A 121896-nucleotide genomic window follows, 5' to 3' on the forward strand; every position below is an offset into this window, starting at 1 on the left:
TTATAAGATCTTGTCCCATAAATGTCTTCTTTATATACTAGCTATTTTCCTAACATTCTACCTTGCAAAATTAAAACAAAACTTACCCAAAATATATCATTCTAGTTGTGTAGTATTAAGGAATTAAGTCATCCACTTTTCTTCCATTTTCTCCTAATTTTACTTCATTATATCAATTACTAATTCTCTAATCTATTAATTAGTTGAAGAAAATCAAGAAGGAGCTTAATGCATCACCTTAATAGCTTGAATTATCATTTTTCTTGGGAGCATAGTTGAGTATTCTTTTGGATACTTGAAAGATCATAATTTTGGAGCTGGGAGTACTTAGCTTGGAGGATCATACTATTAATTTTCTTTGGTGTTAGTATGGTATAACTTCTTACCCTACTCTTTATGTGGAATTTTTACATTATATTTACTTTATAATATGCAAAGTATGAAATATATGTTGAGTATATTTAAGTGAGAAGTTAGTTTAATGAAATTATAATTAAGATTATTTAAGTATGTTTATGCTAAAAGTATTTTTAGTATTTTAATTAGTAATTTTTGAACATGTTTAGAAAGTTGGTGAAAAATATCATATTCTAGTGATATTAAGTATTATTTTTATGTGTTACATTAGAAATGCTATTATATTTAAGATTTTTATTTATGTTAGAATTTTTGTTAATATGTTTATGTTTGCCTATAAACTATTTTATAAAGTTGTGTGCTATTTTACGAACATACTTTTACTATGTATGGCTATGTTAAAATCATTAACATTATACTTTATTTTAATATCCTTAAAGTTATATTAAGTTTCTATTTATTGCGTAAAAGTTTTTATTTTAGTGATTATGTGAATTATTTAATTTAGAATTAATTATGATAAATTAAATTAAGTTTTTTTTAGTGAAAAAAGGCTTAAAAATAATCATAGGTCATTTGGCAACTATCATAAAAAAAAGGTTTTATTTACTATTTTAATCAATTACAAGCATCTTTTTTATAATAATAAAATAACAAGTTAAAAGAAATTTTTGAGAAATTTTTATTAGTCAAGTGTTTCCTTGAATATATGAGATTTTTTTATAAAAGTAACTTTTGTGATATTAAATGACTGTTGTGTCCAATCCTTAGTTGACTATTTGACCAAAATTTATGTAAAAAGACAAAAGTAGTTTTTTCTAATAAAATTGCCTTTATGTGTCAAATTTTGATTTTGTGAAAATATTAAAAGAATAAAGTTTTTACTAGTTTTACAACAAGAATTATTGATTTGTGTGAAAATATAAGTTTTACAGTTTTATAACTAGAAGTAATGCTTTTGGTGAACTTATAAAATGTTATTTGTTTTATAACTAGAAATATTGATTTCGTAAACTTATAAGTTCTATTTATTTGATCATTAAAATATGGATTTTTGTGAACTTAATAAGTTTTACTTGTTTTTCAACTTGAAATATTGATTTTTGGTGAATTTGTTGAATTTTGAAAATTTATCCATAAAATATAGTTTTACTTGATTCATAAGTATAATACTTGTTTTGTGAAAAGAATAAAATATTTATTTGTCTTAAAGTCAAAAATGTTGATTATTGAAACTTATTTCAAGAGAAATAAAATTTAATAGCTATTTGCAAAAAATATTAATTTGGAGACTATTAATAGAATATTAAGTTGTTAGTGTAAATTTAATTAGCAAATGATCTATTAAAAATAAAGTTCTAAATAAAGTTTAATGTGTAAAACTTTAGTAGTGAACATAGAAGGGCATAAAGGTAAAATCTTATTAAATAAAGAAAGTTACCATCTAAGTTGGTCAAAGTTAAAGTCAACATGTAGTAATAAAAATTATGTGATGTGAGTATTGATTGAATGACCCTGATAGTAAGGTAATGTCGAACCATGGACCGACATGTAAAATCCCGGCGCCCGTGTTAGCCGGTACGTAAAATGCGGTGTAAGACAGGAGGTTAACTACCTATCCTGTAGAAGCTCAAGCATAATTGTATTGGAGGGGTGACGATTCCCACCACAGTTAGATGTAGGGTTTCGGTCCTAATCTAGCCAGACCCTTACATATATCAGGTGTTATATTGTTGTGCTTGTTGATCAGTGATAAACTTGATTACTGTTGATGCTATGAGGCATGGTACGATTATGAGTATTAACCAACTGAACTTGTTTAAGTATTAAGATTACCGAATTGTATAAGTAGCAGTAACGTACTTCTGCCATGGTTGAAAATGGTATCTTATTGACTTAAAAGTGTGAAACAGTAAAAGAATAAGGTAAAAGTATACAGTGATGTCAATTAATTATAAGTTCGTACTCTAATTATTATTTTGTAAATGTAGTGTATTATTTTTGTATTTTGAGCTAGATAGGGAGTTATGCTCGGCGTTAAGCGCTGACCGATTCAATCGGCTGTCATCCGTATTATGGATGACAGCATGTTGCAGGATTTAGTTTCAAGTTCCGATCCAGGCCACAACTACAATTTATTTATGCTATCGAGGACTTAGCTGCAAATTTTTTTTATATACTTCATGTTTGATAATTTTGACGTGTTTAATTTTAATTATTGTGTATTTTTGGAATGAACGATACATATTTTTTTCTTTTCCTACTTTTATGTAATATTTATCATATCTAATAAACATTTTTTTTTAATTTTAAAGGTTTTTAGCAGATCGGCTCTGCATTATTTTGTAAAAATTTTCATTAATGTTTATTACGTATCGAGATTGCCGTTGCTGCTACACCTGACGGGTCTAGGGTGCTTAATGGGTCTTAAACAAAGTCTCTTTGATTTGTCAAAATTGAACCTTTTGTGAGTCTTTTTGTATTTTTGTAAGCAACATATTATCGTATTACAAACACTTATTCCAGTCTATGAAATTCAAATACAAAATAATTACTAAAAAGTAAAAACACTTGTCTAAATGCATAATTAAAAACCAAACACTTGTCTAAATGCATAAGTAAAAACACTTGTCTGAGGGGCGGGTCTAGAGTCTCGAGGTCGGGTTGGGTCTAGGTCCGGGTCTGCACCTTGGAACCCAGACTCGGACCCGTCAGATATTTTTTGAATCCAGATCCGATGGGTCTTAAAAATTAAGACCTAGACCCTTAAAAAATGGGCGGGTCCGAAGTGGGTCAAATAGGGTCCTTGACCCATAACCATCCCTAGTCTCAAACATCAATATTAACAGGTAAAGTAAGCAATAAGTAGTTTTGATCAATAAATGATATAAAGGTTTGATTTTATACTATGTTAACCAAAATGTGAGGGTTTTTTTTAATCAGAAGGGATAGAGGTGGAATATTTAAATTTTATATTTTCAATAAATAAATGGATATTTTTTCCTAAATAATGGTAAATTGGTAATAAACACAAAAGTTCAACAACTAATGCCCACAAAAATTCAACTATTTTTGAGCTATTCAGCTCATGCATGAGGTTTGTCTCGAAGTGAAACCGGCTTGTATAATAGTTGTGAAAATTTTTTGCTCATTCTAATAATGCGGTCCATGTATGATTGATATTGAGTTTGCTTTCTTTCATAATTAACAATCATTAAGTCGTTGATAATGTTATTAATTATATTTAAATACTCCCTCCTATGCAGTCTAAATGTCTCATTTGGCTTTTCACGGATTTTAAAGTGAGTCAAAATGGGACCCTTAGGGTAAGAGAGAGATTGATATTATGGGTTTTTAATGACTTGATTAGAGAATTAATGATTCTCTCCAAATTTGAATGTATTTGTCAGAATATTAAAATGGTGAATATTTTTCGCCGTCAAAAGTGGATAATTTTTTTTAATAGCCGAAAATTACATAGTTTAGGTTAATTAGCTAAAATACATATGTCCTACAATTACAATACATACTTAGTCCGAAAAAAAAATTACATAGTTCAATTACTTAATCTCGGCTAGCTTTCTCAAATCTTCAACACTCTCGTTGTAGTTCAAATCTATTTTAATCATGTGAGTGCGGATTTTTTTCTGATCTTCGACTTCAGATTTTCCACGTTAACAAAAAAAATCGATGCATTAAACTTCTCATAAATTGCCATGGTATGGTAAAGAACCAAAATTTCTTTTTTTTAAAAAAAAAAATCATCATTGTATGATCCCATTGTAAATCAAAAAACCAAATTGGATGTCCAAAAAAATATAGAGATCAGGCGCCAAAATGAAAACAGAAACCCAAACAGCAAACACAAAAGAGATCAATCGCTAAAATGAAAACAAAAACGCAACAAAATTTTAACATTGGCGCCATTAATGAAAACAGCACACAAGGGGGACATTGCCATAAATACTCAGACACTCATTCACATTAATTACACCCACAAGCAATAAAAATGGCAGGAACCAAGAATTTGTCCAGCCAACAAAAAACCAAAATCATGCAAAAATTATTGACCAAATTAAATAAGAAGGGAAAACCGATGCTTGGTACAATTAATGAACTTGCAACAGAGTACGAAGTGTGTAGGAAAACAATCACGAGATTATGGCAGGAAGTTCAGAAGCAAAGGAAAAACAACAACACAACAATCAATCTCAACAACAAGAGAATTGGGAGACAAGCACCCAATAAAATTCAATTTGATGAGGAGAAGTTCAAGTCCATCAAATTTGAACTCAAAGGGACTCAACATTCAATGGCAAAGCAAATGAAAGTTTCACAGTCAACTGTATGTAGGTGGAAGAAGGACGGAATAATTAGAAAGTATACAAACGCAATCTAACCCACTTTGAATGACAACAACAAACTACACAGGTTAAGTTTTGCATTTTCTAAGTTGCAATATGATGAAAACAATGATTCTTTGATTTCTTTCCAATTTAAACCACACACTAACATTGTTCACATTGATGAAAAGCATTTTTATCTAACTCGGAAATCACAGACTTATTACCTAGCATCGGGTGAAGAAGAACCACATCGTGAATGTCAATCCAAACGATTCATCCCAAAAATAATGTTTATGTGTGCTGTTGCAAATCCAATTTTTTTAACTAATGGTGATGTGTTTTTTAATGGTAAGATAGGGAAATGACCTTTTATTACTCAAGAGCCTGCCAAAAGGAGCTCAAAGAATAAAAAGAGGGGGAATTGGAGACCAAACCAATACAGTCAATAACCAAAGAGCACATGAGATCAATGCTCGTCACTAATGTCCTACCCACCATAAGAGCTAAGTGGCCACACGAAATGTCAAAGCACATTTTCATTCAACAAGATAATGCAAAGTCACACATAGCACATAATGACAATGAATTTATGGAGGAGGCAATGAAAGCTGATTTTTTTATACAACTTGTACAACAACCACCAAATTCACCTGACATGAATGTACTAGACCTAGGTTTTTTTAGGTCAATTGGCTTTGTAATATCAGAAAGCAGCCTACAATGTATCATAATTACTAAGTGCTATGAATAATGCATTTGACAATTTAAGTGCACAATGTTTGAGATTTGTATTCATTACACTACAAGCTTGCATGATTAAAACCATGAAAAGGCAAGGGGGTATTAACTATCACATCCCACACATGAACAAAACAAAGGCTGCTAGGGAGGGAACATTGCCTGACTATCTTAGTGTGGACAAACAATTAGTGGTTGAATCTTCAACATTTATTCACAAAAATCAGTTTAGAGACAATGAACCAATTGGTTGACATGATAGGGTATCAAGTAGGTCTCGATGAAGCCCAAAATAATGATGCACAATAGTAATACCATAGATATCTAGAACAACATCACTCAATTTTTTGGAAAGGAAGAAGAACAGGAAGCAAAAACAGAACAAGAACCAATGAACAACAAATGCAAAACCCAATACAGCAAAAAGGGAAAACCACTTACCATGTGAAGCTTCAAAGTCATGCATTTTTTGGACAAATTTTTGAGATCTTGAAAATGGGATGTTTCAGATCTAAACAACAAGTATAAAAATTTTGATGTTGTTTAAAATGAAACATTTGTACTCATGTTTACAGTAATGGAAAAGGTGGTTATTTGTTACAAAACTCTCAGATTATTGTTAGTGTGAAATCATTGAGCAAAAAACGAACATCTTTGTGCTTAAAGTTTAGAAAAACGATCCAAACCCTTATTCTTTTGTTCGTTTTTTTAGTGGGAAATAAATGTGCTCTCAAAAAATAAATCATTGAGCAAATGAAAAATACATTGACAAACCCTAAATCACAAACATCATCATCAGTCATAACACACCTACGGGAACAAAAACATACTCGGATATGGCCCAAGTTTGTCAAGCCAATCTTCATCCTCACAATCAGTGTTAGAGAAAACAACATCAACAGAAGAGTACTCACGATCCGGATAAAGATCAGGCTCAGGAGTGTAAATGGGTTCACCTTCAAAGTCTAGTTCTCTACCTCACTTTGGATCTGTCTTAATTGAAGAGTAATCGTCCTCATATGAGTTAAGAAACTCATCATCATAATAGTTAGGGTTTAATAGAGGTGATTTGGGGATTTTGAGAGGGGAAACATCAGGTGAGGTTAGCTTCTCCAGAGGTGAGTTAATGGCGGTTTTAGGATTCTTAAGAGATGAGGTTGTTGGAGTTTTAGGGTTTTCTATAAACACAGCTAAGAGAGAGAGGACAACGAAGAACAGAAAGGGTAGGAGAGAAAAGAAGGAGAGAACAAAAATCACCCAAATACACGAAAAAGAAAGCAGGAAATCCAGATCTAGGGTTTGAAGAACAATGGAGGATGAGCTTGAGAAAGAAAATGATGAAGAAGTTAAAGAGAAATGGGTAAACAGGCGTGGGGTGGGTAGGTTAGGGTTTAAATTGGAGGGAGTGATTAAATAGGGTTTAGATTATGATTGTTTAATTGATTGTTTAGGGAAAAAAAGATTAAATTAGTTGAGTTTAATAAGGGTATAAATGTAAATAAGTTAAGTGAAATAAGGGTATAAGGTTAAAAATTTCCATGCCAAAAATGAAATGGGACATTTAGGGTGACTTGACCCTAAATGAAAATGGAACATTTAGGTTGCATAGGAGGGAGTATTGATTATTTTTATTTTTCATATGAGTTTGCTCATATAATAATTGTGTTGTTGGTGGTTTAATGTGTGTGGTTGTATGATGGAGGTTGGAAGTACGGTTGTTGATAAGTGCTGGGGGGCGGGGTGGTGGTTAGTGGCCGTGGGCAGTAGAGAAAATCCAGGAGGTTTGATGTTGGTTTGGGGGGTTGAGTAACACCGTAATAGAGCTTTATTTTGTTTAATTACTTTTTAAAACAGTTTTGCTCAAATGACCTTTTGAAGAGGTTAAAGATAATTTTGTATATTCTTAGACAATGACCCCTTAAATTCGTATTATTCATGGTTAATCAATAATTTGTATTATTGTTGAAAAAAATTTAAAAGTTGCACAAATTCTTAAATATAATGGTGATTTGATCCATATACATTTAATATTGTAAAATAATAAATTACATTTTAAAGTAATTAATTAAAAAGGAATCACGGTGAGACAAGACAAGCAGAGTCAAATGTATTCTTCTCGGAATTTTTTTTTAAAAAAAAAACAAACGTGAGATTTTTTATAAATCTACTCCGCACCACAAACGGCTTAATCGACTGTTTCTCCGTATTCTCGCGCTTTCTTTCTCTGAAGAAGAAATGCAGACAGCAACAATGCCGACGTCTGTGGTGACTGGTACACTTAATCGCTCGACACTTCGTTCTTCTTCCAAATCTCAGCCGCGCCAAACAATATCACCTTTCGAAACTCGCATATCTCTCCTCTTCGCTCTCGCTTCTCAATCCGCTTCTCTCTCTCAACGAGGTTACTTTTCACACTTCTATGTATTATTCAATTCATATTACCTTAATTTTTATCTACATTTTATTTTCAGTTTGTTTCGAATTATTTTTCTATAATGTATTATCTAGGTTTGAGCAATTTTTGTATTTATTTTGCTATTTTGAATTTGATTATGCAGTCATGGCCGATTTAGTTGCTGAAACTACTAAATACGTTGTTCCAAAGAGATTTGAGAGTCGAAATCTCGAAGAAGCTCTAATGGCTGGTACTCGTTTTTATCCTGTTATCAGTGATTGCGTACCTGTTGATCATTTTATTGAGTGGAAGAATGATTAAAAAACGATCGGTTGCGAGTTTTGTTGTGGCTAATCATTTTTACACTGGAAATTCTTACATGAGGTTTATAGTTTCTTCCGTTGTTCCAGAGCTGTCTATTAATTAAAATTAAGATGGTTGGTGGGTATTAATATTAGTAGGGAAGAATCATAGGAGGATTTATTTTAGAAGGAAGACATTATTTGATTAATATTTATTTGTGTTTTTCTATAAGGAAAAGTGGTAAAATAAAAGAGGGGAAATCTCTGTCAATTTTAATGTGCCATTCCCGCCATAAAAAGTAATACCATTAATTTTTGCTTATGTTCCTGTAGTTCTTCTGAACTTCCACATTTGGATTACCATTAGAAGAATTGATAATATAGATTTGCTTTTGCAATTGAGTTTATTTTTTATCTTTTCACAAAATGATTTTAGATAATTAGATAAGTTGGCATTGTCATTATAGTAATGAAAATTCAAAACAAAATGATTGTTTATTCTTACAATAATAGATGAGAGTCTTTTCACTAAAATCTATAACAACTACTTTATTGTTGAGTTTTTCTGGCTTTTTTTTTTTTTTTTTAGTTCCGGACCTCGAGACAGTGGATTTTAAGGTGCTGAGTAAGAAGGACCAGTACGAGATCCGAGAAGTGGAGGTATTAACACTTCAAAGCCACTTTCTTTTGATTTGCTGGTGATTATTGGATACTTTCTCTGTCCCAAGAGTTTGCCCCGTTTCCCTTTAGTTTCTTTATTAGGGATTAGGGAAAACAAATGGGGTAAGTAGTGTTAGACTTAAGAGAAAAAAAGTAAGGGTGCAACTGAACGCTAAAGGGAATTACATATTAAAACTTTATCTTCTGTACATGGTTTTTAAATAATTTAAATGTAGAGAAGTTCGTCGTGCATTTTTTTTGATGTAGTTCAATTACATGGTTTCTAAACAATTTAAACGTAGGAAGTTCTGATTTGTTTGATCATATTGGGCCTACATATGGATTTTGTGTGATTAAGCATACGAGCCTTAGTCTTCTTTGCCTCCTATATCAGCTCTTTCCTATATTTTTTTTGTTTTCTTGGTTGGTTGTGTGTTTTTCTAACATATCCCTTTTTTTTCCGGTTGGATTTCTGCATTTTGAATTCTTGAAAAGGAAGAAACAATCGTTCCTTAATTTTGCATGTTCAATATTGTCTTTTTGGTTGCATACAGTGTAGAGTTGCATATGTTGTTGTGTAAGTTGAATTGAGTACCGTGGATATGGTGATATATATTATGCAAGCTGGATGAGCATGTGGTATAATTAGTTATGCAACTATGCAAGCTTAGTTCTGTTAATGTGGTAGCACCAACCCCTTATGTCTCCAATTAATGAGGTCTTAAATGTGCACCAGCCTCATTTTATAGCAGAGACAACCATGCCTGGGAGGGAAGGCTTTGATTTCTTTGGAGCTTCTCAGTCCTTCAATGTGTTAGCTGAGTATTTGTTTGGTAAGGTATTCAACAGCTTTTTATGCTTATTGGTTGGTTAAATGATACTACTGTGTATGGTTCTGTAATTGGTCTGAGACTCTGGCTTGACATGGACTGTACCAGAATTTTCCGAATGAGAAGATGGACATGACAACTCCTGTTATCACTCGCCGGGCATCTGAGGGAGAAAGAATGGAAATGACAACCCCTGTATATACAAAGAGGGTAAGTATCATCAAGATTTTAGCATCATTTGCAGTTTACGATTTCTGCAGTTTTGTTGGTATGTTTCTACAATTAACTTATTTATTTACAAATCTCTTAAGCGGTTAAAGCAGTTTTATTAGCTAAGAAAGTCGTTGGCATTGAAAATATTCTTGCAAGTATATATTTGCATTGTGCGAGTAGACTTGTCACTTATGAAGCCTTGAAAACATTTTAGGTGGGAGATCAAGAACAATGGAAGATGTCTTTTGTCATGCCTTCAAAATATGGTTCCAATTTGCCAGCACCAAAGGACTCAGCAGTGAGGATCACTGAGGTGCCAAAGAAAACAGTTGCAGTTGCTGCCTTTTCAGGTATTTGTTACTTGTTAGATGAGGACTAATGGATGAGATTTGTATGTTTTGATTGACTGCGTAAGTTGTATTATGTTTGGAGGAGGACATGACGGCGACTTGTGCCTTCTCTTGGTGGCAGATCTGAATTTTATATTAAGTGGGGTCAAAAAAGTTAAAAAAAGTCAAAAAAGTCAACTTTGAAGTCAATGTTCTATAAGTTACAAAAGTTTGCAATATAAAAAAATTTAAGTTATTTCTAATTATTTAATTTTAACGGTCTACTTTAATTAATTAATAGCAAACTAGTAAAAGTATATGAATTAACCAATAGCGGACCTTCTTTACGACCCATTTAACGGGCACCCTTAAGGTATTTTTTATCAATTAAAATTTTATTTGGCCCCTATAAATTGTTAAATTATTCTGCCAAATCACAATAATTCCACAATATTTGCTCAAGATCTGCCATTGAAATTAACTTAATTGTTCTCCATGAGGTTTTATCTTGCATTAGAATAATTTCAGCTATTTTTTGTTTAATTTCTTAATATTGGACTTCAATTCTAAACAAATACTTTTTTTTTTAGAATTTAGCCTCATCTCAATTTGAACAAGTATCACGTAAGGTCAAAGATTCAATTCTTACCTAACTCTTCTCTTTATTGAAATATTTTTTTAACATATTTTGGATAATTTTAATATTTATTGAAAATTTTTAAAATCAAGAGGGGTGCGTCAATTGACCTCATGTTATTGAACCTCCCTCCAACCCTGCCTTCTTTTAAATGAACATACGGGAAAAGTTTAGGGCTTCAAGGATGCTTAACAATGGAGCTGTTTTTATTTTTACATGAACAGTTAGTGTTGCTAAACTACATAACATTGCACTTATTTGATAGTTCCGTTTCTACTTTCTAGTGCTGTAAAGTTCATCTCCACCTTTCATATGGCTTGAAAGATGACAGATGTGAAGAGCATGTTTGTGATCTATGGAAAATTCTGTACTGTTATGATTGGTGACTTAGGTTCATCTAAGGAGATGACTTAGGATCATGTTAGGATATGACTTTGCTAGCTAAGTGTGCACTCATCTAATTGAAGTAATCGAGTATAGGGATTAGAGATTGATTAAAACACTTTGTCTTGGCCAAAATGAGTTAAGAACTTGGGGGATCATCAAAGACTTCGCACATGGTATGCAGAAAAGTGTGTCCAAAAGGTTTATTGCCTCTGGTGTAATGCATAGGGAGTTGAAAATTTTGGAGGAAAGTTGAAGAAATCACGTAAAAGCAAAGATATGACCTATTGAAGTGCTCAATCGAGCAAAGGAAAAAAATCAGAAGACAGTAGCTTGTGATGAAGGCCACTTGATTGAACAAGTAGGCTGCTCGATCCAGCGTGCCTGTTCTGTTCCACTGTCGAAGTTTCTGTCTCATTTTAGTGCTCACTCATTAAAATTCTTCCATTGTAATACCTTCAGTATTTGTGAGTTTATGCTCTTTTCCTTTAAACACATAATTTAATCACTAGCTGTAATACACTGTTGTTCTCAACCCGAAAAAAAATCAGAGAAAGAAGGTAAGTAACCGAGAAGAAAGAAGAGGTAGAAGAATAGAAGTACTAGTATAGGGACAACACAGTATAGTAAATAAGATATTGTAATGGCAATTAAACAGCGGGATAGAATCATACAGAAATAGATCAAGATTGAATTATATTGCAGAAAGGCTTGAAATGCCAAAAAGTATTTCGAGCTACTCCCATTCGGCAACTCCTAGTGTAAACACTTTTGTAAATTTCAGATATTCCAACCCACTACCCCTTGCCTTTGCTTATATACAAAAGTAATGCCACACTGCTAACCTACAATGTCAGACTTTGTCCAATACAAGTATACAACCAAGAGGGTAGTTACAAATTATTCATCCAAAAATTCCTCTAACAAAAAGATGTCTCCTGTCTCTAGTTTGCTTGATTGTCAAGGTTGCCTTTTTTCCTTGTTCACCTTTATGTGTATCTCATTTCTCACCATGGGCTTTGTACCCTGCATGACACTAGCCTAAGTGAGGATGTAGCCATAATTTGGCGAACCACTTTAGTTTGTTGTTGTTTGTTTAGCCTGTTTATAGCTCATTTCATTTTTATTACTTGCACAACTGTTCTAGTTTATTGATGGCATCAACCACCTCATTCCTCAACGTCCATAACCTGTTTTTATTGCTTCTGCATTTCATGTACGTTCTCAGAGAATTACCTTGTACAATGAGCCTGTATATATTGATAGTGTGCAATCTAGCTGCATCGTATTCCTACGCCATTTAACTAACATTTGGTTTCTCCTACTGCTGTTCCGAGATTCTTAACTGCTACATATGAAATAAATTCCCATATTAATTAGCAAATCAGTTAGTTTTGAATTCTATTATGTTCTTAATAAGTTGCTGATTCCGTTGGTTGTGTTTGAAACTTTAATTTCCAAGTTTAATATTCTTGGGGCCTTGGGGTTGATTTCTCTAGTCTCTGCATTGCATAGTTTGATTAACAGTGCGATATCCTTGTGATCTAGGCTATGTTACTGATGAGGAAGTCAAGCAACAAGAATTGAAATTAAGAGATGCCTTGAAAAATGACTTGGAGTTTAGAATTAAAGTGGGAGCAGAAGTGGAAGTTGCACAGGTAATACCCTAGGGTTAAAAGCATACATTTTTTCTGATACAAGTCATATAAAGTAGAAGAATGTTTGACAATGATATTCATGCAGTCTTCAGAAATTTGCTCTTATATTTGAAATTGTTTTTGTGTTGCAGTACAATCCACCTTTCACACTTCCATTTACTCGTCGAAATGAAATTGCTCTTAAAGTTGAAAGAAGGTAAATTCTTGATGGCTCTTCCGGGGTTCCTTGAATGGAGTAGCATAGAATCTGCAGAACAAATAGTGTAAAACTTGTTTGATCCTGTGAATATGTATACACAGAGTTGTATTGTAATATAGTCCATATAGTTCTCTTCCTATGATCAATTTACTATACCTCCCAAACCGAAAAAGGAAATTAGAATTATAAGAATGTCTTACTCATTTGAATACTTAAAAGCTGTATGAACTACAATAATAAATTGTAAGCACCTTTTGGTGTCTATTTTCTTGCTGAGGTTAACTTGTGCTAGCCATGTGCCTGAAAGTCTGTCGTGACCGGAATTAGTGACACTGATGCTGGCTCTAACTGTATTACATTCACAGTCTCTCAGAAGTATCGCGTGGACTTATGCAAGTGATAGATACGCTTAGTTACGTTTTATTGTTATCATTATAATGGGCGTTCAATGCATAAATATTATTGCTTCTTTGTGTTGACTGTTGAGCTTTATTAAAATTCCAAGAGAACATTCGATTTTGTGAAGTTGCAGCCATGAAATTGACCTGTTTGCAAATTGCAAGTATATCCGTCCAAAAGAACCAGTTTTGCGGAGGTTGTGACGTGTCATCTCGGAAAGAACTAGAGATTTTCTTCAACTCTGGTTTTGGACAAGGGGACTAGATGATTTATTTCAAGAGCATGAATGTACACAAATCTACCATTTTAGGTATATTTGCTCCTAAAGTTTGAGTTTTTTTTTTTTTAATTTTTTTTCAGCTTTTCCTATTCATTTCAAATGTTTTCAATGAGTTGCTGTAAGTTTATACCATGTTTCTGAGGTTAAAAATAATAATGGAAGGATCATGAGTCATGAGTTTAAAAATGAAGGTGGAAGAAGTGCCTTGTTCCAATTTGAAGTTGTCTTTTACTTGTGGTTTTGCAACAGAGCTTCGTTACATCGAGTATTTGTTTCGGATTTTGAACGTTCAGACATAAGTACGACATCTGGAATCTTTATTTTTAATCAAAAATATGGTATGTTTCATAATTTTATTCGTATCGGAAACTCGGACATATAATGTGAGTTTTGAGTCTGGATAACACACCAACAAAGGAGAATGTAATGTTCATTGATTTGGAAAAAGCGAATGATAGCATACCACGACGTATTATCTGGGATAGCCTCAAGGCTAGAGGTATTTCTTCGGTGTACATTGAGGCTATAGGGGATATGTATGACAGAGTTTCGACTAACGGAGCCTTTTCCGGTTAAAGTTGGACTACATCAGGGATTGGCTCTAAGCCCTTTCATTTTTACTGTCATTATAGAACAGATTTTTAAATCTATTTGGGAGACGGTACCGTGGTACATGTTATTCGCTGACGATATAGTGCTGGTAGCAGAAACCAGAGATGAGGTTAGTAATAAATTGGATGAGTGGAGTGAAGCTTTAGAAGGTAAAGTGTTGCGCATTAGTCATACAAAAATCGAGTTTTTGCACTGTGACTTTAGTGGGACAGCACCGGTAGGTGAACCAGAGGTATCCATTGACGAAGCAGTTGTTAAAAGTACGACCAAATACAAGTATTTGGGATCGATCATTCAAAGGGATGGGGAGATTGACGGAGATGTAAATCATCGTATACAAGCGGGTTGGTTCAAGTGGCGAGCAGCCAACACGGTGCTATGTGATAGGAAATTCCCAAGCAAGTTAAAAGGAAAATTCTATCGGACGACAATCAGACCTGCTCTACTATATGGGATCGAATCCTGGCCTATAAAGAAGATTTTCGAACATAAGATAGAAGTTACAGAAATGTGTATGCTGAGGTGGATGTGTGGGCACACATTGATGGATCGAATTAGGAACCAAGAGTTTAAGGACAAACTAAGTGTAGCCCCTATATCTGGAAAAATGCGCGAAAATAAATTGAGGTGGTTTGGTCATGTGCAGAGAAAGACTTTCGACGCCCCTGTGAGGAGGGTAGAAAGCATTATAGTAGAGGGTAAGAGGAGTTGAGGAAGACTCAGGAGAACTTGGGATGAGCAAATAAGAGTTGACTTGCATGAGTTAAACCTCTCTGCGGACCTGACTAGGGATAGGAGCAGTTGGAGACGCCATATCCATGTCTTAGATTTCTGATGTCCTCTTAGTTTACCTTTTAGTGTCCTTAACCTCTTGCGTTTATCGTTTCCTCTCTATTAGTCCTTTTTTTTTCTTTTGTAGTGATTCCTTTTTTTTTAGGCCTTTAAGTTATTTTCCACGTGTAATCACGTCTCTTATCTTCCTCGAGCAAGGGACTCCTTTGGCCGCGCTTTTCGTTATAGATATGAGTTGCCGCCGTCTTTTTCTTCCTAGACTCTGACCTTAGTTTTTCTATAAGTAGGATGTACTGGATAGGATGACGATGATGATGGATATTTGTTTGGACGGGAAAATGAAGCAAATGCATGTTAAATATGTCTTTAATTAGAATAAACACAGATGAAGTGGAAGATTCATTAGTGGAATGTTTTTTTTTTTTTTTTTTTTTTGTTGTTGTGTGTGTGTGATTACATGGATGATGACACAAAATGATGGCTTGATGGGGTATTAGATATGGAACCGTCTCATTAAATTTACAATATATATATATATATATATATATTTTTATTTTAAGAACTTTTGAAATTTGCAATATATATATTTTTTTATTTTAAGAATTTTTGAAATTAAATATATTTTTATTTTAAGAACTTTTGAAATTAAATGTTGTAAAATCAATGGGAAAGAGGAAGTACTTTGTTTAATGGATGTCAACATCTTTTTGATTTTTTTTGATTTCTTTTCTTTCTCAGCATTGGGGTGCATTGGTGTTCCACCTTGTTTTTTATGCAATGATTAGATCCAAGAACATTTTCCATATTTTTATGGTAACAAATACCTCTGGACATTTTAATTTAAATTAATGAATAACTTGTAGTTGGCTTGGTCAAGCATGTATTTTAGTGCTAATTAATAGTAAACTCATTTTGGACGAGTTTAAGATGCCATCATTAGAGAATCGTTATAATACCCTGGATTAAAATAAAAATATACCAAGAGTTTTAAATTGCTTGATATTTGATAATACTACTTATCTACAAAGTGCATTTTCTTCTCAAGGGAGCTAAAGTTGTTTTAGGATGAGTGATCACGAGTGAAACAAAGTTCTCTTGAAATGGCTTGTGATGATTGGTGGAGCCAAACCCAAATGAGGTCATGGTGTTACAACCTTTAAATGTTTTTGGGGTTTGGGGTTTGGGGAGGGGGTTGATAATGGTTTCTAAAATAAGCCATAAGGTCACATTGCATTGTATTGACTAGTTTTGTTCTCTTATTTTAAGGCATGATTTGTAAACCTTCTTAGACCTAGATGGTACAGATTTCAAAAATTGGTGTTAAGTATACAGGTTAGATTATCTGAAAGATGTGGGCAGCAGGACATATCGCCAACATCTAGAAGTGTATATTTGCATGTTCGGGTAGGTTTTTGGTATGATATTATATGCGTGTTATTTCGGGCTAGCTCAATTTATTTTAATCGGGTCAATTTCACTTGTTGAATGGTTCTTGGATGCTGGCTGCAGATCATTTTTTTGATTCATAACAAACAAAATTTTAGAATTATGATCAAAGTTATCAATTTTTTGTTTACTGTTTCATGTTTCTTGTTTTCCTGATTGTGCATCTGTTTGGACATTGCATTTGTGCAGCTTTTTCCAATTGTCTCCAGCCCAAGCTCACATTTAGGCCGGCTGTAAGGGGCTCAATATACGAATCATATCTTTAATGGCAAACATTTTCTGTAGACTGTAGTACACATGATAGTGTAGATACAAAACCAACAATAGACAGTAAAAAACTATTGATCAAAGTTTTGTATTGATGTGCTTGAATTATGATCATACAAATTTCAACTTTCTGTTAGCGCAACCTTGTTTGTCTTAGTCTAATTACTACTTACTACTTACTCTAGTATCTAACAGTTTGTACTAATCTAGTTCACTGATGCTATTCAGAGAAGGCATCCATGTCTTGCTTCCACAGCTCAATCCATCGAGCTTTTGCTTCGACACAAGTTCATCCAACAAAACGGCACCACTTTGTAGCATCTCCTTCAGGTCTTGCTTCCTGATCACCAATTTCACAGTTAAACTTGTCTCTTCGTTCTTCTTCACTTCCTCTTTCACTGGTTCTACAAATCTTACCTTCTTTTTTCGAACCTTCAGAGACGGAGTAGGAACATGAATCAGATAATACAAGTGACCAGCGACTAATTCTACATTCGGGTTCAAATACCTCAGGACAACAAGCTCATCTGAAAGTTCATATCCCTTAAATTCTGCCAGAACTTCACTCACTTTGATCAGTGCTCTGTATTCAAGGATTTTACCATCAGGTTTCACTACTTGAACTGTTTTTCTTTGTGATTTGAAGCAATTTCCCATGGCTAAATAGCTTTCAATATGGTTATATGGGAATGAAAGGGTGTTTAGTAAACTGTTAGATAATTATGTTTTGGTAATTGGTAAGTGCAAGTTTAATGCCTTTAATACAAATCAATTTTCTTTTTTAACCCCACTATTTGATTTAGTTGGTTTTGTGTTGGACTAAAATATTGTTGCTTTTACTATGTTTTTGTATAAATGATGGAGACTTGTTGCTTGAAAGTTGAGACTGTTTTAAGGTTTTCCTGTCATAAAGCACTAGTAGCAATATAAAGTATAAAAGTTGGATAGTTGTTGTCATGAAAGAAATGTCCTGTTATTCTGATTTCTGGCTTCTTGTGCTACAAATTGGTAAATGCTACACTTAGTTAGTTGAGGTTGAGGTTGAGGTTATCCGAGAATCGGGTCCTGCCTAAGTGATGGTGAGTATCATATTCTCTAGGTTAGATATGGCCGGTTCGTTTCTCATCAACCTCTCTGCCAAGCCGACTATGTAATAACCAAAAATGAAAATTAGTTGAGGTTTTATAAAAAAAAAATTCTATTTTGTAAGACTTATGGGAGCAAAGTGAAAATATAGAGTTACATAAGTAATAAAATTGAAATTCCCTTTATATAAGGTATAAAATCGATTACTTATTTCTTTTATGAGTATTCGGGTTGAAAGATGTAATTGACCGACAACGGTACGGTTTGTTTTTCTCAACTTATTTTGAATTTACTTTGCATCACCGTGCTTTTAAGTTACTTGAGTTCGACATTATTTAGTTCGATTTAAGTTAATCTCGAATAATTAGCCACTATTTAGTTAAAATTGTTTATGTATTTTATATAATAAATTACCCACCTAACTCCTTAATACTCTTTCTATTGAAGAAATAACCTTAAGTACAAATAAGGTGAAAATCGAAAAAAAAATGAGTAAAAGTAATAAAAATGCACATTTTATAAGAAAGTGGGATAAATATGTAGGTGAAATGAAAATATAAATTATATATGTAGATAAGAATTAAAATAAAAGCTTCTTTAAAAAAAATAATATAACTAGATTTTTTTTTCTTTTTGTTATTAAGTGTTTGGTTACATTGATGTGCGTCATAGGCCATAGCCTCCTTAGATTGACTATAAGTTATGATAATGGTAGGCTTTTTGGTAGTACAATGCATCATGAAAGAGCATGCTTGAAGGGAAGGAGTCTCTTTAGTCTTTCAGTAAAGGTCGGTAAAAGCTTGATAAGCATGTTTTAACTTTTAACTTAGTGCTCTATATTAATTTCAACCTCTCATTGCCTAATCAAGTTATTCAACTCTTCATTTCTAAGCGTGTTAGGCAAATTGAGATATGTTTGGGGTGTTTTGGGAATTAAACTTTTTTCTATTATTATGTGATGATTGTAATAAATATATTCCATGGTTATTATGTACATAATCATTATCATTATCATTATCATTATCATCTCTAGTGTATTCCGCTCATAGGAAAACTATGATCAGGGCAGGGAAGGAAAGGACGACGACAACTCATACCCATAAAAGAATGCGGTCAAAGAGACTCTCGACTTAAGAACGTGCAACTACTCCCAAAGCCTGCAACTTACACACACTAGTTATGATGTACATAAGATTTTTTTAATTTAAGAAAAAACTTCATACAATAGGTTTAATTTTGTTTTTTCTACTAAAATTTGATTTAGTATTATTGAAACTTACAAACAACAGGTTGAATAGTAATTTAACTTAGTAACAAGTGAAGTTCTTTGTTTATAATCTGAAGAACAAATTATTACTAATGTGAAAAAAATATAGGACCAACGCGATAAACCTTATAATTAAAAAAACTAAATTTTTCTATCTATTTTGGAACCTTCTCCCGTGCAGTATGTCATACTCCAATCCCTTTACCGCTATCCAAGTAAGTTGGGATTTTCACATACATCAAGCAGGTTTTTGTGGTATATTAAATAAGTATTTGGGGTCGTCGAGTAGGTGTTTAAGGTATGTCAAGTAGGTATTAGGGATCTACTAATTAGATATTTAAGGTATATCTAGTGGATGTTTGAGGTATATCAGGTAGAGATTTAAAATACACCAAGTAGGTATTTAAAGTATAACAAGCAGGTATTTAAGATTATCAAGTAGGTGTTAGAAATATATTAAGTATGGGTTTGGATATGTAAAGTTGGTATTTGAGGTATGTAAGTAGTTGTTTGAGGTATCTTAAATGGGCGTTTTGATGTTTACCAAGTAAGTAGGTGTTTGAGGTGTATAAAAATTAGGCAATTTAAAACATTTATTTGATAATTTTAGCATTTTAAAAATGTCGATTTGACATACAATGAAGCCCTATCTGACATATTTTAAATGCTTACTTGAAGTATTTTAAACCCTACCGAGTAAGTGTGCAATTACAAAATATTTTCCGTTCTTCTTTTAAATGTTATAATGGACCGACTCAATTAGAGACGATCTTTCGAAAAAATCATCTCTCACAAAATTAATTTCAGCTAGTCTCTTGAGAGACCGTCTCTTTGAGAGACGTACTTCAAGCCCAGTCCATTAAAAAATTAATACTCATTTACGTATTCTTAATGTCTATTTATATTATCCTTAATGCTTACTTAGTGTATTCTTAACGCCTACTTTAATATCTTAAATATCTACTTTCATCATTTTTATTATACACTTACAAGTTACAATATTTTAAAAATATATAATGTATCGGAACAATTAGAAATAGTCTCTTACAAATACCGTCTCGAGTCAGAACATACTCGATTTCAATGAATATGTTTATTTTTTTTATAAAAAAACTGCACGTGTCCTCGTATTTGCCACCAAAACCAGAGTAAAGTACTGTCCCACATTTTTCAATATGGAAGTACTTCTTCTACTCATTCTCCTCTCTAATAATTATCTTCTATTCTTCTCATTCAATTCTTTTCCGACATCTGATTTTCTCCGGTTAAGCAGAGGAGAATATTTCTCGGAGAATAATGGCCGGAGCTCTAATTTACGTCGCTATACCAATTCTTCGGCCACTTTCCTGTCGGAAAATGCGGAGGAATTCATTTCGTGTTAAGGCTTCCACTGAAATATCAGAACCGACACTCAATTCAACCCTTCATAGTGATTCTAACAATGGAGTTTCGACATCAAACCCTAAAATTTTGCCGCCTGAGAATTTCAAGCCACCGGAGCCGAAGCGGTTCGCAATTAGACCGGATAGGACTCTGGATATTCTTGGCGCTTCTCTATCTCTCGTGTTTCGATTGGGTACTGGCGTCTTTGTTAATGGGTAATTTTCTATGTTGGGTATTTATTGTTTGATTTCTATTTTTCATGTGAATTTCTAATTTTTTGAGGTATTTCAATGGTGTTTGAATTGAGCTACTTTATTTTAGTTGATTGTGTTGGAACTGGCAAAGTAAGTTTACGAAATGTATAGGAAGTTGGAAGTTTGTAAATGTCGGAGATTATGGAATTTGTTTTGTTAGATGAAAATAGATGGATTACAATTTTTACTGTTCTTTGGTTGAAAAAAGGGAAGTAAGGTTACATTAGGTGATTGTGACTTGGATGTTTAACTTTTTGCAGTTAAGCAAAGGTGGTAATGGCATACTACTTTAACAGAAAATGAGAGATCTAAAGAGAAAGAACAAAAGGAATTCTTATTCATAAAATCAGAATGTGATTCAATAGAGATACGAGCACTGAGTCTCATATATATATGTTGGATAAATGCACCTTTAAAGGTTAGGAACTCATCGTAGTTACCGTCGGGACTTTATTGGTTTTCTATTAATCAATTAATTCCATACTAATGCTTCTAACAATTATACTCTCATTCATGGGGTGTTTTAATATTATTAAATCATATTTATGCTCTTTGACTAAGGTTAAATCATATTTATGCTCTTTGACTAAGGTTAATGAGGTTGAAATATGACCATTGGAAAATGCTTATATAAAGTGGGTGTTTCATCTTTTTGGAAACACACAATTCTCAATTTCTCATCTCTTTTCTATTCACTTGTGCAAGAGTGGTATTTGCTCTACCTCTAGTAGTGAGTATACATTGCTATTGGTGGGTGCGTTAACCTTGGGAAAGTCCCGTCTATTTACACTTGGGATAATCGGGATATAACTTTCTTGATGCAACGATAAGTTCGTGTCACACCATACCTTTCCACATCAAACACATGCCAAACACAACTCTAAACACATTTCTCATGTACAAATTTTATACATATTATTGTTAATGTGTGCTGATGATTGTAGCCATAAGAAGACTTTGTAAAGACTTAGAAAAGACCTATATTTCCAACAATATATACAAGAAGAGAACAACTAAAGACACACTTGCCTTAACAAACTAAGCCTAAGTTTGTTATAACAACCTATAACTAACTAAAGAAACAGAATGTAACAAACTATATCTAAAACAGAAGCCTTAAACAAAGCAGCTATACAAAGCCTCAGCAACCTTCTGATGCATAGCAACCTTCTGATGTTTGGAGACCACTTCTGAACTTCTGCTAGCCTTGAGCAACAATGATGAATGAACGAATTTCTTAGAACCATCAACCAATAGGAAATTAGGAATACCATTGTCTGGATTTGCTTATCAGAGAGGATTGTTGATTAGTGCATTTACGTAGAAATATCCCCAAAAGAAAAGGAAGACGCTCATGATTAATGCAACTTCCCTCCCCCCCTAAAAAGTGATTGTCAGGGCTTGGTGTCTTAATTACTAGGCATCGCCTAGTGGCCCTTGAAGGTACATTAGAGCTGCAGAGAATAGGAAAACTTCCTTAGGGTCACATTAGGAAACACCATGCTTTCACTAAATGCGAGAGAATGACAATATAAGTTGCGAGAAATTGGTGTTACATACATATTGCTATCTTTTCATAATGCATTCCTGAGTTTTGGGAATGCCTTTTGAACTCTTTGACATTTTTGTTTATAAAATTTGGAATACCTAACAGAAGAATATATTGCCTAGTAACATGTATCCATCTAATGTGGTCCTATCTCTTTGACATTATTTTCTGTTGCTGTATACTTTACTTCAAAAATACTTTTTTGTGCCTGAAGGAGGTGCTGCCACCAAGTCCAGTCCAGTTTGATACAAGTATACAACGGTGTTGTTTTATAATAACAAAGGTGTTGTTTCCATCCACATATTAAGAAACACCAATTAGTTGATGAGCCATTTTAGTCTAGTTTGATGTTGTTCATGATTAAGTGCACCTTTCCTTGTGCCTAGAGTTGTCTATTTAGGATAATTTCAACAAAAACAACAATGTCAGATCCTTAATCCCAAAAGATTAGGGTCTACTACATGAACCAATATATCGATTTTGATGGTAGTCCACATGGATATAACCAATATTTAGGATAACTTGCAAATAATATTTTAGCCCAGTCCTCAAATTAAAAGACTAAAGTTTGGCTAGATGTGTGTGGTATATAGTAATTAGGTGACATTGTGGTTTCAAGATATAACTTGTATTACTCTATGACAGGTATTCGGCATCCCTTGTGTCAAAAGAGGAAATTCCATCTGACCAATATGCTCTGGAATTTGCTGGTAATATGATTGTTCACTTCCCTCATTGTCAATAAGCTGTTTTTTGTACAAGACTCCCCACTTCATGTCGCTGCATGTGGATTTTATTTATTCTTTTCTTTGTGGCTTGGGTTCTTGGATATTTTAATGAGTGTCACATCCAAGTATGTTCCTATAGAAGTATGAAATTATTGTAATTTTAATTGAAGAAGTTCTGGAATAAGGTGGAAAATGAATGGATGTAGATTTATCTTTTACCTCAACTGCTTTTACTTTATCCAAATCAAAGGCTCATAGTATGCTATCTTAAATTATCTGTATTTACCTCTTGAGAAAAGTAAAATTCTTAACCTTTAGGCCTTAGGAAATGATTGGAATGTGGTTAATTTTTTTGGTGGAAGGATAGAACTCAAATCACAGAAAATGAAGGATGATAAATAGAGTTGATAAGGGGGTGGAATGCTCGGGAAGGAGATGATGTAGTGTAAGGAATGAGAAGGCGGCAACTATAACCCTCGTTTTGCAGGGGAGGTGGAATCTTCCCCACCCATTATTTGCATAATGTTGTCGCCACTTTATCTCCTCTAAAATCGTTTCAATTTTCCATTTTTGTCTTTTCAACCACCTCATTCCCCTTATTTTTGCTTAGTTTGCTTTTTATTACCCCTAATATTAGCATTGATGGTTCTTGAGAAGTCATAGGTTTATGTAATTCAATGGATTTGCTTTAGATATCTTGGAGGCTGTATTGAGTGCTTGGAGCAACTGCTTTGCTGCAGGAATTTTTGGGAATGCTTGCTTTGCCCATGTGTGTTATGGTTGTTCTTGGTGTAATAGAACATGCAGATCAACCATGAAGCTTCTTAATTAGTCGTCATTTCGAATAAAAAATTAGAATATGATCTCACTTGTGTATGTGTATGACTGCATGCTTATTTATTTTACTCTTTCTTGAGGTCTAAGTATTCCTTATTAGTAGATCCATTAAATATTAATATTTGCTTGTTCACTTCTTGTTGCTTTTGGTGGGAATAATACAACTTCTCATGGATTATTAAGATAGTTGCGTCTTTCCTCCTTGGGACCTGCGATGCCTAAAACTAAAGTTTGGCTAAGAAAGTAGTGGATGCAGCTTCGTTTGCCGAAGTTTTTGTCATAGCTATGCAGCTGCTTTTGTTATAATTTTTTGTTAAAATAAAATATTTATGTTGGATAGGTTCCTCTACTTTTTTTGATTAATTTTGCCTGATTTTTTATGAAAACTATCTGATTCATAAATGCCTCAGCTTATTACTGTTTCACAATTGCTCTGTTTTATTTGTGAAAGGTTTGACGGTTAAGGAGAGCTCAAAGTTAGGTCCTCGCCCCGAAAAGCCTATTGAGATATATGAGTTTGAAAGGTATTGGAACTGACCTGCTTGCGGTCCTTTATGTGGGTGGGCTTGGGGCTTGAATTGGACTGAACTGAACTGAAAAGCTTTAGCTTATTAATTTGCAACTGATTGTCGATTTAACTAACGCTTTTGATCCTTTTGCATCTCTGTATGTGGGCACCGTCGTACCTGAATCTGTCAGTTGTCCCTTCTGCCGAAAGGTATTGTTATTCTTACCATGTATTTGTAATTTTTTATGGATCTTAAGTCTTCACAGATGCCATTTATTCCTCGGCATTCTATTTGCTTACTATTCCTCTTATATATATATATATATATATATATATATATATATATATATATATATATGTATATGTATATATATATATATGTATATGTATATATATATATATATGTATATGTATATATATATATGTATATGTATATATATATATGTATTTATATATATATATATATATGGATATATATATATATGTATATATATATATATATATGTATATATATATATATATATATATGTATATATATATATATACACATATGTATATATATATAATTATATATACATATATGTATATATATATATATGTACATATATGTATATATATATGTATATATATATATATATACATATGTATATATATATATATATATACATATGTATATATATATATATATATACATATGTATATATATATATATATATATATACATATGTGTATATATATATATATATACATATGTATATATATATATATATATATATATATATATATATATATATATATATATATATATATATATGTATATACATATATATATATATATATATATAACATTTGCAAAAACGATTTTCATACTTTGTTCAGTTCTTACCTCTGTCAGTTAATTGTCTTATGTGTAAACAGGTCAGGGAAATTGTATCAGTGTTGGATATTGATGTCTTGTACTACCCTTGCCCTAGGAACGGGCCAAACTTCCGACCGAAAGCCGTTCAGATGGGTGGCAAGAAGCAGTTCCCTTACATGGTTCGACAATATACCTTTTCATTTTTATCACATTGTTACTCTTTTCAGATTCAGTTTCCTTGGCTTGTAAGTTGGAGAAATTTAATCTTGTGCAATTTTAGAAATTGAGTTAGTCTTTGGAAGATATGCCATTGTGTATTAGTAGATAGTTTCTGAAATGTATTGTGGGAAGTGAACTTCACTAGTAATGTAAGTTAGGTTATTAGGTAATTGTTACATCGAAGAGTTAAATATACTTGGTTAGAAACATCTCCATTTCCTATCATTAGATTGTAACTTTTGATCGAGTATAAAGAAGGGGATCCTAAAATCCCCCACACCCCTTCCTGCGTGCATTCCTAACCCTTGGCAGCACGACCATCAACGGGCCGAAGGAAATTGTGAGGATCTTGTTCTGTAAAGTTGTTAGTTAATATTGGCAGGAAGTTGAATTTGATACTTCACTGCTATTCTTTTTTGTAGTCTTTACTCTTTAGGCTTCAAATGGGCGTTTTTATCTTCTGCACAATTGCATGTGGAAATATGTGATAAAACTGGACTCCATTAATCTGTTTTATCTCTTTGGAAAATCACAGGGAAAGATGAAGTTCTGTTTTGCTTAGGTTATTAAAGTACCTCCATTAAGTTGGTTTAATTTAGAAAAATATATCTAACTTACTGGACTGAGGACTCCTGGTAATTGAAAAAATCCTGATGAAAATGTTTGGTAGTTCATTGACAATTTTGGTGCAACATATCCTGCTTGCTAGTGGTGATAGACTGAAAGTTATGGAATATGAAAAGAATCCTTCGGAGAAATTCTTGCAGCTTGCCCAAGTATTTGTTTGGTTCATATATCAAATATTAATTCTTCAAAGGATAGGTGTGGGGAAGCATTATTTGTTACAATCCGTAGACCCTATTTCTGTAGATTATGTGCTCTATCTTGAAGCAAGTTCATACAAACAGTGTTGTGTAGGTTGACCCCATTGATTTGCTAAGACTATATGATTAGAACAAAATCTTGTTTTTGAATTGCCCTTAGATACCAATTTCGTTGTCCCAGCTTTGTGAATGATCCATCTCTCCTTTCCTCGATGATGATGTTTGCTAATATTTCTTTTTAGACAGGATTGGGATTGAAGGGGTTAATACTAATATGAGCTGATTGCAGGTGGATCCGAACACTGGAGTAGCTATGTATGAATCAGATGATATAATTAAGTACTTAGTCAACAAATATGGTTCGTGGCCTTCTCTAAATTGTTATTTCTAGTTACTTGATGCATGTGTCTTATTACAGCCAAGGCATTTGGTTTGTCCTTTCATTCCTTTCTTTCCCTTACATATGCTTCTAAATGTTTTTTTGATTCACTGACCTATTCTGTCTAGTTATTTAACCTGTACAAGAGTTTTATATTTCTTGCTTTGCTCTTAAATTTCCAACTCTATGTTTTGTTTTGCTCTTCAATTTTCAGCTGTACGTTTTGGTCATCTGGTATTTTTCAATTTTAGTAAGATTCACATTGGCTGAATTAAGTGCTTAATCCTCACTAATTTTACAAACACATTTTCCTGAATCACTGTTGCTACCAATTTACCAGACCATATGCATGGGTATAGGGCTTGGCTGAATTGTAGAATGAGAGAGCAGGGATGAGAATCAGGAAAAGAATAGACTGAATTTGCTTAGTTATCTGAAAGTCAAATCAACTTATTTCTAATATTTATTTATCCTCACCAGTTAAAAGAATTGAATTCTTAAAATAAACAAGGTATGTGCAGCTTTGATCATCTATTGAACTAGATGTCTAGACTATATGCATGGTTAAAAGGCTAGGCAGTAGAATGTAGACTAAGACGATCGGGATGACTCTTTGGAAGTAATGGACAAAATTGTCTTAAGATATTCCTGAAAGCCAGCTCAACTTAGATCCATTGATTTCTATCCTCAATAAGCATTGGTTTAACCTTAAGCTCATGATTTAAGGATGTAAAAATTGTATATATTTGACTCTAACATGCATTACTAATCAATGCAAAGATTAATATCAACCCTCAAATTATTGAAGTCTTCTACGTGTGAAAGGTGGTGTGCGTGTGTGTATGTGGAGGGGCTAGATGTTGTGACCTTATTGTTTTATGAAGATTTGTTTTGTGTTGACCTTCTTTAGAAAAACAAGAAACTTACTCCATTTGCAACAACAAAAAATTAGTATATGTCTTATGCACTTCGTAGGCAAATGACATGTTTCATGTACCTTGTAGTCAAATGACATGAAAATGCACTGCTCTTAAAAATACTTTCAATGATTCTTCATTTCCTAGATTAGATATCACTTTCATCAATGAACTACATTATGCTTTTTGTAACATTTTTCAGAAGGTTCTGGACATGTCTTTCTGACATTGAGGTATTTATGCAGGTGATGGTCAAGTTCCTCTTTTGTTGTCTCTCGGTTTATTAACGGTTAGTGTCTTGGCCTTTTTCAATAGTATCTTTCATGCTGTACTAAATAAGTATATACTTGAAATATAATTGTGGTTCTTTTGACTTTGTTGGCATTTTTAGACCTTGACTGAAGGATTTGCAATGATTGGCCGTATGGGTAGGGTAAGTTGTACTTAACCTAATGCTTTTCTGATTGCAATTTTTTTTGATTGCTGACCCTGAAAGATAACTATTGTGTTTTCTTTTACATTTTTAAAGGGGCAATCTTATACACCAGCAAAAATGCCAGCTGAGCCGCTAGTAGTGTGGGCATATGAGGTTTACTTATCAAATTTTATATGCTTCACTAATGATTCTAAATCAATTATGTGTAATTAATTACTATGTAATTACTTTAGGGTTCTCCCTTCTGCAAAGTTGTCCGCGAGGTGCTTGTGGAACTAGAGTTGCCACACATTCAAAAAAGGTAATAATATTTTTGATCTTTTCACTTATTTGTTGTTTTGCATTTTGGATTTATGCATGTAGTTGAACTCATAGGTTTTGGAATTATTTATTCTCATAGATGAGTTGAAAATTTTTTCTTTGGAGTGCCTATAAGTTTTGGAATTGTTGTCAAAGTATTCCACAAGAGAGGCTAAACTAAATAGCATAAGTTTCACTCAATATCGTTGTGGGTTGTACTCAATTTCTTCAACGAAAAGGAACTAGTGCCTTCTTTATAATAGCAAAATAGTGAGTGGTTCATCCTGAGATAACATAATGTTTGAGGGATCTCTAAACAAACATAAATAAAAAGTAAAAGGAAGGCAGGAAAAGAAAAAAAAACACAAGCTATATGCTCCTTTCCTTACTTAGTGATATAAGCAACTTGTCAATCATTTATGTAAAGAATTTGGTTTTAGTGATAAAAAAGAACAAAAGATGTAGATATGGTTTTCAGGGTGAATTATGGGTAGTTTTTGAAGTACTGTGCAGTACATGGTTTGATCTCTAGGCACAGATAACTACCAGTGTTAATTGAAAATTGCAGGTTTTCGTCTACCACCTTTGGGGGTAAGGAAGTTTAGTGAAGAAAGTAATGAGAGTGTTCATGAGTTAAATTAAAGTGCATTATTGTGCTGTAAGTACAAACTTTGATTCATTGGGAATAATTTACTGAGGTTTCGTTTGATCTTTCCTTGGGAACAGAGGTGAATTCTGACTGTTGGACCATGCTCTAAAGGAATGCACAAACTTGTTTTTTAATCATCTTCTGAAGATATTAGATGTAGTTTTTTGTTTCAGAAGTTTTAACCAGAATTTGAAGTACAAGTGGTTGAAGTTGCTTGTTTGACTTTCAGATGTCAAACTTAGATCATATGGGATGACGTACCAGTTATGTCTTGCTACTTTGACACGTTTTGGAATGCCTCAAGTACTTGGTTTAATGTGTAACTTGTGTTATGATACTCGTTCTGAGCTAAAAATTCTAATTTTTTTCGTATTTCTTTTGAGAGTAAAATGATAGTGTAGCAGCAGTTAGTTATTATTTGGACTTTGGGAAATACGTTTATGTTTGTTATACTTCTAACTACTCAAAGAACATTCATATCTCATATATCTTATTTATTCAACAGATCTTATGTATCCACTTCGGTTCATACTTACAAAAGTTTTTTTTTTTTTTTTTTTTTTTTTTTCAAAATCACCTTTTAAAGTTATACTTCATGATTAATTATTGCAGCTGTGCCCGTGGGAGCCCAAAAAGGCAGGATCTGTATGCAAGAGTTGGTCGTTTTCAGGTATTTGTTACAATATTCTTTAGATGAATTTGTGTTCCTTGTTTGGCAGTAGTTAATAAAGTAAGCCCTGACATCAATGATGAACCATTGATATTTTTTATTAGGTGCCTTATTTAGAAGATCCAAATACTGGAATTCAGATGTTTGAAAGTGCAGAAATTGTTGATTACTTGAAAGCAACATATGCTCTGTAGTAGCATCTGAGACACATGAAGGTTCTTTCTGTCTTGTAGATATAGAAATGTGATTGATATAAATTTATTCTTCCACTCTGATTATTATATGAGATGTATACACCCAATTAGCATATAGTATAAGTTACTCTTAACATTGTGAGTATGCTCATTCGATCAAAGTTCAACAATAAACTAAACAGTGATTGATGTCCGATTGTCTTTCTGTAGAAAGGACCGTACTTTAGGACTACAGTCTCCACAAAGGAGTACAATAATAACATTAAAGGACTTCACGAGTACATCAATGACCGACTTTTGAGGATTATTCTTGGTTGTATAGCTGTATGACCTGTATTCAATGTTATTCAGCTAAAAGCTTGCATAAATGGCTGTGACCAACTTCTGTAGTTGATAATGTTCACGAGAACCAAAATGAAATTTTCCTCTGGCAGAATGGAGTGAAAGGCTGGAGACAGTTGATATTTCCTACGAGTTGTTTAAAGGTTTCTACAGCCTTTTCCGTATTTTGATTGTGGATGATTCGACTACGTTATGGCATGAAAGATGAGACTTCCATTTAGTCTGCATATTAGGCATTCTTCAGAACCGTGTTCTTGGTCTTTCTATGAGCAGTCATCATGATTCTGATTGTGCAGGGGAATAGCAGAGTGATTGAAAATTGAGATAGGAATGGTTTCAAATTTTCCATGTCGAGTTGCATTATTTTGGATGGTGTACAGGTTTGGATGCGTTTATGCATGTGTTAACGTTGGAAATTTGGTGCTCTGAATTGGGTTTATTTAGATTTTAGAGACAAGACTCTTGTGTTGAGCAAACGATAGACTTCTTGCAGATGATTCGACTTCTTTACAATTTGGTAAATGCCCTTTCTTTCAATGTCCATCAGTATGGCTAAGAGCCTAAGACTTGCTTAGCATCCGAGAATTATGTTATTAGACTCTTATTTCATGTTCGACTCGGATATATGTCCAAGTGTCTGACTTGGCTATTTTACGAAATATTTCTTTTTTTTATCTCAAATTGAAGTGTCCAAGTGTCATACCTATGTCTGAGTGTCAAAAGGTCAACACGCATATTTAAGGTAAAATGAAGAGTCTGATTAACAAAGTTCGAGAAAACATTGTTGATGTGGAGTAATCATCAATGTCTTGCTAGATGAAAGGAAGCCAAGCTCATTGACAAGAGCTCAGAAATAAAGTAACAAATTTAACTGAAGCTTTCCTTTTAATCCACTAACAGTGGGGAATCTAGTTCATATGCATAGTTTTAGTTGGTGACTGTCTTTCAATCACAGTGCTATTGTGCTTTTGGTACTGTTATGGGACTTTTAACTGCTATTTGCCTACCGTCTATGTTAAGGAGGACTATTACATCACCATTCAAATTTCTTGTCTGATTTTGGTTGTATCATTTCTTGTTCATCGTTAAAATTTCTAACGAGGAACAAAGGGAGTCAAACAATGGAACATGGATATAGAATGTTATCTTGGCTAAACTACATTGAAAATGGTTTCATTCTAAACATTTTCATTAAACCAAAACATACCCTTCGTCTATGTTATTCTAACTCTTCAGTTGACCTATATTGCTCGAATTCCTTGCTTTGTATCTCATGTATTCGTGTTGAGTTCTTTACCCTTGGAGGTGGGTGTCACCTGGACGCTTTAATTCAGTTCGATATGTTGGTTTTTTTCGATAAAATATTCAAATTTGAGAAAAATTACTTTAAGTTCACCTTAAGTCGTCATCATCATATCCAGTGTATTCCATTCATAGAGACTATGAGCAAGGTCTGGGGAGGGAAGGAAGATGGCAACCCATACCCATAAAGAAGGATGCGGCCAAGAGTACCCGGTTTAAGATAGAAGTTTAGGCTACCGAAAGAAGTTTAGAGTATTAGAATTCAAGCTTGCATATGTAGCAAAGGCTTGGGCAAAAAACTTGATGAGAATACAAGTTGCATTGCCGTGGAAACTTAGCATATAACGACATGTCGAGGCGAAAGCAGATGTCTTTTTTGAGTTCTAAGTGTGGTGGCAAGATAAAATTATTATAGACACAAGTTACGTTACCATGGAAACATGGCATAACGGCATCTCTAGGTGAAAGAATTTAGTGTGGTTGCAAGACAAGAGTGTATTATGAGCCTGCTTTTCTATCTTGTAGCTGTGTAAAAACAAACCACAAAGTTCCACAAGAGATTCTTTCAAGCATGGCACCGCCATTATCTTTGTTGATACTTGCTGAAAGATGATGCAATTTTTGCTTGTGACCCATTAAAAGCTCGTGATTTAACCAGTCAAGAACAATTCGGACCCTATACATTCTTATAACCTAAAAAGTCGGTTCATATCTGAAAATACCAGTCAAACTAGGAGTCTAGGACCCATGCGAAAAATTTATAGGGCTTCTTAAACAAGTACTAGATCATGTATATTTGATCAATATACAATGTACGTCATAAAAATACAAATATTTTAAGAGTAATGGAAATGGCGGGTCATTTCAAATAAATTTTGATTGTTGTCTAACTCGTTAATGCTCTTCAAATCCGACCAGTTGAGTAGCTACATTGATGCTTTGGTCCCTACTCCAGACCCGCTCCATTTTATATGTAGTATGTATGTTTGTGACCACTTACGGTTCTCTGTGCACTCAGTATTGTGCACACCTTCTAGAGTTAACATCATGAAGTGATGTTTTGACAAAATGATAGATGGTGCCTTGGAGTTTATTCTCTACCTTTCATGGTGCCATTTTTGTATCTCTTATCCCAACTTTGAATCACGCTCACATAATTTTCTTTTTCCTTTTTTTTCTTTTTGCTTACTTTCTCTTTATTTTTGGACCATATTTTTTCCATGTAAGAAAACATCTATCAAGATTTCAAGAATAAAAAAAAAAACAAAGAAAAAGATGCATGTATATTCATATTGCCTTATTTTGACCCATTTTAAATAGAAAATAATTATTATTATTAATTTATTAACAACAATAATATCAAAAACTTGATCTCAAATACTCCCTTAATTCTTCCTGAATCCCACTTACTTTTTTCTTTGAATGATCCCTATGCTAAAACTCAAATAATTCAAATATGGGTTATAAAAATCTTTAAAAAGTAGATATTAAATAATATACATTTACAAATAAATTTATTAATATCCTATATGTATGTATTTTTTCATAAGTAATAAAGAGATTTAACGGTCAGAGTTTGACTCTAAAATAGTAATAGAAGTATATCTCAAAAACAATACTACTTCCTCCGAACCAATTTAGTTGTCCCATTTTCTTATTTGGCAAAGTCTTTTTAGTTGTCCCATTTTTATTTTTGTTAATCTTTTTTTACCTAAATATTCTTAGTTCACACAAGTAATTACGAATATATCCCCTTATACCTTACTTACCCAACTACTCTTCACTACTTACCTTTTTTAATGGACCCCACACCATCCTTAATAACCGTGCCCAAGCAAATGGGACATCTAAATTGGTTCGGAGGGATTATATTTTAGGCACCATGCCTCCAATAAAACTAGATCCAGATTCCAGGTATTGGTTATTTTTTAATGTGTTCAATGTATTTATAGATTTATTTATTTATATTTTGTAGAAAGGAGCTAATTTCTTGGTTGTCAGAAAATCACATCTGGATATTCCTTCAAAATATATAAACCATCAAGAAAATAGACAAAATTAGTTTGTTTTTATTTGCCTACAAAAATTCTATAAAGCTAATCAGTCATGCACTATTATTTATTTGATAAATCAAAGTTCAAATTTCAGTAAGAATTATTACTGACAAAATAAAAAATTATATAAAGTCACGAGTCAATGTCTGCATTAATATATTATATAAAATTTCATTGGTATGTTTTTTTCTCATAAGTTAACATTTTTATGTTGCATTTAAAAGCATATGGAGTGATTATTGTGTTGATTATGAGATTTCGTTACAATTTACAGATGTTGTGTTTTAAATTTCAAGTTATGGACAAGTGTGAGTGACTGAGTGTGCGACTATGTGATAAAGAATATTTGATTAAAGTTTTTTGTTGAGTTGATTACTTAATTTAATATTAAAAATCAATATTAAATATTTGAAGTTATAACTATGAGTTTAAGATTTTACTCTGATTTTGTCGCACTACAAAAAATGCAACAATTTCGACTAACACAAAGCAGTAAATTTGTATAAAATATAGCAAATTGTTAGAGGATTAATTTGGTGTTTTTGGCAAATGGAATTTTGACAATAATTTTATTTGCTTTTAGCTTTTAGATTGTTAATTTCTCAAACAATCCAAAAATTTATTTGGTAAATAATTTTTAGAAGAGCTAAAATGTAACAATATAGCCAAAACTAAAAAAATTGATAAGTGACTTTTTCATTTACGTTTGGCTTTTTAACCTATTTTTCTCTAATTAACAACCAATAACTAATGACTAACAAATGCTTAAAAGAACTAACATGCCAAGTACGTAGCAATTTATACTGGTGCTTTAAAAGCAAATTTATAAGAACTTAGAAAATAGTAGTACTAACTTAGAAAATAATATGTTCGTTTTGAAATACTGCTATTTATATATTAGAGTATTTTATTATATCATCTATCATTTAGATTTATTTTACATACTACAGTTAATATATAAAATTTTTAGTTATACATAATTAAAAATATAACATATATTACAGTTAATATATTAGGTTAACTCATTAAATTACCTAAAATGTACTCCCTCCTATTCAACTTAGGTGTCCCATTTACTTTTGAGACACTGTTCATTTATCACTCTTAAATTGCATTTTATTATTAATCTATAAGTTAAAACATAGTCATGTGAGATCTTATTTGATTCGTTTTGACGAAAAGATTATTAATATCAACTTTTTATAATTTTTAATTATACATAACTCGATTTATTAAGGATTGAATAAGTGCATTGGATAAAGTGCATAAAGTAAATGGGACACTTAAGATGAATAGGAGGGAGTATTATCCAAGTATGATGCAACCAAGCAAGTAGGTGTTTCCTTGGACACTAGTAATTGTTATGAGGGGAACTGACCTAGCTATTTAGGTATTACCTAGGACAGGACTTTCAGTGACCTATGATATTACTTTCCATATATACACGCTCTTTTCATTTTATTGAGACCATAATATTTTTTTTTTAAAAAAGGTTATATATAGGTATATATAATGTTCGTAATTTTAATAGAACATAAGAATACAGTATAAATATAGAATTTTGTATTTCATTCTCCATCAGGAATACCATTACCCAAATTTAGCCATCAGCATCACCATTCCTATAATCTTGTACCTAACTATAAAAAAAAAAAAAAAAGTGCTAGAAATTCCCACAATAAACAATTTGGTACATAATCGTCTAATAGCTAGCAAGCTAGGTGCAATAGATAAACAAAATAGGGTTAATACATACAATATCAATGATGCCTTCTGTAGGAGCCCTAATCTTCTTCGTTGTTTTCTTCTTCTTTAATGCATTCGCTTCAGGTATGTTATATTCATTGTATATATCAGTAAATTAAATATGATCGATAAAATTTTGTTAATGAACAACTAATTAGCTGATTTTGTTCTTTTTTCCATTCAATTTGCTACACAGCGCTAATTAAGATGAGAGTTTTTTAATGTTATACAGCGCTAAATAATAAGGAAAATTTCAAAATGATTTAGGATTATCTGGTTTGGAGGGAAATGTTAATTCGCAATATATACTTCTTTGTTCTTTCTATTCACTTTATTCTATATATTTTAATTTTAACAAATGAGTTTGAGTAATTTAAGAAGTGGTAACTCATTTATTTATTAATTTAAATGGGATTTATTATTAAAACCAATTGATAGTAGCAGAAGTTAATTTTCAAGTTATAAAGTAACATTGCCTCTTTTCTACTTTTGATATTCTAAACAACACTTATTATTGCTCCAACAAAAAAGATTATGTTTGTATTTTGTAAATTGTCATATACGGCTGAAATTAAAGCTTTGATATTATTATTGTTGCTGCATTTTTCATTTGAAATTTAAGTAAAATTAAATGACTTATTTTCAAACTAAATAAATGTGATTGTTTTAATTTTGTTTATATGAAATTCAGATGAAGTACCAAAATTCAATTATTTAAACCCGGAGAAATGGGGAAGCCTACATCCAAAATATGCAGCTTGCTCCAAAGGAAAACGACAATCCCCTTTGAATATTAACACCAATGAAGCTGTCATTACCGAATCCTTGCAACCCTTGACCAGATTTTACCATATTTACAATGCTTCTTTGTCTACCGATGGAATTGATGTTGAGGTTATTTTCTTATTATTTTTCGTTTTTATTTTATTCATAATCTATAAATTAAAACATAATTAATTTATGGGATTTTGCAATGTATATTTTATTAATATTAACTTTTTATAATTTTTAATTTGATGGTATTAAAAATGTTGAAATATGTGTATGTGTGTGCCTACGTGTAATTTAGATAAAATTCCAAGGACGAGGAGAATTGATAATTGATGGCAAGACATACAACTTGAAGCAGATGCATTGGCATACTCCTTCTGAACACCATTTCAATGGTGTCCAGTAAGTTTTTTTCTATATTTTAGTAGCTCGTAATCTCATCTGTAAAATTATTCTCTCTCAATTCATTTCATTTATTCACACATGTCCCCACATTTAATTTTGATTTTAATATATTGTTCGAATATACAATATAAAATTTTAAAAGTAACAATATTGAAATATAGCTAATTTAAAGGAATAGAAAGAGTCACAATAATTCAAAATGTTTTCTTAGAGTATATATAACATATTTGGTAGAGTTTTAAATTTTCAATTATCAATTTAAGTTTTTAGTTATTTAGTTTCTTGATATGGTATCAGAGTTAACGTGATAAAAAGGTCACGAGTTCAAATCTCAACTACTAGTCAAATTCAAGTAAATGTTTCGCAATAGATATGAGAAGGGTTTGTGCATCATCCATACTTCTACTGTGTATAATATATTTTAGGATTTTAGTAATTAATTCATTAACTTAAACTTTTGGTTAAGTCGGTTGTTTAACATGTTCTAACAAAATTAAAGTATATTTTGGTAATTTTGATGACACAAGATACGCATCAGAGCTGCACCAAGTACATGTAGCTGATGATGGAAGTCGGGCAGTCGTTGCGATCCTCTACAAGTACGGACCTCCTGATCCTGTTCTTACCATGGTATATATACGCTTTTACCATGCTTTCAAATTCCAATATTCTCTAATTACCACTTTTTTATTTTTTTTTTACAAATTTTATGCTAAAGATGTCACGAAAAATATACTACATAGGTTTATTATTAACTCTATTATCCGGACTTGAAAACTCATTATATTTGAGACGGTATTATATATTATACTTTATAATTTAAAAATTTGAAGTGCCACGATTAAAGATTGTTTGTCAAATGTAAATCATTTATTGCCTATTTCTACCATTAAAGTATCTTTGACTAATATTTATTTATAGTTAAATTGAGTAAATTAGAGAATATAATATAAACTGCATAATATATTATTGTCAATTTTCAAAATTATAGAGTTAATTTATACATATAACTATTAAATTTAGTGTTTCTACTGCATAACTCTGACTTTATTTTTTAATATCATATGTTTATATATGTCGATAGTAAAAAAACCGTGTATTACTCGGATTTCTACACTAGCTAGTATAACTATATAATGTGTATGAGTGTAAGACTAGGCTAGACTATAAAAAATACAATGATTTTAGTTTGAAATTTAAAGTGTCATACTTACGTCCAAGTGCTGAGAATCCGACGTGAATATATAAGGTAAAAATAAAAAGTTCAGGTGAAAATAAATACATTAATTGTAAACATACACATTTAATGAACAAAATCAACCAAGAAAAATATGATAGTTGAAAAATAACTCGTTATATTACGTGCACTTAATAGTTATTAATAATATGAAATTGTAAATATTGTTTTTAAAACAACTTTTTTTATATCCAGTTAAAGCCCCAGTTGGAAGAACTAGCAAAAAAGCCTTGTCAAGGTCATGAAACACAAGTAGCCATTCCAAAATTTGAGTCAATGTTCTTAAATAGGAGGCCACGCAAGTATTACAGATATCCTGGTTCACTTACTACTCCTCCTTGTGATGAGAATGTTACATGGAATATTGTTTGCAAGGTATATATCTATGTATTGTTTATTTGTTTCAATTATTCACTTTATTTTAAGTGCCGTGTCAAACTCTTTAATGTGCACTTTACGTCATATGAGTAGAATACTTAAATCTGATTTAAAATTTTAAAATTTTATTATAATTAACTAAATTAAATACTTAAACACGTATATTCAAATCAGCATAAGACTTGTAATGCATTTAGACACGAAATCGTGATTTTAACTATGGTGAGCCTACAATAGATTTCCAACAAATATAATTGATCGTGTATATTTGTTGTTTTTAACTTTCTTTTGGTGGAACCTTTTATTTTATTTAATGATTTTTTTTCTCTTGAGAATTAGAATTTTTTTCAATTTTTATGCAGTTGTATATTTCATATCTTTTTATAGGTCCACCACTAAATGTAATGATTAGTTGTCTTATATATAATAGATTTGATCACCTTTAGATTTGTTGTGGGCATGGGTATGTAGGTGAAAACGATATCAGAGGATCAAATTGAAGCTCTAAAGGCTCCTCTTTGTGAGGCAAATAGGAAGAGGAATGCAAGGCCTATCCAACCACTCAATGGAAGAAAAGTTGAAGCATATGCTGCCAATTAGCCTGTATCCCCTTTTCTTTCTAAACGCACCAAAAAAAAAAAAAAAAAAAGAAAATGGGTGTTTACCATAATTTCACCAGGTGGAAAATAAAAAATATATCATATTGTATAAAATGAAAAAGGCCAAGTTATAATAATTTGCAAACATAAATGCAATTTTATTATAGCTAGGACTACTATAGTTGTAAATTAATAAAAAAAAAATCTTTTTCTAACACGTATCCTATAATCTTTGGAAAAAAAAACCTTTTAATAAATAGAAAGTTGAAACTCGATGAATGAAATAAAGGAGTATATAATAAGAATAATTGTAAAGATTAGTTAGTGTTAATAGTTTTTTAAATTGTAAATGTAACCAACGACGAAAATACTAATGGGGTGTGTCTTAACCTCAACAAAACTTAAAATTGAATTTTTTGAGAGGAAAAGAAAAAAAAACATTCAAAATATTAAGTAAAAGACCCCGATCCATAACAAAAAACATGCTAATTTTACAAAATAATATATAACTTAGAAATTAGAAGCACTCAACCATCAACTTCTGCATGTAGTGTAACTATTTAATCTCATCATAATTAAAATTCTATTATTAATTGATTTAAGGATGAAACTTTATCAAATCTATGTGCGAAACTCTCCTATTATGCGAGTCTTGTTATATACAAGTTTAATAATAAATTTATCAATCATAATTTATTTTGGGAGTTACTAAATTTTGCCACCCCTTTTCATTTTATCGCCACCCCCCTCCAAATGAAATTACGAATTTGCCCCTGATTTTTAAAAAATTACAATTTTGCCACTCCCTACAAATTTCTTATTTATAATAATAATTATAATAATAATAATAATAATAATAATAATAATAATAATAATAATAATAATAATAACAATAATAATAATAATAATAATAATATCAATAACAACAATAATAATAATAATTAACTTTTTTATTCAAAAAGAATATAAATAAAATTAATAATAATAACATTTTTAATAATAATAATAATAATAACAATAATAATAAAATTAAAAATAATAATAATTATTCAAAAAAAAAATTGAAACGCCGAGAACCGGGGTCCAATCGCCCGGTTCTGGGCGATTCACTTTTTTTTTTTTTTGGAAAATTTATATTAATAATAATAATAATAATAATAATAATAATAATAATAATAATAATAATAATAATAATATTAATAACAACAATAATAATATTATTAACTTTTTTATATTCTTGTAAATAATAGTAATAATAATAATAATAAAAATATAAATGAATTATTATTATTATTATTATTATTATTATTAATAAAATAAAAATAAAAAATCAATCAAAAGCTTTAAAATTACCGTTTCATTCTCTTGATCTTCCATTTTTCTTTTTTTTCTTTTTGCTTTGATTTTTCACCACTGATTGTTGAAGATTGGATTATGTTGATATATATTATTATTGTGATTGTTATTATTATTATTATTAAATTTTTATTTTTGCTTTAATTATTATATTTAATTTATTTTTAATTGTATTATTATTATTATTATTATTATTATTATTATTATTATTATTATTATAAATTTTCCAAAAAAAAAAAAATGAATCGCCCAAAATCGGGCGATTGGACCCCGGTTCAATCGCCACTTTTTTGGCGATTGAACCGGGGTCCAATCGCCCGGTTCTGGGCGATTCAAATTTATTTTTTTTTCTTTTTGAATAATTATTATTTTTTTAATTTTATTATTGTTCTTATTATTATTATTATTATTACTACTGTTATTATTATTAATTTTATTTATTTTTTTTTTGAAGAATATAAAAAAGTTAATTATTTTTATTATTGTTGTTATTGATATTATTATTATTATTATTATTATTATAAATAAGAAATTTGTAGGGAGTGACAAAGTTGTAATTTTTTAAAAATCAGGGGCAAATTTGTAATTTCATTTGGAGGGGGTGGCGATAAAATAAAAAAGGTGGCGAAGTTTAAGGATTGGGTTTATTTTTAGTTGAATATATTATTAATCCTACATTTTCCTTTTTTATAAATAAATAAAGATGTAATTGGCTTTTAAATTTTCTAGGGAATCAATTAGCCAAGTTTAGTTAAAATCCTATTATCTAGTTAAATTAAAAGCAAAAAATATATAACATTGAGGGGCAGAAAATTAGGAAATAAACCTGAAAGCATAACAAAATTAATTTTAAAATTACAATCAAGAATTTAATTTATATTGTATAGCAATAATGGATTTATGTTCAATCTTCCTTTTCTTCTTTGGTGCTTCTACCTCCTTGTTCATTCCTGTCTTTGCTTCTCCTAATGGTATTCAATAATATTCCCTTATTGCCTTTTTATCTGATATATTATTTTTTAATTTGTTTACCAATATTCATTCATAAAACTAATTATTAATGAAAAATGGTTAGAAAATTCAGTCTTGCATTGTCGAAGCAAGTATCACATTCTCTAAACAAGATTTAGGATTCGATTTTCACCTAATGTTTTCCTTCGGACTTTCACCCTACACTATGATCAATAAAAAGAAAAATGGGTGAATTTCAACATGTTTGTGCACAGATTGTTGTGAGAGACGGTCTCTCTGAGAAACGCATTAAATATATGGGTTAAATAGCCCAATTAATACAAATTAAAGAGAAACTAAATAAGAATATAGGTTTCTTGTTTTTAAGGTCGTCTCTTTAAAAACAGTGGAGTAGCATGTAAAACACTTCAATTTTGAGAGTATATTATGCTTCTGTTATTTTATTTTCTCCCATTTCAACGGTTTTACCTTTTACAGTTTTACATTGACATAGTTACTAACAAAACATGAACAATCGTACATATTGTCAAATTTATAAATAAGAATCTAAAAGGTTATTACCTTTTTCACTCTAATTTTGTGGGGTATTACTTTTGATTTTAATTTGTCTTATTATTTTGCAGTTTTTACATTCTTGACAATGATTTTACTCTTTTTTTTTATTTTATCACAAATTTATACTCATTTATCTTTATCTTAACCACTTATTTTATTCTCCCTCCAATTTACTACTAATGTCTCATTTACTTTTTAAATATTATTCATCTCTTACTCTTAATTTGTATTTTATTACTAATTTATAAGTTAAAACATAGTTAAGTAGGATTTTGTTTGATTTATCTCAATGTAAGATTATTTATATCTTTTCATAATTTTTAATTATGCACAAGAATTGGAGGGAGTACATTACTTATTTTTTGTCTTATTATTCAATCTAATTTCTATTTTTATTTTATTATTTCACCTATTTTACAATTAAAGCATTAATTACGACAACCTAGAGATTTGTTTTAAAAAAACGACCAAATGTTGCGACCCCATTCCCCGCTTACCTTTAAAGGATTAATTAACCCGAAAATTAAAAAAATAGCTAACCTATTTATATAGGATTATATTTGTAGTTAATTGATTATATATATGTCACAACTTGGATTATAAGATAGGTTATGAATTATGATAGAAGATAATCCAAGTAAAGAAAACATGTAATTGATAATAAAAAAAAAAATGATGCAAATAATTTGAGAATAATATGTTTTTTATAAATAACAGAGTATGTTGAGAAAAGAAAGGACTAGGTAAATATTAAACTTAGAAACTTTTCTTGAAAATACTCTCTTCATTTTTTTATTTTGCACCTAGTGAAAATGGATGAAATTAAATGAAAAAATTGGGTACGGTTGGAAAACAAAAAATCTAGTGGAGGATAAAAATGAGTGGTTAAGGTGGTGAGAGGATATAAATATGTGGATAAAATTTAAAGGGAAAAAAAGAGATCATTGCCAAAAATAAAAAGAGTGCAAAAATTGGACAAATTAAAATAAAAGTAGTATAAAATTAGAAGTACAAAGAGAATAATAGTTACTCTTTAACTAAGAAAAAAACTTGATTCTCAAGAATTATAGCCTATTAGGATAAAAATCTGTGCAATGTATGAATTTTTAAATCGTTAATATTTTAATAAAATTTTAGATGAATGAATATATTAAATAAAGGTGCGTGATAAAGTATTTACATATGTATATTAATGTTATACAACACCCAGTTAACCACATTGAACAGTAGTACAACGTAGAATACTTGACTTGGATTATCATAAACAGAACTAAAATTAAGTTGTAACATCTCCGATCCCAACTTTATATTTAAATAGCTAGCTACGCCTACATGCATTTTGATATTCAGCTAGCACAACATATATATTTAATTTGTTTATTGTTGAATATGGATCGGAATTTGGAAATATAAAATAATAACAATTGGTTGCAAATAAATATATTTATATTTTTTGTTGGATCATAAACATACATATTAAATCAAAACCAGGATCATAATTGGAACAATATGGTGGACAACAGGGCGGCGCACCACTAGGGTGCCAGCCGCACCAAACCCCACATTTTAGACCTTCTTGCCCAACATTATTATTATTATTATTATTATTATTATTATTATTGTATTCCATAAACTTTTACAAGAAGTTGTTGGGGAGTCGAGCAATAGGTTAAGCGTCCATATCTTTTTGATACAAAGCTAGTCTTTGAAAAATGTATGTCTTAGACTTGGTGCTATTAGAATTACCCAAAAAAAACGAAGCAATTCTAGATTACAAGTCGAGCGCGTCCTCCCCTGGCTCTCCAAAGGTGGAGAAAGCAAAAGGGATAAATTTGTAGCCATGCTCCTCACACTTGGTAGTGTATTTCTTCATCTTTCTTACTGCAGTATTGCTAAAGAAGTCCTAGGAGCCCATGAAAAGAGTCCGATATCAGCAAAGGGCGAGCCTCTAATGACATCCATACAAGCATTTTTGCTGTAAATTAAACTTTATTATTATTATTATTATTATTACTATTATTATTAAGGTTAAGGTTAAATGATGCAGCAAGCTTTTTAAACATAATAGTATCTGAAACCGGAAGCTACAGCTTACGGTGAACTTGAACGAGCATGATCACAAACATAATAACTATGCCTTTTTGCTTCATCATTTTTATTACTACTATCTTTAATATTATTTAATTTGGAGGTTTTTTTTTTTTTTTCAAATAATAATAATATAATAATAATGTTAGACGCTAGCTAGCTAGTGCTCCTTTAAATAGAAGTTTTGGGTGATAAATGTGTGGAAGATAATGAAATTGGCAAGGATATTACAATTTTGGTTATTACAAGTACTGCTTTATCAGTGATATTTTTTGATTATAAAGAGATGTTTTAGCTTCATAAATTAAAATTATTTACAGTCGCAATTACTAATACGCTGAACACGCCCTTAGCCTTGCTTTGTGCAATGGCATTTCATGCTTATTGTGATCATCGGGAACAACTGGTGTAGTCTTGTGATGAATTGAACTGTTAGTAAGTGAAGAGAATTACATAGACGAACAACGGAACAAGATTATACAAAAACGTACCTATGACAACAAATTTGAGATGCAATTGAGGTGGTGTAGTCTTGAAACTGAACTCACGAGAAGCATCCCCGCTACAACGGTAGTAATAAACAGTATCGGGCTTGAGAGGCCCGGTGATTGCCTCATGGATTTGGCCCGACTTATAGAAAACAAAGTTGTAAGTTGTAGCACTTCCATCACCTGAATCATCAAACGTTCCTGGTGACAAACCATACTCTATTTTTGAAGGAGCTGGATTTTGAGTGATCTAAGTTATTCTCATTCTATCACTTCTGACCATCGAAATATGCACCTATTACATGAATAATGTTTACAATCCTACATTCTTAAAATGAATCACAAACGAAAAATGATAATTTCTTTAGTGACTCCGTTTGGTGTTGAGCTTTGGGTTATGTCTTGAGATAAAAACTATCTGAAGAGGGTGCTTGGTTAAGTACACGGGTGTAGATGCAATGGCTTGAACGAGCACAACAACCCTCGAACAAGCAAAGGAACACTCCAACGAGCAAATGCGTATTCCTCATCGGAAGAAGATTTGCTCAAATGATCATAATTTTGCTCGAATGAGAAATGAGTGTTCAAACGAGCATGATTTTTTTGGGCTGGTCAGTAGCTTTCGTTCGTTTTATAATTACATAATAGTCAATGTTGACCACGATCCATTTTAAACCGATTCAACATACCTGATCCAAAACCGACCTAATAACCCGAAATAACACCTCTATTCCTAACTCATACTCTTTTAAGTCCATACAAGCTCAACTTACAAACTAATATTAGGCTTATAAGTAATAATAATAAAGGATGGTTAAAAATGATGCATGTAATCTAACATAAAGAAAAACATTAAAGGGTAGACATAAATATGAGATATAATCACTCCAATTTCAATGATAGATACTTGCATTGTTTCCAAGCACAGGCCCAGCTTAGCATATACTGCTGGATTATTTATGGAATTAATTAAGAAATATTTAGGGTACATGGGTTGTGGATCAGTAGCAGGTTTTTTCTAAACCAGAATCATATTTGCAAGTATATGGTGCGCAACAGGGTAGCTGACCCCCTGGCTGGAAGCCGCACCAAGCCCCATAGCTGAGGCATGCTTGACCAAGCCCGCCAACCATAATAATCTTCGTCAGAGGAAACTGATTCATCAGCTTGCGGTTCACCGGAACCGCCATGCCCGATTCATCAGCTGAGGCAGAGCTCATTGTTAACGCAACAAGTGAGAGCATGAGCACCATAAGTGCAATCCCATTTTGCTTCATCTTTTTTTTATGTTTTTAGCTTTGTTTTTGAATGTTGTATGTTGTTGCGTCTTGGTTTGTAAATTGGAACGTATTTTGCCCCTTTAAATAGAGGCAGGGCCGGTCCTATAAGGGGCAAGTTTGTGCTTTGTTTTCAAAATAAAAGTTCTGATATTTCTCAAGTTGTAACAGTGTAAAAGAACCAAATTTGGGTCGGGATATCTTATGGTTTCGAACGATATTTAGATATTATGATAACTGTTAGAGTATATTACATATTTTGGGGCCTCAACCATGAGCTTAGTCTTTTGATTGAGTTGGTTCCTTGACATGGTATCAGAAGCCAGCGTGACAAGAGGTCACAGGTTTGAATCTCAACCACCTCTCATATAAACCACCCCTCATTTAAAGTGGAATATTCAGCGCATGTGCGCATCCACACTTTTATCCCAATGGACTCTCGGGTGAGTTGGCGTGTTAGAGTATATCATGAGCTTAAGCTTTTGGTTGAGTTGATTCCTTGACAATAAGTGCATCATTCCTGTTACTGTATCACTGTTTCGTTACCACGATCGTAACTGTTAACGCATTTTTATACTGTGCTCCGGACCATAAAAAAAAAAGAAAAACACCGCTTTAATATTTAATAGTTAGAGACTTACGATAATATATTTAGTAGTTAAGGGCCATAATTAATATTCAGCCTCAGATCTCTCATACTAGAGCAACTAGATTTTTAGATGATCAATGTGTTAAAGTGTGGAAGATAATGAAATACGCATGGATATTATGTTAATGAGGAGTGAAGATGATCCCAACTGTGTGGTTTTGTTTTCTTTATAAATTTATTTCTATGCACATTTTTATAGTTAATATGGTTGGAAGTTGGACTATAATTTTATATACCACTATTTACATTATATTGGTTTGCAATAAATCATAGCAAGACACTAAACTATTTTTTGACAATTAAGAACTATGGATTAAGTTAAAATGGGCAAATGAATTGAAATTGTAAGTTAAATGTGTGGTTGTGAGTTAAAAGAGTGTGGATTGCGGTTTATGGTGAAAAATAGAAATTGAAGATATATAATATGTTATGTTAAAAAGGAAAGTAAAGTAAATTTTTTGAGATTGAGAAAGTATTCTACTAAAATCTTATTTGATACACATTAAAAGTTTTTTATAATGATTTTCGCACCCTTCCCTCCGGCCTACCTTATGACCAAAAAGTGCTTTAAAATGGTTTTCGGACCAGCAAGTTTTGAGCATTCTACCTCATCCTACTTCGAATGTTCGTAGCTTTTAAGAAATAAGTTTGAGTAAACCAAATAAGGAGAAGAAAAGATAACTCATTTACATGTTTAAAGAAGGTTTACTTATAAAACCAATTAGTTTTAGTAGCGTATCTCCTTTGGCTAATAAGTGAGTTGCCTTTTCTTCCCGGTTACACACTCATTTAAGAAATTGAGTGTGTAACCGTAAGTGAACCTTCATTACTAGCTCAAAGAAGGTTCACTTACGGTTACATACTTATTTTCTAAACTCTATTAAGGTATCAGAATCTGATTTATTGTTGCGCCTTTTTAATTGGATATTAAATTAAAAATTATTGGTTAAAAGTTCTTTAATTGGATGTTTTATTTCCAATGAGATGTTGTAAGTAAAAATATTAATTTTGTAATTGGATTAATAAAGGAGAGAAAAAAAAAAAGATGGGATGGAGAAATCATTAATGGGTAACAATTTAGAACCCTAATCTGATACACATCTATATACTGAAGAAACTTAAAAAATCTGAGTTTGATGATTTATATTTAAGCTATTACTAACTTGTAAATAACAGCGTAGGTAATTATATTATTTGTTTTCTAAGTAGTTGTTATGTGTGCGTGCTCAGTCTTGTAAAAATAAACTTTAATAATGCGTTTGGTAATGAGTAATAATTAATGGTGTGAAAATGGTATTGGAAAATCATTCCAATTTTGGTACTAATATCTCTTGACAAATTTAATAATTATGCTTATTTTCTTTTAATAATTTTAATTTTTTCACTATATTCATTCAAACACATTATCATTTAAAATTTGGTATTAGGTGATAATTGAAAATTAAAAAACTATTTTATATTACAGTTAGTCTCTTGAGAGACCGTCTCGTTGAGAGACGTATCTTAAACCCAGCTCATTAAAGATTAATGTCTACTTACCGTATTCTTAATGTCTACTTACATTATTCTTAATGCTTACTTATAGTATCCTTATTGCCCACATTCAATATCTTAAATGTCTACTTACATCATTCCTAATGCCTACTTATAATGTTTTAAATAATATATAATAGGCCGGTCCAATTAGAAATAGTCTCTCGACGAGACCGTCTCTTACAAGAATTTGTGTTTATATTATAATCAAACTTTTATTATCATATGAATGACATGATAAATATTTATAAGCGTAATTCTTAGTATTATGAAATCTGAACAATTTATTTATTGTACTAATAAATAAATAAATATAATAATAAAATATTAAAAATTGAAAAAAAAAATTTTAATTTTAAAACAAATAACACAATAATGTATATTGTACTTAAAAAAATTAAAAATAACGAAACACAAAATAGGCCATTAATAAAGAGTTTATAGGTTTTGAAACACCTCTTTAGATACCACATTCTCGGTACGATGACATATTTCACCATCCTTATCGCATATGAGAATTCTTAGTCATCTCTTGTTGGTCACTATTTTTAGTTGATTGTAATTTTTGCCATTAAAGTGAAAATACATTTTTATTTTTATAAAGAAATAATTACATTACATAAAATCAGACAATATTTTTAGTTTATTGATTTTTGTTGCACTATAATTGGTAGCTAAGATATTCTAATTGCCTTCACACAGATTTCAGTTGGCTGATTTTTTGCGTTAATTTATTTGTTTCTATAATTATCTTTTGGTCTAATATACTTCACATTTTTCCTAAAATTCAAAATTATAATTATGATAGTCTAACAATATAAATGACTGATTTTAATGATAAACTAATTTTTATTGTGTATTGTATTCTAATAACCAAAAAATAATAATTACTCATAAATAACAAGTCATTTTAGCATGGTAACTCCTATATCATTTGCCGCATATATATGTTCATACTCTACTCCATACTTTTGATCTTAAATCTAAAAATAAATATACACTAATACATAATGTACGTGCAATGTGGTTGTTTTGTTAGCCGTAGAACATTAAAATAGTATATTAACAAACATGCAAAAGAAAATAGAACATATGATCAAGTGAATATAAGAGCCTCCATAATTATTCCCTCTGTCTTATTAATTTATTATATTTTTCATTTTTGTCTGTAACATAGAATTTATTATATTTTTATTTTTGATAATAATTCACACTATCTATTTAATTCTCATCTACAAATTTGTATTATACTTTTATTCCATCAACCTGTATTTTCCAATTCTCCATACAGGAGTATTAAACTTTTTACCTAATTTTATTACTTCATTTCTTTAACTATCCCACCTTGACAAATGTTAGTTAGTTTCATGGAAAACTCATGAAAAACACAAAAAAAAAAAAATACAAATTTCAATTTTAGAAAAAAAAGTAATATCCCCTAAATTTTGAACAATGTATTCAAATGCTAAAATGTACGTACGTGGGTGTAATTTAGATAAAAATACATGGACGAGGAGAATTGATAATTGATGGCAAGACTTACAATTTGAGGCAGATGCATTGGCATATTCCTTCCGAACATCGTTTCATTGGTGTCCAGTATGTTCTTTCTAATTTTTTTTGTTTTTCTACATTATACAAATATTTAAGGGAATTAAAAAAATAAAATATTTTAGATAGTAAATATATAATTTAATTAAATTATAAATTTGATGGATGAAAAACATGGAATATAAATATAAAAAAAGTATTAGAAGAATGTTAGTGGAAAAAATATAAGGACCATACTAATAAAATAATATTTTTATAAAGTTAGTGGGAAATATGTGGAGGCCATAAAGAATATAAAAATGTTATAATGAAGTTAGTGTAAGATATGTGGAGTCCATAATTATAAAAATATTAAAGTGAGGATGAATAAGGTTATTTTTATCCAAAATTTATGACACGAATAGAAAGATTATTTATAGGAACGACAAATAAAACAACTAAAAATAACAAATAAAAACTTTTTTAAAGAACGGAGAAAGTAATAATTTGTAATCCTATTTGTAAACTTAATTTCTATCGATTCATTACATTCATTCACACATTTCTATACATTTAATTTTGGATTTATTCGCATAACACTCTATATCAAAATTTTAAAAGTCACTATATTGAAATATAACTAATTCAAAGAAACAAAAAGAGTGATAATACTTAAAATTGTTCTGTTACAGTATATAAAATATGCTAAAGTCTTAGATATCAATTTAAACTTTTGGTTGATCGAATTCGTTTCTTAACATAGTATCAGAATCAACGTGACAAAAAGTCACGGATGTAATCTCAACAACCCCTCAAACTCAAGGGAAATATATTGCGACAAATTTGAGGACATGTAAGGAGTACTTGTATTACATTCACACTTTTAACTCAAAAAACTCTCATATATAAAAGGCGCTTTTTTATATATATATATATATATATATATATATATATATATATATATGGTTGAATAAATTATTTATATTTTTTTGACAAAACTAATGTATATTTTGCTACATTATGAATATGATTATGAAAACGCAAAGATACGCATCAGAGCTGCATCAAGTACATGTAGCTGATGATGGCAGTCGGGCAGTTGTTACCATGCATCCATGATCCTCTTCTTACCATGGTATACATATATATGCTTTTTTTACCATGCATCCATGATCCATTGTTCTCTAATCATCACTTTATTATTTTCTTATAAATTTTCATGTTAGAGCTGAGAATCCAACATGGATATTTAAGGTAAAAATAAAAAGTTCAAATGAAAATAAATACATCAAATCGTATACATACACATCAAATGAACAAAATCAATCCAGATAAAACTAATTAATAGTTGAAAAATAACTCGTTAATAAATATTAATAATACGAAATTGTAAATATTGTTTTTAAAACAACTTTTAAGTACCATATAGACTCTTTAACACTATACGTTATATTATAGGATAATTAAATTTGTTTTAAAATATTATAATTATTTTATTAATAGCTAAGTTAGATACTTAATCATGTATCCAAACGAAGCATAAGACTTGCGAAGCTAAGCATTCGAAGGCAAACTCGTGATTCTAACCATGGCGGGGCAACAATAGATTTCCAGCAAATATTGATTGCATATATTTATATATAATTTGTAGGTTTGTTTTGGTGGAACTTTTTACTTTATTTATTAATTTTTTTTTATTTTCCCCTTGAGAATTAGAACTTTTTCTATTTTCTATTTTTGGTGCAAATATAAAAATTGATTGTCGTATATAATGTATATATTATCACCTTTTGATTTGTTGTGGGAATGGGTATGTAGGTGAAAACGGTATCAAAGGATCAAATTGAAGCTCTAAAGGCTCCTCTTTGTGAGGCAAATAGGAACAAGAATGCAAGGCCTATCCAACCACTTAATGGAAGAAAAGTTGAAGCATATGCTGCCAATTAGCGTGCAAATATCCACTCATCTTTCCAAACCCACCTAAAAAAATAGAATCCATATGTATTGGCAATCATTGTTGTTGATTAGAAGGGCAAAGCAGACTATTGTCTAAAGGTTTAAATTTTTTAGGACCCAATAAATATAATTTTTATGTATTAGGGTTATACTAACTTGAAATAAATTTAGATAATGATGTTTTAAGACTTTTTTATAAAATAGTTAAAATATCAATAATATAAGACATAAAGAGTATCATATTATTATTACGCCTTTAATTTTTAAGACCTCTTTTTATCTTACACACTGGAGTTTAAAAAATAACGAGATTGTCCTCTTGGCCATGATAGTTGTGAGGTGAAAAATAAAAATATATCATATTGTTTAAAATGAATAAGGCTAAGTTATAATGATTTGCAAACATAAATTGAAATTTTATTATAGCTAGGACTACTATAAATATAGTTGTGATAATGTGAATGAAATTAATAAAAAAAACATCCTATCCGCATACGCTATAATTTTAGGAAAGTAAGCCTTTCACGAATAAAAAATCAAAACTCGATCAATGAAACAAAAGTCTATAAATGTAACCAATGACGAACATACAAAGGGACATGGGGTGGCTAAAACCTTAAACGTCACCAAAACGGAATACATAAAATTTAAATTCTTGAAAGGAAAAGAAAAAAGAAAAAAAATTAAAAATCCCTGATCCATAATATATATATATATATATATATATATATATATATATATATATATATATATATATATATATATATATGTATGTATATCACAAAACTTGGACGAGACCGTCGCAAGTTAAGACAAAGTGTGGGCTGGTCCATTACACGCGTATGTAACAACATTTTGATTTTCTGAGCATTTATCAATTTTGACCTTAAAGGTATCAATTTTCAAAATTGATATCTTTAAGGTCAAAATTGATACCTTTAAGATTAAAATTAAAAAGTGCCCAGAAAATGAAAAAAATGCTCAAAATGTTAAACGCACGAATTATGCCGGCCTAAATTGGCGATCTTATTATGAGGTCCCATTAATTTTGCATGTAGTGTAACTATTGTAACCTCATTATTATTAAAAATTCTAACTCCACATCTAAATAAAACATTTAGAAATGCACTACAAGCTTTGTTATAATCTAAAAATAATAATTATAAATTTTCATCAAGACAACTAATTGCTCACAATTTCACAATTTTTCAGTTACTTGTGGAGGGTCTATTATACTATCAGGGCAAGTTTTGTATGAGATTGTCTTACAGTGAGACGACCTTAAAACAAGAAGCTCATTAACTAAAAGTTATTATTAGACTATTTAACCCAAATATGAAACATGTCTTTGAAACCTTCTCATACAAAAATTTGTAATTATAATATTATCTACATGAGGTTGGGCTATTTATATTAAGTTGTCAATATCATAATATCAAATGGGCTTATTGTGGTTCTTGCATGTTGCGACTCTCAAACATATCTCTAAATAGTAAAAACACCAACTATTACATAAAATTGTCTTATTATCATATAAATTCATATAACTAACCTATTTTTTTAAATAATTATTTTAAGATTATTTTACTTTAATATTAATTATTCTAAAACAGTAAATGGACATTAAGTCAGTCTAATAAAAATACTCTTTGTCGTAAGGCCATCTCATTTGAAAATTTGTGAATATATACTAAATACCATATTCTTCCTCCAATGAATTTTCTATATTTATTATTTTAGTTAGTTCTCTAAATAAATTTTCATTGATTCAAATTAGTTGTCGCACATTTTATTTTCACGCTATTCTATTTATAATTTTGATTCTAAATATTTTTGTTGTACATAATTAATAAAAAAGTAAAGGTAAAACATCCCTAGTATTCCGTACAAGGCAGAATTTAGGTGGGGTTTTTTCCTGAAAAATACAGACAATTCTAACTCATACTTTTTCCATTCAAAGAGGGAGTAAAGAGGATGCGCACAGTTAAGAAACCCGACCCCTAGATGATACATGCGCCCAAAAGAGATCGAATTCCAAACCTTTTGCTCAACATTAGATATTCTATCCATTGAACCACAAGCGATTTTGGTCATAAATAGGCTAATTATTATGCAAGTATTACAACTAATTTATAACTGAAGTGGTATAATATATGGCACTAGCTTTTGTTTCACTATTTGCATTTTGTATCAACAAAAGAGATATCATAATTTATTTTTAGTTGAGTATAGTAAGGAGTTACATTGTAAAGATATCAATCCTACATTTTGCTTTATATAAATAAATAAAGGTGTAATTGGCTTTTAGATTTTCTAGGGAATCAATTAGCCAAGTTTAGTTAAAATCCTATTATCTAGTTTAATTAAAAGCAAAAAATATATAACATTGAGGGGCAGAAAATTAGGAAATAAACTTGAAAGCATAACAAAATTAATTTTAAAATTACAATCAAGAATTTAATTTATTTTGTATTGTAATGGATTTATATTCAATCTTCCTTTTCTTCTTTGGTGCTTCCTCCTTGTTCATCCCTGCTTTGGCTTCAGGGACTCCTGATGGTACTCAATATTCCCTTATATTACCTTCTTTTTGAAATAATTTTTTATTTTCTTTACTAATATTCATAAAACTAATTATTAATGAAAAATAATTAGAGAATCGAGTCTTGTCGTCCCAATTCAAATAAATATTATTTTCTCTATGTATAAAGTTCAAGATTCAATTTTCGCCGTGCTCTCCTCTTAGCTTAAGCTATGATCAATGGGAAATGGGTAAATTTGAATATATTTGAATAAGTCTTATTTATAAAACACTTAAAATTGTATTTGGTTATTTGGGAATATATTATGCTTTATTATTATTTTATTTTCTTTCCATTTCTAATTTACTCGAATGTTGCATACTTACATCCCCATATATTCTCCGCTTATAAGTAAAGGATTATTCTTACCCAAAATTACAAATTACTCTTACGATCCGTTTGGTTGATGGTAATAAAGTAATGGGAATGAAATGTTGTAATGGCAATAGTAATGAAGAAATGTATATGAGAATTGGTAATGAAGATTCTTTTGTTTGGTGTGCATGATTAAAAAATGGTAATGGAAGATAATATTCCATTGATTGCATTTGGTTGTTAGTAATAAAAAATGATAATGACTCTTAGTTTCATTATTATATATTTGTATCTAAAAGCATTATTGTATCTAAATTATTCTATCTAATGATTCTTTTTTTAATAATAATATTTTTTTGGATAATTACATACATTACCTTTTTTTTCTTCATTATTTTTTTTTCTTCAGCTCGAAACAACATTATCTTATTTTATTACCACAGTAATACTTCATTACCATTACAGCCTAATACCAGGTTGTTTGATGGTAATAAAAATGGCCCTTTTTGGTAATTTCATTACCTTATTATATTACCATCCATTACCATTGAAGGCATCCAAAAAAAAATTTTTTATTACTTAATTTTATTACCATTACCGCCCTCTAATACCATATACCAAACAGGTCGTTAACACATTTATAAGGATTATGTTTGTATCATGATTATATATGTCACATCTTGCATTAAGGTTATGAGATGAAATCCAAATAAAGAAAACATCTAACTAATAAAAAAAGGATGGCGCAAATAATTAGAGAATTATAGACTTTTTCTAATTATAAGGTAGATTGACAGAATGAAAGAGTTAGGTAAAATTAAACTTCAGACCTTTTTTGAAAAATGGTATTTACTATATATATCTTTCAACTGAGACGAAATTCAATTTTTGAGACTATTGGTGGTTATTAGAGTGGGTGGTAAAGCCATATAACTAATTAATAAGTAGAATGCCAAAAAATGCAGTGTGTTCAACAGGGAAAAAGCAGTCACCAGTGGATATAAATACATATGAAGCTGTACTCAACAATACCTTAAAACCCCTTGATAGAGATTACAATGTTCAAAAGGCTACTTTAGTCTCTGATGGAAAACATGTTGAGGTTTTTAATTCTCACAAACTAATACTAGTCTTTATCTTATTTTTTTGCATAATATATTAAACATATGTGCATTCTAATCTTAATTAGGGTTTATTTAGGTCATGATTTAAATTATTTAAATTGAAAATTATATTTATATTGAATTATAAAACACAAAAAATATCAGCTGAGTTATAATGTACTTATTTACCCACCTTAGAGACTTATATGCTAATATTATGAATTTAACCAGAAAACAAACACCATAAAAAACTTCACATAATTAAAAAGTGTACATAATTTAAACAACTACTTTATCATCCATTATAATCTAATAAAAGCAAAAAAAAATAATAATAACCCTTCAATTTAACGAGTCATATAATTTAGCATAGTAAGTCTCATATTATTTGTCGCATACATGGCATATGAATACTCTACTCAATACTTCAGATCTTGAATCCAAAAATCTATATACCTATATTCTATATACAATATACTAAAACAAAGCACAACTGATATAAATAACTCAAAAAATTAATAAGTTGTCATCTTCTTATAAGATTTTTTCCCTCCTTTAAGAAAAGATAATGTCGTCGAATAAGAATGACTGTAGGAATCTTAAATGTTAAGGATGATTAAAGATGATTAATTTGATCATCATTAAAAACTTTAGTTGGGACTATAACATATACTATTAAAATTTAAAAAACAATATAATAAATAGTGTTATGTAATAAAGATGCACAAATAATTATCTTTGATATTCAATTTACAAAGCACCATTGATCTATATTTATATTTAAAAAAAAAAACATTCATTCATTTATAAATTGATTATATTATTTTTAAATATGCTTTAAAAAAATTCACAAAAATTCTAATTATATTACACTCATAGATACAATTTATAATGGCCCACTGCTTTATCATTATTATAATGATAACTATAAAAAAAACTTTACATTCCATTTTTCATAAATGTAATAAAATATGTATTAAGAAATAAGTTAAATAAATGTAATATTATGCTGGATTTATTCAATTTATTTTTTACATTAAAATAAAAAAAAAAAAATCGTACATCACACCGGAATTATCTTGTAATAATGTAATATTCTAATACACATATACGTGCAATGTACGTAGATTTCATTTGTCAGCAGTGGTGGATTAAAAATTGAAGGCAAAGTGTACAACTTAAAAAAACTTGAGTTTCATACTCCATCGGAGCATCTTCTTAACAGCATCCCGTAAGTGTTCACTATTAATTTGATATTGATAATTGCATTCCAACAATCTTGGAAATTTTATTTCCTAAAAATATATTTTTTGTACTTTCTCAGTTTCAAATTAATTGCAACTTTAGAAAAATAACATTATTTATTTATCATTTTTAATTTGTGATTATTTTATAATTCATAAGTTAAAACATAAACAAATGAGATCTTATTTGATTCGTCTCATTGTAAAAATTATTAATATTAAATTATTATAATTTTTTATTAAAAATAATTAGAGATATTAAAAATTAAATTAGTGTATTGGACTACGTAAAAAAGCAAACATTACAAGTATAATTGTTTGACATTTTGTGGGCAAACGTGGGTAACATTCAAAGATGTGTCAGTAATTCCAACGGTATGTGTTAATAGTAAATTTAACTTAGAATTTCCAACAATTAATTTAATTTTTACAGATAAAGTAATTTCTGATTAATTAAAATTTTCATTAGTATTTATTTTGATATCAACCAAAGGAGCTTTAAGTCATGCAGATGCAGGTTAAATAATTAAAAGCTAATTAAACTCATCAAATTTAACCATGCGTGCTAGATATGCCGCAGAGCTACAACAAGTACATGAAGCTGCAGATGGCAGCCGCGCAGTGGTGGCGATTCTCTTCAAACATGGCCCACCTAGTCCATTTATTGACACGGTCAGTATCATAAAAAGGCAAGCTAATGAACGCCTGCCTTGAGATCTTCGTTTGCAAAAATAAATATAGTTATTCATATTCTTTTCGTTTAAATATTTTATTTTTTTAAAGAGAGAAATTTAATTAAGATTTTTAAAATATATATAGATGATAAAATAATCTGTGTGAAATCTCGTTAGATTCGTCTAGTTACTATATATTTTTTAATTTAAATTTTTTATAATTTTTTATGATGCGTATTTCGAGTTATTAAGACTTAAAATTTACTTTGAAAACTGTACAAAAAGTAAATGAGAAAAACAAAAAAGAACGATGAAAGTATATTTGGAAGTGTAAATCAGAAAATTACAAACCCAAAGATAAAAATAATAAAAGTTTTTTGAGAGAGAAATAATAATATTTTAAATGCGTGATTTATGATTATTAAATGAGAAAAAAAATTAAAAATAAACATAATTTATATGTTTGTTAAGGGTTTTGGGAGGAGCTTGTTAGCAGCACGATCCTTATAAAAATACAATAAATTTTATAGTGATTAATTTTAAATATTAATAAAAATTCATGCATTAGTAAAAAAAAAAGGTGTCTTTGTAATTTATTCATAAATTAAAGTTCATAATTGATTAGAGTTAATTAATGGGTTATTATTCAGTTAATGCCAATGTTGGAAGAGGTAGCTAAGAAGGCATGTAAAGATGAAGAAAGAATAGAGATGCCCAAGTTTGAAATGATAAACTTAAGGAAATGGCCCCGTGACTATTACAGATATCATGGTTCTCTCACTTCTCCTCCTTGTCATGAAAATGTCCTTTGGAATGTCCTTTGCGAGGTATTTTTTACAATAATATCATTAATTATATATTTATTATAATATATTTCTTGTATATATTTGATATGTACATAATTATATTAATTCATTCGTTTCTTTTTTCTGTACTTATATTCTTATTCTTATTGTAAGTAAATATTGAGAATCTCACTAATAATAAGAAAAAAAAAAATAATAATAATAATAATAATAAGGAAAAAAAACTAAATTTGGATTCATCTAAAACGGTCAAGTCGATAATTTGACCTTGAAATCAATTCGAGTCTAAAATAAATAAATAAATCAATAAATAACTCACATTATTCGAGTTAAAATTACTAATTTAGATTTTAAAATTTTAATTACTATCTTACCAATAATATTTAACAAAAAGCCTTTACTAATAAAATGTAATATGAAAAATCTAAAATGAACTTGACTAGATTAAGCCTAAAAAATCTAGACAATGATAAAAAAAATCTAGATAAGAAGTACAAAAATTAAGACCTCTAGAGATATGTAGAGTAATGTGTAACAAACTTTTATTTAAACTCCCTGCATTTTAGTATAAATAGATTGTTTGGCTTACTATAGAGAAGAGGTTGTTTGGCTTACTAGAGAAAGAGTGCACCAATCATATGCCTGAGTGCACAAGAAATATACACCTTAAAATGAGAGGTGTGAAAGATAAGTGAGACATGAGTTCACAGCTCAAAGCTCACATAAAAACATAATTGAAGAGGGTATATGTGGAGAACAAGTGTCCCACCAAAATTACTTTTGTATAGATTATGATTCAATCAAATATTTGTATTCACTAAATATAATACAATATTTATTTGGTCCTACAAGTTCCGCATGCATCTAAAACTTCTATCATTTACTCCCTCCTATTCTTCTAAAGTGTCTCATTTCCTTATTTGGTCAAGTCACCTTAAATGTCTTATTTTTATTTTGAGTATATTAACTTTACCAATTTATCCCTACTAAACTTAACCTTCTCACACTTTTACACATACTAACCCCACTTTACCTCTATTAAAATTTAAAAATACTACACTTTTTTCTTTTATATGTGATCTCATTTAACCATCTGAAAAATAATGAAAAGTCAAATAGAACACATTGGGTAAACAGAAGTGAGTATTAGTTAAACATCAATAAATAAATAGTCTCATATTCTTTGCTCGGCCCTGATACTAATTTTTCCACCGTGAAAATGATAGGCGAAAACAATATCAGTGGAACAAGTAGCTGCACTCCAAGCTCCACTTTGTGAAGAGAACAAGAATAACGCGAGGCCCGAGCAGCCATTGAATGGAAGAATTATCCAAACATATGATGAGGTTTAAGATATTTATTAATAGCTAATTAATCTGGTAAGAGATCGTATTTCGATAAGACGATCTCAACATATGAAATTTATTTGTTAATAATTGGTATTAGTTGGGCCAGCGAAAAACGTTTCATACAATGTAATTTATTGTATTTTATGGTTTTTTGTACTTTTTTTTGTGTACTTTTTTTGTCAATATTTCTCACTTGTTTTCAAAAAAATTGTGATTTTATTATTGCCAAATATTGCATTTTGCTTTCAATTAATTAGATCTGGAAAAAATGACATAAAGAAAATAACATTTTTAGAGTGTGTATCACTGAATATTGATTCCTATTTCAAACAAGGTTATATATTCAGAATGCTATACATCTTAAATGATATTACTTCTATGATTCCAACATTAATTATTGTTTGTGACTTAGCTTTATGATTGTTTTTAATATTTCTTTGGATTGTTATTACTCTTTGTGGTGTTTAATAAAAAAATTTTAAATTGATTTTGGACTTATTGGTTGGACAAAAAGTTAAAAGAAGTGTTTGGTATATTATTTTTAAGCAAAAATAAAAAGTTAACATATTCAACTAGTCAAACAAATCAATTAAAAAAGGCAACAACTGACAATCATTTTGTCATCATCATCATATCTAATGTATCCCGCTCACAGAAAAATATGATCATTTCATATAAAAAATATCAATGATTTTATTTCATATAAAAAATATCAATGATTTTATCCAAATAAGTGGAAATAAATAATTAATGCCCTTAAGTAATCGATAATTTGAAACCAAAAATTAGGATCTTTAAGAGATAAGAAACAGATCATAAAGATTATATATGCTATGTTTTAAGATAGCTAACTATATAAATAATTGAATTAGTGTATAATGTTGGATCAAATGCATGATTTTGGTTGCTAGCCAAACAATTGAACCAGCTCAGGTGTGCTATTTGTGTTAGATGTCAATCCAATTAATGTTGGATGGTTTTGGTCAAGCTTACACATTTAAAATGTATAATAATTTTATGTATCTTTTTATGTTTAAATATTTTAGAATTTTGGACAAAAATATGTAATTAAATTGAAATAAAATTGAAATGAAAGTAAATTAATATTGGATTTTTTAAATTCAGATTTGATCGAAACTTAATTAGAAAACGTATAACTGCTAAATAAGTGACGAAAAATTATAAAATTAGTTGGATAATTAAAGGGTTTTGCCTTGTCAATTTTTTTGGTTAAATAATGGAAAATTACATTGAATAATTCAACTTTTTACTGATTTTCCTATAATTATTTCTACTTTTGATTAACTATGAATTATCCGAACAATAAGAGGTGCTTGATAAGAATGCACCAAACTAACCTATACAACTAATCATTTTGCACAAAAGAAATTCAAAAGTAAATACAAAATTAAATTATAAGAAAATTTAAAAATTTTAAAAAATAAAAAAGAATCAAGTGTAATTATTTTTATGATTCTAATTTTTAATTTTTTTTTGCAATTAACCTGTAAAAATTGGTCATCATCTAGACAATAATGTTCTTGGGTAAGTGACCCTAAAATTTAGATTATTCATGGCTAATAAAAAAATTGGGTTTATTATAAGAAAATTTATAAAATTTGAATTATTTTAGGTAATTTGTGCTTAAATAAATGTGTTGGTTTGTGATGGACTAAAGAGTAAAAAGGACTACTAACGTTGAATTATTCTAGGTAATTTATCTTTGATTAATTTTTAACGATCACATTTGGGTGATAAGATACACGCTTGTGGAGTTAGCGTCAGCTTCACCCAGTCTTATTCTTTGCAGGAACTACTCATGATCTTTCTCAAGTTGAGGGACTCATTGACCGCGCTCTTTTTTATGGGTATGAGTTGTCGTTGTCCTTTTATCCTCAGATTCTAGTCATAGTTTTATGGGCGAGGTATACTGAGTAAGATGACGATGATGGGTTGAGGGAACTAATTTTATTGAACATAAACGACATTTTTGACTTATCTTCAAGATTGATGACACAAAGACAATATGAGTAAGATCATTCTACGAAAGTGTTTTCAAGCACTTCAATGAACCATAGAGAAATTGACATGGAGTAACTAGATGACCATTGTATACTTGCACCTTGTATTCTCATAAAACTTATTGTAACAAAAAAAAAATAATGCATAAGAAAATTCTAAGGCATAAAATATGACAAAATCCATAATTTATGTAAAACCCGATGAACCATTAACACATTACATTTTTTTTAGAAAAAATTAACACATTACACACCCAAATCAAAAATATACCTCACTTAAAAATAAAATTATTAATATGTCGTTCTTCTAATTAATTAGCTTCATATAAGTATAAAATTATTATTTGAACTTTTTTTTTTTTTGACTTTACAACATTTACATTTTTTACACACTCATTATTCATATCTTCATCTGTATTATCTACTCTACAAATCCATTCTATTTCTTAAATTTATTTAATAAACTCATTTGTATGATAGATCGATCAATAAAATGAAAGTAGGACCCACTTACCTTCTCCACATCATAAAGATACTGGCCCCACCGTCCGCCAATCACGATGAATGTAAATCTCTACAGGCGGACCCACCTCTCTTCGCTGCCAGATATTACCACGTCCACTTCGATCCTACGGCTGCTCTGACTCAGCACCGTCAACTTCCACGTCCCCGGCCCAGGCATCAGACTTTCGACCGGAAGCAAACCGTTTCATTCCTTCTAAACCGGGAGGTTCAACCGGACTCATTTCACTTGAACCACCACAATCACCCTTAGTTTTTAAATAAAACTCACGTTTTTTCTTTGAACTAAAACTTCTTTTGAAAACCATCATATATTCCTCTTCACATTGACTTTCCTTACACTCGAATTTATTCTCTTTAAACCGGAAAATAGACCGGACATGTTTCCAGAATCCATACTTCTTACCTTTAACACTCTTAACCCGAACCAAATCCGGTTCACTATCCTTCTTCCGGTTCTTCCCTCGCCGACTCTTATCCTTCCTAGACCTCACTCTACCAATACAAGAAACCTTAGGCGAACCCGGTTCAGATAAAACGACAACCTGTTTACCCCTAGCCTGTTCGGATCGTTTTGGAAAAAGACGTACACTCGAAGCCCGACAATGTCTCCGATTCTTAACTTCAGCATAATTCTGTTTCTGAGATTTAGGAAGTGCAATTAGTGACTTCAAATTACCTGAATAACGATGTGATCCGGAAGAGATATGAATCGGGTTCAAATTCGTTGAAATCGAAGTATTACATCTTTTTCCAGAAGCGTTGCAATCAAGAAAAGAGTTGCGATCGAGCCTATCAATTTCAGCGTCTTTGGAAAGAAAGAAAGATTCAGGGGCGTAATCGGGATGTAGAATCGTCGGAATCACTTCTTCTAGCGTCAGAGAACTATTATAGTCGTTGGTTTTAGCGTGAGTTTCGCAAGTGACTTTAGGATCGCAGGCGCAAACTGAAGTGAGATCAACTTCGGGCATTATTGTGATGATCCAGAAATGAGTGAATGAGAAGAGAGAATTGAGATAGTTTGAATTTAGGTGGACATTTAGGAGGAGGGTGAGATGAAATGTGAAGTATTAGGAACCAAAGGAAGGAATAAAAGATACTAAGAGAGTGTTTGGTATTGTGAGCATTAAAATGGAAATGGAAATTTGATTTTCAAATATTATTAATTTCTATGTTTGGTACTGAGATTGAGATTAACATTATGAATTTAAAATGGGAATTTTTGCCTAATTTCCAAGGTTAAATATCTTAGTGGGACAAGTATTAGATGATGAGAATTGATTTTGTTTTGAAAAGACTTTTATATCTTTATTTATAAAAAATTCACAAGTTTTTTTTGATTTTTAATGGGACAAAATTATCAATTCATACTTTATTTTAAATATATACTCACAATTCTCAATTTATTCCCATTAATATACCAAACAAGGGATTAAAAGCATATTATATAAATTCTCAATAATCAAATCTCAATCTTTATCCACATTCTTATGTTCAAATTCTCATTTCCATATACCAAATGACTCCTAATTCTTTATCGGGTCCATCTAACCGAATTAAGTACCACATTTTTCTAAAGGAACCTAATAATTCATAGATAAAATGTCATACAACATCTACAACAAAATAATAATTGATCAAATATATAACAATTTCAACCAAATAAAATTTTATATAGAAAAAGTCACGATTTTGTGATCCATTTTCACCCAGGATTCTAAATTGTTGTGTGACACGGTCTCACGGCCTCTTTGTTTGAGGTCGTCTCACTGAGAGACGGTCTCTTATAAGAATAGCTCTTTCTCTTTTCTTCAGCTTTATCATAATTTAAACTCTGAGACCTAGCTAGATCACCATAAGTCAGGTATAATAAGCCAATTTATCAATTTAATCAATTTAAGACGGTATAACTTTAGGCTATAGGTGATCAATTTCAGAATATATAAACTTACTACCTTTCAAATTATAAGTGATCACTTTAAAATAGTTAGAAATTTATAAATATACTATAGACTAGTTCAATGACAATGAGATTGTCTCATCTTAGAATTTGTTTGATAGAAAATACTAAATAATAACAATTAATTGTAAATAACAATCCTAAATAATAAAGTCACAATCAGATTGTCTCATCTTTCTCGAGCCGGGGGATTCCTTTGGGTATGAGTTGCTGCCGTTTTTCCCTTTCCAGATCATATCCATAGTTTTCCTATGAGTAGGATACACTGGGTAGGATGATGATAATGATATTGATGTAAATAATCACAAAAAGATAAAACACATAATATTAAAATAAATAAAATAAGAAAAAGATAAAATAAAATCCCAAAATCTTTTTTATAAAATGGGAACACATTAAATTGATTTAGTACTATGTTAAATGATTGTTATTTATCTATATATCCTTTGTTTGAGGTGGAGTGTAAGGGTACAATTGAGGTTGTTGTTTTAGGTTAGTCATCATTTGTTTGGATGGAATTTCAATTTTCAACCTTGTTGACCTTACATTGAGGTAATTTTTGCTTCTTCTTATGAATTGTGTATTTAATTAGGAGCATATTATTAGGGAAAGAATCTAATTAAAATCAACAAAGTTGTAAAAATTGTAAAACTAATAACATGTGTCTCGGACGCATAATATGTAACCCTATATTAAAATTACAAATATATATTAAATATTATTAAAATATGTACCTAAAGGCATAATATGTATTTTGGTTTTATTTTTTCTACTTTGATTAATTTTCAAGTGAAATTGTTTGTATATTATCATTTTTGAACAATAGCTATATCACATTAGTGAGCCTTTTAGTAGAGTTAATATTCATTATACATATTTTAAAATATTAAATTTTCTAAATAAATTATAGAATATGTGGCTTCACTACAATATGTCTTAAGTTTCATAACGGATAGATATAAGATATGTAACACTTTATATTTACCACATACCCACTATTAATGACGAGTATAATTTTTCATATTTATAACCAGGCACCAAACTCAAACTCAAACTCATATCCACCCCAACTACATCAGATATAGTGCAAAACCCGTTAAATTGTATCTGCCTGCTCCCTCCTTTTTCATTGCTCTTAAAACACTGTAACTCGATTATTTTCATGTACCATTCATTCTCATTTATTGCTCTTGAAATACATCTTTAATGGTAACTCAATATTTTGAAATCAAATATGTTGTATTATATAATTTTAAGGAACCATATACTACATGTAATATATCACAAATTTAACTAAACACGTATTTGTCAACAATTTCATGTTTGTCTATTTGAATTAACTATATTTCCTATTTTTTTTCATCTTTATTACTTTATTTTTATTTTCGACAATAATAAACATTTAATTTTGATTTTTTCTACAAATTTATTCTCTATTCATATCATTATGTAATATTTTATCAACTAATTTCTTTTGGTCTTTAACCTCTCCTAGGATCACCACATAAGAGACAAGATATATTTATTTTGAACAATTAAATAAAACTTCATATGTATTTTCATCTTTTTTAATATTCCAATTGCTAATCTCATAGTATATTATTCTAATCTTGTTGAAAATCATATATAGATAATAGATTCATTAAAAAAAAAACTTTTCCTATATAAATTAGTGATAAATTCATTAAATAAAAAATATTTACTCTAGTATCAAATTACAAATCTTATATTCTTATTGCTTAAACATAACAAAAAATTCTAAAAAATTGAAGAAAATAAAGAAAATGGAGTACATTGTTTTTATCCTTCCACCCACCGGTTCAGGTTGCTGGGCACATTGCACATACTACTCTTTTCTCTCAGCTATCCTCATATTCCTCTTTTCTTATCCCCATTTTCCCCTAATTTTTTTCTCTTATAATGGCTGGTAACAAGAGAAGAAGGATCAAATCGTAAGTTATCGTTCATTTCCTTTATATAACTGTTCTTTTTGACGATTTTATTCTATGTTGTCTAAGGAATTTTATGATAAAGTCGGTTACTTTAGGGTTCTATAAATATTGGGTTTTCATTTTTTCCAGATTTGGATTTATTGTCGATTTTCAAAATTTCTGATAATGGGTTCAATTTGACTTCAAATTTGAGTAATTGTTAATCTACGATCTATAATTCAGTTGTAAGTTGTAACATAGTTTATGATCATTGATCTGTTTGGGTTTAAATTATCTATGAAAGATAAGCTGGAAATTTAGGTTTATTGATTTTTCATGATTTGTGATGAAGAGTGAGATGTCCAAAACATACCAACGACCCAAAATTCACCTAACCTTATAATCGAACCCGGATTTGAACCGGATTAAAAATAGATTTACAATTATGTAAAACCCAATGTCGACACAAGACCCGATTTGACATGAATGAACGCAAGATGAAGTGATTGATGTTTTGGAGTTTGTATAATTACCCAGGGTATTTGAAGTGCAATGTATAAGATGAATTTGTTCAAATTGAGTTGTATTGTACTCCTTTTAGATGTTTATCAAAATTGGGTATTCAACTGGATTTGGTAAAAAGAGGATTAAATTACAAGATTTTATTCAAAAATTGAAATTTTGGGTTTTCTTGCTAGATATGAATTTTTATACATGGGTTGATGTCAAAATAGGAGTCTAATCACTATTGAACTTTTGGGTTTTCTTATATAAAAGTATGTTGTTTTGTTTATGGATTGATGTCAAAATGGGAGTTCTATTCCAATATTCGATTTTTGGGTCGTCGTCATCATCATACCCAATGTCCCGCCCGAAAGCAGGGTCTGGGCGAGGGAATTTTTGGGTCTTCTTGGTATATAGAAGTATAATGTTCTTTTGTTAATGGGTTGATGTTAAAAATGGTAGCTTAATGACATTATTCTCGATAGGTTGTCGGCTGCTATCAGGGATGACAGAATGTCAGCTTCTGTTGAGGTGAAGCAAGATATTCAAGAGCTTCCATCCTGGTCTGATCTTCCTGCAGATCTATTGGAATTGATTCTTTCTCGTTTGACCCTTAGGGAGAATATCCTTCTTTCATCCGTATGCAAGAGATGGCACTCGGTTGCTGTTTCGGTGCGCCTAGTGAATCAGCCCCCTTGGATTATGTATTTTCCTAAATATGGTGATCTGTATGAATTTTATGACCCTCTAGGGCGTACGACTTATTCGATTGAATTACCGCAGTTAGATGGATCTAGAGTGTGTTACACAAAAGGCGGTTGGCTACTGTTATACAAACCTCAAGCTCACCTGCTTTTCTTCTTTAATCCATTCTCTAGGGAGTTAATCGAGTTGCCTAGATTTGAAATCAGTTGCCAAATAGTTGCGTTTTCTTGTGACCCGACATCTCCTAGTTGCATAGTCTTTACAGTGAAGCACGTTAGCCCTACAGTTGTTGCTATTAGTACTTGTCATCCCGGAGCAACAGTATGGACAACGGCCAATTACCAAAACCGACTGCCTTTCGTTAGTAGTATTTGGAACAAACTGGTTTTTTGTGACGGGCAATTTTATTGTCTTAGCCTAACTGGATGGGTGGGGGTATTTGATCCAAAAGAACTTACCTGGAATGTACTAGTGGTGCCTCCTCCTAGATGCCCGGAGAACTTTTTTACGAAAAACTGGTGGAAAGGGAAGTTCCTGGCGGAACATGATGGAGACATCCTGGTAATATATACCTGCTGTAGTGATTACCCCATAATATTTAAACTAGACCAGACAAATATGGTATGGGAAGAAGTAAAAACATTAGATGGGATTACTCTTTTTGCCAGTTTTCTTTCATCACATTCTAGAACGGATCTTCCAGGAATCATGAGGAACAGTGTTTATTTTTCCAAGGTTCGTTTCTATGGAAAACGATGTGTATCGTATTCCCTCAGAGATTGTAGATACTATCCTCGCAAGCAATTCCATGATTGGGGAGAGCAGGATCCTTTTGAGAGCATTTGGATCGATCCCCCCCAAGATCGTTCTATGTGTACATGATCCCTGGAAACTTCTGTAAGTGAGTTCACTTTAGATATGTTTGCTTGGATTTCTTTTTTTTGTGTACTTTCTGTACTCTTGTCTAGTTCATTGCAACAAGGCTTGTTTATTCTTCATCGACAAATTAAAGATGGAGTGCACATTTTATAAGTTATTGGAGCCTTTCTTCCCTTGGTTATATGGTTTTGGGATGGTATATACTCCTTGGCTTATAAAGTGTATGCACTTTATGTTTTCTCCGATAGTTGTTGGCATTCACAATAAGTGCAACTGTCCAGCCTAATTTAATTGGGCTTGCTTATCTGTGAACTCTGATGAGAGTTTGGTTCATCACCCCGATATATTGATTACTCGGTTACTCCTTCTCTTATATCCCTTGCATCCTTCAAAAACAAGCGTTTTTTGTTCGAAAACGTAAAACCCACCTGACAACGGTTCTTCTGATTTTAATGCAGGTAAATCTGTACTTTTGTAGCAGCCGTAGATACTACGATGAGTCGTCTGGAAACTCAATGATAAGGAGCAATAGACAAGGTATTTAGGAGTGATATATGTTTTAACAGTGAATAAATCTTGTGAAACAAGTGTTATAGAAGAATACTAGGAGTAGTACACAAATTAGAGGAATCGCGTACCCTTTAGATCGAATTAGAGGACTGGACTAATATATGTTTCTTTCTTAGAAGAGCATAGTGTTGTCGAATTAGTCGCACTCACCTCAACTGAATGTTATTATTAGTGTCTTATTTCGATCAATTTCATAGCCTCAGTCAAGGGAGGCTCGGTAAAACTGCGAAGCCAGCCACACTGCAATGGGTTCTGACGATCAATTGGTGTTTGGGTGTTTGGTATGAGATTTACCCATTGAGATATGCTCTATAAATACACCAACTTTATTCTATTCTATCCAAAGTCCATCATATTGATTTTGAAGTTAAGTTGAGGTATTTTGTTATAACTTATAACTTATGTTTATATTTTAGGAAAAACTAGGTGATTGCCCCTGCTTAGCATGAGTTATTTAATACTTTTACATAAATAAATAAAAAAATATCAAAAGAGATGAATAAGATAAAAAAAATTAATATTGGTACCTAATTTGAAATATAGGTTTGTGTACTATTTACCACGAAAAATAAAGTTAAACGATATATAAATTTAGTGAAATGGATACATTTATAAAAACTTTTATCAACTATAAATATTGAACCACTTTTTGTATAAATATTGTATGTTAAAGTATAAATTTTAATATAACCATCACATATTAAAATCTTTAGTTTTTGCCTACTTTTGACCAATAAAACAACTATATATGATTGATCACGCATTAATACGTATTAGATATCGCCTATCTTTAAGCATTACTTATTTTACCTTAATTTGAATAAAGAAATCAATTTTACCAACTAAATAAATCATCAGTAATAAAAAAATATATATAAATCAAAACTTTCGATAAAACATATTCAAGCAATTCATATCCATAATTTAAATTTAATTATTTAATTAACGGTTAATAAAATTTGAACTTAGTATAAAACTCATACAAAAATATCAATTAAATATATTTGGTGTTTTTACTTGAAATTTAGTGTCTAAAATGTCCTTCATTCATTGTTAATTAACTTGCATTAGAAAAAATTCACTTTTTAAGAAAATGCATTAATGTAAGATTTTTATTAGAAGAAGTGATATTTAATATTTGTAAAGAATGTAACATATGTGATACTTTATATTTCCTTACATGCATATATTATTATTCGATGTAAATAAGACAATAATATATTTACTATACAATATATGTATAAATTTAATAAAATGATGGTAAAAGTTTACAAAGTTTGCCACAACAATCAATTTTTCAAAAGATTTAATATAAGAAAATTACAATAAACAATGACACTCCTTTTATATCAATATATCTGCATCCAGTGTCGGTCTTAAAAGGGGCATAAGGGGCCTGTGACCTGGGTCCATAAAAAGTTAGAAAAATGATACTTTTAATATTTAATAGTTAGGGGCCTATAATAGTATTTTTAGTAATTAGGGTCACATAACAAATATTTTACACCGAAAGTCTCTCAAATCTCAAGGCTAGTCTTAGTTACTTTCACAAAACTTGTGCTAAAAACACAAAAGCCTGTATAACAGTATATACTGTAAAAAAAATTATTTGAAATATAGTCTTTTTGTAGCTAAATGCTTTTGCCGCATGTGTCTATGGTATCACCTAACTTTTGCTCCAAGTTCTATTTGGGAGATGACTAATCTATATTAATCAAATTAATTTTATTCTCAGGTTCACCTAGTCTTCCTATTTTATTATTATCTACTTATTTGAAAATCACAAATAGAAAATCCATTACCAATGTAACGCAATTATACCAATTTGTAAGAAAATAAAAATATTTGATAAGAAAATTTGTTGTGAATAATCCAACCTATTCCAACCTATTTTTAATTACCTGTCAATAATCCTATCTTTTGAAATTTTTTTTAATAATCTAACATTTGCTTTCAATTTGTTGCCGATAGACCCTTCAAAGAAATAATTGCTATATCAGGTTACCTCTCATCTTTTTCCTTCTTTATAATAATCCAATCTATTATTTATTGCCCGCCGATAAGCCCACCTTTAAAATTTTGTTCAATAATCCAACCTTTACTTTTTGTTTGTTGTCAATAGATTCTTCAAGAAACTAAATAAAATTGCTATTATTTCCCAAGCTTATGAAGTTGATCATTGCATAAATAGTAATTTTCTTTACATACATATCCCATCAACTAGGGGTGTTCAAAAATCCGACTCGCTTGACCCGACTTGCCGACCCGCTTGACCTGACCCGCTGACCCATTTCCTAAATGGCTGAGTCAATTTTTTTAAAAAATAATATAATTGGGGTCGGGTACTTAACCGGGTTGGGTCATGGGCCATAAAATACATTGAGTCGGGTACCCGCCAACCCGTTATATATTATCTTTTATCAAGTTGAAATTTACACGTTAAAATTTTATAATCAATATAATTATAAAAAATTAATAGTATTCGTAAGCTTTTCACTTCCTTTCAAAGTAATACCCCTTTTAATCAGTGGCAAAGAGAAATTAAGTATTTTAAAAATTGTGGATGTTTTGATAATAATTGAAGAGAAAATATGTTAAAGAAATTAAAAGAGACTTAACGTGTATGGTTGAGATATGTTGGATTATTATAAACTAGTGGCAAAAAGAAATGGAGTATTTAGCTTCTTGAAAGGTTCATTGGCAACAAAATGGAAACAAAGGTTAAATTATTAAAAAAAATTTAAAAGGTGGATTATTAACAAGTAATGAAAAATAAGTTGGATTATTATAAAGAAGAACAAGATGAGAGATAACCTGATATAGCTGGTCATTTTCTAAAGGGTCCATTGGCAAAACTGATAGCAAAGGTTGGATTTTTTAAAAAAATTTTAAAAGGGGGGATTATTGGCAGGTAATTGAAAATTGGTTGAATTATTCACAACAATTTTTCCTATTTGATATGGTGCAATAAAATAAATAATCACAGCGGGAGTAACAGTACGAAAATTTTGAAGTTTCAATAATAATAAGAAATGCATTATAATGACAGTGGAAATAACATTTAGAAAATATAACACAATTATATCAAAATTATGTCTTTCCTCACTGCAACCAATACTGATATTAGATAAGCCCACCAAATATTCTATAAAAATTTCAAAAAAATTGAACTCCATATTAAAAAAAACACACTCATAAAACCTAAAATAAATTAGAAAAAAAATGTAAGATTTAAAAATATATCAAAAAAGACTCCAATTTAAATAAAAAAAGGGTTCTAAATTTTTTTAAGACTTATTGAATATCTCACATCTCACGCAAGTAGTAGTGTCTACCTTCTTGACTTCTTGTAATCAACTTGAACACATTTGCTAAATTAGAAAAAGAAAGAGATCCATATTTGATCAATCAAAATAATAACAATAAAAAGCAATTAAAATCTAAATTTCTAAATAAATCATTCACATGCATAGAAGAAAATATGATATCAAAAATTAATAAATAAAAAAATTTAAGAAAATAAAAGAGATAAAAATGTACTAATGCAAGAGATATAGCCCATTCGATTGGTTACATGCTTTACTTCTCTCTTTCGTTTGAATCAACTAAACAAAAAAATCTACATAGAGAGATAATCATGAATAAAAAACTCAATTTTTAGATATGAAAATAGAAGAAAGATAGAAAAATTTTATTAGAAAAAGATAGAAGTAATCTTCCACCACATTATCAAAAAAAAAATCTTTCACCACAGACATCAATGATCGTAACAAAATGTGAGAATTAGTTTAATGAGATAGAGAAAGTCAATAATGCTATAGTAATTAATGCCTTAAATATAGGGATTATTATAGTAGATAATTTAGTATTAAAAGCTATTTGAGGTAATAGCGTATTCAGTACTCTAGTTATTAGGTGGGAACTAAACTCATGAGAAATTGACAGGTGTCCTTAGATGGTCTTTGTTTTAGTATTAGATATGGATAGATTACCTAAAATAATTCAATCTTTTCATAATTTTCCTACAATAATTACACCTATTCATTAAAAAAATAAATTTTTATAAATGTCAAAAAAAATGTTTAAAAAATGTTAAAACTTTTTTAGAATTTTTTATGTAAATTTTAAAAATTTTTCTCTAACTTTATATTAATTTTCAATTTACTTTTTTGGTAAATTACTTATCATAGCAAGTCATCCAAGTACTTAAGTTTACTCTAAGAAAATACCACATAAAGTTGGAATTATTCATGGTTAATCAATTGTTGGGATTATTGTAGGAAAATCATAAAAAAATTGAATTATCCAAGATTTCCTATATTTTATATTCATTTGTAATCTTTATATTAAGTAATTTATTAATTTTTAATTAATGTTTTTATGTAAATTTAGTTATATGTTAAATCATCATTCAATGTCGAACCCTTAATGTATTCAATTGCTTAGCCGCATAAATGCATTTCAATTTTAATTCTAAGTGGCCTATTCTCAAGTTGTCGGTGTATAAGCTAGTGGTAATATTCAAAAAAGCTAGTGGTAGTATTCTATTATCTTTATTCCATATTATTTATTATATTTATAAAAAATCTCACTGCTTTTAATTAAAGTGTAACAAATAATACAAAACGAACCGAAGAATATAGCCGTGAAGTACAACTTGTCTATTAATTGCTCCATTGGTTCACATAAATGTGACTATGTGAGTAATACCATCACATCTATAAAAATATTTAATGTATAGATTATTAATATTTAGCGGTTATAATTATTATCTGAATCATAATGTTATTTAAAATATAGTTTTTTTAGTTTGCAAAACACAACTTAAATGTGAGAGGCCCAAACACCAAAATTTAACATAAAAACTACTTGTCGAACATTATTAATTAAAATTCATAAAAACGTACAAAGTGTAAATATAGAAAATATCTGGGGTGAAGACGAGTACTCCAAAGTCTAAACAATAAGAAGAAAGAACACTACGAGCGTATTAACTGTTAAGTGTTGTCGTTAAAGATTTAAAAGTATCTATTAGTGATTAAATGAGATTAAAAAATTACTTTATACTTCCTCCGTTATGAAATACTCATTACATAACTATTATTGACATTATTTATCGTTTAAATTTATTTAATATATTGCAGCTAATGTGTAAAAAAAATATAACCAAATGGGATCTTGTTTAAATCATCTAATTGCATACTTTCATAATATTAACTTTTTATGATTTTTAAATGAATATAATTTAATATATAAATGATCAAATTAATAACACGTTAAACTGCGTAAAAAGTCAAATGTAGCAAGCATAGTGGAACGGAGAAAGTACATAATATCATTATTCAATTAAGTATCAATTCAAATAGAGTTTAGTAGTGCAATTAGTTGTTTTCATTGTTACAAGTTACAACTTATATTAATTTTCAAATTGTTACAATTTGTAGCGTTTTCCAATATCAGAAGTTTAGGTTCGAGATGATCTAGTACAATATTTTCAACAAATTGTATTCTAACAATTATCCTAACAACTACTTTAATTGCAAAATATAAATTTACAAAGTTAAATATTTAACAACTAAGTCTATATTTATACAACTGTAGTTATCCACAACTGTAATTACTTAGTTAGCTATCAACTATCCATATAGCAATTAAAGATCCAACTCGAATATAAAAATCTAAATCAGATTGTCAATATATTTAGATCAGCTAGTCTCTCGAGAGATCGTCTTTTTGAAAGATATATTTCAAGTCCAACCCATTAAAGATTAATGTCTACTTACCGTATTTTTAATGCATACTTACATTATTCTTAATGTTTACTTACTGTATCCTTAATGCCTACTTTTAATATCTTAAATGTCTACTTACATTATTCTTAATGCCTACTAACAATATTTAAAAATATATATATTAGGCCGGCCTAATTAGCAAATAGTCTCTCAAAGAGACCGTCTCTCGCAAGAATTTGTGTATCTAAATATACAAAATTAATATAAGTGAAGATATTAAATTCAAAAACGCCAAACTACCTTATGCGAAACAGACCCCACCAAAAGAAAAAGTAGACGTTTGTATTTCGGTTAGGACAATAATAACGTCCGTCAGAAATGCAGAAACTAACACCAAAGCAGTGGTGAAAAGTGGAGTACTCCTATTCCATTTCTCCGTGTTTTATTACAGTTGAAGTAAGGAACAACAAACCAAATCTGATTGATTGATATTTAAATTCATCTGAGAGAGCGAAATCCAGCCTAACACACCGACAAATTCTATCCTTTTCCTTTTTTTCTTCTTTCCATTATAAATAAATCCCTAACTTGATTTCGTTTTTCCAATCAAACTCCATTAATTTAGCCTTAATGGGTGAAGCAGAGACTGTCACTGTTACTGTCACTGACATGGTTCCTCAATCTCTGCTTGAAAGACTCAAGGATTACGGACAGGAAGATACTTTTGCTTTTTGGGATGAACTTTCTCCTGATGAGCGTCAACTTCTCGTCAAAGATATCGAGGTTGCTTGATTTTTATTTTTATTTACTTTCTTATTCTGTTCCATTGGATTTTTGATAGTTTGCATGTGATTTGATTGTAATTTTGATGAATTTGATTGATTTGTGTAGAGTTTAGATCTCCCTAGGATCGATCGAATTATACGATGCTCACTTCGATCTCAAGGTTTGTGCATTGTTAATTTGATTTGATTTAATCTTAAATTGATTGATTTGATATTTCCATCAGTTAATTATCAATTAGGTTTTTATATTGGTGCAAATTTCTGGGTAGATAGGATTGCCGGTGGCTGCCATCGAACCTGTATCGGAGAATATGGTGTCTACTGTGGAGGACAGGACGATTGCGGATAGAGAAAGATGGTGGAAGATGGGTTTGAAGGCCATCCACGACGGCAAGTTGGCTGTCCTCCTTTTGTCTGGCGGTCAGGTATTATTATTACTACTAATCAACTGAGCTATCCTCACTCTACGCTAAAGAAAAAATGTAATTGTTGATGGATGAATATTTAATTGGTTGTTGTAGTTATTTACATTATTTGGAAATTAAGCATTGTCGGTGAGTAATTGATTCCGGATCACCAATAATTGGTTGTAGAATCACTTTCTGGTCTTCTGTTGTTAAGTATTGTCAGTGAGCAATGGAAATTGGATCAACTATCAATTATATACAAGTATATTGTAATGTAGGATTACGTTCTGAGGGTAATCATGCTTATACTTTATATTGTTGTCTTTTTTTTGTGTTGACTGTTAGTGAGCTGCCTTTTTGTAGTGCAGTCATGAGTGCCTTTTAATAAATGTAGTGTTTTTGACCAGTTTTAGTAAATCTGGTATATTTAAAAACGTTCTGTTTTGTAAAAAAGGCATTCTGTACCTTTTATTTATCTTTTTCAAATGGGTTAAGCTCTTTGCATTTCTTAGGTATGTATTTTAAGTGCTGAGGCCTGAGAATATGATAAATAAAGGATCTTTTTCCAACTTTACCAAACTTACTGAGGTCCTTTTGTGGTGTTATTTTTTTCTATTATTGAATAAAATCACCGAGTGCTAAACTTTTAGCTGAGTGTTTGTCAAATTTAAGAAAGTTACATCACTGTTGATGCTTATTATTCTCAAAGATGAATGCAGATCAAGTAGGTGTATGTTCTGGGATTCCACTTTGCTGTGGAGAAGAAAAGACACCCAGTAAATGGAGTCAAAAAACTTGTGTTACTTCCTGTACGTTTCGTAACATGAGCTTTGCTCTTTTAGTTGGAACTGAGTTCCGTTTTGCTATCTGTTTCCCTGCTTGTTACCAGAAAAAGTTGGCAGTTAAGAGTGAGGTGACGATTATCTACGAAAATCCAAATATATGATTGGTAGATGATGCAAATTATCAAAAAATTGCTTAAGTAGTAAGCAATGCTGAATCAGTATTGCATCACAAACACCAACATGAGAACTTCTAGCATCTTTTGTAGTAGATAGTTTAATTGATAATTATTGCTAATAGTGATACATTTTCCAGTTTCCATTGGTTTGAGTCCAAAGGATATTTTGTGGTTTAGTTCAAGCATAAACTATCAAATAATGCCTTCACACTAACTTCCCCTTTTTTGTCCTTTTGCTATAAATGTTGATGGCCATCGGTGACTTTTTCTTTTTGGGGAGGGAGGAGGGAGGAGGGGGGCTATGGACTTCACCACCTTTTAAAACCAGCTGTTAATGCTGTAGTCGTATTTGTGACTAAAACTTACAAACTGTGCCTTTTCATTGGTTATAATACCCTATTCTTAAAGTTGCTGGCCTTTCTGTGGTCGAATCTGACTGCAGAGAATAGAAGAGACTTTGGCCATGGATAATGGTGAAGGGAACGAGAGATAAAATGAAGGATGATCCAAGAGGACAAGGTGAGTGAGAAGAGCAATAGAGGCAATGGCGTCCACTTCTACTGGCTGCAGATCAAGGATAAGAAGTGCAAAAGTTGACTTATTATGGCATTGGTGAGGATAAGGGTCTTGAGGTGGTTGTGTTAGTAGAAGGAAAATGGCGTTGGAGAGAGTTAATTTGGAAATAAATGCTTTCCAAGGGGTGGGGTCTGGGAGGGTTAGCTCAATGATTCCCCCCTCAATCCAAGTAACAAAGAAGTGAGGATTTCTGCAGGCTACTTGTTAGCTCCCTGTTATTACAAATCCAGGATGCCTGAATTGAAGAAACATGTCATTTGAGGGACTACCGAACACTTGATATTATATGAAAAATTACAGAGGAAGGGCATCTGATATTAATCTGAAAACAACCACCAGAAGCTTAACTGTCGATGATTTTACGATGATGACATTCTGCAATGATGAAATTGCCGTTGACTTTTATGCAAAGAATGAATATTTTAATGTTCGTCAACCTGAAATGACATGTCTATGTTTTGTGTAACACCCATCTTTCCTATTTGCATATTTTCATTTATTTCTTGTTACAGTCTAGATCTTGTGTTTACAGTTTTCCCTTTGATATTTTGCATTGCTTAGGATCAGTTTTCAACAAAATCGTCTCTCAGACAAGTTTTTAGTAATTCCCCTAAAATTGTGATGCAGGGAACACGGCTTGGAAGCTCAGATCCCAAGGGTTGTTTTAGTAAGTGACAGCACCACGTGCCATCTACTTACTGCAAACACATCATTCAGGCTTACTTTCCTACTAAATATTCTTGAATATTGCTTCCAAGTTTTGGTTTGTTTTATACGTCTTTTTTCCTGGATAATGCTTATTTTAAATGAATTTGATATAAAAACTGTTACAACTTTACTTATGATGAAACGGAAAAAGTTAACTTCTGTTTTTACAGCCTATGGAGGTCTTTGCAGTATGGTGGTCATGTGAGATCTCTAGAAAATGATCTTGATTCTGCACTCCACGCTGCTGAGTGTGCTTAAAAATTAAGAGTCTATGTGTTCATGGTCAAAACAGCTTTTTGAGCACAATGACATGACTAGTTCCTTTCCGTCTTTCTCTTTAAATCACAGAACATAGTGAACATTTTCGCGATCATTAACTGTGTACCTGTGGACCCTATTTTCTTTGGTTTTCTTATGTAATGTGCATTGCAACTTTGGTTTCAGATATTGGACTGCCTTCAGGAAAATCACTCTTCCAACTTCAGGCAGAGCGAATTATGTGCGTTCAAAGATTAGCAGCTCAATTTATGAGTGAGGGTAAGATACTTTATAGTCGCAAGTAACATGAGTTTGTTTCAACTTTCATACCATCCTGATTGCTTTTCTATCTGGACCCTGCAGGGTCAGCAACTGTTGTACCAATTCACTGGTACATAATGACAAGCCCTTTTACGGACGAAGCAACACGCAAATTTTTTGAAAGTCGTAAATATTTTGGCCTTGAAGCTGATCAAGTATGAGTTATGATTTTATCTTTGATAAATCTTCTTTATATATTTAGAGGCATGGAATGGTTTTTCACTTATATGTGATGTGTATCCTCAATGTAGGTGACTTTCTTTCAGCAGGGCACAATACCCTGTATTTCAAAGGATGGAAGATTCATCATGGATTCTCCATACAAAGTGTGTTTTCTTTTCATCTTGCCTTAGGAGTTTGATTCGTGTTGTGTATTGTTAGCATTAGTAATGTGTGTAGGGCCCAATATGAATGCCTTTAAATTTGATCAGAAAAAAACCTTCCCATAGAGGAGATTATTTAAGAGCTCCTGCTTTTGATTTTCATTGGTAAACTAAATTGAATAATACTGTTATGTATCTCTTATTCACAAGGACAAAGAGGGTAAAATCTTGGAATATGGACTTAGATTATGAAAATGAAAAGTAACACTATGTGGGTCATAGTCTAAGAACTAAGTGCAATAATTTGGCACAAAGCAAGGCTTAATGGACTAAAAAGAGACCTTTCAAAGGTTGAGTTCAATGTTATTATTTAATCATCTGAAGATCACTCTTGCCTTAATTATTATTGTACATAAGTTATAAGATGCCCAAAATAGGAAAATATTTCCAAGATAGACTATGCCAAAGGCAAAAGGGGGCCATTCTATTATTTTGATTTTAACTTCGGAATAATTGTGTGCATATCGGGCACATTGTCTTCAAAAGGACCTTCTCTCTATCCCTCACGCTGGACCCAAGTTCGCTCTGGATTTTTTCTAGTGAAAATAATTAAATGAAATTAATTTGTACAGATGGCAACACGTTGTACTTGAATTAGATCTTTGCAGATTTAAATCTAATCCAATTGACAGTGTGACTCAGAAAATCTGCATCTAAATCTAAAACCACCTCCAATAAATTTGGATTTGACCAGATGTGATTCCATAGGTTTTAGTTCTTTCTTAAAATTTCTAACTGTTCTTTTTAGAGGGGAAAAAACCTAGTTAACAATGTATATATCATGATTTACTTAACCTTTAGTTATATAAATCTAACAGAAGTACCACAAACACATAGTTGAACATATGAGGCTCACACATTGTCACCATTTGTCTTGTTAATTACGCCACCATTATGCATTTAATGGGTAGTGTACAGTGAACTGGGGCCTTTGGGGATTAACTAATCTTGTGTAACTCTTTGTATGGTGCACTTCCAATTTTTTTTTTGTTAGATCAATGATTCCCCTTTCAATAAATTAAGTCCAAACTTAGGAAATAGGAATGACAATTACTTTTTTTCAACTTATTATTTTTTGATGCTCGCCTCATACATATGATAGACGAAAAGGGAGGGATTATTTCATAGCTTAGTAGGTGACCAAGTGCATTTGATGTTTAAACCCCTCATTAACTTCCCACACAAACAATGTGGAACAAGTCTCATTTCTTGTTAGATTTATGGTTCAATTGTTTAATGTCAGGTTGCAAAGGCACCAGATGGGAATGGAGGAGTTTATACAGGTATGGTGCTGTCTGTCTTTTTTGAATAATGAATCTAGTTGATATGTCTGATTACTGTTGTCATATTGGTCAGCTCTAAAGTCCTCCAGACTGTTAGAAGATATGGCTGCACGAGGAATTAAGTACATAGATTGTTATGGTGTGGATAATGCACTTGTAAGTTGTTTTTTTCAATCTGCTCTTTTCCTGGTTTATTTTCATTTGACTTATAGAGATATGTTAATGGTAATAGGTTCGGGTTGCTGATCCCACTTTCTTGGGTTACTTCATTGATAAAAGTGTTGCAGCCGCTGCAAAAGTTGTAAAGAAGGTAATCAGAATACATATCAAAGGGTATTATAAATTGTTGTTTTGTAATTCAACTTTTTGGTAGAAAGCTTTGTCGTTGTTGTTTTTTTTAATACCTCTTTCGCCATTATTCCCCCTCTTCGCCTCCTTACTATTGTCTTCTGTTCCTTCAAAACATTCTTTGGGAGACTGCAGTGTGTCGAAATTGCGTCACTACATGACGATTACGAGATTCTGTCATTTCGATTTTCCATTTATCCTATTTCCAATGTTACACTTCAAATCATTATGTCTTATTGACATGTATTTTATGTTCAGGCCTATCCACAAGAGAAAGTTGGTGTCTTTGTACAGCGAGGAAAGGGTGGCCCTCTTGATGTGGTTGAATACAGTGAGCTAGATCCTTCACTGGCCAGTGCTGTTAATCAGGCAACTGGACGTCTTCGCTTTTGCTGGAGTAATGTATAACTGCTTTTTCTCTTATGTTTGTTCATTAAAGCATAGTAACCTAACATTAATGTGCCATATGTCTGATAATCTGAATTCGGTCCATCTTCACCCGCTAGCTTCTTTTATATGGGTAGTTGATGAGGTTACATCTATCTAGACATTACAAGACTTAATGGGGGTACTCATATTGTCTTCAAATTTAACGTGTATAATCACGAACTGGTTTAGGGGGGGATTTTATAGTGCTAAGCCCTATTATAACAATTTTAACGAAATTTGATTTTACAAACCTTAAATTATAAATTTGATTTCGTTGGAAGTTACTTATGACCAAATATTAATTTCTTTCAAAATTCCTTATTTTTTTAAGAATCATTTGTTATTTTTGAATAAAGTATAAGCAATATAATAACTCTTTACTCCCTTTGTCCCGTTGACATTGCGACGTTTGAGCTCAAAAGCTCTCACGTAAAAATGCGCACAAATTCAATGGGACTAATGAGTTTCTAACAAAAAAACCCATTCATATTTCATGTTACTTAAATTAACACGTGAGATTGCGTAGCCATAGTGGTTGGCTTTATAGAATTCCTCCTAGTTTATGTGACGCAAGTACTTTGTTCATTCAATTTGTTATGTAAGGAGGCACACCCTTTTTGACACAAGTTATTGGAAACTGATCAGAGTGTTATGTAAGGAGGCACACCTTTCCTCTAAAATATGTTTTCTTTTTTAAAGTTCACCTTTCCTTCTAAAGTGTAATTAGATGATGTCTCATAAAATATTTTCATATTACTTTCAGGTTTGCTTGCATATGTTCAGCTTGGATTTTTTGAATTCTGTAGCCAATGGACTGGAGAAAGATAGCATGTAAGTAAAAAATATGTTGACCTTTCTTTTTATAAAATCAGATCTGTTTGAATTCTGATATAGAAAATTCCATTAATTTGTGTACTCTTGTAATAGAATATTAAATGCAGCTCTTTTCTTGAATTCAGAATTTAGAATTTCAATAAAATTTGATTTTATGGCTTGCCCTGCATTTTTCTGGTTTGATTTAATATCAATATTTTCCTTTCATTAAACTTTGTTAAAGTGTGATTTTTTAAGAATAAGAACATCTTCAATTGAATCTTGTATGAGTTTTGTAGGAAAACCGAAAAAAACATGAAAGTGTTATGGAGTTTGAATTTGAATTTGAATTTGAATCACCTTTCTAAGGAAACAGTTGGAGATTTGAACCATTGGAGTAGACTAAAGTAACACACTAATATGTTATTGAAGCCCCCTGGACTTCATAAGATATCTAGATTAGTTCCTTTGTGATCACGTTGGAACTTGACGTTTGGCTCACCAAGAAACCAACATGCCTTGTTTCCAGTTTTCATATAGAGCTTTCACACATTTTCTAGGCTCATTAGTTTTTCTTAAAAAATTATTTAATTGATAGAAGAGAAGATAATTTTAAACGGAGTAGAAATAATCAGATATGGAGCTGATACCTGCATGCGTAAGTGTACTGGTGAATACAATTTTTCAAGTCAAACAACTGTAGTTAAATTGTGCTCATTTAACAACTTGGGATGGTGAAATATTAATATAAAGAGTAATTGCTAAGATGGTGAAACATAAAAACAGAACGAGGTTGGCATAGAGAATGAATCTAAAACAAGCTGCATTTCTAGTCCTTTTGAATCTGAGTTTGATTGATGCCTTTGGACTGTGTTCATGGTTTGAGCAGTGGTGTATGCTTTTGATTTATCATTATAGTTGCAAATGTCCTATCCAAGTTGAGAATTTATAGTTGAATTATTTTCAATGTAATTTGGCCGCAGTTATCATTTGGCAGAGAAGAAAATACCTTCAGCTAATGGTTACACGATGGGATTGAAGCTAGAACAATTCATATTTGATGCCTTTTCATATTCTCCTTCCACTGCTCTCTTTGAGGTGATCTTTGCCCATCTGTTTCCTTTTCTCAAATAGATATCTTCCTACGATTGAGAATATGATATCCATTCTTTACATTCTCAGGTCTTAAGAGAAGAAGAATTTGCTCCTGTAAAAAACGCAAACGGAGCTAATTATGACACACCTGATAGTGCAAGGCTGCTTCTTCTTCGTCTTCACGCTCGATGGGTGATTGCTGCTGGTGGTTTCTTAACTCATTCAGTACCTATATATTCCACTGGTAATATCAATTTCACCTATTTCATTATAATAATTGTTCCATCAAATAAATGCTGATGGGGATAACAAGTCCTAAAATGCGTATTCATTTTAGAAATTCTTTACTAAATCCAATAGTCTACGTAGGATTTGAGAAGTGGCTGCTTTGCCATGTTTAACACTACGTTTGGTTAATAATTTTGAATGGAAAGGAAAAGAAAAAGAAAGGAGAAGGAAAGGAAAGGAAAGGAAAGGTAGGGGATAATAAAAAAACTTCCCCTTTGTTTGTTTAAGAGGGAAAGGAAGGAAGAGATAGAGAAATATCATTTTCCTTCGTAATCTTTCCACTTGAGGAGAGATTTTGTCATTAACGAAATTAAAAGAAGTAATCCCTTTAAATCCCTTCCTTCGAAATCCCTCCCCTCCAAATTTATAATCCAAACAAAGGAAATTGAATCCTTCCCTTTCCTTTACTTCCAAATCCTTCTATCCAAACAAAGTGTAAGTGTAACATGACATCACTATGCAGTACCAGGCACACCATGAGTCCTCTCGTTTTTTGGAATGTAGACCAACACCAGCTGCAACCCGAGCCATTGAATCTACCATGTTCTTAATTTCCCTATAACCATCTACTTTATACAAACAAAGCTAAAAACTTAACAGCATGGTTCAGTAACAGTTTTCAAGTTTCTGTCAGAAACTAGGTGTTACCCTATTAGAAACAATATGACTTTGTGACTAACCATAGAAAATCAAGAACGGAATTTAGAGATTACTTAGGCCATAACTCTCTGTTTCCTATACAAGGAAAATTCTAAGTTTTAAAATCAAGGATTCAGGGTTGATACCTTTGCTACAGTGGTTTTGAAGATATAAACGTGTTGCACGTTCCTGGTTCTAAATCAAACCTGGAAACCTAGTGAAATTTTGCCTATAAATTCGATAACTCAGTGCCTCAGTGGCATTACATTGTTCAAACGCCCCCCCCCCCCCCCCCCAAATAAAAGAAGGTGGTTGGCTTTTTCAGCATTTTACATTGATCCACCTTATATACTTTTCCCCTTCAGCATTTTACATTAATTCCAAGGGTTAAAATAATGAGCTACTACTCCTACTAGTACTTATTGAGAACTTTTTTGCCTCTTGTATTCAGGTGTAGAAGTTTCTCCATTAGTCTCTTATATGGGGGAAAATCTAGAAGCTATTTGCCGCGGAAGAACCTTCCATGCACCATGCGAGATCACATTTTAACTTTTCTATTTGTAAATCATGTAATATGAGATATTAGAAGCATTGTATTCATATACGCATTTTTCTCATCGATTGTTCGAATCGCTATGAAGATCTGTGTTTGTTCGGCTGCTTTGACTTATCATAATCAGTGAGCTTTTTCAATGCATAGGTTTTAATGTATATTGTTACTTTCAAGAGATGGAATAAAAGTTTGTACTTCTGTTATTCAGACGATGCAACACTTATTTTGTTGGAATTTTGAAAATAGTTGCAACAAACCAATGATTTATAGTACTTTGGTATCGAATTGTAATGAACATATTAAAATGATTTATTAAACGATGTGCACTTTTTATTGAAATAGATAAGATTAATTACAAAAAAAGCACAAAATAAGAGCAAAATCAACTTATTTTCAAATATAAGCGTCTTCAGTTCTAGAGTTCAGGTTCGGTGTTGTTCGCAATTAGTTATTGTGAATAGAGGCAAATTGGTCAAAAAAAATCAACCAAGCTGTTTTCACTTACTAAGTGCGAACAGAGGAAAACCTGGTCAAACAGGGACAACACCCTATTCGCAGTTACTAACTGCGAACAGGAGGTTGATCCTGTTTGACCAAGCTCCTGTGTTCGCACTTAGAGAGAAGATGTTGTATTTAGGAACATATATATTCGCACTTACTAACTGCGAACAAGTGATTTAGTCAAAAAAAGCCAACAACCCTGTTCGCAGTTAGTAAGTGCGAACAAAGTCTTTGGCTTTTTTTTGAATCAAACCACTTTTTCGCAGTTAGTAAGTGCGAACAGACCCATACCTCAAGTTTAGGATTTAGGCGCTAATATTTGGAAATAAATTGATTTTGCTCTTATTTGGTGCTTTTTTTTATAATTTATCTTATTCATTTCAAAGTTCCTTTTTTATTCTTATGAAGGTATTTGTTACCAAGTATTGATCAATTCAAAACAACTTCTTTGTTATCAGTAATAATAGCCATGTTGCATTGTATACAATCGACCCCTTCAAACCCCTCCCAAATTTCAGTCATTTAGTGACGCTGAGGTAATGAAATATTATAATACTCCCTCCGTTCTCTAATGTTCTTCCCATTTGGAATACTTCACTTTCAGGAGAGAAAATTTAATTAATGTTTTTGACACATATTTAGAAGATAAAATATATTCATGTGAGATATCATTAGATTCGCCTTAATGTATACTTTTTAATTATATATATTTTTATAATTTTTTATTTTGTATATTTAGAGATATTGAGGTTTAAAATTTACATTGAAAACTGTGCAAAAAATAAATAAGAAGAACAAAAAGAAATTGAGGGAGTAAAACGTTAAGGTCAATTTATGTTGTATTAAAAAATATACTCCCATGATTTTAAATAAGATTGTGGATTCAATAATACCATTCATGCTTTTTTTTTTTTTCTTAAGTGACAAATAATTGTAGTATAATATTAATTACAATAACCATTTCCCCCCATCCCTCTCTCTTCATTTCATTTATCGCTATCTTTCTCATCATCACAACATTTTTTTTTTTGAATATTTGCATATTCTCTTAAAATATTAATTTCTTTGTGATTTGAATTAGACTCAATTACCCTTTGTAGATGAGAGTTGAGATAAAATGAGTGCAGATACGAAGAAATTAAAATAGCAATTGCTATGTGAACATATCTTTAAAGAAACATAATCATGTAAAGTCATTCTTTGTGCCCTAGGAACATACTCCCTCTTACATATGGACAAGTTAGTATGTACCATTGGTATCGTCGTCATCATCATTGTATCCAGTGTATTCCGCTTATAGAAACAATTAAAGTGTTCCCAAAAAAAAGTAAAACCAAGGAAAAGAAGAATTTGGTGATAGTATTCCTTTATCATCAATCAGTACAAGGAATCTGCAAAATAAAAGGATATAGAAAACAATAGATCTTGTTATTTCTTCTTTTAACATATCAGTGAAAAAAATCTCAAATAAATTTTAATATTATAATTAAAATGCACCATTCCCCCCCCCCCCCCCCCCCCCGAAAAAGCTAGCATTATTAGAAGAAATGGTGCATTCAAAAATTACGGTAAGTATAGCTACTCACAAAAGGACTCATATGTTCTCCATCTAATCCTTCATCTTTTTATACCTCTAAATAACCTGTAATCCACATATATTCATCTATATGTACAATGTCTAAGAGAAGCGAAAACTCTTTCTCTATCCTACTTCCTTTGTCTTTTGCTACAAGTATAATTTGTGAGCAAACTAAGAAACTTTTAATGAGGAAATGAGAGAAATGTGGAGTTAAGATAAAAAGATTTAATATGTGAATAAAAAGGAAAAGTTAGCAAAATCTGTGGGATAGGAGGAACTTAAAGCCAATTTCCCAGATAGACCTGGAAAAATGCAACCAATAACTTCAACTTAGCGACCCAAAAACTTTTTCTCCTGATCACGAGAGTAGCCATGAAAACTAAGTTGCCGTTCACGAACGAGACAAGGGGTAGCGTGTCATTTCTATAATTAAAAACCTCTTGTGATCCACTTCATACGACAAGACTGGCCGATGATTGCAATTTTTGGGAATTGTTGCTCAGAATTGAGCGATCAACCTCTTTCAGTTTACCACCTTCTAGGAGGAGGACCCTCTCAGCCATTAGAACAGTTTCGAGCCGGTGAGCAATGACCAAAACCTGCAAAAACAATCACTTTTTTATAATAGGGTCATGCAAATTAACATTCATAAATATGTTACCACACCATTGCTGTCAAGTGACTCTTACCTAAACTCCCACCTAGACAGGAGCAATATGGGAGTAAAAACATTGACCCAGATAAATCAGATGCTCAAGAGCAAAGACATACTGCACAGAATGGGTTCAGGAACTCACAACTTTGCTGCAGGGAATTACCCATACATAGAGCTAGAGGTGGCCACCAAGCGATTCGGGGAACAGGCCGGTTTGATCAGACAATAACAGTGACTGGCCTGGCTCGGTCTAACACCAGTTCCGGACTGGTCATTTTTTAAAATTTAAAAAAAAAGAAAATAAATATAAAATTAAACCTAGATATAGAATTCTCAAATCACTGATTTCAACTTCCCAGACATGCCGTGCACTCCTCATCTTCTTCTACCTCCATCAATGACTCCATCCCTCTTTCTCATGCAACGACAGTATTCCTTACTCCTCGGTCTACAGCTTCTTCCTCTACCCTCCTCAGTCCTCCCTCCTCTCATTTCTCCTCCTCCATCCCATCTTTTTAAAATCACTGTTCAAGACTTATGAAATATGAGCAAAGTAGGGGTGTGTGTTCATTAGGTCATCAAGTCGATATCGGGTCAGATTAAAATAGGATCTTGTGTCCACATTGGTTTTTACAATATTGCAAATCCATTTAGAAGACCGGAAGTCAGATTCAGTTAAAAAATTGGGTAAATTTCGGATCATCAGGTCTATATTAGACATCTCTAGAGTAAAGGAAAATAATATTAGAATAGAAGGTTGACATATAATTCAAAAGGGAACCTGAAGTAGGAAGCTTAGAGTCGTGATTGTTAAAGCTAATTACTTCCTTGACGATCATCTTCTTTGATAGTAAATGAATTTTTTGAGGTTCTCACAATCATCAAGTTCTTTCATAGTAAATGATTTACTGCTTTGAAATTGTTACAAACATGTGCACAGTTTGAATATCAAGTAAAAATAAAGTAGAGGCAAATGTGAATTTCAATGAGAATTCTTATTTGCAGTTTTGGCTTGAATCTGAGATCTGGTATATATATACTGTTAGGAGCAAAAGTAAAAGACACAAGCTCACAAGAAAGCTTGAAGAAATAAATTAGCAGACAATTGAATGATCTAATAACAAAACATATCATATGATGAAATTCCAACACCAAATTAAAGTAAGGGGTGCATACAAGAATGTTAAACTAGTTTAAAGGAAAAAAGTACTCACGGTATGATTTTTCATCACACGCTCCACAGCTTGTCGCACCAATAGCTCAGACCTGCTATCCAGAGCAGAAGTCGCTTCATCCATAACCAAAATTGAGGAATCTTGGTAAATTGCTCTAGCTATTGCAAGCCTGCATTGGGGCCATAATAAAGCAACAGGTCATCAGCCACACAGGTAGTCCAAACATCACGAGTCACACTTTTATTTCAGTCATCAATGACAAGTCGACAACGCCAATGTGGGATACGGAACAATAAAATAGTGATAGGTACCAATTTCAATAACCAATTTCTATGAAATTGATGTGGGGATATATTGGATATTGCACCAGATTGTCAGAAGATTGGCTTGGCAAAGAAGGCAGAAAAGTTTACAGTAAAAAGAAACTTAGCTTATTAGTATAGTGCTTAAATTAGCCTATAGGAGAGAGGAAATAATCAAGGAATAGAGAAACTAGTCACAAGTTGAGGTTTTCATTAGGGTATTCGCAACAAGTTTCGGATTTGATATTTTGGGTCGAGGCTTTTTCAGGTTTTTACATGTGGCTAGTCAGGGTGCTGATTTGTTTTGAATATACGTCTTTTTTGTTGGTCTGGGTGATTATCAGGGTTCGGGTCAATTGGGTCCATATAAAACAGCTCTTATCAGAAGTTGTCCTCAGTGGACAGCAGCGTAATGTGGTTTTCACTATAGCTACTAATTAAAAACTATTTTTTTGCTGCAATTCATTCAGATTACCATCTATTGTATCTTGGTTCTAGTCATGGATTGGATATAGGGGTAAAATGGGAATTTTAATATTAGTTAGTTATGAAGTATATTCTAGAAGAGGATTGTTCTAGAGAAGGGAAAACTAGTATAAATAAGAAAGGGAATGAAAAATCATCAGAAATTTGATATACATTTTATGTTAGTCTTTTACTCATTTTTGGAGAGTTGCAAGCCTCTCAAATCCTTGTATCTATCCATTATAGTAGTTCTTGAATTGCACTAATACAACCTTTACATTTCAATATATAACATACGTTTCTTACAATTTCTCTACAATTAGTTAATATCTGTCGGTGCTCTAATTTTCTGCTACAATGGAGTTTCCAGTCCATTACAATAGTCATCCCAGGAGGAGAAAGGGATTCTTACAATCTGGTCATAATTTAAACTATAACGATCTAAGGTAACTTATAACTAGCAATCAACGAATAAACTCGAAGCTTACAACAACAATTAATGAAACATTAATGTATTTCAAGTAGTACTAGAGAAGGTCGGTCGGTCCAATGGGGCAGGTCGGTCCAATGGGCTACAGGATAGGTTGTAATTTAATGGCTTTTGGTGAGGCGGGTCATTATTGGGCTTAAAAGGGTCAGTGAATAGGCGGGTTGCAGGGCAATAATGGGCCATAGACCCACAACTCACATATAGAGGTACATTTACTGTTGTTTAACTTCATTCATGATTTTTCCTTTTCTAACTCAACATCAAATTTTCCTCAACCTCATATACTCTTCAAAGTCGCCTATCTCTACAACAATTTGAAAGGTGAAACTGATTTTGAAAGGTGAATAACCTAACCTTTATCCTCCGTGAAAAAACTATAAAATTTTCTCATTCAACTGCATCTTTCCTATACTTGTTCAAGCCTCTATTAAATTCAAAATTCTCTAGCCTACATCTTCTCTTTTGCAAACCCTAATTAATCAGCACCAACATCAAAATTCTTATTTATCTTTTTTAGTTGTATAATTGAATCAACCTATCGAAGTCTATAAACTAAATAAGCAATGAAATTATTCTATTGATTTCGTCATTTGAATTTTGATGATCAAGAATGATTGAAGCTTTTAGTAAGAGTTGAGGTGTGGTGTCATGGTGTGGTGTAGTGCGGTGAGGTGAGTACTGAATTTTTTCCATAATCATCTCAAAAGGACTGAAGAATTCATAATTTAATATAAAAACTAAGTAAATGATAGAGAAAAGGGATAAGTTCACGTTTAATAAGAGGAGAGATGAGGGAGATATACTGTTATTTTCTGGTTTCATCTATGGAAATTTGCGATTAGTGCTGCATAATAATTAGTAAGTACATTGATCTAGCAATTAAAATTTGCCCATTATTGACCCGCAGCCCGCACGGCAACCCGTGTGCCCTGCACTCGCTAAGATATACACCTGACCCGCTCCGTATTCAACGTGGCAAAAACCTGCCCCGCCCCACCCATTAACCAGGTCTAGTTGCAAACGAATGGTGCAGCAAATGCACCTAACCTTAGTGTGATACACTGGTGAACCTAAGTGTAAAACAGAAGTACATAGACAGGTAACAACAAAAAGAGAAATATCATTATATCCACTTGTATCTTAAGGGTACATGCCACACAGCCAGACAAGAGCTCTCTAAAAGAGCAACATATGTCTAAAGAGTTCTCCATCATTTGATATAACAAAAGTAGCATACAAATTTGCTCATTTGATTTTGAATTGAGCGAGGAACAGTAACGAGTAAATCAAAGTACATATGCCCTGCTAGTTTCTTCTCCTCACTGGCATGGAATTTCTTAAGCCAATATTAGTACACATTATACTCTACTATTCTGATCAAATGTCTCATTTCCTCTTTGACATATTCACATCAAAATGTCTCATTTTCTTATTTCGTAACCTTTTTCTTTACTTATATCCTTATGGGACCCAATTATATAAGCAATTGCCATTGAATTATCATTTTGCCCCTTACTTTTTCCCTTACTCGCTCGTCCTACGTGGTCTCCCCCCCTTTTTCTTAAAATTGGTGCCAAATCAAATGAGACATTTGATTAGAATAGGAGGGAGTATTTTCTTTGACAACGCTAGCGATGAGCTTCCGGTGGCTATTTCAGGTTAAGCTTTCCTAACATAATTTAAATACGTTTGGTCCAACCTACCTTACACAAAGAACACTTCTATTACTTTAGAAATAAGCAACATAAACATAATTTGATTACTCTTGAACTAACCTTTGCTTTTGGCCCCCACTTAATGTTGAACCTCTTGATCCAATATTCGTTTCGTACCCTCTAGGAAGCAAACTGATGAATTCATCAGCATTTGCAGTTTTTGCGGCAAGCTTAACTTTCTCCAAGTCAATTCCTTTTATCAAATCTCGGTAGCCAATATTCTCAGCAATTGTTCCTGAAAACAGCATCTAGTGCAAATCCATGTAAATGAAAAAAGAAAAATAATGAAAAAGACAACACAGCCTTTAATCCCAAAACTAAAAGAAAAATGTAAGTTCATTTCAAAATATCTGCAAGAAGAACAATTCTCAATCAACATTAATCTGGCTAAAGGCGTAAAATTGGGAATTTTTTTCATAATTAGAAATGAAGTGAAAGGAGGGAGGAGGAATCAAGGTTGTTAGAATCGGGATTCTACTTTGGAGTGGGAGCAAACCTTAGGTGTTAGGATCGGATCGCAAAATCAAATCGTAGAATGGACTGATGCTACAAATTAGCAAATTAAAATATTATAGATGGTTATATTTATTGTTCAGGCTTTAATAATGTAAAAGCACACTTTAAGTCATTTTTTGTATAAAATTGTTGCCATAATGTACAAAATACTTATTTATTACTTATAATTCATGGTTAATTTCATCTCTTTTTTACAAAAATTAATATTAATATTACATATATTGTATATGATTATGTTCCATCAAAATATATCAACTATCAAGTCCATATTACTTAAACATTGAAGATATGAATGTCAAAGGCTGACAGCCCAATTAGAAAACAACACAAAACAAAAACAACCTCCAAACTTAAGCATAAGAGATACAAGGCTAAGTTTCAAAAAAAGGAGATACAAGGCTAACAAACTGAACCCGGCACTGCAGCACATCAGAAATAAGTAGTTATCATTTAGCTGTTGGAAGATGAAACCAGAAGCTATTAGAAAAAGAAACCAGAAATATCAAACAAAAGAAGCTAGCAGCAACAAGGAGCCATCAACAACAGGGAGAATCACAAAAACGTGAAGAAAAGAAAGATGAAGTCAATGGAAAAACTGAAAATCAATTAAAAAAAGTACATAATCAAAGCAATTTACGAAAACTCAAATGGCGAAAAAATGCCTAGTTTTAATTAAAATCAATACAATAACAAACAACAATGTTAGAGCCTTAATCCAAAAAGAATGAAATCGGCTACTTGAACCAATAAATCTATTCCAATGGTCGTCCACATGGATTCTTCTGCTCTATTCATTCTAATTTTCTACTATCTCAATTTGTAAGTCTAGGTCATTCATATCAGTTTCCACTCAGGTCCTCCAAGTCATCTTCGGTCTTCCTCGCCCTCTTTTAAAGTCTTCCAAGCTCCAACTTTCTATCTTCATTACCGGTTCGCTAATATCTCGTTTTTGCACCTGGCCAAACTATCTTAAACGATTCTCTTCCATCTATTCCTTAATATTTGCAACTCCTTATTCCTTTCTTATATTTTCATTTTGAATTCTATATCTCAAGGTATGCTCACTCATCTGTCGAAGCATTCACATTTTTACAACTATCAATCTAGTATATGGTCCTTACTAAAAGCCCAACATTCCGATCCATGTAGTAGCGTCGGCCAAATGGTCGTTCGATAAAATGGCAATTGAAAAATTAATTTCAACCTCAGAAAATGGAAGAAATGGTTGTCAGAAAAATTAAGTTCAACAAAAATCTCTCAAATTAGAGTGTACAGTACTACAATTCCTAAACATCATGAAGCTGACGAGAAGAAACCTGAATCGCAGAGTGTCCCTACTCCCTACTTTGAAACAAGTAGGTTTAAAAACAGTAGTTTAATCATAACATACAGCCTGGGTTTAACTCATTTATGATAAACATAAGAGCCTTTATTGTAGTAGGTAGAAGTAGCGATTGGTTGTTTGTTCAAGTTACATGGTTTTCAAGTTTGTTGCCAACTACTTCTTTCGTCCCAAATTAATTCATACATATTCCTTCCCTGGTCTTTTCCATTTAATAATGTCTCCTTTTATGGCAGGTTTCTCTAACAATAACTCTAAAACCTAGCCGACTTCAATGCATTGACACTAGTTAATCTAATAACAACTACTGTAATACATTTATTGTACGTTTGTATCCAACCCTAACTCTTGAACCATCAATCCTAGACTTCAAATAGTTGACCCAAAACCTTTGCGCATCAATACACAAGAGTAATTATTTGAATATGGAACATAAATTAATTTAGTCAAATTACTTTTCATGTCCAACCAAAATAGGGTAGTCAGTATGGGTCTGGTCATACATGAAGGTTTAGCTGTAAATTATGAGTATTATATGCTGAAGAAAAGACATTAGTAATAAGTGGTATTTAATACTCACAATATCTTGGGAGACAATAGCAACATGACTCCGCAAACTTTCCAACCGAAAACTTCGAATATCAAGTCCGTCAATTAGTATATAACCTACAAAATGGAAATTGAAACAACAATAACATCTAGTTGGTTGGACCACAATGTGAGCTTCCAAAACCCAATAACAGAATTTTGATGTCCAGAAAAGCTATTTTCTTATGGAAGGAAAGGGAGCATGTTGATGTGTAACTCACCATGCAAGGGATCATAAAGACGAAGAAGAAGTTTAGCCAATGTTGTCTTTCCTCCTCCTGATGGGCCCACAAGAGCAACAATCTCACCAGCTTTTATGTGGAGATCAATCCCATTCAAGACAAAGGGTAAGCCATCTCTATATTGAAATGAAATATCACAGAATGTCACCTCTCCTCTGATGGAATCTACATCTATAGCATCCGATCTCTCAACCACCTATGTATTTAAGAACAATACTGAGAAGCTAGATCATTTCCCTCTTGGACATATGAAATGTAAAGGACTAAAATTAAGTAAGTAATAGTTGATATTAGAAACTGTAAGGTATAGCCTAAAATGAAATGATTAGACGTACTTCAACAACTTAAAAAGGTTTGGGGAAGCATTTATCATTAATGAACGGGGATCTGATCTCTGGCTTAAGAAGGATAAACGAAAAAGGTAATAGCTGAGACATGATGCAATTTGGGATGTAAATCAGTGTGATGTGCAAAAGGAAGTTCGTACTCTTATGAAAACTATAGTCTGTTACATTGACTGACGTCAGTCTCAATTTATACAGTTGAGCTCAATTCATTTAATAATAAAGTGTACTAATATTTTTTTGTCATATTTCAAGATAAATAAGCTCCACATTTAAACTTCTTCGTAGTATTAAGAGGTTACAACATTTTGATTTAAGCCATATGGAAGGAGGAAAAATCTGTAAATTGCTTCCTTTACAAAAATCCTGAACAAGATGCAATGGATTTAAGAAAACACAAGTTATGATACAATTGTATATCAATTGGAAGCTACATCCTTGTTCATCTCATAGAGAGCGAGGTATATATAATGATATTAATCTAGTAAGAAGTATTTACACAATTTTTGCGAATATAGTCAGCAATTAGCTTAAAGGTGTATAAGTAGATGGAAAAATTAATAAATAGCATTCAGATAAGAACTACTTCAAGTGCAGTAGTCATCAACAAAACTGCCACCCAACAGAGACATTTGCTCCAATTAAACTAAATGTCAATCTCCAACTTATGTAATTTTAAAAGAGAAACCTTCAAAGATGAAATCAGGTAGTAAAAGGTATATGTTACTGTCTAAAGAGCGTTGTTGATGGTTATGCTCTTCCGAGGCCCTCTTTAAAAAAATTAAATTGGAAGAAAAATGAATTTGAAGAGAGCAATGTATTGAAGGAAATGCCATACATTAGATCACACCTAGATGCTAATCATTAACTCCATGGTAGCATACAATTTGAGGTAAAAAAAATTTGTCACAGGTTCTGAAGAAGCAAAATGACAAGGGAATTGATAAAAGAAGTTTCTGATTAAAAATCTTTTATATTGAACTAGATTTCTTGCCACAAATACATACTGAGATCGTGAAAGAAACTAAGATAGGCGTAAAACATTCTGGAAACCCTCATACAGAGAGGAACACATTTCATAGCTAGGCAACATATATACTATAAACATAGCCCCATACCTCTTATGAGGAAACCATTGGCACCCCAAGCTCTATAGAGTATTTAGTAATAGTAAAAAAACTCAGAAGAGTAAAAAATCCAAAATGGTCAATACATACCTGAGGTGTGAATCTAGTGAGATCAAACAAACGCTCAATAGCAGGCTCGCCTTGCTTTAACTCATTGTATGCTTTTCCAACACACTACAAGATACTCTTTTGTTCATTATGGAAGCTTGAAACAATTTATTTTTAAGAGAAAGAAAGCAACAAGTGACAGATCTTAGATTAAAAAAGATATTGAGTCATGTAAATTGTAAGCCACAGGATGTACACTGAAACTGTTGCTGCATACATAAAAAGTACAATTTAGCTAGGGTATATAATATAGAGATTTCTCATAAGGAAGATGATTTTCTCGGCATTAAACTACATTGAATTGGATTTGAAGCAAAGTAAATGACAATTTTAAATTCAGTATCTAAACAGAGGCTTACATAAATCTCAAAGAAAAATTTTTTTTTCTCTGCATTGAATTGGTGTTAAGGTGAAAAGTAGCATCCCATTTCCCAAATACCTAATGCCATTAAGTGGCTCCCACTACAACACAAATTAAGGTGGTCGGATGTGCAATTCCTTAACCTTATAATAACAAAAAGGTTATTCTAATTGACCCTTGATAGCAAATTTCATCTATGACTTCACATGTATGAGAAGTTCATATGATTTAGTTAGCCATTAGACTATAAATTTCATGATAAATTGAAAACCAACAAACAATAAAATCATTGGCTACATCGAGAGAGGACATATGTTAAGGTGAAGTAATCTCTAAATAGTGGCTTACTGAGACTACTCAAAGAAAAATTTTTTTCCTCTGCACTAAACGCCAATGTTTTTTATTCTCTCCTCACTCAAAGAGATTGATTGAGACGGACAATGGGCAGGGAGAGGAAAAAAATAAGACCAGAATTATTACTTGAATAGGATCAACTAAGTAGACCAAGGAAGCGACGAACGATATCAAGCTGCAAGTGCTGAAGGATCCCCGAGAGAAAACAAGTGATCCAGCAAAAAAAGTCAGCAAAGCTCCAAAATAAACAGCTTGCACAATTTGAGGAATCAGAGCCTTCATTTTCTTCTTTTTCAATTGCCTAATCAAGTTCACATGTGCAAGTCTCTTGAACCTGATACTTTCAGTCCACTCCATACTGCTAGCTTTCACAAAAAGGATCGATGGGAGGACCTGATCAATACATCAGTCTCCAAGTTCAAAACTGCTAAACGAGCTAATATTGTAATAAGCATTTTCGGGCTGATTCTATATCAATATAATTACCTCATTCAGGTATGTGGAAAGAGCAGCAAAACTCAAATGTGCCTGCCTTGATATCCTTTGAAGTTTTGAACCAAGTAAAGAAATAGCAAGTGCCACTGAAGGAATGACCTTTACTTGACAAGATGTATGCACAAGTTAAGCTATCCAGTCTGTAGTAATTAAAAAGAAAAAAAAAAGAAAAAAAGTAAGTAGGCTAAGATCATTTATTTCTTACCAATGCAGATATCGTGGTCAAAACTGGGCTGATGACCAACATCTGTGCTACCATAGCTGATAGCTGGATAGTGCTAGGAACTATAGACTGGATCAATCATAACAAACGTTACAAGCTTTCATATCGTTTCCTATAGACATCAAAGGTAAATCCGAAACATCTCTTTGCAATCATTTTGTCAAAACAATAGACCCCTGCTCACTAAAGCCCTAATCACAAAACACAAACATGAGCATCATAAAGCCGGTTAACTTAATGACAAAATAAGGTACTCCTATTCAAAATCAAACTGCCATAATCCCTAAATGTTTGCTATAATATCCATTATGGGTTGTACCAAAAAATCAGACATTTCATTTTTTTGCCCAAAAGGTACCAACTTTTTCTCAGTCTCACATTTCTTTCTCTAGTCTGACTTTGCTCTCTTTCTTTACCTACCAACCTTAATGTAGTAGTCAAAGGGAAAAGGGGCAAACATTTGGTAATATAGGGAGTATATGATTGAACAATCCAATTAGACTATTCAATGATCAAACTTCACTTTTCCCTTGGAAAATTTTAAATAAGATTAAGTCTTTGTTGTTCAATGTTGATGCCAGGAAGGTAACTAGCTCTAGTATCTTGACATTTCCAAAAAAGTTCCAATAATAGAGCTCTGAGGGTATCAGCAAACTTCAATGCTCTGCAAAATGCAGATTACTGGAGAACCCTGCTAAGAGAGATAGACTCTTGAGTGGACTTGGGGCACATTAAAGTATGGTGGATCAACCTTAATATTTTAGTGGACTTGTGTAATGAAGAGTGAGAAGTGTGGGTTAATACAGTGGATAGTAAAAGTGAATGGATTAACAGAGCGAAGAGCACTAAAATTAGTTTGCACCAAGTCTATGTTAGACTTTGCCACTAAGTGATTGCCGTGCACTTCTAAAGAGTATAATGTAGTAAGCTTATGAGGCACCGTTAAGTTTGTAATTGATGATAACTTCTCCCATTCACACACAGACACAGAGAAAGGATTTTCAAAGGCAAAAGATACCCAACATTGAACAACAACTAATCAACTAACACTCACTTAAAATCCTAAATGTCCATAATAGGCCTATAATTAGTTCATAAGAAATGATTCTAACCACTTGATAAACCCCAAAAGCTTCCATTCATTATCAAATAAATCACAACTATAAGCACAAGAAAGACAGAAAAATAAGGCTCACGTTGAGAAGAGCAAAAACAGTGTCAGCAACATCTGCAGCTTCAGAAATAATCCGGTGCGGAATATCCCCAGGATCACCACCGCCTTCAAAAAACACTAAATCTCTCTCCAAAACCTTCTCAAAAACATGTACCCTAATTTTATACGCAGAATTGACCGCAGCCTCCAACAAAAACGCTTGCTGCAAGTAATTAGTCACCAATCGAATAACAAAAAACGTAGCAAGTATCACACCGTCACATTTAATAGCATCAAAATCGCACAAAATGGAGGAGATTTTGCCGGCTTTAGGAACAATTTTTGACAGACAAAAGACAGAAACTGCGCTGCATGTCCATCCTTGAAGGATCAATTTCCATTCAGATTGAATATAGGGTTTAATAGATTGGAGAGATGAAAACGAAGAGAAGATCGAATCATTTGAAGAGGAATTTAGGGAAATACATGGTTTTGGAAAAGGTTTTTTTGCGAATTTGAGATTAGTTGTAGTAGAAATTGAATTTCTAGGGTTTAATTTGATGTGATGAAAAGGAATTGAAGTAGAATACTGGAAAAGGTGAGTGAAAGACATAGTTATGGTGGTACTGGTGACTGATGAGTGATTAATAAAAAATTAATACTCGTCTTGTTCAAAAATGTGCGCTTTTATAGCAGAGTGTTGTCATCTTCTCGCGCTTTTTCCGTTTCCCATTTGTTGGACTCCAACTAACATAAAATCTTGAAAAGACCGATTTCTTATAATTTTAAAGTGATTAGTTATATAAATATGTTAATTATATAAATACGTTTCATAGTGTGATGATTTCATACAAGACGAGTTAAAAATAATTAGCAAGTAAAAATCATAATTAGTAGGTCGAGACAGGCAAGGTCAAATGAGCTATCAATTAAGTCTGATTCATTGAGAAATCGACCCTTGTTGAACACTACTAGTTATGATTGAGAAACTCATAGAAATATTCACTATTAATCAAATGTAATACTCCCTCCGATCCTTTAATTTAGTCCCATTTCCTTGGGCACGCATATTAAGGATTGTGTGGGGTCCATATAAAAGGTGGTAGTTGGGTATTTTTAAGTAAGGGTATTTAAGGGTTTATGAGGGTAAATTCGTAATTACGTGTGTGAACTAAGAGTATTTAAGTAAAAAAGGATTGCCAAAAATAGAAATGAGACTAATTCAAAGGTTTTGCCAAATAAGGAAATGAGACTAAATTAAAAGATCAGAGGGAATATTAATTACATCGATAAAGACTAAAGAGATTGGGATCACATATACGCAATCTTATCTTTGTTATACATCTGTTAGAAATAATAAAGACTAAAGAGATTGTTTCTGATTGACCATTAATTCCAACTGTTACGAGCTTACAAACATAGAAAATACGACTAAAATGATGGAATAAACATCAAGAAACTAGCTTTTGGGCTCCTTAACACCCTCTGATCAATAATCTCCTATGAACTAATAAGTCGATTCGACTTCTCTTGTTCATGAACTAGATTTAGTTCAAATCTATCATCATCATACATAAATGCTCGGTAATGAATTTATTTCCTTTCCATCCACGAAAACCATGTCAATACGAGTTCCATCCAATGCGGCAGCGCAGCAGAACTATGTGAGCTGCTTGACAAACCCACAAACTGTGACAACTGAATCAGTCCCAGACATGTACACATCTTCCAGAAGAGGAATTGTTTTCCACACTCTCAAACCCAACGAAGATACATTTTCTGCATAAGAGGATCACAATTTGTAAATGATAATCCGAAGTTCAAAACCGAATACCGGATAAGATTGAGACTCACCTTCAATAGAGCTGTCATTTTTTGTACAAATGGCAGCATAATGAGTATCAGCCAACTCGAGAAGGGCAAGCTGCCATTGCCCATTTGGGAACTGGGTTGATTCAACAGCGATTTCAGATTCCTGGTATTGCCATGAGATGGGCAATTGATCAATATGGACAGAATCGGAAATAGTGTCCAGATGGATAGGTAAGTTAAAAACTCTTTGAAACGCACTCAAGAAAATAGATAATGTAGAGCACGACAGGAGGATGCAAAACAGAACATCTGATGTCAACCCAAAGTCTACAATCAAACGAGAAACTGATGACACAAAACATAGCTGAATTCAAGAGAGCGTCAATGGTTCCAAGAAATGCTTCTAAAAGAAAGGACAAAGAGAAATCCAGCTACATATAGTATCACCATTCACTGCATTCAGTTTCCCCATCAAACATTCATTAAGTAACCATGTCAAGGGGAAATTCAGACGGCACATTTTCATCAAGGCTCTTCGTAAAAAACCATTAAATGTAGAGTATAAAAATCACTAATCACCCAGAATAACTATTGAAAATTCATTTCCTACTTAAAAGGTTGATGAGTCTTATGACTATTAATATGACTACTTTTTTTTTCCCAAATGCACCATTTCTCTGGGACATGCAAAATAAGGAGGGTGTGTTTTGGCACTTTGCTGGTTGGGGGATATGACTCATGAGATATCATTAAAATGTGGCATGTAGAAATGGACGGGCATAAAAGACATTTGCTAGAATTTCTTTGCCAAAAAAGGAATATGGTGCAATTAAAGGCATGCTTGGATTTGGTGTAAATATTTAAGGGGGTAACAATAGTCAAAGTAATAAAACGAAGTTGATAAATAAGAAATTAGTGAAATTTGATTGTTGAGAGGTGGAAGAATGATTGCAAAGTAATGAAAAATGAAGGGTACTTTTAATTTTGTGGGGTAAATATTTATCCTAGGGCAGGGTAAAGGAATATATTACCTCCATAATAGGGGAAATCATCTCCTTTTTCCTTCATTATTTTTATTTCATGCTCATTTACCTTATTCACAACTATCTCAACTACTTCAAATGCATTTCTATTTGCTTTCATTTATTAGTTTGACTTTATTTTCCCCCTAAATATTTACACTCAATCCAAGCATGCCCTAAAGAAAATTTCACACAAAGGAATACAATGGAGGCGTTTGGCAATCGGTTGTTGGCTAAGTGCTTATTTGACCACATGATATCATGGGCTTTTTTTTAGTTGTTACCAAAAAATATTAAGAGATGTTTGGTAAATTTTAGTTATTGAGTGTTAACTAGAGAAAAAGTAAGTCAAAAGCTACTCAAAGAAAGCTTTTTGTTTTGGCTTAAAAGTCATTTACCAAATACTTTTTTTGTTATTTGACCAATCAAAAAGCCAAAATTCAAAAAACAACCAATTGCAAAACGCACCCAATGTGATTAAAAAAACAAGGAAACAAACAAAGACTCAGATCTATCATAGAGTGGACTATAAAGCATTAGAGGTCCATCTAAAGAGATAAATACTTCATCGCGCTCTTCAAATCTTGTCCAGATTGAAACAAGTAGTTTCATAATTCGCAATTGCATACATAAATCTCATTGAAGCTATATAATTGATATGCTAGTGCATTAACTTCTATTTTATATTTATAATAGTATCCAACTAATCCAAGATTGTACCTTTAGATCAACAATCTCTAAAGTATTTGACATAGTTTCTGAAGAAGCTTGAAAGTGAATCTCGAAGGTGTTGAAGGGAGTAGCCGAAAAGCCCGTTCCTAATGCTTTTACATATGCTTCCTGAAGGTGGTAAGAGTCAGCCAAGAATTTAGCATCAGTATAGGCATCAAATAAGAATTCACAGTTGAAGTTACAAACGTCCACTAAAAGGAACCAAACGTGGGTCTTCAGCACACATTTAAACTTATGGCCTGCTTGATAGCCCTTAATATAGAGTGGAATAAGAATGCAAAGGAACGTTCCATGTCAATTGCTCATTGCATGCTTGTCAAAATCCAAACATCCCCTTTTCTTTATAAAAATTTTAGTTCAGGAGAGAGATGAAGGGAAGGGGATTAAAGGGAAGAAATCCTTCACATTTAGTATAAACAACTCCACAACGAAAAGATTTGGAAGGAAAATTCATCACTCTTCCTCTCCTTCCTTTACTTGCTCAAGTGTCATCCAAACATACTCGTATTAAAGTAGCATTAGGTAGGAAACAAAATTTATGAAGAAAAATACATGTTTGGGAATGAATTTATATTACAATCAACAAATGAATAAAGCTTTCCATGCACAATTACATCAGATTTTTATTTGATTATTGCTTTTTCCCCTAAACAAGTGCAAATGTAGGAACATGTTCACACCAAGCCTTTCAACCAGCACACATCTTAGTGAAAAATAATTTCTTCAAATCGTTATCATATGCATGGTGCATGAGCAGTCTTATAGTAAAAACTCAGTACCTTAAGCGTCCACATCTTAATAAATTCCTGACGCTGCATTTCAGGGTCTAGTATACGAGCCAAGTATTCAACTTCATTCAAAGAAAAGAAGCGACGAGCAAATGGGATGATTTCATTCTTTAATGTCCTATTCTTGTTCTCCACATCAATTCCAATCTACATGGCATATAGAATCGATTAAAAAAAGGTTAAGATCAACCAGACATTTGTGGTGGTCATAAACTAATACATGCAAAATAAGAATGTCTCACGGGAGAATAGGTTGTAATTCCACAGGCAATCATGGAAGAAGTATGTGATAAATTGAAATGTAATGGTGGCCAACTCCTATCTGGTGCATCTTGCCAATCGACCTAAAAATTGATGAACAATATATATAAAAGAATACAAATGACTAACAAGAGAAAAGAAAAGGATAACAGGATGGCCAACACTGACCTCTGGTTTCCCATATGAATTTCTCTTAAACTTCAAAGATCTTGGATCAACATAAGAATTTGGGTGATCTAGCATGAAATGATTAAACCAAAATAAGTCTGGTATCTCTGGTATAAGAAGGTACTGATTAGTAAAGGGTAATATTTTTATAATAAACCAAAGATGCATATGAAATACTAGAAGGGCCCATAATACATATAAAACCAATTGTGAAGCTACTTGCTAACACTTTTAGGGTGACCAACTCCATCTTCTGAAAAAAAATTATCTCCCAGTTAAATGAGCATCTACAAAGCCATGTGGTGAATGATTCTCCAACTATAAGTGTAACTAGATTTATTTATGAAGACGGGTATCACACTATAACCTCAATAATTTGATATTTTCTTAAAAGATGAAGTACACTTTGTGATTTGTCCTGACTCTATTATAGATAGAGACGAGATTTTATTTAATGGTCCTCACAACTTCAATGGTAAGCTTGTGGTATTTAAACCATGGACACCTTTCTCATTTTCCCTCGTGATGTGCTTAAAGTAATTGCTACATTAGTAAGACTTCCTAACTTATCATGATTTCCTTGGTTTGACACATCAAGTGGTTTTAATAGTACCTTGGGTAGTTAGGTGTGCCACTTTGAACTATAGAGATTGATGTTCCTCAATGACTTTCATGATCTATCCATAATTCTGTTCCTGACGTGAAATTAGAGCACATGTCATCTTTGATTGAACCCACCTGTGTCAACTTTTGTTACAAATGCATGTGTAGGACATGACAATGATGCTATTCATGTGGAAACAAAAGGCCTATATTTCCCTTCTACCAGGAGTATACAATAGAGGCATAATTAAAGATAGCCGAGGCAAGTAATTAGAAGAAATATGACTTGGGAAACCTAAATGTAACTTACTTAATCCTGTTTCTCAATCCTCAAAATGCTCCTATAAGACAAAGATAGGATCAACCTTTTGATTCAAAAACTCAGCTGAAGAATGGTTGGCATGTGGAAAGGAGAAATGATAGTAATCACAGGAATATTGTTCCTGGTAGTCTAACCAATATTTTTACAGAGCTAGCAGGGGGACAAATTAGCCACGACCTAGTTATCACTTATCAGGTTCGGTCCTGCAACTACAACTAATCATGGTATTTAGCACATGGACTGTAAGGACATTTGAATGAGACACCCAAAGCTAGAGAGGTTTTTAAAGTATATGCAGTATTATAGAAAAAAAATATGGCTATATTAATGGAAAACCATGCATTCCTTTTCCCTACAAAAAAAAAAAAAAACAAAGAATGATTGAGGCGAGGAGATCCTATGTCCCTTTTCTATTTGCTTTGACTACCATTTTTTTTGAGTATAGGGTAGGCTGAGGAGAGGTTACGGTAGCGACAAGAAACATACACAGGACCTTACATGGGGAAGTGGTACTTGCTCCAACTAGACCTATGCCACTTAAAGCATGAATAGTTATGTTGTTTGGTATCCCAAAAATGAATTACTTGGAATCACGTACTTAATGTTTGCATATGATACTTTTTCTGTTTGCCAAAAGAGATATTACAGTTGCCAAATTGATGTGCTGAACTAAACCATATTGGAAAGAGTTCACCAAAATTGAAGTGATTAGTTGGAGAGAAAAGACCCTAAGCTTTCAAATGCTTCTAGTTTAGAAGCCAACTTAGCTAAAAACACAATATACATTGGTGGAGTTTTAGTGGAGGTTTAAAAGAGAATTGTGCAAGTGTCCCCTATTTCACAAGGCTTTATGGCTTGTCAAAAAGATTTGTGGTAATGATTGTCTCACAAAGGTTTTCTTGCTTGTAATTTGTAAAGAAGTTTTGTGGATACAATAGTAGTTTACATTATAACTTTCAATATGAATACAAATGGTACAATCACATCAATCAAAGGATGCCTCCAAGGCAATGCTCCAATCGATAAGTCATCCCACAAACTTGTTTAAAACTAATGTTCAAGCATCACACATCCTACATATATAGAAGAAAAATTAAAGAAACAATGTAAACACTAAGACTACACAATATTCCAATAAAACATTATAGCCCTTTGAATTTGCTACAAACATACACAAAAGCTTTCACTTTGGTTAGCATAAAGTAGCAAATTCAAAGGGAGTGAGGAGTATCAATCAAGGATAAAAAAACATGAATCTACCAGCTTCTATCTCTAGCATCCTACCTAGAAACCAGCAATAATTGATACAAATTCATCAACCAATCATCTGACATGAAAACTTAAATAAATCCTCAAAATGCAATAGTCAAGTTACCCAATAAACAAGAGAATCATGAGTTTGTCTAGTGGTTGACACTTTCCCTTCCAGCCCGAGTTCGATTCTCACCACCTACAAGAACCACTAGTTCCCTCGCCTCTTAACTAAAGAGGTTCACCCGTCTACCCTCGAAAATGCCATTGCAAGCAAAAATATTTACAAAACACAACAAAAAAAACCCTCCTTTAGAAGATAGAAAAATTGATAATGCAACCAAATTAACACAAAATTACTAAAAGCATCAAAATAGATAAAGAAGATGACATACATCTAGCAAGGATAGTGCGAACCAGAGCACGAGCTAAAAGGGCTTTCTTCCTCAACCCATCTTCTTTAAAGCTAAGTACACTTTGTTTCTCGGAAGGGGAAAGAAGTTGTGTATACTGATTCAATAGTGAAGAACTATCAACTTCATTTGGACTCACATACCATAAATGGGTTTCCCTATAAAAGTTATAAGATTTATTTGAATTATTGAATTAATTTGAAGAAACCAAGAAAAATAGGGTTTTTTTTAACTTGAAAACCATTAAAATGAAACCGGAGGATAGTCATACATACCCACGAGCAGGAGGTGTGAGAGGACGCAGAGGTGGGTAAGACAGGGGAAATTGCCTGTTGAAGCAGCGTACATTCATTTGAAATTCTTACTTGCTATGGAAAACCATTCATTTTTTTCTTGAGAGGCAAAAATTGATCGGGGATCGTTGGCAAATGAGAATGTCAAATGACAATGGTCAATGATAGTATATAAAAGTTCTCATTTTTATTGTTGATAAGATGAAAATTACAGGCTAATTTAGTGGTAAAAGAATTTCCTATATAGTAATTTGATTTTTCCCACTTTATTTTATAGTCCTTTAAAATTAAAAATACCAGGTTGTCACATTGGAACTTGCAATGAAAAAAGTTTAACAAAAAAACGTTCTCTCTAAGATAGAGTTTTTTCATATTTAAAAAAAATGTATATATTCCTATTTTTTAAATCTCATATTCTTTTGATTTTCATAATTTTTGTCTACCCTTAAGAATATTCTAACAATAATTTAGAGGTGTTCATTTGGATCATCAGCTCAGATGTTTCGTGTTGGTTTAAAATTAAGTCTTGTATTCATGTTGGTTTTACCATTTTTTGTCAAGTCAAATTATGCTGATTACAAAATCAAGTAAATATTGATCACTAAATCTGTTTTGAACATCTCTAATGAAAATGGAGGGAACATAAACGAAGCAACTTTTGAGTGTGATCATAAGACTTAAACTAGCACAAACAATTGGTTGAACCAGAATAGTAAAAGAAATGTTTTATACAACTTAGTAAATATGTCAAATTGCTAACTTTACAAAGTTGATTCTATTTAGCAAGTGTAGACCTTAAACAAGGCCTATGTTTCTCAAAGATGCACTTGTTAGCTCAATGCAACACATTCAGAATGACTTAAAAACTGGTCAACAACAACAAATCCACCATTCACTCATACAACCATAATAATTTTATAAAATCATTCCCAAAAAATCAAAATAAAAAAAAAAACACATAGATACCAAATAATAATACATTACTCCCAAGTGAAACTAAAATTTCATCTTCGGATCTTTGGAGTGAAGGTCGTTGACATTACAACCATATCTAAGCGTGGTTAAATTCACCGCCAAGCTTCAATTCTGTCGTTCCTTAGCTTCACACTGCTAACGAGGATAGTTCCTTTAGTTTTCTCAGCGGACTTGTTAGGTACATGATTCACAAGTTTTTCGTTGCTGTTCTTTCTCGTTCCCTTCTTAGTTGTAGAATTCTGACCATTTTTAGTATTTTTCAGTTTGTTGGATGGCTTAGTTTTGTTGTTGTCGTCAGATGTACTCCTGTGAATCTTGTCGTCTTTAGTTGGTTCCTCTTCGTTATCCATCGAGGTGGAAGGGTTTACGGGTGTAGATTTGCGTTCATTTGCAACATCTGGCTCGCTTTCGTTATTATCCTCATGGATGGTTTGTAAAGGGGTGTGACAACCATTGTCGCCTGACGGATCCCTGCTGTATGAATCAAGGGCAGAGTCTAATACCGAATCTTCTCTTTCTTTTAGCGTTCTTTCAATGAGTGTTTTTAAGAAGTTCATCACTTGCACCGCGTGCATCAGCGCTGTTAGAGGGTCTGCCATCTGCAAATGTGACAAGAATATAAAGTTCGTTCATCAATACTACAACACGAAGATTCCACTTTAAATGAGGGTCCCACGATATGTTATATTCTCTAACACGCCCTCTCACACGAGAGCTCATTCGGCTAGAAGTGTGGATTCGCACATGCGCTGAATAATGAGGGGTGATTGAGATTCGAACCTATAATCTCTTGTCACGCTAGCTTCTGATACCATGTGAAGAAACCAACTTAACCAAAAGCTTAAGCTAATGGTTGAGGTTCCGGGATATGTTATATAACACAAAACAGAAACCATCTTCCAAAAGAGAAAACGGAAAACATTTAGGCAAACATAATCAGCCGATCAAAATCTTATTCAACAAAATCAAGGGTGCGTAAAAGACATGAAGACGGTTTTACTCACATGGGTCATGTTCGGAGCAAAAACCATAGCAACATTCCGTGCGTTCATCTTGTTTAGATGTTCGCACTGTGCAACATCAGCCATAAGATTCACAGCCCAATCCAAAAGAGCAGCTTCTGTCGGGGGAAGAAGCTTTGCAAGCTGAAAGCACTCCTCTTCTGTTTGGGATTCCATGACTTGCTCGGGGGAAAGACAGTCAAGTATACCAGTCGGAAGTTCTCTAAACCAAGCCTAAGCATCAAAATCAAAACATAAACCGATTTTATTTAACATTCGTATTGCAGACGAAATATGATCAAGGCATTCGTCTAGATGCTATCTTCGGCATTACCTTTATTAGACCCGCTAAGCAATGAACATCGACATCATCAGGAATTAGGCCTCGGTTTAGTTGATCTCTTACATACTCCTCTTGCCCATTATCAGGATTGATTCTGAAAATTCCTTCTGCCTTGAAGCATATACAAAGCAAATTAAGATCAAAAACTAAATATGATTTGACATCGAAATAACGAAAGACAAGATTAACACGGTAAATACTTACTTGGAGACCTCCTAAAGCATACAACCGATGTTGCATTAGTAAGAGAATTGTGGGTACACTATTTCCTCTTGTGTCAAAGGAAAGTTGCATGGAATTGGTCGAAACTCCAAACACTGTGGTACTATAACGGAAAGAAAAATAACCAAATCAGTATATTGGGGATCAGATGTATGTGGTACTATAACGGAAAGAAAAATAACCAAATCAGTATATTGGGGATCAGATGTACGTAAACTTATGTTGTAATAACAAAGATTTTTCCGACTGACCTTTGGTAGCAAAGATCGTGCACATGATTTTAAGCCGTTTTACTATGGATGTCAATAAGTAACTTATCAACCATTATGCAAAAAACAGCTATATTTTCCATCCTTGTTAGCAATAAACTTGGGCATATATTGAAAATTTGAGATCCCTGGGTGATAATGACCTATGTTACTTAGACTCGAGTACTGATGTTGGATAATGGTACGTGTCCAAGTGTCAAATACGTCTAAATATTCAACTTTACGCCTAAAATGAAGTGACTAAGTGTCATTCCAATGTCCGAGCATCAAGGATCGGACACGGGTACCGGGTACGTGAAGCAAAATGAAGAGCCCAAGTAACATAGATAATGACTAAAAATAGTGAGAGCCATATAGTTGTTGATGTCTACATTTTCAAATTACAGATTCAAAATTTTGAATTACTATTTCAATCCAAGTTGTAAAAAGGGATCAAGTGACTTTTTACTATATTGGCCCACAAATGAATCACTTCTACCCCAGCAAATCAACTTGGAGGACACATGTAGGAAACTCTAAGGAACCACCTTTATCTCTTTTAACCCTTCAACAAAACTTTATAGTATAAATATGGTCCCAATAGCCAAGAGTATGTTCCCCACCAGCAATCAGAAAAACAGTAGCCCAAAAATTAATCAAGGACTATGAGAATACAGAAACAGAACAAAAATCAACAACGGGTATTGGTAATTTGTAGTAAAATTTAGGGGAAATTGTAAATCAACTTCTGCTTGATCTGTTGAAAATAAACTCAGATATTATTTATTTTTAAATAAATCCACCTATAAAGTATATTTGCTAAAAATCAATCAAACTATTGTTTATAATTATCTTTAAAACTTCTTTGTTTGTAAGTAAAGAATTAAGAATAAACGAGTTGTGTTTATTTTCAGCAATCATACAGAAAATGTGGGTTTATTTAAAAAATAAACATTTTTAGGTTTATTTTCAGTGTATCGAGCAAAAATTAATTTATATTTAACTATTTTCCCTAAAATTTAAGAAACGATCTCGTTTTCACTAGCACATGTCATATCAATAGCTAAATTACCACAACCACAACCAACATATTGATATGCATATAAGTTTCTTGTCATTGATATAGTACAATATGAATATCGAGGTCTTAACTATCCGTTTAACATTTTTGTGGAGAAGATTTCATATATATTCAAGTTAAAATTTAGCGTCAAGAAAAGCATGTATTGCATCAACACTTCATTATGAAGACAATCCCACCGCGGAAATTTAAGTACTAACTTTTACTCCTAACTATATAGTCTTATTTCAAATTTTATTTATCTCTTCCTCAAACTTTAAGTTCAAATTCAAAAATTTGAGAGAAAAGGACCAAACAAAAACTTCAAGTGCATAGAAACTCTAACCCTATGGCACTGCTTTTGTGCTACCATGAAGAAAGCAAATTACTTTTCGTTTAAAAAATTATGAGCAACCAATGCTAATCATCTGTCCTCTTTAAATTGTTTAAAAAAATGATAATAAACGAAGAGAAAGAATAAACTAAATAGATGAAATTAAAAGAGTTTTAAAATGTATGAATTAGATTACAAGAAAATGGTGGGTTATTGTCCAAAAATATAAATAATGCAAATTAAGTAGGACTTATTAAACGGAAAATAATACAAATTCAATAGAACAGAGGAAGTATAGTCCACATCTGACCCCTAGACCCGCCGCCATATGTGGAAGCTAATTAATAGCCCGCCATAGGTAAAAGCTACTTAATAACATTAAGCAACGGAATGTTGTTGTAAATTTTAGTACACATAAAAAACAGCTAAGCAAAACTGCAAAATAGCATTCAATACACTAGGAGCTCTATAATGTATGTAACCCTTAATTTTGTTCCACCATGAAGGAAGGTTACAAAATAGAGAAAATCTTCAACACCAACTAATTCAAACAACACATATTCTTGTATGAGACGTTTTAGCGTAAGACAAACAACTTTGTTTTGTAATCAATTAATAAGAAAATACTCTCTATGTATTTGTTCTTCTCATTCACATTTTTTTGCAATTTAAAAGCATATATTTAGAAAGTATATGATTGTTTTATATAGATCGATGAAATATCGTAATCAATGTTAAAATTCTTAAATTACATTCGAGCAATCCCAAAAGATTAGAATCGGGTAGAAAATGATTAAGAGCATAAAATTTGTTAAGAAATTACCTAGCACTAGGAGGTCGTCTAGGAACTTCAGGCTCAAACTCAACAGGAAGACCAAGAAATCCATTAAATCTATCAAAAGTAACATGGGCAACATGCCTAACATTTGTAGGCAATCCAATTTCCATACCACCACAAGAAACAGAAGAAGAAGATGATGATGAATTAGAAAAAGCTGTTTTAATCTCACAAGATGAACACCCAAAAACAGATCTCCTAAAAGCAGTAAAAAACAACCCAACAAATTTCAACTGATAATCTCTTTCTTCCTCTTCTTCTCTCCTTCTCCTCTTTCTTTCTCCTCTACCCACTTCTTCTTCCTCTACATTTGACAAAGATGGAGTATTGTTGATGATATTCAGATAATGACTATATTGGTATAGTCCATCATTTCTTGTGGGCCCATTTTGCATTGAACTTATACTTGAAGATTGTACAACTTCTATACTCATTTTATCTTACACTAAAAAATAATACCCACTTCTTTTTGGGAAAAATATTTAATCTTTAAGGAAATTGAGTGTTTACAAAGAAAGAATTTGGATGGAAAAATGCTAAGGAAGTTGAGTTGGATTGAAGTAAGGGATATGATATGGTTATGGTTATGGAAGGTGGGACTAACACATCATTACAAATTTTTATAGTTTTTTTTGAAATTTTTGGGATTAAACAAGAAATGGGTTTAATTTGGTTTGAGCATTGAAGAAGCAAAGATGAGATTTTGAAGTCTAATGGTTACTAAAATTGGGGGAAATTGTATAGGAATTTAGGCAGAAACAGGGAGGAGTATTTGGCAGCTTTACTGGGAAGCCAAAACTTGAAATAGTTTGTGGAGTACTAATGATATTGATGATATTCCTAGTTGAGTGAGTAATGGCCTAATGGGGTGGTTAATATAGGGAAGGTTTTTCTTTTGTTTTGACTCATGTTCATTTATATTTTTATTAGTTGTTAGGATATTGATAATTCTCTTTACAAGATGTTGTTATCCATAATAATTAATAAAAATAAGAGAAAGTACTTTTAAATGTGTACTATATATATAATTTAAGGGTAATGATATTTATAGCTCTTAGGACTGTGCATGAAAATTAGTAAATTCTATCTATTATCAATAATTTTAGGTTTTCAAAATAATTTAGTATTGAAAATTGGGGACAATTAATATTTTTTACAGTTATTTAAAATTTTCCAAAAAAAATATTAATAAAATAATAAAATATAACTAAATCTTATGTTTTCAAAGCAAAAACAATAATAAATTACGTAAAAAAATATACAAGATTCTTTCTTATATACAGCCCTTAAAATTGTATATATCATTTTCCATAATTTAAATATATAAGAATTATTTAAGATATATGGTAAGTTATAAAGATAAAATTTATTTTAATCTATTATGAGTATTATATATAGTAATTAGATATGTGAAAACAATTGATTTAATGGCATTTAGGTAGGTGAGTTATTTTATTTTTGTTATAGAAATTTATTATTATTTTCTTCTTAATGCTATCAAATATTAAGCAAATTTTTTTTGTAAGAAAATTAAAAAGTAGAGTAATTTTTATAGTAGTGTATGTAGTGTGTTAGCGTCTTACATTACCATTAAGGATGAAAATTCCTTCATATTAATAGTGTTGTGCAATTACCAACCTTTCACTATATTTGACTATTAAGATCACATCAATTAAAATTAACCGAATAATTACTTTTCGTTCGTGTACATGATGAGTCATACATAGATCTAATCTAATACTTGCTATGTCATAAACTATCATTTAGTCCAATTATTAAATGATATAGAAATAATAAGATTGAATATGGTGGATTAAAATAATATGATATTTTTTAATTACAGAGAAAACATAGAAAATAAAAATTAAATAGAATTATCTAAAATAAAAATAAGATAATTTTATTATGATAAATTAAAATAAAAATGAGATAAATTAATTGTTACATATAAGATAGGATGATGTTGTGACTATAAATTGTCTCACTACTCACTAGTAAGAGTAATTTCATGGTTAATGTTCCATGCACTTGGAAAAAGGAAATCCATAAATATTTTTTTTAAGAATTTTTTTAAGTTGAGAGACTATTTTGCCGTATCTTTTTTTATGAGTATAGATTATCGTCTTTTTTCCCTCTCCAAACCTGATTATAATTTATTATAAGCGGAATACTACATTAAATACAACGATGATGATGATTTACCTTGAGAATATACCTTCACTCATATACGTATACAAATTTAAAATTCTTATTTAGATATTAGCATACAAAATTTTATTTATTTAACAAAATAATTTAATACTTGATGGAAATTCACTTACAATTCTCATCTTCCCCAAGTATGATTAAAAATACATACAATACCTGGCAAGTAACTAAAGCAAAGAAGAGGTGAAAGGATAACAATGGACTAAGAGTAAGGCTAAGAGACAAGAAGAAAACAGTTGAGGTTAGTTAACCAAAATAATAAGTACAGTTGTGAAATTCAATTAACTGCCTCTAAAATCTGATCTGCCAAAAATAATACATACTTTCTTATCATCAATTATCTAAAAATTAAGTATACACATTTACGTAGAAGTAGAGGCGTTTATTCAAATTATTAAATTGTTGTCGGGCCAGGATATATTCGAGTCTTGTAATAGTTCTTATATTTTTGTAAGTTTATTTTAAAAATAAAGTTAAAATTAAATTTAATTATATAAAATCAGATAAATATCGGGTTGAGTCTATTTTTAATGTCTCTAAATATAAGACATGTATATTCCTATAATATTTTTTTTCCACAGGCACATGTGGAAAAGAATAATGTATGTGCAGTAGAGTCAGTCGCGGAACTATGTTGGAGTCCACGGGTCACATGTTTTTTGGCCTTTTTTTTTAAAGAAATTCAAAGTAGACTTTTCAATTAGTAAGAGTAAAGGTGTAAAATTAATACTGAAGTCTTTTGATGATAAATACTCTCTTATTTTAGTAATTTTGTTTTATTTATTTATTTTATCTCTTTTTTAATTAGGTCAATTAATTTATTTTGTTGCATTTTCTTTTATGATTTGTTGTATTCAAAATTTTAGCAAGTAAGTATAAAATAATTGTTACTTTTACAATGAAACTCTGTCAAAATTTCGTCCATTAGCTGATACTCCCTGAGACTCCGAACTCTAGATCTGCCTATGAGTCGAGTACATATTATATTTATCAATTATTAAACTCCCGATTTTTTGTGAATTGTTCCCTTCTGGAGTATTAATATTTGATGTTTCATAGGTTAGTCCACCAAATCTCATGATCACTTTAGTTTGCACTTTACATGTCTTTATTAAAATTTAATAGAAGTATCTATAATATTAAAATAGTTTTAAATTAGTTATATGTATTATATTTATGCACATATTAGTCATGTTCTTTTTATTTGTTATTTCTTGGGCTTGTATGAAGCAAAATAATTGTGGACTGTTGTAAGCTATTTAAGTAATTATTAATTGTGAAAAAATATGATTTTATAGTTGTAGCTTTTAGATATTATTTGTTTAATTAATTGTGTAAGGTATTATATTTAGAAAAGGTAGCTATTATATATATTTTTGCACATATAATTTGTTTTGAAGACATGTATAGGCATCAATAACAATACTTAAACAACTGAATGAATGCAACTACTTAATTGTTACGTTAAAAACGCAATATGATCTGCATGTAATGACCAATCAAATTTTTTCAATCAAAATAAATAGAGTTTCCTTGTGAAATACCGTTTTTCGATGAGATGACCTCAAATAAGGAATTTATATTCTTAAATATGTATATAAAATAAACTATTTAACCTATATATAAAGTGCGTCTCTCGATAAAACCGTCTATATATAATCTATTCATGGGCTTCGTTGTATTTGTTGGTTATGTTGCACGCTTTGTTCATCAATTTTAATTGAAGTCATCGAACACCTTTACTAGGACTTATAATCAAGTTAGTGAACATCTATTAATAAATCTTCCTTGAACATAAAATAATAGGAGTAATCATTCTTTAACAATTAGAATTAATCTAGTAGTTAATTTAATTTTTAGACCTTTTACGGTTGAAATTATCATTAATATTTATGAAAACCAAACATTGTTCTACTAATAATAAACAAAGAATAATTAGAAGATCTCATATTAATAGAGGATAGAATGATGATCAAAAGTAAAGCAAAACAAAAAACAAAAAGAAGATGAATATTTTTCTGTCTCACTAAATTTGCATTATTTTTTATTTTTATTATCTTGCATCATTTATATATTTTCTTGTTTAAGATTGGATCTCACTACTTTTTTGTTAATCTCATCCATATAACAAAATTCATTTTTAATATTATCTGCATACTTAAATCTCTCTTTTCCCTTAAAATCACCAATCACATTTATTACATTAAAGAACAAAATATTACAACTATCAATATACTCAGGGCCGACTCTTTACAAAAGCAACATGAGCGACGACTCAGGGCCTTGTTATTTTGTGGGGCCTAAATTTTTTTATTTATTAAATTTTTATTTATATATAAAAAGCTATAATATTTGACATAAATGAAAAATTGATAATATAATAAATAACAATGATTTTTCATAATTAATGTTCATTCATGACCTTGTTAATGACTATTTATTTATTTTTAGGTTATTGGTTGGAGAATATAATTTGATATTTTTTAATCAATAATTGTGATCAATTAACTAAGTAATGGTATTTTAAATTTATTTTATTTTCTAGGTTAATAGAACATATCAGTGTTTTGTCTAATTGATAAAATTAGTTGTTTATCAATAGTCACTTAAAAAAGACACAATGTCCGTATTTTAAGTACTCATTATTTTACTTTCACTCAGGGCCCAAAAAATATCTACAACAATCATGAATATACTTTTAAAATTAACTTTTTTTGTCTTTGATGCAGTCCGATTGTGACAAAAGCGAGTATTGAATACCTTAATTTAAGGACAAGGAAGCAAAATTACGGTTAAATTGGCTTTATCATTAAAAATGAAAATCAATCTAGACAACTTCTATTGAATTTGCCCGTTTTAATACTCCGAAAATAGAGAAAGTGCAAAAAGTGTTTCATGTTCATTGTTTTGTGTTAGAGTTCAAAAAGAGCAATTTTATGGGCCTTTTAAATGGCAAATAAAAAGTGTATATTTGGTTGGGCCCATTTAGGCTAAAGTGTTTCAAATTCAATCTTTAATAGGCGGCAATAAAATAGTTAACGTTTTCTTGGGTGAATAAAACAATAGTTCAACGTTATTACTCCTTTTATCAACGAAATTAAAATTTAACAAATGATTTTAAATATCACAAATTCTTAAATGAGAATGTTTGTAGTGAAACATTCAAGACTTCCTAATAATTTAAGGAAAATAATATGTACAACTCTAAGGGTTGTATATAAGCTAAAATCTTATATTTTATTAATATAATTTAATATAATTTTTGCTTTGAAAACATCAAATTTTCATTATACTTTATTATTTTAGCATTTATTTTTACTTGAAAAGTAAAAATAATTATATAAAATATTAATTATTTTCCAACTTCAAGATAAGATTCTCTTGAAATTTAAAATTATTAATAATAAATAAAATTTGTTAATTTTTATATACAACCCTTAATATTATAACCCATAATTTAATTAAGTGATTAATTGCATAAATAGGTTAATTATATGTGTCTGTCTCATTATAAGAATGTGTCGAGCTATTTAAATATAGTTATGTAATGGATGAGACTTATGTTTAGAGATTGTGATATAACTCGTTTAGAAAGATTTAAGCGTGTTGATTTATTAAAAAGTTGAGTTGTTTAAATAGTGTTGTGAAGCATGTTAAAGCAGATTTTTAACAGATTATCTATTATTATGTTAGTTAACATTGTATATACTCAAAATGATATACAAATTTGTTAGAGCAAAACTCAATCATGGAGATGAAAAACAATGTAGTATAAAAAAGTAAATCAAAATGCAAGAACAAATAGAAAGACTAAATAAGTTGAAAACTGGGAAAATTTCAACTCACAAATGGATTATAAAGAAAAATTTTAAAACCCTCAAATTTTCTCACTTGTGGATTTACAAGGGTCTAATTACTTGTGTTAATGATGTAATACAAGAATATATATATATATATATATATATATATATATATATATATATATATATATATATATATATATATATATATATATATATATATATATATTAATTTTTGAAAAAACCCTATAGCTAAGGGTATTCATCAAAGCCCAACCCGTTTGACCCAACCTGCTTGAGTTGTTTGCTCATTTAAATCTATATTTCCGCTTACCACACTACCTGGAATATGCAAGAGATTTATAACGGAAATGAAACAAACGTAATATCACACAAACGACATACGCAACAGAATATCAACTACATTCTGCACAATTACACATTAGCTGGCTTCGAGATATATTATCGAACACTTTGACATGCACTAAAAAGAGAAATAGCCAGATTAAGCCCTTGAATCTTGATGTCTACAATAAGAAAGCATAAATCATTGCTAACACTCAGAGTCAGGGATTACAAGTTCTTGCTCACTGGCTCAAGCGCCTCGACAGTCACGACACTGTTTCCTCGGATAACCTACCACAAAACAGGATGCGCAGTTTAGTAAGACCGATAAGCAAAGTGACATAATCTACAAAAAAAGTTACAGATCATAATCATCCAACTTACCACCATGCCTATCTCATTATTCTCATTTCCGTTTACTTCCACGGTGTTGTCAATCACAAGATTCATAAACTGGTCAAACCCTCGAAGTGTACCAACTACCATCCGGTTTGCATTCAGTTTGACTGCAATACAAAAGGTCCATATATGAGTTAAGAAGCACAAACTTGAAGCAATTTTGTGAATTGGTGAAACAACATGAATTAGAAAAGCGGAAGTTCTAAAAAACTTGATACTCCTTCTGTCGCTTTAAAATTCTCACACTTCTCATTATACTCCATCCCTTTTACTTTACTGCAACTTCTTTTATGGAAATGTCCCCTCTACTTTCTTTAATTTTAACCTATATAACAGTATTTATTTTCTTTCTCTTCTAATATCATCCACACAATTTAAATGACCCCACTCATCCTTAATATTTGTGTCAAATGCCCAAGTTTCAATTTCAAAGGGACTGAGGGAACAATATAGAATCTCAAAGAGGGGAAATGTAGGAATAATTGTGCATCCCAAAAAGCTGCACAAGGAAGTCGAAGACCGAAGAAAGAATTCTACTTGCTCATCTTATTGTATTGGGTGACATTGTAATGGAATATTATGCTTTTAAATAACATGTAAAAAATGTTTGAGACACTTAATAGCTAACGCTGGGAATCTAACTCCCCCAAACCCTTTACACAAAATTGTACTCCCCTCCATCGGTCTATTCCTTATAAATTGTAGCTATTCATAAATGTGTAAATAATTAGTTCATAATTGATCAATAAGACACATAACAAGTGACCAAGTGGGTGGAAGAAACAAGTGGATGAGATAAAAGAGAGTATGGATTTGTGGATGATATTAAAAAAATTAAAAGGGACCATTACCAAAAATTAGAAAATTAAGTAAAGCAAGTGGGACAACCTAAAATGGAAATTGAGTGCAATCTATAAGGAACAAAGAGAGTAACACAATATTGCCATATGTCATGTCCAACATGCATTTGAACAAAATCAAATGTGTATTCAAAAAAGTTCCAAACTATTTCATAAGATTTTAGTAAGGTTGCTTCTTTTGGAATTCTTAAAACAATCCACAAATCTTCATACCAGTTGAGATTTTGAAAATTTGCATTAAATCATTGATTGTAAGGCTAAACAAGCAGTAGACTGCTGAATTGCTGATATAATAATCCAAAATAATATAGTAAAAAGTTTTACTCACTCCGTCCCATTTAATTTGCAACATTTTTCATTTTAAACCGTCTCACTTAATTTGCATCATTTCTATTTTTGGACTATGACCCACCACTTCCTTTTAATCTCATCCATACATTTTAACTCTTTTTCAATTTCATCCACACAGTTCATTCTCTCTCTTCATTTATTACCATTATCCATCTTTTTCTTAAAAAAACAACATTTTTCTCTTTGATACAAATTATTCAGGACAGAGGGAGTATATAGATCAAAACAGAAAAGGTTTTGGAGAGTTTTGAAGAAAAATATACTTAGTTTGGTGCCTTACTACTTTCATGGTACGTTGTTACTCCTGCCCTATCTTTATAGCATCTTTGATCTGACAAGCTAAAAGTGCAATCATTCTATATATGAGTATTTGATTTATTTATCTTTCTCCTGTCTAACCACTATGCTTGTGGTACGTAAAGCTCAATGTTGTTTTGGACTGGTTTACTCAAATTCTATACATGAATGTTTTCTTTTCTGAACACTTAAAATGTCAAATCTAACTATGTAAGAGATTTTTATTTCCTATACAAGGTATGGTTAGTAGTGGTATATGAATTCTCAAATAACGATACACAAAATTCAGTCCCCCAAATCTCTGAATTAATTGACAGCCAGTTCAACAAGTTTAGCTAATTCCCCAGATCTCAGACATAGAACTAACACCTATAAAAGTTCTTAATAATTGATTATCAATGCCGAATATACTAATCTATGAGCTTAAAATGAAATAGAAATTCCACCATCAATCAAAGAAAAATTAGCAAATTTCCCAAAAGCTTCTACCAAATTAATCTATCCATCACCATCATCAATCAAACCTTAGATATAACCAAGTAACTAAAGAACGAGTAAAGCAGAATTCCTTCTCTTTTACCAACTGATACTCAACAAGACCTCATATCAAAGAGCACTACCAAAAAAGCTCATATCTAAGAGTAATACCCATAAAGTCCAGCGCTCTAGTCATATTAACCCCAAAAACATTTCCAAGCCCAAGATATGCCAAAACATCTTATCTAAAAACAATCTACCATTCTACCTCTACAATGAAAATCATCATTGTATTAACGATATTCTTGCTTCACCATTGATGACTATTCTACACAGGACAATAAACTACGCAAAAATCTGAATCAACCCAATCCACATATCAATTGTAAAGGGCTTTCATAAGGTACATGCCTTGTGATGTTAAACAAAGGAGCTCCTCCATCAACTACAAGCACAAAGTAAGTCAACAGGATAAATAGTAGTATAGAACACGTAAAAACTCTTCAGCATCTAAGTTCTAAGTTTTCCATAGCATAAGTAATCAGACTACACAAAGTGATCACACACAAGACGACAATCTCTAACTGCACATTAGTAACTAGGCAATGTGAAATGCTAGTAATAGCAACAGAATGATTTCTCATATTCTAGAAAATAAGTTCACTCAAATGTCCGCTACCAAACCAACATCTCCTCAAGTTTACTACATTTCAAGCTAGTAGAAACCAGGCATAAGCATCATTCATCACAACACAAGTAAAAAACAGAATTATCACACTCAAAAGATGCGCGCATAAGTACCCAAATAAAAACCTAGTTGTATATTAGGTCTAATAAACAAAATCTAAACTTAAAGTCCAATACTCCCTATGATTCTATAATTCCACTCATCACATTAGTAAAACGATATCACTAAGCATAATCACTTTCCAAAAATGCCTTTAATTTGACCCTTTTTGCTTCAAAATATCCAAATTAAAACCCACCATATAATAGTATCATGGCGCTACAATATTCCACAGATGAAAAACAATAGAACTACTAACACCACCGTCCAGAAAAATGATAAAGAGAAAAGGAAAAACAACCCAGAAAACTTGGTTAAGAGAAAATGAAAATCAACCCAGAAAAATTGGTAAAGAGAAAACTAAAATCAACCAAAAAAAATTGGCAAAAGGAAAAGGGAAAACAAACTTACTTTGAAGCTTCTTGTCCATGTATCTAATAACACAGAAAACAGAGAAAAAATAGCAATAAAATGATTAAGAATCAGTAGCAAACAGAATAAAAAAGATTAAAGGAGATTTAGAAAACTAACTTCTTGAGATCTGGAGGCTGGCCTGATCTACTCATCCTTGAACACGAGAATAGTAGCACAAAGCGGAAAAATTCGAGGCGGGTTTCTACGGTGAGATGAAAATGATCGAGAGACCAAATTTGATATGATGTTCCTAAAGCTAAAGCCTAAAACCCTTGCTAAAAGTGAAGGGTTTCTTTTTCTTGTATTTTGATAATTTGGGCCTGGGTTAATTAGTTTATTACTTTATTTGAAGCCGAGAAAAGCAATTGGGCCCATAATGATAACTAAGTTTAATTTTTGACAATATTTTTATCACTAATTTTTTTTATTGAGACCGTCTCACAGTTAGACGACTAAATACTAATTAGCCCTAGTTTATCTCGAAAAAAATTAAAACTAGTTTAGATGTAGTTTAAAATTTTTTTAGTATAAATGATTTGGGTTGCTTGTATGGCTCCGTCTCATAGTGAGGCTGTTTCATACAAGACTTGCTGTTAATTTTTTACGAAAATCTCTTGACCAACTTTTGATCATCATTTTACTACTACAATTACATTATTTTCTTCATAAAATTCATTCAAATGTAATTCTATTTAAAAATATGGTACTAAATGATGATGAAAAATTGTGAATCAAAAAACTTTTTAATAATCAATGTTTTATCATCGTGGCGATGAAATAGTACATTCTAGAAATCACACTAAAAATCATTCTTTTTCCACCATTAAAACCAATATTTAAACGGACTATTGGTTTAAATTTGTAATTGCACGGACTATTGGTTTTAATTTGTAATTGCAAGTCCAGAAGACTACAAGTCTATAACTATAAACAAAAGCTTAGAAATTAGACTTAGGTTGACAATAAGGATAGTATTAAGAGTAATTTGTGAATTTCAGTCTTTAAGTTTAAATTTTTTGTGATTTACAATGTCAATATTTTTTTGTGAATCACAGTCATTATAGTATCAAATGTCTATAGCTTCAATCGCTTACCCTAAATTTTAGACCACTAAAATGTTCAATATCTTATGATTTGGCATGAGCGCTGTTGAAATCAAATGTCTATAGTGGCTGAAATGGGGAAAAAAAATTGAGACTGTAATTCACAAAGACATCAATTTTAAAGTTGTAATTCAAAAATAACTCTAAAAGTAATGCAATTTGAACACGACTCAATATACGTGGAATTATATGAGCATTAAATCAAGTTAAAACGTTAATTTTGTGCAAGCTGCAAAAAAATTAGCGCAAAACCCTAATTTATAATCAGATTCGATAACCAACAATATGTTTGGTTTTTGGTACCAAATAGAGTAACGAAAATGATTTGTACTATTTTCTAGAAATTCATCATGACATTCTCATGACAATGAAATTTTAATCATAAATAATTTTTTCACAACTTTTTATTACTACCTAATGGGCTAATACCACATTTTTAAATGGTAATGCATTTAAATGAATTTTATGGAATTTTATAGACAAAATGAAACGATTGAAATAAAATAGACATAATAAACAAATTTGTCAAAAAAATTTCTTACCAAAATT

General features: G+C 31.4%; 12 protein-coding genes across 17 annotated transcripts; 6 read left to right on the forward strand and 6 right to left on the reverse strand.

The window, feature by feature from the left end:
- Positions 1-7597: 7597 nt before the first annotated feature.
- On the forward strand, positions 7598-13330 carry LOC130813304 (heme-binding-like protein At3g10130, chloroplastic). Its single transcript, XM_057679111.1, has 8 exons — positions 7598-7842; positions 8000-8086; positions 8728-8798; positions 9535-9636; positions 9737-9838; positions 10056-10191; positions 12740-12849; positions 12981-13330. Exons 1-8 carry the CDS (start codon positions 7677-7679, stop codon positions 13047-13049), a joined length of 843 nt encoding a protein of 280 aa, XP_057535094.1. The 5' UTR covers positions 7598-7676; the 3' UTR covers positions 13050-13330.
- A 3222-nt stretch (positions 13331-16552) lies between these two features.
- On the reverse strand, positions 16553-17725 carry LOC130813305 (uncharacterized). Of its 2 annotated transcripts, XM_057679113.1 has the most exons (2): positions 17277-17725; positions 16553-17168 (listed from the first exon to the last, which is right to left on the reverse strand). In XM_057679113.1, exons 1-2 carry the CDS (start codon positions 17499-17501, stop codon positions 17046-17048), a joined length of 348 nt encoding a protein of 115 aa, XP_057535096.1. In that variant the 5' UTR covers positions 17502-17725; the 3' UTR covers positions 16553-17045. The 2 variants fall into 2 exon arrangements, with proteins under 2 accessions (XP_057535096.1, XP_057535095.1); XM_057679112.1 differs by having other exon boundaries at positions 16569-17714.
- Positions 17726-20387: 2662 nt separating this feature from the next.
- Positions 20388-30329, forward strand: LOC130812788 (uncharacterized). 3 transcript variants are annotated; one of them, XM_057678387.1, is made up of 13 exons: positions 20389-20795; positions 23029-23093; positions 24400-24472; positions 24648-24666; positions 25375-25494; positions 26648-26717; positions 27900-27943; positions 28046-28087; positions 28184-28243; positions 28324-28391; positions 29652-29709; positions 29814-29924; positions 30114-30329. In XM_057678387.1, the coding sequence occupies exons 1-12, from the start codon at positions 20494-20496 to the stop codon at positions 29901-29903; spliced, it is 1011 nt and encodes a 336-aa protein (XP_057534370.1). In that variant the 5' UTR covers positions 20389-20493; the 3' UTR covers positions 29904-29924; positions 30114-30329. The 3 variants fall into 3 exon arrangements, with proteins under 3 accessions (XP_057534371.1, XP_057534370.1, XP_057534369.1); XM_057678386.1 differs by lacking the exon at positions 30114-30329 and having other exon boundaries at positions 29814-30097; XM_057678388.1 differs by lacking the exons at positions 29652-29709; positions 29814-29924; positions 30114-30329 and adding an exon at positions 28959-29534 and having other exon boundaries at positions 20388-20795.
- Positions 30330-34852: 4523 nt separating this feature from the next.
- LOC130813322 (alpha carbonic anhydrase 1, chloroplastic-like) lies at positions 34853-38952 on the forward strand. The gene is made up of 6 exons (XM_057679133.1): positions 34853-35431; positions 36039-36241; positions 36417-36520; positions 37051-37153; positions 37956-38135; positions 38610-38952. The coding sequence occupies exons 1-6, from the start codon at positions 35365-35367 to the stop codon at positions 38736-38738; spliced, it is 786 nt and encodes a 261-aa protein (XP_057535116.1). The 5' UTR covers positions 34853-35364; the 3' UTR covers positions 38739-38952.
- Positions 38953-53558: 14606 nt separating this feature from the next.
- Positions 53559-59217, forward strand: LOC130812828 (alpha carbonic anhydrase 1, chloroplastic-like). Its single transcript, XM_057678442.1, has 6 exons — positions 53559-53700; positions 55004-55140; positions 56269-56372; positions 56955-57057; positions 57710-57886; positions 59092-59217. Exons 1-6 carry the CDS (start codon positions 53619-53621, stop codon positions 59215-59217), a joined length of 729 nt encoding a protein of 242 aa, XP_057534425.1. The 5' UTR covers positions 53559-53618.
- On the reverse strand, positions 58265-63020 carry LOC130812827 (uncharacterized). Its single transcript, XM_057678440.1, has one exon. It carries the CDS (start codon positions 62726-62728, stop codon positions 61865-61867), a length of 864 nt encoding a protein of 287 aa, XP_057534423.1. The 5' UTR covers positions 62729-63020; the 3' UTR covers positions 58265-61864.
- Positions 63021-65487: 2467 nt separating this feature from the next.
- LOC130812826 (F-box/kelch-repeat protein At1g57790-like) lies at positions 65488-68672 on the forward strand. 2 transcript variants are annotated; one of them, XM_057678439.1, is made up of 3 exons: positions 65488-65669; positions 66638-67758; positions 68195-68672. In XM_057678439.1, the coding sequence occupies exons 1-2, from the start codon at positions 65638-65640 to the stop codon at positions 67737-67739; spliced, it is 1134 nt and encodes a 377-aa protein (XP_057534422.1). In that variant the 5' UTR covers positions 65488-65637; the 3' UTR covers positions 67740-67758; positions 68195-68672. The 2 variants fall into 2 exon arrangements, with proteins under 2 accessions (XP_057534422.1, XP_057534421.1); XM_057678438.1 differs by having other exon boundaries at positions 65490-65669; positions 66638-67754.
- A 5746-nt stretch (positions 68673-74418) lies between these two features.
- Positions 74419-84088, forward strand: LOC130812808 (UDP-N-acetylglucosamine diphosphorylase 1-like). The gene is made up of 15 exons (XM_057678414.1): positions 74419-74821; positions 74930-74984; positions 75097-75248; positions 77395-77434; positions 77920-78012; positions 78097-78209; positions 78306-78380; positions 79681-79720; positions 79794-79876; positions 79953-80030; positions 80327-80470; positions 81261-81328; positions 82294-82408; positions 82493-82649; positions 83784-84088. The coding sequence occupies exons 1-15, from the start codon at positions 74669-74671 to the stop codon at positions 83879-83881; spliced, it is 1464 nt and encodes a 487-aa protein (XP_057534397.1). The 5' UTR covers positions 74419-74668; the 3' UTR covers positions 83882-84088.
- A 1816-nt stretch (positions 84089-85904) lies between these two features.
- Positions 85905-98281, reverse strand: LOC130812656 (ABC transporter B family member 29, chloroplastic). Its single transcript, XM_057678206.1, has 10 exons — positions 97664-98281; positions 96450-96536; positions 96236-96343; positions 95876-96142; positions 95017-95100; positions 93435-93651; positions 93206-93291; positions 90828-91015; positions 87835-87964; positions 85905-86564 (listed from the first exon to the last, which is right to left on the reverse strand). Exons 1-10 carry the CDS (start codon positions 98231-98233, stop codon positions 86418-86420), a joined length of 1884 nt encoding a protein of 627 aa, XP_057534189.1. The 5' UTR covers positions 98234-98281; the 3' UTR covers positions 85905-86417.
- Positions 98282-98912: 631 nt separating this feature from the next.
- On the reverse strand, positions 98913-105439 carry LOC130812657 (uncharacterized). Its single transcript, XM_057678207.1, has 8 exons — positions 105268-105439; positions 104975-105150; positions 102404-102471; positions 102217-102318; positions 101966-102121; positions 101175-101294; positions 99475-99595; positions 98913-99399 (listed from the first exon to the last, which is right to left on the reverse strand). The coding sequence occupies exons 1-8, from the start codon at positions 105342-105344 to the stop codon at positions 99281-99283; spliced, it is 939 nt and encodes a 312-aa protein (XP_057534190.1). The 5' UTR covers positions 105345-105439; the 3' UTR covers positions 98913-99280.
- A 534-nt stretch (positions 105440-105973) lies between these two features.
- Positions 105974-111279, reverse strand: LOC130813697 (rho GTPase-activating protein 5-like). Its single transcript, XM_057679543.1, has 5 exons — positions 110292-111279; positions 107809-107929; positions 107596-107715; positions 107265-107495; positions 105974-106859 (listed from the first exon to the last, which is right to left on the reverse strand). Exons 1-5 carry the CDS (start codon positions 110738-110740, stop codon positions 106353-106355), a joined length of 1428 nt encoding a protein of 475 aa, XP_057535526.1. The 5' UTR covers positions 110741-111279; the 3' UTR covers positions 105974-106352.
- A 5365-nt stretch (positions 111280-116644) lies between these two features.
- Positions 116645-120540, reverse strand: LOC130813332 (probable small nuclear ribonucleoprotein G). Of its 2 annotated transcripts, XM_057679148.1 has the most exons (4): positions 120362-120540; positions 120242-120264; positions 117044-117165; positions 116645-116950 (listed from the first exon to the last, which is right to left on the reverse strand). In XM_057679148.1, exons 1-4 carry the CDS (start codon positions 120394-120396, stop codon positions 116888-116890), a joined length of 243 nt encoding a protein of 80 aa, XP_057535131.1. In that variant the 5' UTR covers positions 120397-120540; the 3' UTR covers positions 116645-116887. The 2 variants fall into 2 exon arrangements, with proteins under 2 accessions (XP_057535131.1, XP_057535132.1); XM_057679149.1 differs by lacking the exon at positions 120242-120264 and having other exon boundaries at positions 120362-120533.
- Between the last annotated feature and the right edge of the window lie 1356 nt (positions 120541-121896).

Source organism: Amaranthus tricolor, chromosome 5 (assembly GCF_026212465.1).
Source record: "Amaranthus tricolor cultivar Red isolate AtriRed21 chromosome 5, ASM2621246v1, whole genome shotgun sequence".
Lineage (NCBI taxonomy): Eukaryota > Viridiplantae > Streptophyta > Magnoliopsida > Caryophyllales > Amaranthaceae > Amaranthus > Amaranthus tricolor.

Bases quoted from the DNA above. Each gene is read 5' to 3' on its own strand.
- LOC130813304 (XM_057679111.1), top strand. From the start codon at position 7,677: ATGCAGACAGCAACAATGCCGACGTCTGTGGTGACTGGTACACTTAAT. The intron at 9,637-9,736 runs GTATTCAACAGC...GGACTGTACCAG, and splicing joins CTGAGTATTTGTTTGGTAAG to AATTTTCCGAATGAGAAGAT. The intron at 12,850-12,980 runs GTAATACCCTAG...TTTGTGTTGCAG, and splicing joins CAGAAGTGGAAGTTGCACAG to TACAATCCACCTTTCACACT.
- LOC130813305 (XM_057679112.1), bottom strand. From the start codon at position 17,501: ATGGGAAATTGCTTCAAATCACAAAGAAAAACAGTTCAAGTAGTGAAA.
- LOC130812788 (XM_057678387.1), top strand. From the start codon at position 20,494: ATGGCCGGAGCTCTAATTTACGTCGCTATACCAATTCTTCGGCCACTT. The intron at 28,088-28,183 runs GTAAGTTGTACT...ACATTTTTAAAG, and splicing joins TGATTGGCCGTATGGGTAGG to GGGCAATCTTATACACCAGC. The intron at 29,710-29,813 runs GTATTTGTTACA...ATTTTTTATTAG, and splicing joins CAAGAGTTGGTCGTTTTCAG to GTGCCTTATTTAGAAGATCC.
- LOC130813322 (XM_057679133.1), top strand. From the start codon at position 35,365: ATGATGCCTTCTGTAGGAGCCCTAATCTTCTTCGTTGTTTTCTTCTTC. The intron at 35,432-36,038 runs GTATGTTATATT...TATGAAATTCAG, and splicing joins CTTTAATGCATTCGCTTCAG to ATGAAGTACCAAAATTCAAT. The intron at 36,242-36,416 runs GTTATTTTCTTA...CGTGTAATTTAG, and splicing joins CCGATGGAATTGATGTTGAG to ATAAAATTCCAAGGACGAGG.
- LOC130812828 (XM_057678442.1), top strand. From the start codon at position 53,619: ATGGATTTATATTCAATCTTCCTTTTCTTCTTTGGTGCTTCCTCCTTG. The intron at 55,141-56,268 runs GTTTTTAATTCT...CAATGTACGTAG, and splicing joins CTGATGGAAAACATGTTGAG to ATTTCATTTGTCAGCAGTGG. The intron at 56,373-56,954 runs GTAAGTGTTCAC...CATGCGTGCTAG, and splicing joins CATCTTCTTAACAGCATCCC to ATATGCCGCAGAGCTACAAC.
- LOC130812827 (XM_057678440.1), bottom strand. From the start codon at position 62,728: ATGCCCGAAGTTGATCTCACTTCAGTTTGCGCCTGCGATCCTAAAGTC.
- LOC130812826 (XM_057678439.1), top strand. From the start codon at position 65,638: ATGGCTGGTAACAAGAGAAGAAGGATCAAATC. The intron at 65,670-66,637 runs GTAAGTTATCGT...TATTCTCGATAG, and splicing joins AAGAGAAGAAGGATCAAATC to GTTGTCGGCTGCTATCAGGG.
- LOC130812808 (XM_057678414.1), top strand. From the start codon at position 74,669: ATGGGTGAAGCAGAGACTGTCACTGTTACTGTCACTGACATGGTTCCT. The intron at 80,031-80,326 runs GTAATCAGAATA...TTTTATGTTCAG, and splicing joins CTGCAAAAGTTGTAAAGAAG to GCCTATCCACAAGAGAAAGT. The intron at 82,650-83,783 runs GTAATATCAATT...TCTTGTATTCAG, and splicing joins AGTACCTATATATTCCACTG to GTGTAGAAGTTTCTCCATTA.
- LOC130812656 (XM_057678206.1), bottom strand. From the start codon at position 98,233: ATGTCTTTCACTCACCTTTTCCAGTATTCTACTTCAATTCCTTTTCAT. The intron at 96,537-97,663 runs GTGAGCCTTATT...TGATTGATCCAG, and splicing joins CTGTTTTTGCTCTTCTCAAC to TCTATAGTTCCTAGCACTAT. The intron at 86,565-87,834 runs GTGAGTACTTTT...TTGTTTTTGCAG, and splicing joins GTGTGATGAAAAATCATACC to GTTTTGGTCATTGCTCACCG.
- LOC130812657 (XM_057678207.1), bottom strand. From the start codon at position 105,344: ATGAATGTACGCTGCTTCAACAGGCAATTTCCCCTGTCTTACCCACCT. The intron at 105,151-105,267 runs GTATGTATGACT...TAACTTTTATAG, and splicing joins CTCACACCTCCTGCTCGTGG to GGAAACCCATTTATGGTATG. The intron at 101,295-101,965 runs GTACTGAGTTTT...TACCACCTTCAG, and splicing joins TTAAGATGTGGACGCTTAAG to GAAGCATATGTAAAAGCATT.
- LOC130813697 (XM_057679543.1), bottom strand. From the start codon at position 110,740: ATGAGTATAGAAGTTGTACAATCTTCAAGTATAAGTTCAATGCAAAAT. The intron at 107,716-107,808 runs GTAAGTATTTAC...ATATGCTTCAAG, and splicing joins ATGCTTTAGGAGGTCTCCAA to GCAGAAGGAATTTTCAGAAT. The intron at 106,860-107,264 runs GTGAGTAAAACC...TCACATTTGCAG, and splicing joins TTGCTCCGAACATGACCCAT to ATGGCAGACCCTCTAACAGC.
- LOC130813332 (XM_057679148.1), bottom strand. From the start codon at position 120,396: ATGAGTAGATCAGGCCAGCCTCCAGATCTCAAGAA. The intron at 120,265-120,361 runs GTTAGTTTTCTA...CTGTGTTATTAG, and splicing joins CAGCCTCCAGATCTCAAGAA to ATACATGGACAAGAAGCTTC. The intron at 116,951-117,043 runs GTAAGTTGGATG...GTTTTGTGGTAG, and splicing joins ATAATGAGATAGGCATGGTG to GTTATCCGAGGAAACAGTGT.